The 113,126-nt window shown below is 38.5% G+C and overlaps 4 protein-coding genes, 2 long non-coding RNA genes and 2 other non-coding genes across 17 annotated transcripts; 7 read left to right on the forward strand and 1 right to left on the reverse strand.

The window, feature by feature from the left end:
* Nucleotides 1–3,135: 3,135 nt before the first annotated feature.
* On the forward strand, nucleotides 3,136–37,493 carry LOC125237966 (zinc finger protein OZF-like). The gene is made up of 3 exons (XM_048145220.1): nucleotides 3,136–3,155; nucleotides 4,247–4,484; nucleotides 35,964–37,493. The coding sequence occupies exons 2-3, from the start codon at nucleotides 4,271–4,273 to the stop codon at nucleotides 37,022–37,024; spliced, it is 1,275 nt and encodes a 424-aa protein (XP_048001177.1). The 5' UTR covers nucleotides 3,136–3,155; nucleotides 4,247–4,270; the 3' UTR covers nucleotides 37,025–37,493.
* Nucleotides 5,230–5,301, forward strand: Trnat-cgu. The gene has a single exon. It is a non-coding gene; the product is annotated as a tRNA-Thr (tRNA).
* Nucleotides 20,257–20,328, forward strand: Trnat-cgu. Its single transcript has one exon. It is a non-coding gene; the product is annotated as a tRNA-Thr (tRNA).
* Nucleotides 20,471–21,677, forward strand: LOC125237970. Its single transcript, XR_007178398.1, has 2 exons — nucleotides 20,471–20,934; nucleotides 21,402–21,677. It is a non-coding gene; the product is annotated as an uncharacterized LOC125237970 (long non-coding RNA).
* Nucleotides 27,481–28,688, forward strand: LOC125237969. The gene is made up of 2 exons (XR_007178397.1): nucleotides 27,481–27,945; nucleotides 28,413–28,688. It is a non-coding gene; the product is annotated as an uncharacterized LOC125237969 (long non-coding RNA).
* Nucleotides 37,494–37,578: 85 nt separating the features above from the next.
* Nucleotides 37,579–65,614, reverse strand: LOC125237968 (zinc finger protein 37-like). 4 transcript variants are annotated; one of them, XM_048145228.1, is made up of 6 exons: nucleotides 65,290–65,614; nucleotides 64,817–64,946; nucleotides 64,221–64,283; nucleotides 40,825–40,881; nucleotides 39,767–39,826; nucleotides 37,579–38,919 (listed from the first exon to the last, which is right to left on the reverse strand). In XM_048145228.1, exons 1-6 carry the CDS (start codon nucleotides 65,407–65,409, stop codon nucleotides 38,177–38,179), a joined length of 1,173 nt encoding a protein of 390 aa, XP_048001185.1. In that variant the 5' UTR covers nucleotides 65,410–65,614; the 3' UTR covers nucleotides 37,579–38,176. The 4 variants fall into 4 exon arrangements, with proteins under 4 accessions (XP_048001185.1, XP_048001183.1, XP_048001184.1 ...); XM_048145226.1 differs by having other exon boundaries at nucleotides 40,825–40,896; XM_048145227.1 differs by having other exon boundaries at nucleotides 64,221–64,286.
* Nucleotides 65,615–66,086: 472 nt separating this feature from the next.
* On the forward strand, nucleotides 66,087–71,059 carry LOC125238111 (zinc finger protein 232-like). The gene is made up of 6 exons (XM_048145399.1): nucleotides 66,087–66,413; nucleotides 66,774–66,903; nucleotides 67,288–67,344; nucleotides 67,541–67,609; nucleotides 67,759–67,818; nucleotides 69,893–71,059. Exons 1-6 carry the CDS (start codon nucleotides 66,270–66,272, stop codon nucleotides 70,264–70,266), a joined length of 834 nt encoding a protein of 277 aa, XP_048001356.1. The 5' UTR covers nucleotides 66,087–66,269; the 3' UTR covers nucleotides 70,267–71,059.
* Nucleotides 71,060–99,537: 28,478 nt separating this feature from the next.
* Nucleotides 99,538–112,780, forward strand: LOC125238029 (oocyte zinc finger protein XlCOF28-like). Of its 7 annotated transcripts, XR_007178410.1 has the most exons (8): nucleotides 99,538–99,895; nucleotides 100,668–100,794; nucleotides 100,931–100,999; nucleotides 102,043–102,102; nucleotides 104,370–104,435; nucleotides 105,226–105,827; nucleotides 106,004–106,488; nucleotides 108,592–108,717. XR_007178410.1 is itself a non-coding variant. In XM_048145312.1 (7 exons), exons 1-7 carry the CDS (start codon nucleotides 99,767–99,769, stop codon nucleotides 112,455–112,457), a joined length of 1,266 nt encoding a protein of 421 aa, XP_048001269.1. In that variant the 5' UTR covers nucleotides 99,538–99,766; the 3' UTR covers nucleotides 112,458–112,780. The 7 variants fall into 7 exon arrangements, 6 of the variants coding, with proteins under 6 accessions (XP_048001269.1, XP_048001267.1, XP_048001268.1 ...); XM_048145312.1 differs by lacking the exons at nucleotides 105,226–105,827; nucleotides 106,004–106,488; nucleotides 108,592–108,717 and adding exons at nucleotides 110,694–111,262; nucleotides 112,212–112,780; XM_048145310.1 differs by lacking the exons at nucleotides 105,226–105,827; nucleotides 106,004–106,488 and adding an exon at nucleotides 109,347–110,088 and having other exon boundaries at nucleotides 108,592–109,169.
* The last annotated feature ends 346 nt before the right edge of the window (nucleotides 112,781–113,126 follow it).

Below are 113,126 nucleotides of genomic sequence, written 5' to 3' on the forward strand. Positions count from 1 at the left end.
TTGACAGGCGGTAACCATGAGGTAACCGAGAGCGGCACTTTCAGCGGGGAGCGGGAGTGGCCATACTGTACGATAGTACTCTTTATTATACCTTGATTATACTGTGGCTGAACAATGTTATTTATCGACCCAGTATTATATATTATATTATTATAGTGTTGTCAGTGTCAAGTAGGGATGTCACGAATGTCGCATGTGTCACATTCGCGAATGCGAATGCGAATATTCAGAATGCGAATGTGCGAATGCGAATATCGCTGAATTTCATAAAAAAACCAAAATAAAAACCAAGCAATCACCAACAACCCGATAGGTAAAAATGCTTACTATTGGTCAAAATGCCGAGTACGAACTTCACGCCGTACGAATTTGAGCTATCTGCGCATGCGCGAGTTGACAGTCGACAAGTAGCAATTGGAGCGGCCGGCGCGGGCGAGGAACAAGCTGCGACTTGCACACATTCGCATTCGCAAAACATTCGCATCGTTTGAAGCGAATGCGAATGTCAATGCAAATGTTTAAAAGAATACGAATCTTTTGCATATGCGAATGCAAATATTCGTAACATCCCTAGTGTCAAGGTACAATTTTACTGTTGTGAAATATGCCACCGGTGTTTCTCGAAGGTAGAAGAAATGTATAAATAGTGGTATTTTATTTTGGTATGTTATGCTGCCCTGTGTTAAGTAATTTATTGGTCCTCGAAGCTATTGTAGAAAAGGTATGAATAAAGTTTGAAATAATTATGGTTTCCATGTTTGTTATTTTCCCATGTATTCAAATGTGGCTTTTCCTCATTATTCTTCCATCCTTTCCATCTACAATTCGAATAATTAGTACTTAGTTTAAAAAAAATTGGTTGTCTGTAAGTAAAGTCGGTTTACGGACGGTAGTTTAACGTGATAACGTCAAACATTACAGTAGTATAGACAGGGGCGGTCAGAGTATAGCAAAAGGGGCCCGATTCTGGGACTTTTTTCACGTTTTTTTATTTATTTATTAAAAATACACAAATGTTAACAGTATTTCACCAAAGCACTTATGTGGTAAAATAATTATGTACATGTTAAATTGACATAAATAAAAGCAAACACACTTAAAAGTTAAACTATGGTTATTACATTAATCACCTAAGGAGTGTAGAGTCTATGAACCTTAAGAGTTTTCTGTAAAACACACCAACACTATCAGCAAATATGTCAATATCGTCTGTCTCCAACATGATGCGGTTAAGAGCAGCTCGGGCTCGAGCGGTGCGCCGGCCGCCGCGAACAGGCGCCGCCGCCGCCGCGCCGGCACCGCGCCCGGCATGCCAACCACCACATTCGCTCTTGGCACTTGCAGCCCCATTCTCTCAAGCACGGATGCGTCATCTACTCTATGGTGAAACAGTTGGCGGTAATGCATAATATGCAGCAGTTTCCGTCTGGTTTCTAGAGTTTGAAGACCAACCATTCCTGTTACGAATAGAGATGGATACATATACGGGTAATATCCATACAGTCGTTTGTAAATGTGCCTACAGAACTTCCTCTGCACTCTTTCTAGCATAGTGTTTTGTTCTTATTAGAAAGAATGCATTAAAATAAGCCTCTTTTATAAATTAAAGTTTTTTTTAAAACCTACTAATTTAGGAGTTAGAGTGGTGCAAAGTTGCAAAATTTTCCCGTAGCATTACTAAGGCGCCAGAGACAAAGCGATATCGATGGAGCCCCGCTTATTACAGAAACTGCACAGAATAGGAGCCTTCGGCCGTTTGAAGATACCTAACGAACCTAACCTATACCTATATAAAAGCGTTAATTTTATTAAAGTGCTAGTGCCATTTACTAATCTTAGAACCCTAATATCTCAGTAAATATTAATGGAGAAGAAAAAGTTTATATAACAAAACATCCTTATTTAAACGTGTTCTATATGATTTATCAATATTAACATAGGTTATATTGGTAAAAAAAATCATCGTAAATTTATTAAGTCTCTGGCGCCTTAGTAAATACTATGGGAAAATTCGCAACTTCGTACTGCTCTAACTCCTAAATAAGTAGGTTTTTCAAACAACTTCATTCTATAAAAGATGCTTATTTTAATGCAATCTTTCATGTTTTTAAATTACAAACACTCAAAAATAATAAACACGGGCGCGCCATCTGTCGCAGCTGTGGTGCTTTACTCAGGCCACACGCTACAACCATACCGAGCGCATCGATCAGCCGCTTAGTTCCAACGCGCGCCAATAGATGCCGCTTAAGCTATATTGGGAAACGGGACAATGACGTCATCTTTTTCGTGCATGCTGCCCGTAGTAACGAGTTATTAGACGTTATCACGTCAAAAACTAGAAAAACTCGCTTTTATAAATGTTGCAACATAATCATGGTCAAAGTTCATTACAAGACTTTTCTAAGAAATCCAAAAACAGCAAAGATATGATGTTCCAGTTCATATCTTCCGGCTCCATCATCAGATCAGTTCCACAGTACCATATTAACGTAAAAACACTCAAGCGACGCGGCGCGGGCATGGCCCAATAGCGATATAATAACGTGAATACAACCGAAAATTTCAATTGGGTATTAGTAGATTTGGTAGTAACTTTGAAAATTGACTGGTATCCCCAATTTATGACAGTGATGACGTCACTAGACAATGTTGAACATTGTCAGTGAGTGCGAGAGGGACACCAGCCCAAACAATGCCCTCTCATGTGGACACACTTTTGACCTAACTACTCATTCTAGCTTAACTATAATTCTGTGGTTTACAAGATGAGTATTTGACGTGTATTTGACAGTGACAGACAGTCAAATTTTGGGACTGACAGATTTTGGGACAGGCTAAACAACAATAAAATTTAAATGCTAACACACAACCGCCCCTTACCAAGGGCATCCACTACTCACTAGATTCAGGAACATCGAGATCGTTCCAACGTATGAATCTAAATAGCCCAGGTACAAGGGCTTCACAAATCTTCAGCATACGTGAGTGTGGATTCGATCAAAATTCGATAAAACGTAGTGATTCAATGCTCTTTGCGCAGAAATAATCCAAAAACGCGCGCGGGTGTGGAGCCCCTTTAAAGAAAAAAATGAAAAAGTGTAGTTCATCTGTGGCTGCCTCGGTTGTCAGTCAAAACCACGTCAAAACAAAGGGTTAGTTTTATTTATTTATTCCATATTTATTACCTATTTTTATATAATTTCTGTGATTTATTAGGAAGTGTTTAAGGTGCCGCTTTGCGTGTTATTTTGAATTTGATACAATAAATGCAATTATCATATTATATTAAAATTAATTAAATAAATAAGCATCCTTAAAGATTATCTGTTGGTAATCCTAAATACAGCTTATGCCTTCAGTGAAATTGCCTTTATTCTTCCATAATAGTGTATTATTTGTCAATATAGTTAATATTGTAACAATGGTAATAATATGTATGTGATATTATTAAGTACGTTTTTGCTATATACTATATAATCCCTTAATTAGTAAGACTGAAACTTGGCAGTTTCACGTACTCTACCTACCCTGCTCGGGAATATGTGTGAGAACGTATGTGAACAAAATTACAAAAAAGAGACATGTCTGAAACACCTGAGGTTCTAAACATGAAGATATCTTTCAGGTGCTACTGCTAGACTGCTACCAATACCAGTTATTTGACGACCGTTCTGGCGTAGTCTGTTGTGACCCTGCCTGCTAAGCCACGGTCCTGGGTTCGAATCCCAGTAAGGGAATTTATTTGTGTGATGAACACAGATATTTGTTGCTGAGTCATGGATGTTTTCTATGTATATAAGTATGTGTATTTCTATGTGTTGAGGTGTGCAATAAAGAGTATTTGTATTGTATTTTATGTATATCGTCACCTAGCACCCATGGTACAAGCTTTGCTTAGTTTGGGTCAAAGACATATATACAGATAAAGTCTAAGAAAAAACGTACCTCAGTACCATACAGAAAAAGGTATGGTGGCCTAGATGGCATTACTTACACCTTTGGGGTATGCTCAGCTAGATGGCGCTAATATTAATATTTGACATTTTAAAACATATCAAGCTAAGAATATGGGCCAAATTGTCAAAACTGAGGTTCAAAAGTTTCAAGCCTGTGTCGAGAGATGCCAGTCTATGCACTGTGATTACACATTTTACTTCGACAGTAACTCTATAATACTTGATCCTATTTGGTTTGGGGCTAGGTTTATGTAAGGTGTCCCCCAATATTTATTTATTTATTATAGGTCTGTTATAGCTGTATCAACAACATGCCACTGGAGACACCATATGATATGGAGGTTGAGGTGGCGTGTGTGAAGACGGAGCCCGGAGAGGCGTGTGCGGAGGAGCGGGAGCGCGAGGACAGCGCGCGGGGAGTGAGCGCGGCGGCCGCGCGGGCCGGACTGTACACCGGGCACGAGGTCAAGGACAAGCTCGTGCTGGGCCCCGAGGAGTGGCACCAGGAAAAAGTGCCCGTTAAAGGTCAGTTACACTTAAATGACATATCATAATATAGTAATTAGTAACACAAACCTGTCTGGCTTAGTAGATAATGACTGCCTGCAGAGCTGTCAATCCTAGCTTCAAATCCCAGCAAGGGCATTGATTTGTCTAATAGGGAAGGTATTTGTTCCTGAGGATATAGTATTAATTTCCCACACCGGGACGACGCAATGGAGCCGCTGTGACGTCATCGCCCAGATATAAATAATAAATAAATATTATAGGACATTCTTACACAAATTGACTGAATTGTTTAATTTTATTTTGATTGTTTTTATTATTAGGCCTCCCCCCACATCTAGCGTCTCGCGAGCGTAGCGTCGGGCCAACTGTATGGCAAAGCCTGACGCTGCGTCGGCGCGACGTCGACGCGGACGCCGCGTCTTTTTTCATACAGTTGGCCCGACGCTACGCTGCTCGCGAGACGAAAGATGTGGGGTGGTCCCTATTGTTCTCTTTATTTTCTCTCTTTTTTGTTATCTAAGTTTCATGACCCATTGGTTTTACTGTAATGTCATGTAAACATGTTTTTACTAATAAATAAATAAATAAATTTATTTAATTGGAGAAACATACAGCACATAATATAAACATATTTTTTATACATGAAGGTAAACAAACATAGTTAGCTCATAAGCCAAAACAGTTTCAACTTACAGCTTACAGAATTCTTTGCTCCGACTAAAATTTAAACCACCACGTCGGGTGTGTCGGGTACTACGGCGGGCGGGTGGTCTAGTGGTGAAGACGTTAGCCGCGTAAGCTGAAGACCCGGGTTCGATTCCCGGCTCGTTCACCAGTGGGCCTTGTCGTTTTTTAGGGTTCCGTACCTCAAAAAGGAAAAACGGAACCCTTATAGGATCACTCGCGTGTCTGTCTGTCCCTCTGTCACAGCCGATTTCTCCGAAACTACTGGACCGATTTACTTGAAATTTGGCACACGTATGTAAACCTGTGGCCCAAAGACGGACATGCAATATAATCAAATGAAATTAAACGAAATTTAATCATAAGGGACACTTTTGGGGGGTAAAATTGAAAATTAAAAATCAATGTTATTAGAACTATATTGTGATACATATCAAATGAAAGAGCATTTTATAAGCATTTCAAATATATTTATAGTTTTTATTTTGGTAATTTAGAAGTTATTTAAGAAAAATTACCATTCCCCCCCCCCCTTATCTCCGAAACTACTTAGCGTAAAATTTTCAAAAAAATACACGAGATAGCCCTCTACCTGTAGATTACAGGAAAACCTATTAGAAATCTACAGTCAAGCGTAAGTCGGACTTAAGAGAAAAAAACTCAAATTGAGATTTTCACTCACTGCCGCTGCAAGTACTTACTAAATGTTTTGAAATTTTGTGAGCGCCATGGACAGGTAGAAAGAAATTCATTTCTGTTTAGAAATTGTTAAAAATTTTAATCATTAGCCAAAATGACTTAAGTTCCTACTAAAAAAGAGGCGCTTAAGACTGTTTAGAACTGCACTGACCATAATATTGCCCTAATAGGTCCAAAAAATGGTGTATATATACGAAAACAAAAAAATTGTGCCACCGACAACCAAAATCTGAAGTCTATTTGCTCTATCTCTTATAGTTTCCAAAATATACGCAAAATCTTTAAAGTACAAATCTAGTGTACGTTGCTATCACATGTCGTCAGGCGCTCATGACCTTTTTGTATGGAAATGTCGAAATCCGACTCGCACTTTACCGATTTTCATAGAAAGTTGTGTTTTATTATAGTTTTGAAGGAGGTTTCTTGTTTTTAACCACCAACGCAAAAACGACGGTGTTATAATAATAATAGGTTTGACGCTTGACATGTCTGTCTGGCATCATAGCTCCCGAACGAATCAATCGATTTTGATTTAGTTTTTAATGTTTAAGGTGAATTCGTCGAGATTTTTTTTGTACCACGTAGGTGGCAAACATGCATACGGTCCGCCTGATGGAAAGCGGTCACTGTTACATATGGACGCCTGCCACTCAAGGAGTGGCACATGTGCGTTGCCGAGTCGACTCATTAGAAACTTGTACAAACCTGTACTTAGAAGGGGCCTGGGTGCCGACGACTCAAAGGACCGAAGGAAGGAGGAGGAAGGAAGGAAGGAGGAAGGATCTATTGTCCTAATTACTTCCGTAGGTCCTCCAGTTGCGATACAGGCTGCCAACATTTTAATTACACTTTGTGCATTTTAATCTTTCGGGTCGCATGACCACGCCGTTGATAGTTCATAATTAATGGGAAAATACTTGAACAGGCATCCACGACTACTTTCCTAGGTTTAAAGATTGATCAGGGCTTAAAATGGGACCAGCAAGTAGATAAACCGTGTGGTAGTCGGGGCAGTGCGTGCTTTGCCTTAGGTCGAGTTGCAAAGTCTGTGGCTCCAGAAGTAGCCCGGACATGCTATTTCGCCACTGTCCATTCATTAATATAGTACGTTGCGGAGGTCTGGTCTGGGGATGTTGTCCTGAATGGGAGAGGGTCTTTCGCTTTCAGAAACGAGCTGTCAAGATCGTTGCTCAGGTACCTGTAGACAGTAGACACTCCGGCCAAAGAACTCTTTAAAAAATAAGAATCCTTAAGCTAGGAACACACTACGCGGACGTCCGTCGTAAATCGACCGCGGACGGGGATCTGGACAATGAATATACACTTAACCGTGCAAACTATCGGTCGACGGACGTGGACGTGGCCTTGAGCGCATGGACGTCCGTTCGAAATCTGGCTCGCTGGATGTTTTGTTCCGTGCACACTGTTCGGTCGCGGTCGCGGTCGATTTACGACGGACGTCCGCGTAGTATGTTCCTAGCTTTACACTCAATATCTGGGCGACCGAGCTTCGCTCGGTTCTGTTTCGTATCCTTGACATGTGTCGCCATCTAGTTCAAAAATGAATAGTACCTACATCGAGCGAAAGAATTCTCAGCCTTAAGAGCGTTATAACATTTCGGCGTCGGGCGAAATTAGGTATTTTACCCGCCGCGCGAGCCCAATATGCCGACCCTTTCTAGCACGTCTTATCACTCGCTCGCACTACAATAATGGACAAAACAATCTTGATCCTTTCTATGGAATTTTGATAACAACCACAATCTACTATCTCGATATAAACTTTTGGTTTCTAATAAACATTATTTTGTACGAAAATACGAGAATATAGCGCGAAATAATATCAATTATGTTAAAATTTATTTAAAAAATTAAAGTAATAATTATAAAAGTAGATCCCATCCCAAATATTTGCTTTTGTTATATGATAAGTATTAGAGTAAAGTATATATTAATATGATGATAAAATAAGACAAATACAATTCTAATTACTTCAAGGTGGTGCTCAGGGTCTGATGATGGAGCCAGATGGTGGTCACCAATACCAATGAACAATATGACTATACAACTTCGTGGTTTACATGTCATTCTAGCATTTTCACTTTCACATTTCAAGTGCATATACCACGAGTATAGGTTTTCGGGTGTGCTGATTTAAAAATTAATGACCGATTTGGAATCTGACATTGCTGACTGTCACTTTGACACAAAAGTCGTCATGGGTGTCGTAAAATAGGTTTTAGGGGTGCTGATTCCAAAATTAATGACCAATGTGGAATCTGACATTGCTGACTGTCACTTTGACACAAAAGTCGTCATGGCTGTCGTCAAATAGGTTTGCGGGGGTGCTGATTCCAAAATTACTGAACAATGTGGAATCTGACATTGCTGACTGTCACTTTGACACAAAAGTCGTCATGGGTGTCGTAAAATTGGTTTTAGGGGGTGCTGATTCCAAAATTAATGACCAATGTGGAATCTAACATTGCTGACTGCCACTTTGACACAAAAGTCATCATGGGTGTCGTAAAATAGGTTTTAGGGGGTGCTGATTCCAAAAATAATGACCAATGTGGAATCTAACATTGCTGACTGTCACTTTGACACAAAAGTCATCATGGGTGTCGTCAAATAGGTTTCCGGAGGTGCTGATTTGAAAATTAATGAACAATGTGGAATCTGACATTGCTGACTGTCACTTAGACACAAAAGTCGTCATGGGTGTCGTCAAAAAGCTTTCCGGGGGTGCTGATTCCAAAATTAACGACTATTTTGGAATCTCACAGTGTTAATTGTCATTTTGACACAAAAGGAATCATGGGTGTAGTCAAATAGTTTTTAGGGGGTACTGATTCCAAAATTAATGACATGATTTAAAAAGTAATGACCGATTTGGAACCTGACATTGCACAGTACCCCTGGAAACCTATTTGACGACACCCATAACGACTTTTATGTCAAAGTGACAGTCAGCAATGTCAGATTCCAAATTGATCATTAATATTGAGATCAGTACCCATGAAAACCTATTTGAAGACACCCATGATCACTTTTGTGTCAAAGTGACAGTCGACAGTGTCAGATTCCAAATTGGTCATTAGTTTTCAAACACCTCCGGATACCTATTTGACGACACCCATGACGACTTTTGTGTCAAAGTGACAGTCAGCAATGTCAGATTCCAAATTGGTCACTAATTTTGGAATCAGCACCCCCTAAAACCTATTTTACGACACCCATGACGACTTTTGTGTCAAAGTGACAGTCAGCAATGTCAGATTGAACATTGGTCATTAATTTTGGAATCAGCACCCCTAAAACCTATTTTACGACACCCATGACGACTTTTGTGTCAGAGTGACAGTCAGCAATGTCAGATTGAACATTGGTCATTAATTTTGGAATCAGCACCCCCTAAAACCTATTTTACGACACCCATGACGACTTTTGTGTCAAAGTGACAGTCAGCAATGTCAGATTCCACATTGGTCATTAATTTTGGAATCAGCACCCCTAAAACCTATTTTACGACACCCATGACGACTTTTGTGTCAAAGTGACAGTCAGCAATGTCAGATTGAACATTGGTCATTAATTTTGGAATCAGCACCCCCTAAAACCTATTTTACGACACCCATGACGACTTTTGTGTCAAAGTGACAGTCAGCAATGTCAGATTCCACATTGGTCATTAATTTTGGAATCAGCACCTCCTAAAACCTATTTTACGACACCCATGACGACTTTTGTGTCAAAGTGACAGTCAGCAATGTCAGATTCCACATTGGTCATTAATTTTGGAATCAGCACCCCTAAAACCTATTTTACGACACCCATGACGACTTTTGTGTCAAAGTGACAGTCAGCAATGTCAGATTCCAAATTGGTCATTCATTTTGTAATCAGCACCCCTAAAACCTATTTTACGACACCCATGACGACTTTTGTGTCAGGGTGACAGTCAGCAATGTCAGATTGAACATTGGTCATTAATTTTGGAATCAGCACCCCTAAAACCTATTTTACGACACCCATGACGACTTTTGTGTCAAAGTGACAGTCAGCAATGTCAGATTCCACATTGGTCATTAATTTTGGAATCAGCACCCCCTAAAACCTATTTTACGACACCCATGATGACTTTTGTGTCAAAGTGACAGTCAGCAATCTGAGGTACTACATATTCGTAATCTGAAAGTAATCAAGTCAATAATTTCAGTTATTTTGAATCGACTATGATTCCGAATTATTGGTAATAGTAATGATTGTATAGATGATTAGTGATTCCTTTACATGTAATGGTAATTTACCGTTTCACTTGATTACATTACAAGTAATCTGACACCCAGTAGTGTCAGATTACAAAGTAAAATCAAGTAATCGTGTAATCCGGAATCGATTACGATTTCCCCATCTCTGGGTTTAGTTATATGGTTCATTGGTACTGGTGACCACCATCTGGCTCCATCATCAGACCCTGAGTACCACCTCTTGTCAAAGGTCTTGTTGAGACGAACCCAACGAGCCTAAACACGAAGTCGTTTACTTACATGGTTCACTGGTACTGGTGACCACCTTCTGGCTCCATCATCAGATCCCGAGTACCATCTTGATGTGTCTTATCATCTTGACCGTATTGTAATTTTCACATTTTTATCATCACAACGTTGTAATACTTTAACATTCAAACATAACAAAGTATTACAAAAGCAAATATTTACGGATCTAGGATCAAATTCGTTGGTCGCTGTTTACACACACACAATGCGAGGATAGCCCGTGTAGAAACAAGGCGTCCGACCCACACAACAATAAATATTCTCGACGTTTGCGATGAAAACTCGGAGACCAAAGCGACATACGTCTTACCTGCTCGAGCTCCGGCGCGGCACTGAAATCGCAGGCGTCCGTCGCCGGTAAAATAGCGACAGGAAGGCTAGTTTTCAAAAAATTGTCAAAAAATCATGTTAAAATATTATAACGACAAATGGATAACAGCAGTTTAAGCACATTGTGCAGATTATTTATATACTAAAATAACTTCGATAACATGTAGGTTTTCGGAGAAATGATCACTTGTTTCGATGTATTTTCAAGACAAAATTGAGTTCGTTTTACTTTCAATTTCTCAATTTCAAAGGATTAAATGATAAATATTGTTTAATGGGCCTTAAGTACAAGATATTTGGAACTTAAATTTACCTCATTTATGAGAGTGATCTTATCAAATTGTACATAATAAGAGCTCCGAATTCTGTGCTTCACGCGGTTTTTCCTAAACGAGCATCAGAAAAACAATAATTACTAATTGAAAAAGCTTTTTTTTTTTCATATGTTTTTATTTAACCGACAGTTAATAAGATGTTCTAACTGAAACAAGTACTTTCACTGTCTTTTAGTATGAGTAAAGTGTACAATTTTGTCGATAAATATTGTGCATTTTACAATATATCGCCTTTTTTTGTCATAGCGCTCTTAACAACACAACTACTCCACACGAGATGGCGCGCATTTCGCCACAAAAACTCAAATAGTGTATTTTCTATTCGTTTTAGCCTTGACCTGTGTCGCCATCTAGTGTTTGCAATAAATTGTACTTACATCGACCGAAAGAATTCTGTCTTAACAGTACAACTACTGCACACGAGATGGCGCGCGAAGAAAAACGTATGAAAACTCGAAAATTCGCGTTTTCCGGGACCTAAGGATAAGTTAGACCGATTTTTCACCCCCAAAAACCCCCACATAACAAATTTCTGCGAAATCGTTAGAGCGGTTTCCGAGATCGTCAGTGTAAATAAATAAATATATAAATAGAGATGGGCGCCGGGAAAATACCCGGGGTAGATATCGGGTATTTACCGGGTATTTACCCAATCTACCCGATATTTACCTTTTCTACCCTAATGGGTGGGTATAAATAAATATTGTAATAAAATGGGTCATAAATTGAATTTAATCGTGAAAAAATGTTTTCTTGGTATTGTATAATATATTTATATTTTATTAATATAGTTCTATAAACATAAATCGAAGTATTTGTATTGAATAAGGAATTTGTTAAATATCATTGTCATGCTTGTGTGTTAGTTACCTCCTCCTCTTAGGAGTTACAAAATTTACAACAATTTCATCCCCATCGGTTCAGCCGTTTAGACGGCTGAACCGATGGGGATGAAATTTTGTGTGCTTATTATAGTTCCTGTGTGTGTGCTTATTAGTTAATACGAGGTAGGGCATAGCGAATGATATTCCGCTCTGTGTGGTAGGGCACAGCACAGCGGATATTGTCTCGCTCGAATCTAGAGCAGAGCCCAACTGGGGTAGTACCTCCGCCTTACAGAAGACCGCAGCCAAATAGCACTAGACCCTACTCATAGTGTTGTGTTCCTGTCGGTGAGTAAGGCTGCCAGAGCTCAACGAGGGTGCGGTGTGCTGATGACGGGAGGACTTACCGAACTAACTTGTTCCGTTTATTGTCCTTTGAGTCGTCGGCAACCCGAACCCTCCTTAGAACTTGTACACTCCTTTTTACTGTGTACTTAACACAGCAAAAGGGAATGTACAAGTTTCTAATGGGGTGGCAACGCGCATGTGACACTGTTTGAGTTGCAGGCGTCCATAGGTTACGGTGACCGCTTTACATCAGGCGGGCCGTATACTTGTTTGCCACCGACGTAGTATAAAAAAAAAAAAAAGTTCCTCTCAAGTAACTATTTCTGGTCCTATAGTGGTCGAGGACACCAAATTAAATCACACTAAATGGTCCTATAAATAGTCTATATTAGTACTGTAGAGCCGATTTGGCGCAATTATGCAGCCATTTAGTGATATAATAGGCCTATAGCAGTATCATCCGTGACGTTTAAGGTCTATAATGGTGATGTAATGATGACTATTGTGCTAATTTGTTGACATAGAGGACACAGTAACGCTATTATAGTATCAATTTATGCTATAGTAGCATTTGAGATTCCGTTATACAGGTTATTTTGTTCTATAATAGCAGTTGCCGTCCCTTTTAATGCGAAATTTCTGAAATAATTTAATGTGTGTAATATTTAACAAAAACTGTTCTAAACGAGGAACTTAACGAAAAGTGGAGTGTGAACTTGTGAAGTTTAGTGTCAATTAACATAATTTGGATTTCGTATACTTCCATCATTAGAATCATCATCATCATCATCATCATCATCATTACTGCAAAAAGGTACCGTTAAAAGAATATTAGTTTAATGGAGTATTTTAAATGCGCCCTCGATTTATACATGTTTTGAATAAAATAAATAAATATAATTTAATACAATAAAATTATTGGCACCATAGTTTCTATTATGGATCCAAGAAGTAAAACAAACGCTTTTATAGTTCGACTATTATCACTTATCATACGCATTCACTGCCATAAGCCCGCCATCGTGGATTCAATTAGGGTTGCATGAGAATTTAACTATGATCCAGTTTACCAGTATATCTTTATATAGAAAACAATACTTGTTTTCAATGTTTTACTATAGAAAGATCTTTTAAAAAGTATTAATAAATGTTGTTTTCTTTTTAGTATGACAAATCTAAACTACAATTGGTCGCTATGTGTATTTTTAAAGTTAATTTCTAGAAAAACACTGTACGGAACCGGATACCGCATCTTTGGCCTGATTTCATAATTACGATGTATAAACACCATAAAGCAGCCTTTTAAGGTCAAAATTGTCATTTAAAAGTAATCGTTTTCTACTCTTATATATCTGATTTGGTTTATAAAACATATAGTAAACTCAGCTATAACGCTATTGTATTTTAAAAGAGATACCGAAACCATTATTCAACAGGTCTGTGATATTTAAAGAGTCATTGTGGCGTATACGGCGATGAGATATAAAAGGCATTAGAAAACGACTATAACCTTTTCAAAACTATATAAACGTATCCTGAAAACTTCATTATACAGCAAAATAGCTCTATAATGGTATTCATATCACTACTATACAGTGTTAAATACTATAGCAGTGTTTTCCAAAGCCACTATATCCAAAAATAGTGGTATAGTTAGGTTTTAAATCTGTTAAAACACAACTACTAAAAATACTATAAGCGGCTTGTTGGTAACCTTAATAGCGCAAATTGATAGCATAACAGTGATTCCTAACACTATTATACAATAATATTGTTCTTATTTCATCCTGTTATAGACCAGGCCTATAGCGGCTCTATAAAATGGTGATATAAACGTTTACATCACTTCCTAATAACACCTTTTAGCTGTATAACACAACAACTATAGCGGCTTGTCGGGAACCTTAATAGCGCAAATTGATTGCATAACAGTGATTTCTAACACCATTATACAGTAATATTGTTCTATAATAGTCATATTTGATCCTGTTATAGACCAGGCCTATAGCGGCTCTATAAAATGGTGATATAAACGTTTACATCACTTCCTAATAACACCTTTTAGCTGTATAACGCAACAACTATAGCGGCTTGTCAGGAACCTTAATAGCGCAAATTGATTGCATAGCAGTGATTCCTAACACTATTATACAATAATATAGACCTATAGTAGTCATATTTGATCCTGTTATAGATCAGGCCTATAGCGGCTCTATAAAATGGTGATATAAACGTTTACATCACTTCCTAATAACACCTTTTAGCGGTACAAGCTTATAGAGCTAAAAGGTGTTACTGGAGGCTTTTATACGACAGGCGGTCACGCCGAAAACCTTTATACGACATCTATAGTAGCTTTTAGCGTCGAAAACCAAAATTATAGCGCTAAAATGTTACTTGCTGTTTGTTTGGTAAAGCCGAAGTCCAGTATCTAGCCGAAGTCACATAGAAGGCATTATTACAGTCCGAATTCAAAGCAAGTGTTAATTAAAATCACACATGGACGTGGCGCTTGTTTAGCTAAGTACAAACTAAAGTATAAGTATCCCATAAATAAAAATAAAAAAAAGTAACTGACCGGTCAAGTGACTTATTGCACCCTTTCAATACGGATGCACCTACCTGGCGTTTTGCAAAGCTGTGACCTCATTGGCTAATGAATTTGAATTTGTCTGTCCACCGTGTTTTAAGTTAAGTAAGTTATTTGAATACTTAGTAGGCCTAAAACATCTGGGGAATACAACTTTTTAATTGAATGTGGTAAATTACACATGATATATGGAATATTTGGAATCTCTGTTAACATTTTAATATTAGTTAGTCAAATATATATATTTATTTTAGTAGATAAATATATTTCAGTCATGTAAATTAAGAATAATCTTTAATTTCATAGATTATTTTTTATACCCGCTCATTTGGGTAGATACGGGTAAATACCGGGTAGATTGGGTAGATATGGGTATTTTCCCGGTATTTACCCGTCAGCGCCCATCTCTATATATAAATAAATAAATATACAAGAATTGCTCGTTTAAAAGTATAAGATTACACTGCCTGCAATAGTTATCATGCAGGTAGCCATTTATGTAAGAGAGAACTTGGCAGCATACAAAACCAGGGGCGGCTCACTCCGCGATTCTATCGCCGCGCTACAAGTACATGTCAGCGGCCGCGAGTTCGCGGCCCATTCATTGGCGACGACCTTCGCGCGGCGCAATAATAGTTATTTGTATAATAGTTATTTGAAGAATCATGAACTTGCGAGTTATTTATAGAATCCTGAACTTGCGAGTTTTTTAACACACGAGAAGTAAAATACATTTGCACCCGAGTGTAACACAAAACTTTTCCCCTCAATGTAGCGAGGAAACTACAACGCAAGAAATGCGTTTATCACTGCTTCCAGTAGTTCCACAGGTGGTAAATGATCTTTATTACTAGATTAGTGCATTTTTTATGTGAATATTGCCTAACTTTTTGTAATTTCAATCTTCTGTCTATTTATTCTCTAAGTATTATTGCTGTATAAATATTATTTAGTGGTGCACAATAAAGTATATATTATTATTTCTCTTTATTTCTTTCAAATCTTAGGCTAGGCTGTTTATAATATGAATATAAAAGTAAAATACAAAACCACTTACAAAACAATATAAAACACATATAAACACATTATAAAAAACCTAACCTAGGGTGCCGCCAGCAGCGGGGCAGGGCCCAAGCTGCCGGTGGTTAGGGCTGCAGAGAGAGGAACCGTCGAACTATCCGCGCTGTATCCAAGATCACCGCCTTCTGCATCTGGCCCTTGATCCAGCCACCTAGCGAGAGTCTCTTAAGATGTTGGTCGAGACTCTTCGCTATGAGACCGTTCGCTGAAACGACTATCGGAACAATGATCGTTGATTCAACATCCCACATGGCGGTTATCTCGTGAGCCAAGTCTAGGTACTTACTGGACTTGTCCTTCTCGGCTTTCACGAGATTCTCATCATGGGGGATGGTGATGTCAACGAGCACTGCCCGGCGTTGCAGTCGATCTATTATCACAATGTCAGGCTTATTGGCTACAATAGTCCTGTCAGTGATAATAGATCGATCCCAATAGAGCGTGGCACGACCATTTTCGAGAACTGGCGCAGGTAAGTACTTGTAGTACGGTACTTCGCGGTCCACAAGGCCGTATTGAAGAGCAAGTTGCTGGTGAATAATCCTGGCTACGAGATTATGTCTGTGCAAGTACTCGCCGTTAGCAAGATGAGAACAACCGGAAATAATATGCCTGAGTGACTCTCCGGGACGGCGGCATGCCCGACAAATGTCGACCGTACCGTCCTTCAGGATATATTTCCGGTAGTTGTTCGTCATCATAACTTCGTCCGCAATTGCACAGGCAAAACCCTCGGTTTCTCCGAAGAGGTCCCCGAATCGTAACCAGTTCACCGATGCGAGCAGATCTACATCGGGTCCCGTGAGGGCCTTGTAGAACCGCCCGTGTAGCTGCTTGCTCTCCCATACCGCCTTGCGGTCCGCAGTATTTAGTACCACAGGTTTGCGCCAGTTCTCTTTCGCCAAGGAGAGCGGCGTGAGGTTTCCGTCCACTGCCACCACATCACGATGCATCCCGCACTCGTTGTTAAGGAAGTAATTCCTGAGATTGTACACCTCACGGTTGTGGAGATCTTTGGCGTTTAGGAAGCCTCGACCTCCGCACTTCCGTGGGATGTACAATCTCATAACAGACGAGCGCGGGTGTAACATACGGTGTGTGGTAAGCAGTGAGCGGACCCTCCGATCCAGGGCGTCCAGCTCAGTCTGGGTCCACCGTAGTATGCCAAAGGAGTATGTGAGTAGAGGCATTACCCAGGCGTTAAAGGCGCGCACTTTGTTGCCTCCTGACAAAAGACTGTTAAGGACTTTTGTCAGCCGACTGAAAAAGCGCTCCTTCACCGACCGTCTAATGCCAACATCCTCAATACCCAACGACTGTGACATACCAAGGTACTTATAGGTTTCTGATTCAGAGATAGATCTGAACGACATCGTCTCAGAAAGTTGTAAATTTTCTGAATTTACAACCTCCCCCCGCTGTACATGCATGACCGCACACTTATCGACACCAAACTCCATTCTGATGGCGGTACTGAAAACTTCTGTGGTTTTCAATAGCACCATCAGGTCTTGGGTGTTCGGTGCAAATAGTTTGAGATCGTCCATGTACAGAAGGTGAGAGATGACTTCACCCTCTCTCCGAAGCCGGCAACCTAGCCCAGAATCCTTCAGCAGCGTGCTGAGGGGATTCAGAGCTAGGCAGAACCATAATGGACTCAAACTGTCACCCTGGAATATTCCTCGCTCAATCCTTATGAAGTCCTGCGGGCCAGGGGGCCATCCCTGCCTCCTGGTTGACGAAGGACTGTGGTCCACTGCCTCATACATGCAGCCAGGAAGGATATTAAAGCTGCATCAAGTTTATACAGCTCCAATACCCTCCTCAGCCATGAATGAGGCACCGAATCATAGGCCTTCTTATAGTCAATCCAAGCGGCCGAAATGGCCCCCTTGTTCCGCCGAACTTGTTGGCAGATGGTCATGTCTATGAGGAGGAGCTCTTTAGTACCACGGGACCCAACCCTACATCCATTTTGAGCGGGAGCCAGAATGTTGTTAGCGACAATATGCGCGTTAATTTTTGCTCTCAAAATGGATGTAAGGAGCTTGTAAAGTGTAGGCAAGCACGTGATGGGTCTGTAGTTTTTTGCTTCCGTGGTACTACCGGACTTATAGAGCAGGAAAGTAACACCAGTTGTTAGGGAAGGTGGGAGAGAACCAAGATCGAGGGCTTGTTGAAATTGCGTTGCCAAACGCGAGTGCGAGCATCGAAACCATTTTAGCCAGAAGTTGTGCAATCCGTCCGGTCCAGGACTTTTCCAGTTCTGGGCCGTACGGGTAGCACAACTTACGTCGTCGGGGCTGATGGTGATAGGCCCCATAGGCTCGATGTTCTCGCACTCACGTTCGACAACGGCCATCCACTCGCCCTCCGTGTGTTCGACGGGCACCGACCAGATGCTACGCCAGAAATCAGACATGGCAGTAGCATCCGGCAGCCGCACGTCAGACACACGAGGGTCGGTTTCCTCCCACCTTCGGTATACTTTCCTTTGGTCGCTTTGAAAAAGACGATTCTGCTGGAATCGGTCCACACGCTTTCTGTAGCGGCGAATACGGCTTGCCCATGCATAGACTTTCTGCTTCAGGAAGTCGATGCGCTCTGTGACATTGGCCAAATAGTCGCGGGGCCTGATGTCCGTCCCCGCGAACGCCTGGTTCACAAAGCGCATTACTCGGGGGCGATTATTACCCCCTCTGAAGCAGATCAGCTTTGCAATGAGAGTCCTAAACGAGTTGATACGACGTTCGATCCGTACTTGCCATGCAGGGACACCTTCGGCGGTCCTAGTTGCACGGTCAGCGTCCGGAAACTTGACTCGAGCAACACGGCACGCCGCGATGGCCCCGCAGTACATGATCGAGTGTGTATCATCTAGATCTTTACTAGTCCGCATATATGGATCTAGTAAAGCATTTAAGGCTCCTATTAGCGCTATATTGCGTCTATTCATGGGCAGACGTGGTAATCGTGGCCTAGGATTGCTTGTGGAGCGATACTGCGTAATCGCCTCTTCCAAAGACCTCCTCAGTTGCTCATTGGCAGGCTCACTCTCGCTCTGACTCGCGAAGTCCCCGCCGTCGTTACCGGAATCAACCCGCGGCGCCTCCGGTGCCAGGTCGGGTTCGGGCACCGGGTCCGGCGACATGGCGGGCAAATCCCGCCCCGAGGCAGGGTCCGCGCGAGTAGCGAGAGCCTCCTGGCGGAGCCGATCAAGTGTGGCGTCATCCAACCGCTTTGACCGCTGAATGACGCGCACCTGATCCGATAGCCGCTGCTCCGATACGGTGGTGGATGGCTCGAGTGCCTGAAACAGAGGCAGCATTCTCGAACGGTACGCGGATAGCCGGGTTCCCCCCTCTGTGGCCCCGTAATAGGCGCGCATGACATTCTCGTTTATTTCTCGAGTCCATGTCATGCGACGCACTACACCACCGGCAGCGGGAGCCGTGGGCGGGGCAGGATGTCCCGCAGGCCCCAAGCGTGCCGGCAGCGGTGGCCGCCCTCGTCGCGCAGGTGGTCGTGGCGGCGGCGGCGGCGGCCCGCTCTCGTCGCTCGACTCGCTGGTGTCGGCCGCGGTGGCGAACTCGTCACTCGACGGCGGTTGCGAGGAGACGGACGAGGCGGGCGAGGGTGGTGGGCGTGCGTTTACTCGTGGTGACGCTTGTAGAGCTCGTGTTTTACTTCTCGTAATCATTTCTGTTCTATGTACATGTTGAACTTATTTCTTTTGCAGCTTCAAGCCCAATTTCGTGATGGCATCATGTCATGTCCGGGGCAATTTTTTCCACATAAATAAGATTAAAAAGCAACATGTAAACATAAAATGTAAAAAATTATAGAAGAGAATTTCGAAAACACGTCTGACGTTTTTTTTTTTTTTTTTTTTTTTTTTTTTTTATATTATTATTATTATTATTTTTTTAAATCAAATCTTGACGTGTAAAATGGCGTTACCAATATGAATAAATGAATATGAGTATAAGTAGTATGATTATTTTAACCATTGAAAGTTTGTACGGAACCCTCGGTGGGCGAGTCCAACTCGCACTTGGCCGGTTTTTCTTTCGTGTATGATATCTATTTAAATTTATAATTTATATATAGTAGTGTGACTACTTGAAAAAAGAACAAATCGAAAAATATTCAATAAAATAATTTGATTTGTTCCCTAGTTGAATAGATGGCAGCACCATCTCTCTCGCTATATCGTAATCCTGCAAAGGATTCGTATAGGAGGTGCAAGCACTAATTGCTCGCCCTTAGAGTTGGTCAAATGCGCCTAGCCTTATCAGAGATAACATACACTAGAGAAATTTCGTCGGGTACCATGGCGGGCGGGTGGTCTAGTGGTGAAGACGTTAGCCGCGTAAGCTGAAGACCCGGGTTCGATTCCCGGCTCGTTCACCAGTGGGCCTTGTCGTTTTTTCTTTCGTGTATGATATCTATTTAAATTTATAATTTATACACCGTGTTTCACTTAACACTAAAAACCTGAAAACAGTTTGTTCAGAATCGAGAGTAGAATCGATTGAACTATATCTTGTAACGTAAATACGTTACGTAACCTAGGTTACATATATATTAAGAAGTTTTATTGATTCATAGCTAACTTACATTCCAATATAAACGTAATTAATTCATAAGAAACACTTACCTGCTTATACTAGATACGAATAATTAAAAGCGATACATTCAAATCGTAATATTTAAGTTATAATTGCATCCTGATCCTGACCTATGCATTGCGCACTTTACCTTGCGCGACATTCCTTCGTTGTAAAACCGGCCGGTGGCGCTCCCCGCCCCGCGCCTTACTCCACCGCTCCCGCGCGGCTTCACAGCTCGGGGCAGACAGATTGAGACATCGGCGCCGGCGCACGTTCGCTTTGCTCAAAGCTCGCGACTATACATGTAGCCGGCGTGATTTTAAATTTATTTAATTCCTAATACGTCTTAGTGCTCGTTTAGTACCAAGTAACGTTTGTATTTAGTGTTTAAATCCCCAATTGGGTAAGTGTTGAACAATTAATACGCTTTCTTTAGCAAGTAAATTCAAATGTCATTCCTAACGGTTCTTTCCGTTATGATTTTTCTTTGTTCGATTTTGCGTGCCACTCAATTTAATTGGCTTGTATTTAATTTAACTTTTAGAATGTGCATTGCATTCTTGTTGCATTTTGTTTTAACGTAAATTGTAAATCTTTTAAATTTATAATGGCAGTTAATTTCCGTTAACTTTTTAAATTCAAAATTTGACCGTTAGATTCAACTTTCACTTTTGCATTGTAGCTTGTTTTTTTTAAAACAATGGTTTTTACAAATGTAAACTCCGTCTGATTGTACCAACCCGCACTTCACCAGACTTTTACCTTCTTTATCACGCAGTACTTTCTTCCTGCTTTGCTTTTGTCTTGCCGGGTACAGTCAGCGGAGAGATGTGAGGAACATTATTCTCATTTTCTGGAAATAAATTCCAGGGAGCCATATTACGGCTGGAACTACAGCCCAGGCCGGGTTACGACGGTTCCGGAACCTCTACACAAGTTCCGGCAGATCCGGAGCGGAGCGGCTGACGTCCCTCGGCGCGTTCCGTCTTCAGCCCGCAACGACACCAGCAGCTTCAGGGGAGTACTTGCGTGGTGGACCTGACCTCGGAGCAAAATCAGTATCGGCCTTACGAACCCACACCTAACGACCTTTGTTCGTGTGCTCACGCGGAGTTACGGCGAGAATAAACCAGTTCTTTATTTTAACTCGTTTGTTTTATTCTATCTCGCCGTCAACCGTAGCACTGGCGCCCATAACGTGGTTTTTTCGTAGGATCTGATTTTGCTCTGAGTGGGTAACTGCGGTTTGTGTGTTGTGTGGTGTTTTTTTTTTTTGTTTTTATTGTGAAACGTTTCTTTCCTTTTTGTTTTATTTTTTTGGTTGCCGCAACTACTGTGTACGGAGTGAATTTTATTAACGTTTATTTTTTTTTCAATACTTCTGTGGTATAGTCAGCCGCATTTCTGGTAATTTTTTTTATTGTTACTTTTTTGGTTGCATTTTAGTAAATTGTTTAAACTTGTTCTTAAATTTGTTACTACAGTCGGCCATATTAAGTGTACTGCATAACTTGTTATTGTTTTTTTAATTTGTTTTTCGCTCTGTATGCATTAGTTGCATTTAAACGCTTTTTCTGTTTTTATTTTTGTGTTGTTCTATTTTCTTTCTTTCTATCTGCTTTCCTTTAATTCTTTTCAACTAAGGGAAATAACAACCAAGAACGTTCGTAGTTTTTTATTTCATTTTGTAACAGACGGAGTAATTTTTGTGTTTGTGTTCAACATTTATCCAATTTCATTATTTTATTTCAAACGGTTTATTAAAAAATAGGATACCATGGCTTATCCAATAAAATTCATGTCCCTTCAGAAATCTGAGCTTGAGTACGAGGTAGCGATACGGGGTGAGACCCCTGGTTCCACGGTTCAGGAATTACGTAAACAAATTGCAAAGTGTGGTCCGTTTTTTCCCTCCGAGGATATTCTTGTCAGTCCTTTTGATTTGCAAGACGACATAGATGGCGTTGCGGACGTATTAGTAAAAATAAATTCTTTTTTGGACTCCAAACCACTAATTAAAAGTACGTTGCTTCGTGCACAAAATTTAGTGCACCATTTATATCATCGGTTGAACCGTATCGCTTGCGACAACAAAGATCAGAAGGATGCTTATGATCAGTGCGTAGTTTTGTACAAAAATTGCTCGGACCGGCTTAACTCTCTTAAAGAGGCCAACATTTTGGATCCGTTATTTTCGAGTGGTACCGATGCGCCTACTGTTTTGTCTACTTCTTCATCTCCGGTTAGCGTCACGGTCACGTGCGAGGGTAGCGAAGCCAACAAATTATCTAAATTGAAGTATGACGGCACGTCCTGTGTGCGGGCGTTCATTGAACGCGTGTCTGAGTTCTGCCTCGCGAAGAATATCTCGAGTAGTAAGGTTCTTCATAATGGTACTGAGATATTTACAGGCGGCGCGCTTTATTGGTTCCGTAGCGTCAGGGGTCAGGTTGCGAATTGGGATGATCTCGTAGTTCTCTTAAAGCAGGATTTTGGTCAGGCCGATTACGATTATAGGCTGACTAATGAAATAAAATCACGTACGCAGGGGGAGACTGAAAACATAATAATTTACTTGTCGGTTATGTCAGGTCTGTTTTCTCGTTTGACAAGACCCCTGCCTGAGGAGGAGAGGCTTGAGATTTTACTCCATAATATCCGTCCTTGTTATACGAGCACCTTATCTTCGGTTGCAGAGATCAAGTCTATTGAGCAGTTAAAGGCGCTTTGCCGTAATTATGAGAGTATACAGTCGCGTCTCTCTCACTTCAAGGAACCTCCAAGGGCAAATGCGGATACACTGGCTCCGGAGTTTGCATATTCTGGTGGTTCGACTAAACCTAAAACGAATTTTAGCAACAACTCGGGCTATGCTAATAGTAAGTTTGGCTACAACAGGTTTTCCCAAAACCAACAGGACAGTAGGACTTTTACTCATAATGGTAATCCTAGTAGTGCTAATTCTAAAGGCAAACCTAACTATGTGGACGCTATTGCTCCTTCTACATCTAAGACACATTTTTGTGTTAGATGTCGGGTAGACACACACTCCCTGAGACAGTGCACGGCAAGCAAGGACAAGATTGTATGTTTTGGTTGTGGTCGTGACAATGTCAAGGCTCCCGACTGTCCGAATTGTAACAAGAATAGGAAGCCTTCTCAAAAAAACTAGTAGCTCAGAATTGTGTCAAGAATACTAACATAGCCAATTTTGATAAGGATGACTGGCAGGATTGGCTACGTACAGTCAAATTATTTTTAAAGCGTACAGGGTTGACGCAATTCTGAGAGATAAATTTGAGGGGGATGATAGTAGACCGTACGTTCAGGTTCGGATTAACGACGTAACTATTTCTGGATTATTGGATTCCGGCGCTGCGATGACGATTTTAGGCAACGGGGCTCATAAGCTGTTGGTTGACAGCGGGTTGAGGATTTTGCAGGAACCAATCAGTCCTGTCACTACAGCGGGTGGTCACCTTTTGCGCAGCGAGGGGTATATAATGATTCCGGTGCATTTTGAAAATAAGTTTCACATTCTAAAGGCTTATGTCGTACCGAGTGTTCAGAACAATCTCATCTTAGGGGGCGATTTCTGGCGTGCTTTTGAGATTTTGCCTAAATACCTTAGCAGCATTGTTTTGGACGAGTCCAAGACTGATTTTTCTATTACTCCATCGGAGCAGAGTTCTTTTATTCAGGGCTATGATAGGTTGGACGATTCCCAAAAGCAGGTGGCCGATGACGTAGTTAGGCAGTTTGAGGATATTTCATTCCAACGTAAGGGTCTCGGCGTCACGGACGTAATTACACATCGAATAGATACCGGGGACTCGGGTCCCGTTAGGCAACGATATTACCGTCTTTCTCCTGAGAAGCAGCGTATATTGGTGGAACAGGTAGACGAGATGCTTTCTCTTGACGTAATCGAGCCCTGCGAGAGCGCATGGTCGTCACCGGTCTTAATTGTTAATAAAAAGGATGGTAAGCCTCGTTTTTGTTTAGACAGCCGTAAGCTGAATTCGGTAACAAAGCGTGATGCGTACAATATACCCTATATCGCCGAGATTTTGGACAACCTTAGAGATGCTCACTACCTTTCCAGCATCGACTTGTCCAAGGCCTTCTGGCAGATTAAAATAGCTGAGGAAGATAGGAACAAGACGGCATTTTACGTTCCTGGCAGGGGCACTTTCCACTTTAAACGGACTCCTTTTGGTTTAACCAACGCTCCGGCGACTCAGCAGAGGTTGGTAGACATGTTGTTTTCCGAGTTTGGGCCCAAGGTTTTCGCGTATCTCGACGACATTATAATCGTCTCGCAAGATTTTAACAGCCATGTTTCCTTACTCTTGAAAGTCTTGGATAAATTAAAGCAGGCCAACCTGACTGTTAATCTCGATAAGTGCTGTTTCTTTAGAAGCCAGCTCAAATACCTTGGTTACGTAGTCGATGGTTCGGGTTTGCATACAGATCCCGCCAAGGTCGAGGCCATTTTAAATTTCCCGACGCCTACTTGCAGTAAGGATCTCAAGAGGTTCCTTGGAACAGCTACTTGGTACCGACGTTTTGTTCCTGGGTTTAGTACCATAGCTGGGCCCTTGAATAAGTTGACTTCCACTAGGAAGGGCTCTCCTCCATTTAAGTGGACTGCGGAGGCTGAGTCTGCGTTCAGGGAACTCAAAGAATGTCTCGTTTCTTCTCCGGTTCTTTGTTGTCCCGATTATTCGAAACCATTCGAGGTTCATACCGATGCTAGCAATTACGGGATAGGGGTATGCTTACACAGACCATCGATGGAAAGGAACACCCGATCGCGTATATGTCAAAGAGCTTGTCACCAGCGGAGAAGAACTATAGCATCACAGAACGTGAGGCGCTTGCCGTCGTGACAGCATTAGAGTATTGGCGTTGCTATATAGAAAATGGTAAGACTTTCACCGTATACACGGATCACAGCGCCCTCAAGTGGTTTTTGTCCATAAGTAACCCAACCGGTCGTTTGGCTCGCTGGGGTGTACGTTTATCTGGGTTTGATTTTGTTATTAAACACCGCCGTGGGGTTGATAATGTCATCCCTGATGCCTTATCTCGTATTCCGGTTAGTGCTATTAACACCACAAACGTTCATTTAGGATCCACAGATAATTGGTACACAAATATATATAATGGGTGTTTGCACAACCCTATAGATTTTCCCAATTATCTCATTAAAAATGACTCTTTGTACCGTTTAACAAAGAACAAGCATGAACTTACTTCGGAGTTTTCTTGGAAATTGGTCGTTCCTGCGGAGTTACGTGAAAAGGCAATTCTTGAGAACCACGCGGAGCCTACTGCAGGGCATATGGGTATATTTAAGACTTACCGTAGACTTGCTTTGCGTTTTTACTGGCCAGGAATGTACCAGGATGTCGTTAAGTTTGTCGGATCGTGTGACAAGTGTCTGGCGTATAAGGCTCAGAACCATCAAACCTTGGGGAGATGGGGCGACCGAAACAGTGCTCACGCCCGTTTCAAATGATTTCGATCGATTTGATGGGTCCATTGCCAACTACTAGGAGAAGGAACAACCATATATTGGTCGTTACATGTTGCTTCTCCAAGTATTGTTTGATTTTTCCGATTAAACAGGCAACTGCGGATATAATCGTAAGGATTTTAGAGGAGTCAGTGTTCCTTGTGCATGGTGTACCGCAGACGGTGTTGATGGACAATGGCACTCAATTCACTGGGAGAGTAATGGAAAATTTCTTCAAGTTGTATAGTGTTCCTAACGTTTTTTATAGCCCTAGATACACGCCTCAAGTGAATCTCGTGGAGCGTTACAACCGCACGATTATTACGTGTATTTCTACGTTTGTAGAGGATGACCATAGGTCTTGGGACGTATTTATTCCGCGGGTTCAGTTTGCCATTAATAGCTCGGTTAATGAAGTGACCAATAAAACACCTGCATTTCTAGTATTCGGTCGCGAGTTGGTGCCGTGCGGTACACACTATACGGATAACGATCTCGGCGAAGAAGTGTTGTTCCTACCACGTGACATATACGCAGAAAATCTGGGTGTCATGTCAGCCTTATTTGACGATGTGCAGCGAAGGTTGTGGCATGCGCATGTCAAGAACACGTCTCATTACAATATTAGACGTAAGCCTGCTGAATTTCAAGTCGGTGACATTGTCATGAAGCGTACCTATTTCTTGAGCGATAAAGGTAAACAATTTACCAAAAAACTAGCCCCGAAATTTATTAAGGCTCGGGTAGTTGCTAAGAAATCACCTCTAGTGTATATGTTGCAAGATTTGTCAGGTAAGGATTTAGGCACCTGGCATATAAAAGATCTCAAATTAGTTGGTGTTCATAAATAGTTTTTTTTTTTGTTTTCTCGTGAGGTTATTATTAGTGTCACGTGTCCCCGTGTGGTGACGGGTTTAAGAATTTCCCCACTCCTTTTCCTCCCGTGGATGTCGTAGAAGTCGACTAAGGGATATTGACTCAATTGTGATTATAGCTACTGGTTGGAGGCATTTTGCCTGCTTGCGGTATCACATTTTTTTTCCCCCTTCCCAATTTTTGATTGCCAAGGGCGGCATTAGGTCCTTAGTATTTTCAAGTTGCTCTCCCTACCCATTTTGGGAAGTACCTGCGTTAGTCATGATGTATGTTTGCTTGTTGTGTATTAATTTAATTTCAAAATATGCGTGTTACCATCTTTAGGCAAAAGCACGTGTAGGGTCTCAAGTTCTTGTAACAGGTTACCTCAGTATTTTTTTTGCTATTGAGCGTTAGTAATTTTATTTCATTTTCCCAAATAGTTACTAATGTATTCATGGAAGCGTGATGTATGAAAGATTATTTACGAAAGCGTATCGACAAGTGCTTAGCTCTGCGGATTTTATTTCATTAAGATGACCTAAAATCCTTGACCACGCGCCGGGGATTGTAACGTAAATACGTTACGTAACCTAGGTTACATATATATTAAGAAGTTTTATTGATTCATAGCTAACTTACATTCCAATATAAACGTAATTAATTCATAAGAAACACTTACCTGCTTATACTAGATACGAATAATTAAAAGCGATACATTCAAATCGTAATATTTAAGTTATAATTGCATCCTGATCCTGACCTATGCATTGCGCACTTTACCTTGCGCGACATTCCTTCGTTGTAAAACCGGCCGGTGGCGCTCCCCGCCCCGCGCCTTACTCCACCGCTCCCGCGCGGCTTCACAGCTCGGGGCAGACAGATTGAGACATCGGCGCCGGCGCACGTTCGCTTTGCTCAAAGCTCGCGACTATACATGTAGCCGGCGTGATTTTAAATTTATTTAATTCCTAATACGTCTTAGTGCTCGTTTAGTACCAAGTAACGTTTGTATTTAGTGTTTAAATCCCCAATTGGGTAAGTGTTGAACAATTAATACGCTTTCTTTAGCAAGTAAATTCAAATGTCATTCCTAACGGTTCTTTCCGTTATGATTTTTCTTTGTTCGATTTTGCGTGCCACTCAATTTAATTGGCTTGTATTTAATTTAACTTTTAGAATGTGCATTGCATTCTTGTTGCATTTTGTTTTAACGTAAATTGTAAATCTTTTAAATTTATAATGGCAGTTAATTTCCGTTAACTTTTTAAATTCAAAATTTGACCGTTAGATTCAACTTTCACTTTTGCATTGTAGCTTGTTTTTTTTAAAACAATGGTTTTTACAAATGTAAACTCCGTCTGATTGTACCAACCCGCACTTCACCAGACTTTTACCTTCTTTATCACGCAGTACTTTCTTCCTGCTTTGCTTTTGTCTTGCCGGGTACAGTCAGCGGAGAGATGTGAGGAACATTATTCTCATTTTCTGGAAATAAATTCCAGGGAGCCATATTACGGCTGGAACTACAGCCCAGGCCGGGTTACGACGGTTCCGGAACCTCTACACAAGTTCCGGCAGATCCGGAGCGGAGCGGCTGACGTCCCTCGGCGCGTTCCGTCTTCAGCCCGCAACGACACCAGCAGCTTCAGGGGAGTACTTGCGTGGTGGACCTGACCTCGGAGCAAAATCAGTATCGGCCTTACGAACCCACACCTAACGACCTTTGTTCGTGTGCTCACGCGGAGTTACGGCGAGAATAAACCAGTTCTTTATTTTAACTCGTTTGTTTTATTCTATCTCGCCGTCAACCGTAGCAATCTTGATGGGGGTAATATTTTTATTTAAATTAGTATTATTAGTTATTTTTTACGTGCCCATTCTATTGTACTCGTAATACAACATTGTGTATATCGCATTGCTAGAGGTTGTTTACCTTTTTTCAGTATTTAGGGGTATTAATACTGGCCGGTTACTTGGACGATTATTTTTTCCGTTACTAGTTTGACGTTGTTTGTCAGTTTAATCTTAATGTTTATCATCAGTCATAACAAATTGAACTCGTACCTAATTACAACCTTGTCATTTTGAATATTGAGTTTATTTGCTTACTGCGATTACCTGTCCAATTTGAAGTTTACTGTGACAAAGCTTTAAAGTGTTTTACAGTGATATCTTAGCTGTCTATTAGTAAACCTTATGTCGTTGCAGTAACGTACACAAATAAATAGTCTTATGGTTTATGATGGTAGTTAGCAATTATTTCATTGAGTGTAGAGCTAAAAGTCAAGTAGAGCTGTACAGAAAATTAAAAATTCGATTAAAAAAAAAGTAACGATCAGATTAAAAGATGAATACTCTAGATGAGTTTAAAAAAATAAAAATCAGTTGGGGTGTCTGAGGTTTTGAGTGATACCGGAAACACCGTGTATATAGTAGTGTGACTACTTGAAAAAAGAACAAATCGAAAAATATTCAATAAAATAATTTGATTTGTTCCCTAGTTGAATAGATGGCAGCACCATCTCTCTCGCTATATCGTAATCCTGCAAAGGATTCGTATAGGATGATATCTATTTAAATTTATAATTTATATATAGTAGTGTGATTACTTGAAAAAAGAACAAATGAAAAATGAAAAAAATGAAAATGAAATATTTATTTTTTTTTCAAGTAGGCATATTACAATGCGCATATGAACGTCAAATAAAGCTACGCCGGCTCTAACCCTACGCCTCAGCCTCGAGAAGATTTCAGTCCCCCCTCAGTTGGGAGGGGGTATCCACTATGGGACCGGCAAGAAACTCGGCGGGCAACTTCTTTTCAAAACATTACATCTTATAATTAACATGCATTAAATAACAACATACAATTTAACATGCAAAAGTATTCATCAAAGAATATGAACAGACTAGGTACTCTATGGAAATCAATTTCAATAAATTATATTATTGCTTAATAATACGTCGTTCTTCTTCAGAGAAAACATATCAAATTGTCATAGAAGAAAAAGATAATATGAATCTCAATATCATTAAATATGTAATTTACCTACACAACATAAAATATAAAATATTTGATGTGCTTTCTTATCTGAACTGTGTCCTCTATACATAATACAATTATTTTAATTGCTATTCGTTTTTTGTAGTTTCTGGTTCGGGCCATGCATGTTTGTCTGTCAAATAGTCCTCGACTCTGTAATAAGCCTTTAACATCAATGATTTTTTTAAGTAGTTCTTAAGAGCTGGGAGGGTAATCTCAAAGCAGTGTCAGGTAACTTATTATAAAAATGAATGCATTGCCCAACAAATGACTTCTGTACTTTACGGACACGAAACTTCTTTATGGCAAGCTTATTTTTGTTTCTAGTGTTATAATTATGGATATCAGAATTCTTAGTGAAACAGTCTAAATTCTTAACAACATAAATTATACTATCATAAATGTATTGGGAAGCTACAGTTAAGATATTAATTTCTTTGAAGAGTTCTCTTACTGATTCACGTGTTCCTAAGTTGTAAATAGAACGAATGGCTCTCTTTTGTAATACAAAGATAGTCTGTATGTCAGCTGCTTTGCCCCAAACCAGAATACCGTATGACATTACACTGTGAAAATAACTATGATACACTAGGCGAGCTGTCTCAACATTAGTCAGTTGCCTGATTCTCCTAACGGCGTATGCGGCTGAACTTAATTTGCTTGCTAGTTTCTTTATATGAGGACTCCATTGTAGATTTTTGTCCAATGTTAAACCAAGAAACAGTGTTGTATCTACCATCTCTAAGCATTCATCATTCAAAAGTATTTTTGTATCGATTGGTTTAACATTCGGCAGAGAAAATCGAATACATTTGGTTTTCTTAGAATTAAGAAGTAAATTGTTGACAGTAAACCACTGCAGTACATCAGCTAACGTGCTATTAATTACATTGTAATCCGTAGATTTTCGGTCAACATTAAAAAGCAGTGATGTATCATCAGCAAAAAGTACTATTTCACAAAAGTTTTTCACTATACATGGCAAATCATTTATATAAACCAAAAACAGGAATGGACCTAAAATTGAGCCTTGTGGCACTCCTAATTGGACTACAGTCCCGCTAGAGCGAGTTTTGTTAACAACTACTGTTTGTGTTCTATTGCTAAGGTAAGAAGACATAAAGTTTAGGGCATTTATAGACAAACCATAGTGTTCTAATTTCAAAATGAGCGTTCCATGATCCACACAATCAAAGGCTTTTGAAAGATCACAAAATATGCCAATTGCATCACAAGAATTTTCCCAAAAATTATATATATGTTTAATGAGTACCGAAGCAGCATCGGTCGTGGAACGGCCCCTTGTGAAACCGAACTGTTTGCTTGTAAGTAATCTATGTCTGTTGAAGTGTCCCAGTAGATCATTTAACATTAGCTTCTCAAAGACTTTACTTAGTACAGGAAGTATTGATATGGGACGGAAATTGGTTATATCACTCGAATCACCCGATTTAAAAAGCGGTATGACTTTGCTACATTTCATAAGATCTGGAAAGGTGCCTTGTGAAATTGAAATATTATATATTACGGCCAAGTAAGGTGCTATTATATCTATGACATGACTAATTACTTTAACTGATGTTCCCCATAAGTCTTCCGTTTTCTTTAAATTGAGTGACTTGAATGTTTTAACAATATTTACAGAGTCTACTTGACTAAATTCAAATGAATTATTACATTTCTTAACATTAGCACAAAGTAATGAATGGGCTTGAGCCGCAGAAGAATGTAAACATTTTGTGGTGTTAACGGCTATATTTGAGAAATAATCTTCGAATGCCGAGGCAACATCGCTGTTCGACACTATTTGTTGATTATCTGATACAATGTTGACTTGACAATCGCGTGATTTACATTTACCAGCTTCTTTATTTATAATACTCCAAGTTGTTTTCACTTTGTTGTCCGACACTTTCAATTTAGAACTAATAAAGTTTTTCTTGGCAGTTAAACACACTTTCTTGAAGATTCTTGAGTAGTTTCTTACATAGTCCAGGAATTCTGAATTCTTGTTCAGCTCTCTCTCACCATAAAGTTCATAAAGTCTTTTTCTACTTTTGTGAATACCTACAGTAGCCCATTCACTAAACTTTGTTTTAACTTTTGACCCACTAATAGATTTCACTTTGAAATTGTTATTAAATTGATTAAGAATTACATTGAAAACATCTTGATACAAATGATTACAGTCATAATACGAAAATGGTATTATAGACAAACTATGTAGAATTTCATTTTTGAATGATTCCAAGCGAGATCCAGTAATGGGTCTATATGTTATTGTTTGTGGAGTATCATGAATAACGTTTAAGAAAGCTGCCCTTTGGCCGCTGTGATCGGAATGAAAACAGTTAAATAATTTCTTATCTATACATTCACAGTTACAAAAAATATTATCTAGGCATGTTGCACTAGTCACACCTACCCGGGTAGGTTCAAGAAATAAATTAAATAAATTAAATGATTTAAACAAACAGAACATTTTAACAGTATTACTAGATGACTCGAGCAAGTTAACATTAAAATCTCCACATACAATAACATGTTTTTGGCCCTTGCATACTAAATTCAGAACATTTTCCATTGTAGATTCAAATATGCTGAAGTCAGCTGATGGTGGTCTATAAACACATACAATAATATATCTGTCTAATTCAACACATGAAATTTCTATAGTTCTTTCTATGGAATATTTTACAACATCTTTGCGCTCTTTACACTTCATACAATTTTTAACAATAATAAGGGAGCCACCATGAGCAGCAGATTTTCTGGCAAAAAAACTAGCTAATTTAAAATTAACATAATCAAATATCAACTGTTCTTGTTTCAACCAATGTTCAGTAATACACATAACTTCAACATTATTACTATCTAAAAATAATCCTACTTCTAATTCTTTGCTGGAAAAACCCTGAATATTCTGGTGAACAACGTTCATATTCAGGTGTTTTTCCGCTGTCTTACAATCTAGTTTAAATGAGGCATGGGGTCCTTGGCTTTGTCAGCTGACTGAGACTTATATATAACACTATTACATCTATTTGGCTCAATATTGAAGGCCAATAACTCCACTAAATATACAAATAATTTCTTTGGCAAAAATACCTTCCGTGGAGCTAGCATGAAGCGCTCAATGAATTTATTTAAGTCAAAGAAATGGTACTTTTTATTAACAGCTATGGCATGGTACATTAAAGAATTATAGTAAGCTATCTTACAATTATAGTCATATGATACATTTTCTGCATAAGGTAGTGCACATAATATAATTTTCCCCACACCAGATTTTTCAATAACATTTAGTGTGGACATCAATTTATCTATGCTAAGCTTATCTACATTAAGACTATTTCCTAATAAAATTACTAATGTAGTACTGCTATCATAACATCCCTTTGAAATAAGGTCACATAAATGAGACAAAGTAATGTTTTGATAACAGTAATTTGTCACTTGTTGCTCTAACTGGTAGCTTAATAATGGGCCCATTCCTAACCCAATCTGATCTGAAAAAACAACAGTCTTACTGACTGCTCTAGGGGGCTGTTTAACTACTGCCGCATGCCTAGTTGTGTCGTGGGCCACATCGGCTTGAATAATCTTTGCTGGTGGCATTTGGCCACAATTACAATGTTTTCCATTTAATAATGCCTTACACCGCTCCTCCAAATCTCTATTTTCTAGCAGCAATGTATTAAAAGCCTGTATGTGCTCCTCAACTTGTTTTTTAGTAGTCTCATACATGGTGGATACTGCCAAAAGCTCATCTTTCAGCCTGTTAATGTCGGCATTTAATTTCAGAAAATTTGATTCCTTGACTTCCAGCTCTGAATGACAGTCTTGAACCCTATTTTTCATAACTGTTAATGTATGTTTTAATTTACTATATTTTTTAATACATGCCTGGCCTTTGATCAGCTTTTGGGTTCTCCTAATATACCTATTAATCTTAATGTACTTTTTTAACTTATTACTACTATTAAAGAATACTATGTGTTTGGAGTCCCTACTCAATTGTGTTTCACCGCTTACCAACTCTTGGTACACATTCTGTAACTGCGAAGCATCATAGTGCTCCCGCTCTTTCCTAAACAAATTAAGTTCCTCATTAGCCGCACCCAGTTCTTCTTCTAACTGTGTGATGCGGGCCAAGGCCACTTCATGTGTCGAAGCGCACTGGTTGAAGGTGTCTATTGTGCCTTGCAAACGGTCCACTTCTCCGCGGGCATCAGTCAGCTGCACATCATTGTCCGCCAGCTCCCTTTTCAATTCTGAGTTTTTGTTGATTACTTTCTGGAGCTCCACTTTGCTTTCCTCCCTTTCCTCCAACAACTGCTTCGACAAGGCCCTCGACTCGTGTAGGTCCTGTGCTGTTGTTTTTAGCTGCATCTCTAGTTGTCGTGCCGTTGCCTTGCGAGTTTCGGTCGCAATTTCGGTGTTCATTGTCACTCGTCTGGCTTTCTGAAAGATGTAATAAAAAAGGATGAGTACTTATCTCAACAGAGATTGAAAGATTTGCCAAGATGACGACAGAGATGTGAGCTGTAGGAATGAATAGTGTGCAGTGTGTCAGTAGTCGGCAGTGTCTGTGGCGAATGTGTCTTGTCTCGTCTTGTGCTTCCACTAGTTCGTCAAGCAAAGGGAAACTGCACGGTGCCAATGTTGTTTGTTTGACGTTGCTCACGGCCGCAGCAATGAGCTTTGTTTGAGTGTAGAAATAAATGATAAATAAAACGGAATACTCTCCCCGTTTCAAACGCAGATTCCAACGGCTGCGATCACTCGTTGACAGTTGGGTAGTCCTGCCTCAAAGTCCAATAAATACTCGGTGTAACGTTGTCAATTTCACCAAAACTGTATCACTGATAATACTTTACTACTTAAATTAACTAACAATGAGTAGAAGTCCTCTTTAAAGCTAAAAATATAATTAAATTTCAATATTTGAAATCAGCTGGTCACAGAGTCAACTTGACAGCTCGGCGACCGTTCGGAAACCTCTAATAAAATAATTTGATTTGTTCCCTAGTTGTAAAATTTAAAAGTTGAATTTAACAGGCATTAATAAATAGTTTTACATGCTTAAAGTAAACTTATATTGACCGGGATATAAACCGTGGTTACCTTTTTGATTTTTATTGAGGTCCTGATCACGGGAAACTGAAGACGGCAGGTGGATGTCCATAATTTATCGAATTTGGAACCCCCGACCGCGAACACTCCTGACTAATTCAGCTTTCAAACAAAAAAAGAACTAAATCTAATTCGGTTCATCCGTTCGGGAGCTACGATGCCACAGACAGACACACACACAAACAGACAGACAGACAGCCATGTCAAACTTATAAAACCCCATCGTTTTTGCGTCGCGGGTTAAAAATTACAGCTAATTGACTATTGAAATCTGTGCCTAAAGGGACTTATTCGTTTTTACATTTCAATGCGATACTTTTTGTAGAAAATTTCACTAGCTCATAGATATATATTTTTTTTAATAGCTTTGATCTTACACCTCCAATCTAAGAGTTTATTATTTCATTATTTGTGTTTATAATATTGTCTTCGGTTACCGCAATTGTTACTCATGAAATAAAACTATGGAAACGGATTATATCGCGAAACTATGGAAACGTCGGGATGAATTGTAAATTCACTATACGCGATATAATCTACGCCATAAAGTGTTTGCAACCCACAACTTGCATGCCTGGTTTATCTGTAAATGAGGAGTGTCTTTTCAAAAGGACTTATTTCTACAAGTCACAGAGGTTATTTTTTATATGTCTTCCTAGAGAAATAAACCTTGTTGACTTATAAGAATAAGTCCTTTTGAAAAGACACTCCTCAAATGTAAGTTGGTTAAATAAATAAAAAATAAATCCGTTGCCATACTTTTATTTTATTTGTGTTATGTTTTATTGATGTGTGATACCTTGAGGGTAAAAGCCATCTATAATTTGACCTTGTTTTCCGAAGTATTAATCAATTCTATCTGAATAATGTTCCAGCCCCTTCGACGGTCGAAAGAGAGGTCCTCGGGCGGGCGTGCTCCGTTCTACTGGAGCGCCTGCCGCCTCACGCCTTCCCCACACAACGCTACCAGTGCCACGACTGCGGAGGACGATTCCAGAATAAGACTGACTTAACTATACATATACGAGAACACTCTACCTCAAAATCAATAAGGAAATTTGTGTGTCGTTATTGCAATTCTATGTTTAAAACTAAATTACTTTTATTAGAGCATAAGAAAAGTGAATGCAAGTTTCTGACAGATAAGACATCTTTAAAGACTCAAAAGCGCACTGTAAAACTTTTGAATTGTAAACTGTGCAGTTTTACAACTCGATATAAACATATTTTCACGAAACATCGAACGATTCACGCTGGAGAGAAACCGTACAAATGTAGTCAGTGCGACTACAGATGCAAACGGAAATCCTATTTACATGTACATGAAGAGTCGCATTCCGACGAAAAGCCGTATTCGTGCAGCGAATGTGATTTCAAATGCCGCTTAGAAAAGTACTTGCGCAAACACCAGATGACACATACTGGGGTGAAACCGTTTAAATGCAGCAGATGCGAGCACAGGACTTATCAGAAAGCAAACTTGCGAAGGCACGAAATGACACATACTGGTGATTATTCAAAACCTTTCAAATGTAGCGATTGCGAGTACACGTGCAGAGACAAACAATCTTTAGAAAAACACCAGCGGACACACACAGGGGAGAGGCCATATAAATGTAGTCATTGCGACTACGCCTCTCGTGATAGGTCAACGTTGCGTAAACACAACTTGATACATACTAACCAGAAGCCTTTTCAATGTATCTGTGGGTACAAGTGTGCGGATCGCACCAGCTTGAGATACCACTATATGACACACACAGGGGAGAAACCTTACCATTGTAAGTATTGTGACTACAAGTTCTCAAGGAGAATACGCTTACTCGAACATCAGATGGTACATACAGGGGAGAGACCTTTAAAGTGTAGCGATTGCGATTACAAGTGTCGGAAGAAACCAGAATTGTTAAGACACCAGTTGAAAACACACAGGTGACAACCCCTAGAAATGCAACTACTGTAACTTCGCGACTTAGTGTAAATCAAATCTGTAAAGACTCCAAAAACGGAAACATTTCAATGAAATGCCTTAATCTTCTTCTTGAGTTTTAATGTACAAATTCGTTTGCTGTTTAATTAAACCTTTTCTTGAAACAAATAAAGTAGTATTTCTTTTGTGTCATTGTTATTTCAAAATTAATCGTACCATTTTTTGTATAACATGACTACCCACTTAAAATATCCGCTATATATCACAAGGGCGATGTCACCGTTATACGTACGGTCACGGACTTTAATAGAGTAGCTTAAGGGTCGGCTCACACCGGAATGGCAGCGACGCGGCGAGCACTTTTAGTGTAAAATAATTTTAAATTAATCTACATTATTAATTAAAATTTTGAAAAATCCCCCGACCGCGACGTAGTGGACCGATTTTCATGAAACATGGCTAAGAACACTCCCGACTAACTCAGCTTTCAGACAAAAAAAACTAAATCAAAATCGGTTCATCCGTTCGAGAGCTACGATGCCACAGACAGACACACACACAGACAGACAGACAGACAGACATACGCACAAACAGACACGTCAAACTTATAACACCCCTTCGTTTTTGCGTCGGGGGTTAAAAAGACCACGCAGATGAAGTTTGAAAATTACCTCGGCCGCTGCCATCCCGGTGTGAACCGACCCTCCAAACTTGGGTGAATCCATTCTGCCTTAAGGTTGATTATACAAAAAAATATAATTATGATCTGAAAGATGAGTTGATCCACTTCTAGCTTATTTTATACTGGATGCGTCATAGCCTAACTATGAATTAACAAAATTATTGTGGTCTCTAAATGGCTCAACAATTAAAGTCCTTGAGTGTAGCAACTTAAAATCGCTTATTAGTTATAACTGTAGATAAGAATACTAACCTACATAGATGATAAGACAATTTGTTGTATTATGTTATGTTACTAACCATTTATATGAATATATGTTATTTGAAATAAATACATAATAATAATAATTAACCTTTCGTATGCGTCTGTCGAAAAAATTGACATTCATATATTAGTCATAATACAAATACAATTTTTGCGGCAGTAATTCGGCTGTCAACGTCATGTCATCCCTGGGTTTTTTCAAGCGGAGCTCATCAGTACATTTTTCCTAGATGAGCGAGTAAACGATATTTAGAACAAGTAGCATAGCCGCAGTGGTCACACTTATAAGGTTTATCGCTGTTGTGAGCTCTGTGTGTCAACATGTGATCCTGAAACTCGCGTTTCTGTGTGCACTGGTAGCCACACTCGCCGCATTCGTGGAGTTCCTTAGCCTTGTGTTCCGCCTGGTGAAGGCCTCTTGATTTATCCGTGGCGCTGTGATCTCTGTGTGTCAACATGTGATCCTGAAACTCGCGTTCCTGTGTGCACTCATAGCCACACTCGCCGCATTCCTGGATGCCCTGGAGCTTCTTAGCCTCATGTTTCGCCTGGTGAAGGACTAATCTTGATTTATCCGTGCACATGTAACCACAGTTACTGCACTTAAAAAACGTTTTAACGGAACTATTATCTAGTGGTGACTGTTCAGATGATAACATTTTAACACAACTATTATCTAGTTGTGAATGTGCTGATGATAAGTGTGTTTGTATGTTTGTAGATAGAACATCTTTATTAGTAAACATTTTAACGTAACTATTATCTAGTAGTAACTGTTCAGAGGATGCGTGTGTTTGTTGTATGTGTGCAGTTAGAACATCTTTATTTGTGAAGGTGGTGGTGCAGTGTTCGCAGGCGTATGGGTTTGTTTGTCTGCGCAAGAGTTGTTCGGGACGAAGGCGCTGCAGCTGTACGCGGCAAGTCATCGCGAGCTGCGCGGCGGCGGGCGCGAATTCTGTACACACAATTTACTGTTAAAGCGAATGTATGAATAATAAATGCGCCATTACACTGCCAACAGAATAAAAAAAAAGTTTGATTAAAAAAAACATCAATAGGCTAGTTTCCTATACTAAAAATAAAATACTTCATGCACTGCACGAAATAAAGCACATAATTAGAAGAAATATATGGGCAGTAGTTATGTTTAAACACAATTTCTATTTAATAAGTCAAAGAGAAAGATATAAAGTAAATGAATTGACCGTGACGTCACTCCTCAGTATTTCATAGTAATTCCATATTAGCCAATCGTTTTGACAGTTCTTAAAAAGAAGCTGATTTGACTAGTAGGAAACTAGCCTTATCCCTCCCTCTATCCGTATCCCTCTAACGATACCCATATTATCCGTATCCGTATCGCTATCGCTATCCCTATCGCTATCCCTATCCCTATCCGTTATCAAGATGTTCAATGATTTCTTATCAAGTGCTAAAATATAAAGTTTCATGGTTTTATCTTTTAAAATTAAGAAATCCCATACAAACTTTCAACATCTTTTTCAACCCCTTCATCCCTTTTTTTCGAAATAAAAAGTAGCCTATGTTCTGTCTCAGGGTCTAAAGATTGTCTGTTCCAAATTTCATCAAAATCGGTTGCGTGGTTTAAGCGGGAAAGCGTAACAGACAGACAGACAGACAGACAGAGTTACTTTCGCATTTATAATATTAGTATGGATAGTATGGATAACGGAAATTTTCGTGAAACGCTTCTATTACAATACAATACAACACAAATATTCTTTATTGCACACGATTAAATACAACAATACAAAACAATTATTACAGGTAATAATACTAACCCGCTGTATAGTCATCCTCACTCATCACGTCATCCGTCTCAGTATTGCAAGTATCTTCAACTGAAATAAAAAAAACTATTTTTAACCCCCGGCGCAAAAACGAAGGGGTGTTATAAGTTTGACGTGTCTGTCTGTGTGTTTGTCTGTCTGTCTGTGTGTGTGTCTGTCTGTGGCATCGTAGCTCCTAAACGGATGAACCGATTTAGATTTAGTTTTTTTTGTCTGAAAGCTGAGTTAGTCGGGAGTGTTCTTAGCCATGTTTCATGAAAATCGGTCTACTATGTCGCGGTCGGGGGTTTTTCAAAATTTTAATTTTGTGGTTAGGTTATTATGGATTATTTCTTATACAATTGTTACATCTACGATTCCACCTACGTCCAAAGCACTAGACAATGGGTCAGTTTTTTAAAGTAAGTTGAGTTTTACCCCCCACGAAAAAACGACGGGGTGTTATAAGTTTGACGTGCCCACAGATGTCATATATACCATAGATCAAGCAAACGTATCTACTTAGCGTGTCAAATGAACTCAGTGAAATCCACTGAGTTGTCCGTCTTTAATCGCAGCTTGCAGCTTTCGGGCGTCAATTTTTGTAAGTTGAAGTCAATCAAAACATAAAAAATGCCTCGTTACGTGATATTCAATTGCAACAACACAAAAATTATGAACAATCAAGAGCCTGAGACATATTTAAAATTACAGGCAAGAAACAACTTCAGTACAAAATTTGACACGCTCGGCCCCTATACAAATAGATGAACTTGTTTCTTCTATCTAAATTTAGTTCTGTGGACGTGCCTGTCTGTCTGTCAATGTAGCATGAGTAGCATCGTAGCTCCCGAGCGGATGAACCGATTTAGATTTAGTTTTTATTTGTTTGAAAGCTGTTAGTCGGGAGTGTTCTTAGCAATGTTTCATGAAAGTCGGTCCACTATGTCGTGTTAAGTAAGTATGTATGTATGGAATGCATAAAGACTTGCTGAGTTTTTAATTTGAGGAGCAGTGCGAGATACCAAATTTTTTCAACATAGTGACAATATGTATTTGTATACACTTACCCTTAAGTTCATTGGTTTCTTCTTTGGTCACCTCTGATTTCTCAGCGAGTTTTTCATCTGAAGAAGAAATACCTACTTAAATAAAAAAATGCAACATAAAATTGTAGAAAATAATTATTATTATTTAATAAGCAGGCAGGCAGTTAAAAAACTGATATAGCCTGTATCCAGTGATCATTATGACCATAGCCGAGTTGTAGATGTGATGTGCTTGTCTAGTCTATTTTTAAACTTCTGGGAGTTTGTTCCAAGATCTCACTACTCGATTGCTCAAAAACTGTTTATAAAGGGTTACAGTGAGATGTATCACACTCTAGCTTTAAGAGGTGACCTCTCAAACGAGTGTTGTTATTACGCTTGAACATCTCTTGAAATTCCTTGAGGTCGTAATGTCCAGTTAGTATTTTAAATGTCTCTATTAAATCCCCACGTTCTCTGCGGACTTTTAGAGTAGTGAGCTTTAGGTATTTTAGCCTTTCCTCATATGGCTTGTTTTTAACCCCCGACGCAAGAACAACGAGGTGTTATAAGTTTGACGTGTTTGTCTCGCTTTGTGTGTCTCTGTCTGTGTGTGTGTCTATCTGTGGCATCGTAGTTCCCCAACGGATGAACCGATTTAGATTCCGTTTTTTTTGTCTAAAAATTTTTTTTTCTCTAAAGGCTGAGTTATTCAATAAATGTGGGTTCTAAACAGTAACCTCCTTATTCATAATCATTCTCTACTGTTATCAAGCTGATAAAGTTTGTTTGTCCTTTCATAGCACACCAAATCGTCAGAAAGGTACAAACAAACTTTATTGGCCTGATAACGTTAGTGAACGTTTATGACTATGGGGGTAAGTGAGTAAAGCAGTCTAAGCTCAGTAATTATTGTTTATATAATTATTACCCGACATTATGGTTTGTTGAATAAATGATTTGTAATTTTTATGTACAGTTGACCGATTGGAACCCTAGGTCACTGTAGAACTGTCATAGTGACGTTATAAATCAGTTTTTATATTAAAGGAAAAAATGGAAAAATTTACGCTTCCGGCGGGACTTGAACCCGCACCATTTTTGCAATCCGTGCAATGCTCTTACCAATTGAGCTACGGAAGCCACGCCGGACTTCGCAAATCTTTCCATGCCTATCCTTTTGTACACACGTCTTGGGGTGACGTCTAGCGCCATCTACCGACAGACTATTACATCTTGTAACGGCACTGGAGTCTCAAGTTATATTGAGAATTCACCAGCAACAATGTGCTAACCCATACTAAATTAATTTTTATTAAGCAGAAACGTCTGCTAACGATTCTAAACATTTTTATATTAAAGGAAAAAATGGAAAAATTTACGCTTCCGGCGGGACTTGAACCCGCACCATTTTTGCAATCCGTGCAATGCTCTTACCAATTGAGCTACGGAAGCCACGCCGGACTTCGCAAATCTTTCCATGCCTATCCTTTGTACACGTCTTGGGGTGACGTCTAGCGCCATCTACCGACAGACTATTACATCTTGTAATGGCACTGGAGTCTCAAGTTATATTCATTCATTCATATTCACCAGTAACAATGTGCTAACCCATACTAAATTAATTTTTATTAAGCAGAAACGTCTGCTAACGATTCTAAACATTTTTATATTAAAGGAAAAAACCGGCCAAGAGCGTGTCGGGCCACGCTCAGTGTAGGGTTCCGTAGTTTTCCGTATTTTTCTCAAAAACTACTGAACCTATCAAGTTCAAAATAGTTTTCCTAGAAAGTCTTTATAAAGTTCTACTTTTGTGATTTTTTTCATATTTTTTAAACATATGGTTCAAAAGTTAGAGGGGGGGGGGGACGCACTTTTTTTTCCTTTAGGAGCGATTATTTCCGAAAATATTAATACTCTCAAAAAACGATCTTAGTAAACCCTTATTCATTTTCAAATACCTATCCAACAATATATCACACGTTGGGGTTAGAATGAAAAAAAATATCAGCCCCCACTTTACATGTAGGGGGGGTACCCTAATAAAACATTTTTTCCATTTTTTATTTTTGCACTTTGTTGGCGCGATTGATATACATATTGGTACCAAATTTCAGCTTACTAGTGCTTACGGTTACTGAGATTATCCGCGGACGGACGGACGGACGGACGGACGGACAGACAGACATGGCGAAACTGTGTGTGTGTGTGGATTGAGTGAGCACCTTCCGAAAATAAAAAAAAATATGCTGATCATTTAGTAAAAGTTCTAAAACAATTGTAAAACGAATCTCTGAATTTGTAAAAAGATAAATCAAAAGATACAGCCATTAACATGTGCTCACTCAGTTCTCACAAACTACCAACGAAAACAGTGAATATATTCATTTAACATATAATATTTATATACTAACATTTAGTAAAAAATAGGCCAACCTACCTCTATAAATATTAGATCACCTAGTGACGTATTTAATTTTTTACAAATAGTTTCTTATGCTCACTCAATCCACACACTTTTGAAAAGCCGAATTTTGATGAAAAACATAAGATTTAGACCGCTATTATATGTGTATAGTTTAGTAAAAGTGAAATGGGAATTTGTAAAATACAAAACGAACCACTAACGTGTCAGGTTTTTTTATAATAAATTTTTGTAAGTGCTCACTCAGTCCACACGTTTTGAAAAAGTTAAAAATGTAAATATCTTACGATTTGTAGCACCTAAGACACTCGAAAGTACTTCAACATTTAGTAAAAATTTTTACTAAATATCCACCATCTAATATTTTATATTCGTTGTCTGGTTTTAAAGATATTCAGACATAACTTTTCTCATACAAATGTATCAAGTAGGGTGACCACACTATGTCGGCTCCTAATTTTCCCCACCTTCCCATTGTCATATTGAGATTGGGAGTTTCGTTCAATTTTGATAATAGTTTATATTAAACTAATACCATATTAATTCTCCATCTGCAAACTGTTTTTAGGTTATGTTCTTGGCCTAGTGATGATGTGTATTGTGTAATTTTTATCGACGTCAGGATAATAACCATATCGACATTCATGCATTAAAAAGGACATGAATGATAATTGGTAAGAAACAAAGAATATAATACTTCACTAGTAAGAAACCAGAACCTGGTAATCTAATCGTGCTAACAGATGAGCGTACCGGATTTGTAAGTGGGAGCGAGAAAATAATAACTATTTCTCGCTCCCATTTACAAGCTAGCAAGCATCCATATGGATGACCTTGGTGCGGTACGGTGCTCGTACGGTCATGTGTTAGCAGCTTTACAGCGTGCGTAGCCGAATGGCATTACTCCGACGCCAAAAGAAAACGAAACGCCGTGCCAGTTAGTCTGGCGCGACAGAGCCACTTACAAATCCGGTACGCTCATCTGTTAGCACGATTAGATTACCAGGTTCTGGTTTCTTACTAGTGAAGTATTATATTCTTTGTTTCTTACCAATTATCATTCATGTCCTTTTTAATGCATGAATGTCGATATGGTTATTATCCTGACGTCGATAAAAATTACACAATACACATCATCACTAGGCCAAGAACATAACCTAAAAACAGTTTGCAGATGGAGAATTAATATGGTATTAGTTTAATATAAACTATTATCAAAATTGAACGAAACTCCCCAATCTCAATATGACAATGGGAAGGTGGGGAAAATTAGGAGCCGACATAGTGTGGTCACCCTACTTGATACATTTGTATGAGAAAAGTTATGTCTGAATATCTTTAAAACCAGACAACGAATATAAAATATTAGATGGTGGATATTTAGTAAAAATTTTTACTAAATGTTGAAGTACTTTCGAGTATCTTAGGTGCTACAAATCGTAAGATATTTACATTTTTAACTTTCTCAAAACGTGTGGACTGAGTGAGCACTTACAAAAATTTATTATAAAAAAACCTGACACGTTAGTGGTTCGTTTTGTATTTTACAAATTCCCATTTCACTTTTACTAAACTATACACATATAATAGCGGTCTAAATCTTATGTTTTTCATCAAAATTCGGCTTTTCAAAAGTGTGTGGATTGAGTGAGCATAAGAAACTATTTGTAAAAAATTAAATACGTCACTAGGTGATCTAATATTTATAGAGGTAGGTTGGCCTATTTTTTACTAAATGTTAGTATATAAATATTATATGTTAAATGAATATATTCACTGTTTTCGTTGGTAGTTTGTGAGAACTGAGTGAGCACATGTTAATGGCTGTATCTTTTGATTTATCTTTTTACAAATTCAGAGATTCGTTTTACAATTGTTTTAGAACTTTTACTAAATGATCAGCATTTTTTTTTATTTTCGGAAGGTGCTCACTCAATCCACACACACACGGCGAAACTATAAGGGTTCCTAGTTGACTACGGAACCCTAAAAATGGAAAAATTTACGCTTCCGGCGGGACTTGAACCCGCACCATTTTTGCAATCCGTGCAATGCTCTTACCAATTGAGCTACGGAAGCCACGCCGGACTTCGCAAATCTTTCCATGCCTATCCTTTTGTACACACGTCTTGGGGTGACGTCTAGCGCCATCTACCGACAGACTATTACATCTTGTAATGGCACTGGAGTCTCAAGTTATATTGAGAATTCACCAGTAACAATGTGCTAACCCATACTAAATTAATTTTTATTAAGCAGAAACGTCTGCTAACGATTCTAAACATTTTGACGTGATAACGTCTAATAACTCGTTACTACGGGCAGCATGCACGATTTAGCATTTTGGTTATATAATGAAACGTTTTTATTTTGTGCTTGTATGAGAGATCATATCAATTCAATTATGCGACCGAGTATGTTAAAGGGGTATAATATGCAGCCTTTTGTCTAAAATAATAATCAACGTTTTTACTTCAAGAAAGGTAACTAACTTCCAAGGAACAAATTAGCTTTACTCAAATGTCATATGACCTGTAGTGACTACTAATATGATGAAATAACTAACTTCCAAAGAACAAATTAGCTTTACCCAAATGTCATATGACCTGAAGTGACTAATATTATGATAAAATAATTGTAAACATTTATTTGTATTCTCCATTTAAGCGATCCTAATTAAATTTGTTTTTGGGATAAATTTAAATATGTAATTCAATTGGCAAATATGGGACATAATAAAACTGCGTTGGTTATAAATCAATGACACCAATTATATATTTACTCGTTAGAAACACATCAAATATTCAACAAGGGAGTAAAAAATCATAAACATGGTTACTATTAAGTTACGTATAATGAAATTAGTCAGTTTCATCAATTTATTCAGGTAGTTTTCATTAATTAATTTTCATAGTTAAATACGGGTAATTATTATTAAATAATCAGACATAAACAGGGTTGTAGAGTTGTTTATAACGAAACACTAAAACATTAACTTTTTAATTACATTTTCATTAATCCATTTCATAAATTAATTCAGACAATTTTCATTGAATAAATTTATAAATTAATTCAGGTATTTATTAAATAATCAGATTAAGGTACTTCAAATAATTTCATAAACTAATTCAGACAATTATTATATAATCAGATTAAGGTACTTATCTCTGTTCGTGGCGCTGGTAGAACTAAAAGTGACTGCTCGCCGACGAGCAGTCCCTTTTATAACCAGTCCAGGTAAACTTGCCAGACCGACCCGGTTTCTTTGTCTACCGACATTATTGCCATAAATTTAAATGTTTGAGAGAAACGTACCTTAAAATGTTACAATTATTAAACATTATAATGGCAAATCCAACACGGCCATACTGACAAGTACTTCGATCTCGAAGTACAAAAGTATTTACATAGTTATACATCTTAATCTTACTCTTATATTAAGTAGCCACAAGCCTTGTCATGTAAGCCCCATCACCTGCTGCCCGTGAAGCCAGGCAAACATCAGACTTGTGACCGACCAGCATTTTTTTTGTAGCTGTGGGCCCTGGCATGAAAGCTCCGTCACCTGTTGCGACATGACGTCGAGCAATCATCAGACACACAACCGACCAACAGTATTTTTGTAGCTGTGGGCCCTGGCATGAAAGCTCCGCCACCTGTTGCGACATGACGTCGAGCAATCATCAGACACACAACCAACCAACAGTATTTTTGTAGCTGTGGGCCCTGGCATGAAAGCTCCGTCACCTGTTGCGACATGACGTCGAGCAATCATCAGACACACAACCGACCAACAGTATTTTTGTAGCTGTGGGCCCTGGCATGAAAGCTCCGTCACCTGTTGCGACATGACGTCGAGCAATCATCAGACACACAACCGACCAACAGTATTTTTGTAGCTGTGGGCCCTGGCATGAAAGCTCCGTCACCTGTTGCGACATGACGTCGAGCAATCATCAGACACACAACCGACCAACAGTATTTTTGTAGCTATGTGCCCTGGCATGAAAGCTCCGTCACCTGCTGCACCATGACGTCAAGCAATCATCAGACACATAACCGACCAGCAGTATATATACAATTGACAACATTTCATATTTTTGAGTACTACTTTTTATTGTTTGGTTTGAAAGAACTCAATACTAAAAGATACACGTATTTTTTTTATTTTTCCAAAAACTGCTATTTTAATGAGAAAGTCCCTTATTACTACTTCGAGTAGAAAGAGCTTAAGAAGACACAGCTTTATGACTTCACATGTGTTGATTCATACACTTAAGAAAACGACAAAATAATTTCAAAAAAAAAAAAAAAAGTTTTAACATTCAGCTTAAACAGTCCGGTATGTCTGACTGTCAAGTGTCACTGTCAAACTCAAGTGACTTCCTAACTGGAAGTTTCTTTTGTTACAGTGACAGCTCTAAATCAGCTATTGAGGTCACTTCCCCATTAAACTATTTTTTAAGATTTTTTTGTTATCATAAAAATACGGGAAAAAAAAATATATTAATATTATATCTCGAAATGGTTTTCGACTTAGGGACACTGACAATTTTGAAACGTTGTCAATTATACATAGTATATAATATATATTACACATTTTATTACATGTATACATCCAACACGGCTAATCCGGACTTAAAGCAATCGGCAAAAAAGCTACCTTTTTTTTCAGTTATTTATTGTAACCTTAAATTAATGTAACAGTATAGCAAGTACACAATAAATATAGCCAGTTTTTTTTTTGCGGAATGCTTTAAGATAATTAGCACTTAATATGGCCATTTACCATTTTGTATACTATTTTACATTTTCTTTACAGATATAGCATCATCGATAGGTATATCTTTCATCAAGTTTTATCACAAAATGTTTTTATCTTTGTACTGTACTGTAAAAAGATACAATATCCTAGGACTTCAATTAATCGAGCTATATATTTATTTCTGATTACTTCACGATCAATCAACAAGTGTGAATATTATTATATCTTCCAAACAGCTCGGCCAGTCTGACCTAATATTTTATGAAGGGCATGTCATGTAAGATGCAAATGCCGTACAAACTGAAAACTCATCTTCCCTTATTCGTAGCTTATTACATGGTAAATATCGCTTTATCAGCAACAGTTTTCAGTAAATAGTATACCTAATATATTTATTAAACATTACAGTATCACATATTAACTATGTAATGAGCTATCTTGAGAAGTAAAGCATAAACGTGACGAATAATCAGGAAAAGAAGCATATAGAATCGCCCACTTATTTATACAGTTATATTTTGAAAATGGTCCCTTTTCCCAAAGAATCTTATTTATTTGAATCTATTCACACTATTTTCCGTAAGTACTCTACTCAGCATGAAAGATGAATAAGTACCTACCTAGTGACCCTTTTTTTTGCAGAATCTTGTTCTGTGAGATTTGTATTATTGATCATAATTTAATTTATTAATCTTATTTTTTTTTGCTTTCCTTTTTTTAATAATGACTTTTTCGTATAAACGAAACCGCTGATATGAAAACACTTTTTTTTTGTTAAATTTGACAGTCGCCAGGATCCCTATTTTTTTTTTTTGTTTTCATACATTATAAATTTGTCAATCATGTGAGAGACCCGTAGAAACAATAAAGTCAGTCTCAAGTAAATGACGACACATGTAACAATAAATAATGATAAGGAATTACAAAGGCAGCCTTTATTACTACGCTTACTGAGCCACTAAATTCATTCCCTGAATAACTCGATAACAGTAAGAGAAAAGACAATATTTTCTTACAGAAATTAATTGTAATTTACCTAAAGAACCGTCCCCTAATATTAACGGAAATCAATAAAAATTCTTTGTAGATAATAATCTACCCAAACTCGAAAACCAGGCAAGCACAGAGTAAACTCTCTTTATAAAGCAAGTTGCGTAAGCCTTTATTTGCACTAGGTCCATTTATTTATCTACGTATATATTAATATGTATGTAAGTTCATTTATTGTATCTATATATGTTTATTTTATAATAGAATCAACTTGTATTTAATCATTAAAAGACTATCTCTGTTTTGCCCAATGGTTGACTGATAGAAAATGACTTAAGGCGTTAAGTTCGCCATTTGTACTTGTTATTGTTAATTTGTGCAATAAAGTTCAAATAAATAAATAAAACTTTATTCGTTTTTGAGCCTAAGATATGCGATAACAGACACACAAACGTGAAAGTAGAATTAAAATCTCAGACACTTTCTTAATCGTTACTTCTCAACGAAAAGAGAAGACAAAATTGTAAACATACTCGCAATGATGATAAATAGATTTATCATTTATCAGGTCAGTAATTTGTCCGAAGTAACAGCAACTTGGAAAAAGTTTCAATGTAAATTGAATTCAAACCAATAGGGATGTGTGTGTAACATTACTGTTGGGTACTAAAAGTAAATTTTATTGGTCCGCAATTGGTGAAATAATTTTGAAATACGTTAGTGCGGGATACAAACGTTTAAGCGTTTCTTAGAATAAGCACAGCATTTATAGTAGCAAGTTTTGAATCTATTTTTTTTATTAATTAGGTAGGTTACCTACCTAATTATTTAATAAATATGGTAGACTTTCCTTACCTACCGTAGGTAAGGAAAGTCTACCATATTTATTAAATAATTTGGTTTAAATTTCAATACCTCAAACTGTACCTACATGGTGGGCAGGAACAGGTTAAAATAAGCACAGCATTTTTAGCAGCAAGTTTTGTGTCTATTTTTTTTTATGATGTAGGTAAGTATGTAACTAAACTACTGTATTTAAATAAACCAATAACTTTCACTTTGAAGCCATGCCACTATCTGAAGAAAACACTAATATACTACTTTTAAATTTGACATTTTTGTAGGTAGGCAGGTTTAATTACTTACTCATTTGTTTGTTTTTGGTATAATATAGTTAAATAAACAACGAAACCACCTAAAGTAAATCACATATCGATTGCCAATTTTTTTGTATCTCATTATAATAGCAATCCACTTAGGTCTCATTCTGGTCAAAGTGGAGAAAAATCATTATAAAATGTAAGCGAAAACAAATATTGGACAATTGAAAAGCGAGTATTAAAAAAAAATAAAAACGATTTTTGAAACGTACATATTTGCTTGAAAACATCGATCTTGAGTCACTTATTAGTATCAAATTTTTATTTATTAAGTGAAAACTGCCACTTTGCTAAATACATAAACAAAAAAAATATATTAGTGATTTTCAAATTAGTGTTTCACAAGAGAAATAGCTAAAAATATTTTTTGGAAAATAAAATAAACGTTGGTCAATACAGAGATTTAGACCCTATATCAATACGAAAATTGAAATATTGTTTTGCAGTTATAGGATCACTCCGGATCAGTAGTGTCGTAATACAATCTTTACAACAAGAACTTGTTTACCGAATTATGTCATTAACAAATATAATTTATTCCCAAAGGAAGAAACTAAACCAGTATTGTTCTAAACCTGTATTGTTCAGTTCTGACTTTTATACCCTTTCTTCAGGATTTAACTGTTTTTCTTTTAAACAACATGATCTAATAAGAGGTAATTTATTTATTCAAGATGTCATAATCATAACACTAGCTCTTTCAATAACTAGCTCGATTAACTGCAGTTCCGTAATAAGTAAACAAAATCAGTTTAAAACACAGTGGGTACAACAATATTTCTTCAAAGCAAGATTTTTTACATGATAATAATGCAGAGCCCTCAGGGCCTTACCGACTTTAATGATCATAACAACGCCAGTCCATTCAGGTTTTCAGAAGGTCCCGAAATCGGTGCACCATGCGTCGGCCGTGCAGCCCCATCATCGCTGTTAGTAGGACCAAATGTAGGAAGCACAATGTTGTGGTATCGGCAGCCCGAAGAAACTTCACTCCGAATGGTGGTATGAAAGTTGGTCAGCAGATTTCAATCCGTTATCTCTGAAATAATTCACAGTGTTAAAAGATGGCTAGGTAAAACGTATCTCCACTTCTGAATTTAGCATTTGGGTTAGGTATATAATGAAACGTTTTTATTTTGTGCTTGTATGAGAGATCATATCAATTCAATTATGCGACCGAGTATGTTAAAGGGGTAATATGCAGCCTTTTGTCTAAAATAATAATCAACGTTTTTACTTCAAGAAAGGTAACTAACTTCCAAGGAACAAATTAGCTTTACTCAAATGTCATATGACCTGTAGTGACTACTAATATGATGAAATAACTAACTTCCAAAGAACAAATTAGCTTTACCCAAATGTCATATGACCTGAAGTGACTAATATTATGATAAAATAATTGTAAACATTTATTTGTATTCTCCATTTAAGCGATCCTAATTAAATTTGTTTTTGGGATAAATTTAAATATGTAATTCAATTGGCAAATATGGGACATAATAAAACTGCGTTGGTTATAAATCAATGACACCAATTATATATTTACTCGTTAGAAACACATCAAATATTCAACAAGGGAGTAAAATCATAAACATGGTTACTATTAAGTTACGTATAATGAAATTAGTCAGTTTCATCAATTTATTCAGGTAGTTTTCATTAATTAATTTTCATAGTTAAATACGGGTAATTATTATTAAATAATCAGACATAAACAGGGTTGTAGAGTTGTTTATAACGAAACACTAAAACATTAACTTTTTAATTACATTTTCATTAATCCATTTCATAAATTAATTCAGACAATTTTCATTGAATAAATTTATAAATTAATTCAGGTATTTATTAAATAATCAGATTAAGGTACTTCAAATAATTTCATAAACTAATTCAGACAATTATTATTATTATATAATCAGATTAAGGTACTTATCTCTGTTCGTGGCGCTGGTAGAACTAAAAGTGACTGCTCGCCGACGAGCAGTCCCTTTTATAACCAGTCCAGGTAAACTTGCCAGACCGACCCGGTTTCTTTGTCTACCGACATTATTGCCATAAATTTAAATGTTTGAGAGAAACGTACCTTAAAATGTTACGTACCTTAAAACGTGTCACAATTAAAAAGTTTTTTGGGATTATTAAACTATTATGGACGATTTATTCCAAATCTTAGTAGTTTATTAGCTCCGTTGCATAACCTTCTAAAAAAAGAAAGCGACTGGAAATGGGACCCAGAGTGTGAACGTGTGTTCACTGAGGCAAAGAGAGCTCTCCTAAGCGATCGGGTGCTGGCACACTATGAGGAGGGGCGCGACCTAGTGGTGTCGGTAGACAGCAGCGCGTACGGACTTGGCGCAGTTTTGGCGCATCGGTACCCGGGCGGCGCTGAGCGTCCCGTCAGCTGTGTGTCGCGCACGCTCAGCGCGGCCGAGCGCAATTATAGTCAGCTCGACAAAGAGGCCCTCGCTATTTTATTCGGTGTTACTAAGCATCATCAATATCTGTTTGGTCGACGGTTTACGCTGCGTACCGACCATCAACCACTGACGTACATTTTTGGCGAAAAGGGGGGTATTCCGCAGACCGCCGCGAGCCGTTTACAACGATGGGCGGCACGTTTGGCGGCCTACGACTTTACAATCGAATTCGTACGATCAGCCGATAACGGCCCGGCCGACGCGCTTTCCAGGCTTCCCTTGCCTCAGGAGGGCTCCCTTGCAGACGCGTTAGATTATTTAAATTTAGTGGAAGACTCTTTGCCCATTTCTTTTAAAGAGGTAGCTAAAGAGACTGAGATATTATTATTATTTTATTATTATTTGATACACTAGCAGCTGATAGCTGATGCGTGTATATCACTGCACTTGTTGTTCTATAGTTAATGTTTATATTTTAGTTTTAAATGTTTATCAAGTCTGTTTTTGAAACTGTTCACTGAGGGAGCACTTATCACTGTTTCTGGTAGTTTATTCCACTCGCGTACGACACGGTTTGATAGGAAGTGCTTCCTAGGATTGCTTGTGCTGGGAACGCGAGTAATTTTCAAGCTGTGGCCTCTAAGACGGTGATTCTTACTCATAACAAACAGGTCCTTAAGTTCAGGTAAGTCATAATAGTCATGTATGATCTTGAATGTTTCGATGAGGTCACCACGCTGTCTCCTTTGCTCCAGGCTTGTCAAACCAAGGCTGGCAAGCCTTTGGTTGTAGGGCTTATTACGTAATCCATAAACCATCTTGGTTGACCTGCGTTGCACCTTTTCAAGTAAAGTAATATCCTTCTGAAAGTATGGGCTCCAAATTTGGTAAGCATATTCAAGAAGAGGCCTTATGTATGTCTTATAAAGTTTTATAAACAATGAGTTATCAATCGTCTTAAATGATTTCCGTATTAGGTATACTAGTGAGTTGGCTCTTTTTGTTATTTCGAGAATGTGCTTATCCCATTTCAGGTTGCTTGTTATAGTGACTCCGAGGTCTTTTTGCGAGTTTACAGCGTCTAGTACCTGTGTACCCATGGTGTACGGTAGTTTAGGATTTGTGGGCCCAATATGAAGAACAGTACATTTATTTGAATTAAGTGACATGAGCCAGTCATGTGTCCACCCTGTGATACGATCTAAGTCTGCCTGTATAATATTGTGCGAGATCAGGGGTTTCCCATTATTTTCGTGTCATCCGCAAAAAGTGACAGTTTAGATTTGACAACAGACTTCAGATCAGTGACAAAAATACCAAAAAGGATTGGACCTAGGACCGATCCTTGTGGGACACCACTAAGCACCTCAATAGGTTCAGACAGCTCCTCCCCTACTCTGATTCTCATTTTTCTAGCACTTAGAAAGTTTTGGATCCAGTTTAGTAGACGTCCACGAATCCCATAATGCTCTAGCTTACTAATAAGCCTCTTAATAGGTACCCGGTCGAAGGCCTTTTCATAGTCTAAGTAAACCACATCCGTTGGAAGGTGTTCATTCCAGTTTTCCGTCCAGTAATCAAGGCAAGTCAAAAGATTAGTAACCGTTGACCGTTTGGGAATAAAACCATGTTGTTCTTGAATTATGATTTGCTCTTCAGATAAAAATTGTCTAATATGTTTAGCAATAATCTTCTCCATTGCCTTACATGCAATACTTGTTAGACTTATTGGTCTGTAATTGGCTGCAGTGAGTTTGTCGCCTTTTTTATATATGGGGGTAACGGTGGCTTCCTTCCAATCAGTAGGTAATGTGCCCGTCATAAAGGACAATGACATTACATATGACAGCTGATCTCTTAGCGCGCGACTACACTTCTTCAAGAATATTGCCGGTATGCCGTCTGGACCCATAGCGGTTTCATCTTTAAAGGTGTTTATTGTTTTCTCCACCACTTGAGGAGTGAATTCGATCTCTTCTAAAGATCTCAGCACTTTTGAAGTACTGACTGCCGGTATTGGTACGGCATCTGGTTCCATAACAAAGGATTTTTTAAATTGGTTAGCAAAAATGTTTGCTATTTGTTTACTATCATTCACGATCACGTTTGTGGTCTCGTCGCGCAATGACGGAGGGACTGAAACCTTTGATGTCAGGCTTTGTCTTATATAGCTGTAGAAGCGTTTTGGGCTGCTTAACACAATAGTCCTTTCAAATTCGACCCTTGCTTTTCTCACCTTGTCAATAATTTGATTATTAAGTTTTCTGTAAATCCTGTAATTGTCTTCTGATTTATCAAGTTGGTATAATTTCCATTTCATCACTTTCTGGTTAGTTAATTTTAAAATATCCGGCCCAATCCATGGTTTGTTAATATTAGATTTACACTTTCGTTTTGGCGGTACTACCTCCGTTATAATATCAATCATTCTGTTTTTAAGTTGTGCCCAGGCAGATTGACAATCAGTTAAATCCTGGATATTCAAATTTGATTCTGTTATTAACGAATTTATCTTATCAAAGTCTGCTCTGAAAAAGTCTTTGCGTTGTTGTTTTAGTGCCGTGCTCTGTGTGTGGTTGATCTGAAACTGTAATGTGGTTAGCAAAACCATATGATCACTCTTACCGATTGGCGGATGGTGAACTATGTTGTTGCAGAGTCCTTCTTCATTGCAAAGAATTAAATCCAAAAGAGACTCTTCATTATTTCTTTTCCGTGTCGATTCTGTCACAAGCTGTTGAAGATTAGTATCGACTAGGATTTCTACAAACTGTTCATGTAAAACATTGTAACCATCAAATTTCTCTAAAGGCCAAGTAATGTCAGGCAAATTAAAGTCTCCAACTATGAGGAGTGCTCCTTTACAAGTTGTCGAAGCTTTTTTAATTGTCTCGAATAAAGTTCTGTCACTTTCCTCAAATGTGTAGTGCGTATTAGGGCGGTAAACACCTGCAAGTAAAAGACTGAAACTGCCGTACGAAACATTTATCCAGAGCGCTTCAACATTCCTTTGATTGTTGTATTCCGGGTGCAAAACTGAAAGGATCGGGATATCATTATGTTTATCTGCTACGTATATCACAACTCCTCCCCACCCTCTGCCAGTACTCCTGTCATATCTAAATAAGTTATATCCTTTTATGTTTATTAGACTGTTATCGATTGACGGTTTCAAATGTGTTTCCGTAATAATAATAAAAACAGGTTGCAGTTTGTCTATTTCCAATAAGAATAAGTCTCGTTTAGCCATTATGGATGCCAGGTTCGTGTAGAAAAGAGGTAACTGTTTGTTTCTGTTCTTAAGAACCTTAACCGCCACGGCCCTATTCGCAAAAATCACCTTGAGTGGGCGTGGCCTGTCGCTCGGCTGTTTACCTAGCCTGACGGTGGCCAGCGGCTCGGCTGTTTCGGTTAATTCCGACAAAATATCTTGCACAAGCCCATGGTCATGCCTTTTGCGCGCTTCAATGGAAACGTCTCCAGCCGACGACACCTCCGGGACGCCAAACATGATGACGTTAGCACTACGCCTATTGCGGTCCTCCAACTCACTAATAATGTTTTCCAAGCCAAACTGTTGACCTTGGTTCTTTTTCAGGGCCTCAATTTCTTGTTTCAGCTCATCTACTTGCTTCCGTAGAGCTGGTAGCTGCCGTATTCCAAGGACACAGTCGGGGCATAAATATTTCAATGTCGGCGATTGAAGGGCGATTACTCTCAATTCCGTCACAAGCAATCCACTACACTTAACACATATCAACCTATCGCATCCACCACATACTATTTTTGGGTTTTGACTGTCCGGTTTAGGCAATTGATTTGAACACTTCATGCAAGACGCCATTTTTAGTAACTTATTTCGAGGTTATAGATGATTTAGTTTTCTTGATCAAATAAGTCCACAGAAACACAATATCTACTTCAGATAACACTCCTACGTTAAATTTGATGCCCAATTTAACGAAAATCACACTTTTTGAGTCAAAACAAACTAATTTCCGATTATTATATCACTTTCAAACACTAGGCAACGAAAAACACAAGTGCAGTCAAAAGTGAGGGTAGACGAAAAAAAAGAGATATTGTACAAACAATTTCATTAGGCATGTAACCTCGGCCCCTTATAGGCCCCAAGGAAACGGATTAGCTGAGAACGCAATTAAATCAATTAAAAAATGTACTAAACGAGCGTTGCATGAAAGCGAGGACGTGAATACTGCATTAAATAAATATCTCCTGCAGTATCGCAATTGCGACCATTCGACTACGGGGGTGTCACCAGCGGTGGCGTTGCAGAAGCGCCGCCTGCGCACGCGGCTTGACGCTCTGCGACCCGACACCGCGTCCGCCGTACGCGACGCACAAGAACGCAAAGCGGCGTATTGCCCTGGCACTTACCGTCGATTCCAAATTGGGGATGTAGTACTAGCTCGCGACTATACTGCCAAGGGGGAAAAGTGGGCTGAAGGCAAAGTAGTAAAGGAAACGGGACCAGTTTCCTACAGAGTAGATATAGGGAACGGAGTAGAATGGCGCAGACACGCTGACCAGTTGCTACCGGCGAATGGTGTAAACAAAGGTCGGTATTCACTGTCCCGCATGAGTGTGGGCGCTTTACCTGAAGAACCGGAGGGGCCTAATAAGGGTGTCGAGGGGGACATGTTCGAGGACGCGTCCGATGGCGCGGAGGAGGCGCCCGGGTCCCCGGCGGCCCGGCCGGAGCGCCCGAGCGGCGCGGCGAAGGCCTCCCCGGCCGCGACCGCAGGCGAGCCGGCCTCTCCGGCCTCACCGACCGCGCCATCGGACGCGTCCGCTCGGGCACTGCGTGCGTATAACCGAGCCAAGCGTACCTTGATGAGTTTTATAGAGTAGTACGTATACGTATGTACAGTATGTAGGCAATTAGTCATGGGGTTGATAGATTAAGAGGGGAGAAAGTGTGACGTTCTTGTCATAATATGTAAGGTGGCGGGTAGAATACCTTTTTGTTAATAAATCAGTCTGTTGCTAGCCCACGCCTTTCATTGACGTCTCAGTTACAATTATTAAACATTATAATGGCAAATCCAACACACGAAAAAGATGACGTCATTGTCCCGTTTCGCAATATAGCTTTTGCGCCATCTATTGGCGCGCGTTGGAAGCGGCTGATCGATGCGCTCGGTATGGTTATAGCGTGTGGCCTGAGTAAAGCACCACAGCTGGGACAGATGGCGCGCCCGTGTGTTGTTCTCGACAAAATTAATTATTTTAATTTATACGACTTTTTACAGAACATATCCCGTCTGAACTCATCATAGATTTAGAATTATTAAACTAGATTGTGTAGTTAGGTCAAAAAGTGTGTCCACATGAGAGGTCATTGTTTGGGCTGGTGTCCCTCTCGCACTTACTGACAATGTCAACATTATTCAGTGAACGTCGTTTTTAATTATACAAATCTTTGATTTATTGGCATCAAAATAATTACATTAATTATTTTCCAATTCTTTGAAATATATCGAAACCCTAGTTTGAATATAACACTAAAATAATATAAGAAGTTATAAAGTCAGGTAATATATATATATATATATATATATATATATATATATATATATATATATATATATATATATATATATATATATATATATATCTATATAATATAAAGCTACAACCCGACTGACATTTTTCAAAAAATGGGCAGAAGGAGTTTTCGCAGGTGGCAGTGTTTGGTGTGGTCGTATAGAGTTTGGTCCTGCGACCCCGGATAGAAAAGACCGTCGGTCTACCGGTTCCGGGTAAAAAAATGTTGGACGGCCTGGCCAAACGGCTGGACTTAGCCGGGGAGTGTTCGACCAAATGTCATAGAGGACCCTGGGCAGTTTTTGACGCCGCCATTTTTTTTTCAAAATGGCCGACTTTTTTTTTTGACGATTTTTCAAGTTTGTCGTAGAGAGCTCAAATTTTGGTCATAGAATCTCCAAGCAGCCTTGATTCGAAAGAAATAAAAAAAAATTGAAAAATGCTATAAATGTGGGAAAACTGGCCACTTTTATTTTGTATGGCAACTTTTAAACCGTAAGAGATAGCCGAGGAGTGCTCGACCAAATGTCATACAGGTCTCGGAGTAGAAAAAAGTTGCATTAAAAAAAATTCAAAATGGCCGACTTTTTTTTTTTGAAAAATTTCAAAATGGGCCTAGCGCGCTGAGATTTGGCACACGGGTGGAAGGTCGCCCCAAGATTTATATTCAAAAAGAAAATTTTGAAAAATTCAAAATGGCGGCCTTTGAGGGCCAATTGAAATTTGAATGGAGGTTTTTCTTTTAATTACCATAGCTCCGTAACGGTACAAAGAAGTGAAAAGTGCTCAAACAAATGTTATACAGTCACCCGAGGCCCATCGAATGGCATTCAAAAAAAATCAAAATGGCCGACTTTTTTTTTTGAAAAATTTCAAAATGGTCCGAGCGCGCTGAAATTTTGCACACGGGTTGACAGCCACCCTTATATTAGTATACAAAAAGAAAATTTTGAAAAATTCAAAATGGCGCCCTTTGAAGGCCAATTGAAATTTGTATGGAGGTCTTTTTTTTAAATCCCCATAGCTCCGTAACGGTAGGGAAAAGGTTAAAAGTGCTTGAACTAATGTTGTACAGTTATCTGAGGTCCACCGAATGGCATTTACGAAATTTCAAAATGGCCGACTTTGAAATTTTTTTTTTTTATTTTCGGTCCGAGCGCGTTCAAATTTGGCACGTGGTAAGAACGGGGGCCAAAAATAGAAATGAGAAAAAAAAAATTTGGAAAAGTCAAAAACGGTGGCGAGAGGGGACAAAGTCAAATTTCCCTACCAGTTTGTATGGAGGTTTTTTTTTTAAATCCCCATAGCTCCGTAACGGTAGAAAAAAGGTTAAATGTGCTTGAACTAATGTTGTACAGTTATCTGAGGTCCATCGAATGGCATTTACAAAATTTCAAAATGGCCGACTTTAAAATTTTTTTTTTTATATTTTCGGTCCGAACGCGTTCAAATTTGGGATTTGGTAAGAACGGGGGCCAAAAATAGAAATAAGAAAAAAAAATTTTTGGAAAAGTCAAAAACGGCGGCGAGAGGGGACAAAGTCAAATTTCCCTACCAGCCTGAGGGAGCGTTCTACAGCCCGACGGTCATTGCTCCGGTCCAAGTTCCGAGCTGCGTACAGACAGTGCTCCCAAGCAAGAAAATATAAGTAAAGGTGTCTAAAAAGCGACGCGGCGGGCCGGAGGCCGCAGGCCGGAGGCCCAACTTCCCTACAAATCTTACAATCCCCACAGTAACTACGCGGAGGGCCGAAGGCCCGGAGCGTGTCTGACAGGCTCCCAAGTACGCGAAGGCCGCAGGCCGAGCTGCGGGCAGAGTGCTCCCAAGCACGCGAAGGCCGCAGGCCGAGCTGCGTGCAGACTGTGCTCCCAAGAAAACAATAACAAAAAGTATCTAAATAAGCGAAGCGGCGGGCCAAAGGCCCGACGCGGAGCTTCGAAACCCAGCGAAGGCCGAAGGCCGAGCTCCGCGTAGGGCCGAAGGCCCGGAGCGTCCCTGACCGGCTCGCCGGCGGACCGGGAAGTTGGAGTTTAAACACGACCCAATAGTAAAAATGGCCCGTCGTGAGCTTCTCAAGACACTTTTACTATTGGGTCGTGTTTAAGCTCCAACTTACCTACAATTCTCACAGTAACTACGCGGAGGGCCGAAGGCCGGAGCGTGCCTGAGAGGCTTCCAAGCACGCGAAGGCCGCAGGCCGAGCTGCGGGCAGAGTGCTCCCAAGCACGCGAAGGCCGCAGGCCGAGCTGCGTACAGACTGTGCTCCCAAGCAGAACGATAATCAAAGTGTCTAAAAAGCGACGCGGCGGGCCGAAGGCCCGACGCGGAGCTTCGAAACGAAACCCAGCGAAGGCCGAAGGCCGAGCTCCGCGTAGGGCCGAAGGCCCGGAGCGTCCCTGATCGGCTCTCTGGCGGACCGGGAAGTTGGAGCTTAAACACGACCCATTAGTAAAAGTGTCTTAGAGAAGCGAAACGACGGGCTGGAGGCCGCAGGCCGCAGGCCCGTCGTGAGCTTCTCAAGACACTTTAACTATTGGATCGTGTTTAAGCTCCAACTTCCCTACAACCCCTACAGTAACTACGCGGAGGGCCGAAGGCCCGGAGCGTGTCTGACAGGCTCCCAAGCACGCGAAGGCCGCAGGCCGAGCTGCGGGCAGAGAGTGCTTCCAAGCACACAAAGGCTAAAGCAAAAAAGCAAACAAGTAAAGCAAAAAAACAAACAAGCTAAGCAAAGAAACAAAAAAGCAAAGCAAAAAAAAAACAAAAAAGCAACAAGAAAGACCGCGGGGCCCTCGGGCCCCGCGCACCTTTAAAAAACTAGTATATATATATATATATATATATATATATATATATATATATATATATATATATATATATATATATATATACTAGCTTTTACCCGCGGCTTCGCCCGCGTAATAAAAGTATTCATTAAGATTTTCATTTGGATCCGTAGGGACCGTAGGTTTCTCTGTAGGTTTATTTATCTGCGATTATTTCGATTGCACATAATACTTTTGCTTGCAATGATTGTAGAAATATTACACATCGACCATTCTATATACGCTGGGGAAACCTTTATAAACATCCCACATAGCCCGTATTTCGACACTATAATCGGTGGGTAAAAAGTACTTTTTTCTATTATCCCTTACAATTTTTTACATTTTGCTTATACTTATCGCAAACGTAATCTTCAAGCAAGCAAACAACGATCGTCTTAGAGCACATTGATTGTAAGAGACCGCCGACCGATTATCCGTATCCCTCTAACGATACCCATATTATCCGTATCCGTATCGCTATCGCTAACGCTATTGCTATCGCTATCGCTATCGCTATCGCTATCGCAATCGCTATCGCTATCGCTATCGCAATCGCTATCGCTATCCCTATCGCTATCCCTATCGCTATCCCTATCGCTATCCCTATCGCTATCCCTATCCCTATCCCTATCCCTTATCAAGATGTTTAATGATATAACACTTTAAGTTCTCGCGCTTTGTACACATATTTAAAGTCACATACAGGTCGAACGCGATTAATTAACATTATTTTTACCTTTTTTCCCAACGTTTCGGCCAGGTTGCACTGGCCGTGGTCGCGGAAGACTGACGTCCCAGCAAAATGTCACCGGAGATGTAAACAACACAAAACTACCCGATATTAATTTATATAAATGTTCGGGGTAGACAAATAAATATAATCTACCCGCTTTTAGTTAATGTTTATTTCCCACCATGTTTATTTTAAAGGTAAAAATAATGTTAATTAATCGCGTTCGACCTGTATGTGACTTTAAATATATGTTTAATGATTTCTTATCAAGTGCTAAAATATAAAGTTTCATGGTTTTATCATTTAAAATTAAGAAATCCCATACAAACTTTCAACCTCTTTTTCAACCCCTTCATCCCTTTTTTTCGAAATAAAAAGTAGCCTATGTTCTGTCTCAGGGTCTAAAGATTGTCTGTTCCAAATTTCATCAAAATCGGTTGCGTGGTTTAAGCGGGAAAGCGTAACAGACAGACAGACAGACAGAGTTACTTTCGCATTTATAATATTAGTATATGGAGTATGGATGGATATAAATACTACTATTATGGCTCATTAACACTGGCCACACGTGCGAGAGGGACACCAGCCCAAACAATGCCCTCTCATGTGGACCGTTTTCGATAGTTCAGAATAGCGAAAACGGTCACCTTTTTGTCTCAGTAATAAGGTTCAATTTAGTATGGCAAAAAATGTGATTCCGCTGTCCCCTGTCTTTGGAACTCACTGACAATGACATTTGGGCCGCTAAACATGGTACAATAGGGACTGAGCTCACACTTTTTTGCCATACTAAATTGAACTTTATCACCGGCGCAGAAAGGCGTTCTTGTCAGACTAGTAAAAGTTTTTGGCTTAACAACTCAATCTAGCTTAATATATATAAATCTATGGCATAGAACAACATGTCGGGTCCCTATATATAGGTCTAAGGTTTTATTTGAAAATTGAAATGGTCATACAATGCCAAAAATTGTAAGTATTTGCAATATTACTTTCTATTATAGTAAAACATATATTTTTTAAGGATTATAATATATATACGTATGTTTTTTCATAGCCAAATCTCTGCTTTGGCAAACATTGCCATCATTGCGGTAAATGGATGGAGCGAAGAGCTTTGAGGAAAGATTGTAAGTATTCACTTCTGATAATTGTGTTAAAGGCTTTTTATCTATCTACTCACACCAGTATTCCCAAAAGTTATTGGCAAATCACTAGAAAGAGTGCAGAGGAAGTTATGTAGGCACATTTACAAACGACTGTACGGGTATTACCCATATATGTATCCATCTCTATTCGTAACAGGCCCCGTAGCCGAATGACATTTCTCCGACGCCAAACGAAAGCGATACGCCGCTGGCTCTGTCGCGCCAATACGCAAGCGCGATAGAGATAGATATCTACTAGCGCTTCGTTTCGTGAGCGTTTCGTGAGCGATTGTGCCATTCGGCTAGCCACCCAGGAATGGTTGGTCTTCAAACTCTAGAAACCAGACGGAAACTGCTGCATATTATGCATTACCGCCAACTGTTTCACCATAGAGTATATAGATGACGCATCCGTGCTTGAGAGAATGGGGCTGCAAGTACCAAGAGCGAATGTGGTGGTTGGCATGCCGGGCGCGGTGCCGGCGCGGCGGCGGCGGCGCCTGTTCGCGGCGGCCGGCGCACCGCTCGAGCCCGAGCTGCTCTTAACCGCATCATGTTGGAGACAGACGATATTGACATATTTGCTGATAGTGTTGGTGTGTTTTACAGAAAACTCTTAAGGTTCATAGACTCTACACTCCTTAGGTGATTAATGTAATAACCATAGTTTAACTTTTAAGTGTGTTTGCTTTTATTTATGTCAATTTAACATGTACATAATTATATTACCACATAAGTGCTTTGGTGAAATGTTAACTTTTGTGTATTTTTAATAAATAAATAAAAAATCGTGAAAAAAGTCCCAGAACGGGCCCCTTTTGCTATACTCTGACCGCCCCTGTCTATACTACTGTAATGTTTGACGTTATCACGTTAAACTGCCGTCCGTAAACCGACTTTACAGACAACCAATTTTTTATATTAAAGGAAAAAATGGAAAAATTTACGCTTCCGGCGGGACTTGAACCCGCACCATTTTTGCAATCCGTGCAATGCTCTTACCAATTGAGCTACGGAAGCCACGCCGGACTTCGCAAATCTTTCCATGCCTATCCTTTTGTACACACGTCTTGGGGTGACGTCTAGCGCCATCTACCGACAGACTATTACATCTTGTAACGGCACTGGATCGTTAGCAGACGTTTCTGCTTAATAAAAATTAATTTAGTTATAAATCAGATTGAGAAATCTCACTGCTTGTCGTTTTGACATGGTTGTAGAGTGGCCTAGGGTTCCAATCGCTTGACTGTACAGTTATGACAATTACATTATTAACTTTGGATGTTACATAAGGCACGGAGGCAGTGAGATGGCTTATTTGTGATTTAAATGCAAATTGCAGTCACAAAGAATCAGTTTTGTGCCTAGTTTCATTCTTAAAATATGTCAATGGATAATACTTACTTGGCACTTCGAACACAGAGTTGTCATAAGCACTGTCAGCCTGTTCAGACTTGACTGCAGTGTCTGCTGAAAATTTTATGTAATATTATTAGTATCAAAGTATCAAAAATATGTTCACTTACAATTGTTTCTTTTGTAACTGGGGGTTGAAATTGTCGTGAATGGCTTTGACTTTTGGCGTTGCCTCAGCTTCAAGGAATCAGGGGTTTAATTACATATGTATACAGATGTAGTGCGTATTTTTCCGGAAACATTCGTATTCACACATTCGTACATTTCCGTAACAACATGAAGGAAATCCTTTCCACATTACATCTAGTTTGTGCACATACCTAGTAATTAAACGCATTTCCACAATTCAAATGTTTGTTTAAGTGACTGAATTTCTTCTTTTACGAATATTTGTGAGTGTGCACGGGAAAATGTCCCACTCTGTCGATGCCTGTTAGTTTATTCATATAAAGATACAAGTAAATCTCGCCTTAATGGTAACCGACAAAGTGAGACGTTTTACAAAACACAGTGACATTTATTTCAATAATCAAGGTCTGTGTTCCAATCCGGTAAAGACTATTAAAACAAGTGTCTAAGGTAACCTATATTAAGCAATGCGGCCCGCAGCTCTGCCTGGCTGCGCTGCACTTGCAGCTTGAAGTCGCTCGCATCTCGCAGGCGGCCCACGCACGCCCAGCAAATGCCGCAGGAGCCCGAACCTCCCAACACAAGCTGCAAGTCAAATAGTTAACAATTATGTCATGGTGGCAGTGACGGGTTAAGAATTTCACCACCCCCTCTCTTCCCTTGGGTGTCGTAGAAGTCGACTGTGGGATATGGGTTAAACTGTGACGTAGGCGAGAGGCTGGCAACCTGTCACTGCAATGTCACAATGTGGATTACTTTCAACCCCTTTTGCCAAGGGTGGCACTGAAACTTAGTAGTTCACGTGCTCTGCCTACCCCTCTAGGGGACACAGGCGTGATTATATCTATGTATGTATGCAAATTGTGGTTGTTGAAAATTGTTTCCAAACTTATTGTTGTTATTTCTCCACTAGCAAAGTTCTACTTACATCTATTTTGAAGCATTCTTTGAACATGTCATAAAATATCTCTGTTTTTCCGCGATGTGTGTACGGCGTCGTCAGGTCCTTGTCCGGGGGACGCCGCAGGCAGCAGCAACACGGATCCATCGCAACCACTTCTGTACCGATTTCGTTTGTTTTTTTTTTTTTTTTGTTTTGTTTAACAAGCTAACTTCTTTGCAATTCTACTTGATATGGACAACTTTGATACACGTATCAGACGAAATGTTAAGTGAAAGATTTGCGACTTTTAGCGTCCCAAATATCCACAAACTAGATTACTTTAATTTACAATCGAATGAAGAAAATAATAACCTTAAATATATTTATATCGACATTGACAGATGTAAACAAAATACTGATAAAGGTTCGTCTGGACGAGTTTAGTAGCTAACAAACGACCGCTCCGTACCTTGAGTTTTTTACGTAAGTTAGAGCAAGAAAAATTATTTTTTCTCGATCCCACTTACAGCATACTATACTATGTGGATGAGCAAGCCATCATGTTGTTGTAGCGAAGTCGTATGTTTAAGCTACCTTAGTCAAAATTACCAGAAAACAAATTCGTCAGTGATCGAACACTCCTAATAGGTCGATTTCGGCTCCTTTCAGCTCGCATTGATGCGTAGCAATTTTTAGGGTTGGTACTGTAGCAAAGAATATAATATGTACTGTAGTCGCCCAATCGGGACAAAACTCGTCTAAACGGGCCTTTAGATTTGTGTGTTGTTATTTCTGTCAAGTGTCAATGTCAACATGTATCAGCTCAGCTGGTATGGCTGGTGATAGCTATTGATATTCTCTGCTACTTAATGTTCTCTTCTTTTTGCTGTGATTGTAAATAATCTAGAAGTAATTTAGGACGTGGATTTTAACCATCTTGTCATTTAACATTTCGTGTCTCAAACCATTTCTATGGCAAACAAATTTGAGTTGAAGTTTATCTTTGTTCACCTTTTACACAAATAATGCCTATAGTAGCAGTGACTGCGATGGATTCGTGCCGCTCCTGCCTACAGTATCCCCCGGACAAGGACCTGACTACGCCGTACACACATCTGGACAAAACAGAGATATTTTATGACATGTTCAAAGAATGCTTCAATATAGAAGTAAGTACAACTTTGCTAGTGGAGAAGTAACTATAAGTTTAGAAACATTTATTACCAACCACAATCTGTAGCAGTTCTGAGTGAAACGTCATTTGATATTTTGCCAGTCACTTTTCGGTGAAGGAAAATGTCGTGAGGAAACCGGACTAATTACAATAAGGCCTCGTTACCCTTCGGGTTGGAAGATCAGATGGCAGTCGCTCTCGTAAAAACTCGTGCCTACTCCAAATCCTGGGAAGTTGTTAAAGCGGGCCCCAGACTCCCATGAGCCGCGGCGAATGCCGGGATAACGCAAGGAGGATGATGATGAGTCTGTAGCAGGCTATACTTATGATATATTGTTAACTATTTGACCCGCAGCTGGTATTGGATGGTTCAAGCTCGTGCGGTATCTGTTGGGCGTGCGTGGGCCGCCTGCGCGACGCGAGCGATTTCAAGCTGCAAGTACAGCGCAGCCAGGCGGAGCTACGGGCCGCATTGCTTAATAAAGGTTAGGTTAGACCCTGCTGAACTTATTTTTAAAGTCTCTACTTGACCAGAGTCGTAAGGCCATTTTTAAACTGCCATTTTGACAGTTTCCTGTTATTACTTTTTTGTAAAATATGAGTGAAATCCAAATCAAACATGATAAACATACAAGTAGATGATTCCTTCAACCCCCAGTTATAACAGAAACCATATAACTAAACACATTTTCTATAGACTTATATAGACCGTGATTACCTTTTTGATTTTTGTCGAGCTCCCGATATTTCGACGCAGTTGCATGCATCATGATCACGGTCAATATAAGTCTAATGAAAATAGCCGTGAATCATTCAAAACTCACATTTTCTATACTTATAAATGAAATAACATTATGTATGATGTTCAGCAGAGACTGCAGTCAAGACCAAACAAGCTGATGAAGGTTCACATGACGACTCTGTGTGTGTGTGTGTGTATTTTGTCTGTTTAAAAAAATATGTTTAAGAATTTTTATGCTAAACAATACTGTTTCTTTGTATAAGCAATTTTTAAGTGGGAGGGTGGGAACATTTATTTCGTGTATCTGCCTACTCCTTTGGGAATACATGCGGAATTTATTATTCATGTTGTATTTTTTATACAATTGCTTTTTGTTTCAGGTGTGGAAACTGTCGAGGATTCAGATTCTTCAGAGGCGAGTGAAGAAGAGGAAACCACTGAAATCATGGGTAAGTACATGTTTTGACACACAATGACAGGTATATGTATTATATGTATATTTGTATAAGATTAAACGAAAATCCACTATTTGCCACTTAAATTTAGCCTATGGGAAAAAAAAGTACAGTCAACAAACTTTTTATTTTATTTGTTTCAGATGGTGATCCTTTGGCCACTTCTGAGTCGGATGACGAGATTAGTAACGGCTCAGCGGCAGGTTAGTACCTCGACACATTCGTATTCTTCACATCCTGTATCCTATAATATTTATTTATGTCCTTATACATTCAGTGATCTCTGGCTCTCGACGCAGCGTCGATTGGGACCGTGCGCGACGACAACGTCACGTGACAGTGACAATATTGTAACCGCTGTGAAGCGAGAAGTAAGTAAACATTGTGAAAAAATTAATGAAATCTTGTGTTATTTTACTACATTAGACAATTTTGGACGATGGTGGTTACAACATTATCGCCAATAACATTAAATCGTTGTTTTCAGTGAGAAATTAATAAACTGGTGACTAAAACGGGGTTTCGTGCCATCGCTCAAGAAAACATTTTCCAACCTGAGACGATGAATAAAGGCAATAAATTGGTGCTAGCTGGGCATTTTCTACAGATTGAAGACATTATTCCACTATTTATACCTATGTGCAATAAAGTATAAATAAATCATTGGCTTTTGAAATAGTTGATCAGTTCACTGATATCCTGTCATTTTCATAGGCTAACTACTTATAGGAATTATAAATATCATTGCAGGGTACAGGGTTTATTGTAAAATAAAAACAAACTTGCTATAATAACGTTTTATTATAATATACATTACAAAAACTTGTTTCATTTACTTGAAAATATTGGAGGTTTACCAGATATCACATCAAATACAATCATGAATGCGATGAAATAAGTTCTCAGGAATTTTATTTAAAATGTGATAAGCCTTCAGTGGATGGACTGCTTCTGCTTCTATTGTTATCGTGCTCTTTCTTCCCATTGAAACCTCGATATCTACGCATTTTCGTCAATCCGTTTCGATTTGTAAACAGGAGCACAGATGAGGAAACAAATAAAATGATTTTGTATTGTATTGTATTGTATTTATTTATTGCAATTCACATGTACATTACAGGTTTTACAAGTACTTAAAAGTATAGGTAGGTACACAAATGACACATGAAGCCCTGCGGGGCGCAGCAATAATTAATGTAGGTAGGTAGGAAGTATTTCGCTTATACAATTTGTTAGGTACAATCTTTTTCACGTCATGACGGTGCGCCAACAAATAAGGGTAAACAAATGAAACTGGGTCGGCTATGACTAGGTACTTCATAGTAATTATAGTAAGTAGGGGTATAGGCTTTCAATAATGTTTTTTTTTTTTACTTTGTTTATTCATTATCGTTAAAAAAGTCTTGTAAGCTGTAATAACATTTTTCGATTAAATATTGTTTCAGGGTTTTGTTAAATATTTTATTCGATTGGATATCTTTCATGTCATTCGGTAACTGGTTATACACTTTAATTGCCATATTTTGTGGGCTTGTGCTATGCAGTTTTAGTTTTGAGTTTGTTGTTTGTACGAGGTTATTTTTATATCTCGATTCGTATCGTCTAGGCTGGTCACCGATTTTTTTGAATAATTCGGGGTATTTTCGTACAAACTTACAGAGCTCAAAGATATAGATTGAAGTTAGGGTTAAGATTTTCATATTTATGAAATGAGGGTGGCAGCTATCGGGAAATTTAATGTTCGCTAATATTCTTATACAAGTTTTTTGGAGAATGAATAAATCGTTTATATCCGTACTATTTCCCCATAGGATAATAGAATTTTCGAACATAACTGGGATTGGCTTCCACGTCGGCTTTTCTACCTCCAATAAAATTTGCACTATAAATTCACCGTAAATTCAATTCAATACTTGTATCAAATGATTACGCACTATAAGTAAAACTTCAGAGATTGGACGACACTTTTCTTCTTACGGCAACTATTCACTTAAACGGTGGTTTCATTTCCACCACGGTCTTGGAAATAGCTAGAATTTAGTCGCTACTTTTCTTGGAGTTATTACAATTCGCCATAACAAATTTTACTGGGCCCGTATTAAATTTATCTCAAAAACGACATGAAAATGTTTACTGCAATATGGATTTGACAGCGCAAGTCAGCGACTAAGATGTCAATTTTGGCCGTAGTGAGCGCTGTGATCGTTTTAGCTACCCCCTCCACCCGCTTTGCACCCTGCCAATAGCATCGCTTTAACAATAATCCTCTTTGTACAGAGTCCGCCGCCGCCGCCGCCTCTGCGCTCGCGGCCGCCATCGCGTCCGCCCCCGCTCAACGCGCAAGCGCGCGCCTCCAAGTCGACCCATACGCCTGTGAACACTGCAGCACCACCTTCACCAATAAGGACCTTCTAACTGCACACATACAACAAACACACGAACAGCTTTTAGATAGTGGTTCTGTTAAAACGTTTTTTAAGTGCAGTGACTGCAGTTACATGTGCATGGATAAATCGAAATTGGGCCTTCACCAGGCGAAACACACGGTTGAGAATAATCTGACGAGGATACACGCAGATGAAAAACCGTTGGCATGTACCCAATGTGACTACAAGTGCAAATGGAAAAAGAATTGCGCAGTCACCAAATGACACATACCCGTGAAAAGTCTTATAAGTGTAGCAGGTGTAACTTAAAGTTCCGCTCGGAAGAACGATTACGCTTTCACGAGGCGAAACACACTGGTGAAAAACCTTACGCTTGTAACCACTGCGATTTCAAGTGCAGGCGGATGTCATACTTGCGCGCTCACCAGGATAAACACATGAATGAGAAACCGTTCGCATGTAACCACTGCGGCTATAAGTTCAAATGGAAACAGTCCTTGCTCGTGCACGAGATGAGACACAACAGTGACAAATGCAGCAGCGGTGACAGCGGGGGGCTCTCGGAAGAACGATTACGCGTTCACGAGGCAAATCACAGCGGGGGAAAACGTTATGTATGTCACAATTGTGGGTACACGACGATGATAAAATCACGTTTAATAGCGCATATGGCGATGCACACGAATGAAAAGCCTTACGCATGTAACAACTGTGACTTCAAGAGTAACTGGAAATGGGCCTTGAGGCTTCATTTAAAAACTCACACGCTACTATACCCCTTCAAATGCAGTTTGTGCAACTCCCAGTTCAGAAAGGAAAGCCTGTTAGATAAGCACATATTGAATCACCGTTTGCCTTTCAAGTGTGCCCACTGCCATTTTGCTACTCTACATAGAACTTCCTTATTAAGACATCTAAGACTGAAACATGGCTTCCATTAGTCATCATCATCCTCCTTGCGTTATCCCGGCATTTGCCACGGCTCATGGGAGCCTGGGGTCCGCTTTGACAAGTAATCCCAAGAGTTGGCGTGTAAGCACTAGTTTTACGAAAGCGACTGCCATCTGACCTACCAACCCGGAGGGTAACTAGACCTTATTGAAATTAGTCCGGTTTCCTTCACCGAAAAGCGACTGTCAAATATCGCACATAAGTTCCGAAAAACCCGCATGCAATTCACTTACCGCACGGCTACCAGCGCTTCGGTTTCCATTAGTGTGGGTCCAAAATTACTTGTTAACACATTCAGTGCTAACCAGACTATCGGGTACAATAAACGGCCATAAAGATTGCACATCGGTGTTTCGTAGAACATTGTCTCTATCCAAAGACGTGGACGACCGGTCTGGCGCAGTCGGTAGTGACTCTGCCTGCTGCGCCGCGGTCCCGGGTTCGAATCCCGGTAAGGGCATTTATTTGTGTGATCAGCACAGATATTTTTTCCTGAGTCATGGATGTATTCTATGTATATACGTATTTATATATTATATATATCGTTGGCTGAGTACCCACAACACAAGCCTTCTTGAGCTTACCGTGGGCCTCAGTCAATCTGTGTAAAAATGTCCTATAATATTCATTTACTTATTTATTCTTCTTCTTCTTTCATTGCCCTAACGGACGTCGGCGACCACCTTTGCCATTTCTCTCCTGTTCTTTGCCATTCTTGCCAGTATGGCTGCGTTACTTTCATTAGCCCATTTATTTATTGATTGTTTATTTACTATACTTTATGATTTCCAACTGGGTAACAAATCAAACTACGATATGTCATGAAATATTTTGCTTGCCTATATTTTAAGTAAGGTTTATTTAACACGAAATAAAAATATAGTTTTTCATGACGCAACTTCTTTTTTTTTTTAATAGCCTATATTGTTTCCCACTGCTAGGCAAAGGCCTCCCCTGTTTTCCGCTACTCGTCACGGCTCTTTGCATGCTCCCGCCAATCGCCACAAAATGAGTCCAGGTCTTTCCGCCATCTCACTCACGCAACTTCTTTATGTCGTTTTATTTCTAGCTACTTTACACGTTATTCCCGATCATCCCCTTGATCGAGTTTAACTGTTAAGCATCGTACTGATTTCGATTTAACTTTGTGAATTGACCGCAGTTTGTCTAGCGAGTAGAGGGTAGCTTGGACGGCAGGATTATCCTATATGGGATAAATACAGTCTAATCATATACTTTTAAACATTCAATTTATATTAAAACTAGCTTTTGCCCGCGGCTTCGCTCGCTTTAGAAAGAGACAAAATGTAGCCTATGTCACTCTCCAACCCTTCAACTATCTCCACTTAAAAAATCACGTCAATCCGTCCATCCGTTCTGCCGTGATAGACGGACAAACAAAGAGACACACAAACTTTCCCATTTATAATATTATAGTATGGATTGATGGATGCTACTCGAACTCTTGTTTCAGCAGATTATTGAATTATCTGTGTCTTCTGGTGCCTCATCATTCTCATCAATTCCTCGTTTCGCCTGCACTTATACTCGCACTCACTACATTTGAACGGCTTTGGCAGTGGCTACACTGAAAAGGCTTATCCCCAGTATGTGTCCTCTCGTGTCTTCGTAACTTAAAGAGTTCCATGCAGTTGTAATTGCAATGGCTACAGGCGTATGGCTTCTCTCCCGTGTGTATTCTTTGGTGAACTACTAAACTTATTTTCCGATTGCCCGTGTAGCCGCAGTCGGTACATTTAAATGGCTTCCCGGTATGTATTAGTTCGTGACTTTGTAAGGTTGCTAGCTGTCTGCCTTTGTAATCACAGTGGTTACACGCGTACGGTTTTTCTCCTGTGTGTATCCTCTGGTGTGCTGTCAAGGAATATTTCAGCGTGGTACTGTATAGTCGCATTCGCTACATTTGAGAATGAGAATGAGAATGAGAAATCGTTTATTGCCTGTTAATGTTTACATCTTTTTGTTCCCGCAGGATTGTGTCAGCTGACTTATGTCTAGGGAAGATCTGTGTAAGCTGAAGGTGTCATGTCACGTATGAGTTAAAGATGTTAGAAAGTATCTTACAGTTTTTATGTTTACCTACTTAATTCTAAGAGGACGAGGAGCCGCTGCCCCGCGAGGCCAACGTCTCATGTCTTTATTAATAAAATATTCAATTTCGCCAATTCTATTGTACACTCTAAGAACAAATTAAATTACTTTCATAGAAAATATTTTAACTTGTTATTTTCAAGTAGTAACACTACTATTACGTTCTAAACATTAAATAAATGTCATATACAAAGAAAAAGTGACCAAAGCCTCCAGTGCTCCGAGCTGGAATCGAACCAGCGTACTCCGCTTACCGGGCGAATGCCAGAACCACTCGGCTATCGGTCCACGAAAGCAAGGGTCGAAATTTCTAAGTATATGACATTTCCGAAGGCCCGTGGCGCCCTCTGGCCACCCCTGAGGTAGAACAGTATGGTTCGACCTCCTAGCCGAATCAACTCAGGTGATTACAAGCTAGCGAAGAGAGATGGCGCTGCCATCAACACTCTAAGAACAAATTAAATTACTTTCATAGAAAATATTTTAACTTGTTATTTTCAAGTAGTAACACTACTATTACGTTCTAAACATTAAATAAATGTCATATACAAAGAAAAAGTGACCAAAGCCTCCAGTGCTCCGAGCTGGAATCGAACCAGCGTACTCCGCTTACCGGGCGAATGCCAGAACCACTCGGCTATCGGTCCACGAAAGCAAGGGTCGAAATTTCTAAGTATATGACATTTCCGAAGGCCCGTGGCGCCCTCTGGCCACCCCTGAGGTAGAACAGTATGGTTCGACCTCCTAGCCGAATCAACTCAGGTGATTACAAGCTAGCGAAGAGAGATGGCGCTGCCATCAACACTCTAAGAACAAATTAAATTACTTTCATAGAAAATATTTTAACTTGTTATTTTCAAGTAGTAACACTACTATTACGTTCTAAACATTAAATAAATGTCATATACAAAGAAAAAGTGACCAAAGCCTCCAGTGCTCCGAGCTGGAATCGAACCAGCGTACTCCGCTTACCGGGCGAATGCCAGAACCACTCGGCTATCGGTCCACGAAAGTTAAAATATTTTCTATGAAAGTAATTTAATTTGTTCTTAGAGTGTTGATGGCAGCGCCATCTCTCTTCGCTAGCTTGTAATCACCTGAGTTGATTCGGCTAGGAGGTCGAACCATACTGTTCTACCTCAGGGGTGGCCAGAGGGCGCCACGGGCCTTCGGAAATGTCATATACTTAGAAATTTCGACCCTTGCTTTCGTGGACCGATAGCCGAGTGGTTCTGGCATTCGCCCGGTAAGCGGAGTACGCTGGTTCGATTCCAGCTCGGAGCACTGGAGGCTTTGGTCACTTTTTCTTTGTATATGACATTTATTTAATGTTTAGAACGTAATAGTAGTGTTACTACTTGAAAATAACAAGTTAAAATATTTTCTATGAAAGTAATTTAATTTGTTCTTAGAGTGTTGATGGCAGCGCCATCTCTCTTCGCTAGCTTGTAATCACCTGAGTTGATTCGGCTAGGAGGTCGAACCATACTGTTCTACCTCAGGGGTGGCCAGAGGGCGCCACGGGCCTTCGGAAATGTCATATACTTAGAAATTTCGACCCTTGCTTTCGTGGACCGATAGCCGAGTGGTTCTGGCATTCGCCCGGTAAGCGGAGTACGCTGGTTCGATTCCAGCTCGGAGCACTGGAGGCTTTGGTCACTTTTTCTTTGTATATGACATTTATTTAATGTTTAGAACGTAATAGTAGTGTTACTACTTGAAAATAACAAGTTAAAATATTTTCTATGAAAGTAATTTAATTTGTTCTTAGAGTGTTGATGGCAGCGCCATCTCTCTTCGCTAGCTTGTAATCACCTGAGTTGATTCGGCTAGGAGGTCGAACCATACTGTTCTACCTCAGGGGTGGCCAGAGGGCGCCACGGGCCTTCGGAAATGTCATATACTTAGAAATTTCGACCCTTGCTTTCGTGGACCGATAGCCGAGTGGTTCTGGCATTCGCCCGGTAAGCGGAGTACGCTGGTTCGATTCCAGCTCGGAGCACTGGAGGCTTTGGTCACTTTTTCTTTGTATATGACATTTATTTAATGTTTAATTCTATTGTATGTTAGTAATGGGTTAAATTCTCCGTGTGCCAGGTAAGCGTCCCCAGGTGTGTCTAGGTCTTCTATTCCCAGCGATGCGATCTTGTCCAGCATTTTGTAATTTAGATCTGCTGCCCGGAGGTGCCATGCTTCTAGATCTGCCATTTCCCAGAGGGTTTCTGTAGGGAGACGTCTAGGAAATTGACCTGCACCCTTCAGCGCCATTCTATATTGCCTTTCGATTTTTTGAAGGTTGGAGTTACTGTATCTGGATAATAGCTGCACCACGCCATAGTCCATGATGGGGAGAATACAGGCTTGAATTATGGCTAGTTTGACCTCTAGATTAGTCTTGGCGTGGAAGCCGATGATGGGTCCCAGAGCACCTCGTACCTGTTTCAGCTTCTTGACTACTTTGTCTGTATGTGGAGTCATTTTAAGAGTCTTATCGAAAATAACTCCCAGATATTTTATTTCTTTTTTGTATGGGAATGTCTGATTTTTTATTTTAACCGTCGGCTTGAATTTTTTCTTTTTTGTGAACAAGATGCATTCTGTCTTATCTACGTTGCATTTAAGTCCCCATCTGTTATAATAATCCACAATGGTTTCAGCTGCCCATTCCGCTCTCATGGTGGCGTGATCGGGGTTAATTGCTCTGTTTAAAATACATAGATCGTCAGCGTATTGGGATAGCTTGAGACCTCGTATTCTGTCGTGTGAGTCCCATATGTCGTAAACGAACAGGTTGAAAATGACAGGGCCAAGGATCGATCCTTGAGGCACCCCATGCGGTGCGTTCTTGGCCTGCCCACGGATGGTTCGAAATTTCCCTATAAGCAATCGGTCTTCCAGGTAATTTTCTATTATTTTAATAATGTTTATAGGGACATCAGCATTCTGTAATTTTTTTATTAGGCCTTTGTGGTTAATAGAATCGAACGCTTTGCTTAGATCTGTGCTTATCATGGATACGCTTTCCCCTTGTGCCAAGGCATCCGTTATTATTTTACCCGTGCGGAGAATCTGAGTGGCGGTTCCTCTGAATCTGGTAAACCCATGTTGAAATGGTGGTTGTAGCTTATCAACCGTGCCTTGTAGCCTTGACAGTATTAGTCTTTCGCATAACTTTCCCATTATGTTAAGTAACGTGATAGGTCTGTATGAACTGGCTTCTTTGTGATTTTTGCCTGGTTTATGCAAAAAGATGCATTCACCGACCTTCCATCGTTTTGGGAAGTAACCCGTGGTCAGGACGTAGTCTGCTATTGGCCTGAATACTTCAAGAAAAACCTCTCCTCCAAGTTTTAGGGCATCTGCGCGGATCTGGTCTGGCCCAGGTGCTTTTTTGTTTTTAAATTTTCTTAATTCTAAACGTATTTCTCTTGTCGATGTCTTGTCTAGGGGCTCAAATGGGGTGGATTTCTCTGTGCCCTCGTCAATTGAAGTAATATAGGCATCTTTCACTATTGTAGCATCCACAAGCGCATTTATTGTTTCCTCTTCGGATGTGCATCCTTCAATGTTCGGAAGTTTCATATTTGGCGCTTTCAAACTTTTTTGGATGCTACATTTGAATGGCTTTGCCCCAGTGTGTATCATCTGGTGTCTATTTAGGCTTAATCTCTGACTGAATTTGTCGCCATAGTATTTAAGTATTTGTATATTATATAGGTATATCGTTGTCCTAGTACCGGCAACACAAGCCTTCTTGAGCTTGCCGTGGGACTCAGTCGATCTGTTTACATGAGTGTCCTATAATATCTATTTATTTGGTATTACATCTTTAATGTAATACCATGGTTTGCAATAAATGATATTGACGGATTGATTGATATTTATTTACATATAATACACATGACCCCATTAAGGTTTGTCTAAGTACATTGTCAAAAAAATTAAATGAAATTGGCAAAATTAAACAATTTTCTTATTTAATACATACATACATACATACATACAATCACGCCTGTATCCCATTAAGGGGTAAGCAGAGCACATGAAACTACTAAAGCTTCAGTGCCACTCTTGGCAAATAAGGCTCCGCGCACACGGAGGCAACAGTTGCTCGGCGACTTTCGTATTTGTATGAAAAGTTGCGTCGCCTCGTGTGCGCACCTTCATACTAGCCCATACACCGAGCGACGGAGACAAAACAGTTTTGTCTCCCGTCTGTGGGGGCCTAAGGGGTTGAAAGAAAACGAAACTGTGTCATTGCAGTGACAGGTTGCCAGCCTCTCGCCTACGCCACAATTTAACCCACATCCCACAGAACAAGGCCGGCAACAGACAGTCTTAATTTTCATAATATATCATAGCGATCACTGTCACCTATGGACGTCTGCAACTCAAGGAAGGAGTAAGTCATAGTAGTAGCATAAGCATAGCACCACCATAGCACAATAGTACATACCAAGGACCATTTAATACTAGACTGATATAGCCCATACAAAAAAGCGTGCCCCTGAAAAAAGCTTAGTTTTTGCTTTAAAACTAGATGGCGTTGTTTCGTAACCCGGGAGTGGAAAAAAACATATTTTCACCCATATTTTTACTTGTTTTTATATTATACTATGAATAACTATCAAAAAACTTTATTTTGATATCAAAATATTGGCTCAAAACACAATTTTTACAAATTATATTTTTTGGTCGGCCTCGACGTAGTTGTGATCGCTTCGCTGGCTAAGTTTGTTCGCATGTTGTCTAATTATTGCCAATTATTGCTAAATAAAATGACTAGATGACGTTGGTGGACTAGGAAAATGTCACATCCGTTTCGTTGTTCATTAATACAAATTAATATAATATACTTAGTGATAATAAACCTATATGTTGAGCTCAAATACGTTCAACAAAACGCAATCATTGTGCCAACAGATGTGACATCCATGTCACATCACAAATGTCATTGTATGATTTATTGAATATTCATAATATGGATCACAGATGTCATATAGACCATAGATCAAGCAAACGTATCTACTTAGCGTGTCAAATGAACTCAGTGAAATCCACTGAGTTGTCCGTCTTTACTCGCAGCTTGCAGCTTTTGGGCGTCAATTTTTGTAAGTTGAAGTCAACCAAAACATAAAAAATGCCTCGTTACGTGATATTCAATTGCAACAACACAAAAATTATGAACAATCAAGAGCCTGAGACATATTTAAAATTACAGACAAGAATCAACTTCAGTACAAAATTTGACACGCTCGGCCCCTATACAAATATATGAATTTGTTTCTTCTATCTAAATTAAGTTCTGTGATATGGATATTAAATATTTTAGAATCGCAGCAGCAATGCGAGTAGAGATACAGAATTAATAACTGTATAAATTAATAATTGTATGACCAATGACCTCATACATAAATTTACCAGTTTAGGTGACAGAAAGCGAATCCAATTTGTAAACATTAAATGTGCTAAGGACAAGAATCTTTCCGATTTTCAACGGGACACGGCTGAAGGGGCGAGCTGGTTTCGACTGCGCCCATGCATCTCAATTGTCCAGAAAGTTCATTCGAAGATCATTTTGCTTATAATAATCTGAGTAATCACAGTGAACGGTTTGACAGTATTTCAGCTAACATGTAGAGAGACTTGCTAGCTTCGTCGGTCAGGCTTCGTCTTGGACAGAACGCGGATAGTTCAGCGTTTCTTGTATGTCACTCCGAGCACCCTAACCATCGGCAGCGTAGGCCATGCACTGGCCGACTAGGTGTGGCACTTTGGATTACGTTTTTATAATAAATTAATGATAGATTGTATTGTTTTGGTAATATATTTTCTACTCTTATACTACTCGTTTGGTACTGGTATAAACCTAAACTGAGATAATAAGTGAATAAATGAATAAAAAGAAATAATTAGTGAAACTCTGACATAAGTAATAATTAATGAGACTATGCGTTTTCACATTATCCGATCCGATATCGGATGTAGGACTGATACCCCATACATTATGGTTTAAGAACTTTATTCTCAATAAGAATTTACATAAATTACAGGCGCTATCTTGTATTTTTTCCATTTAAATCCTTCCGACATCCGATATCGGATCGGATAATGTGAAAACGGACTAAGACAATAGATACTTGGTTAGTGTTATATATGCCTATGTATATCCCACCACAAACATTCTGTAAAAAATAGCCGTCTCGATGGAACTGCTTGTTTATCTCTAAAAAGTAATGAAATCTACATAAAGTTCCTTACTGCGATTTCTTTATTATTATAGTTAACTAGCCTTTGCTGCGGCTTCGCTCGCGTTAAATTCGAAAATCTCTCCACAAACTTCCATCCTCCATTCTAAGGAAGTGGAGGGATATAAAAAGAGACAAAAAGTAGCCTATGTCACTTTCCATCCTTTCAACTATCTCCACTTAAAAAATCACGTCAATACGTCGCTCCGTTTTGCCGTGAAAGATGGACAATAAGATTTTAGACATTCAAAAATCTTCAATAATACTCAACTGTTTCGGTCGCACTCGTTCAAATATAGGGGAATATATTGGTGTGAGCGAGACGGTCAGGAGATTGATTGTCAACATGATATCTATCATAAACACCGTTCGAAATGGCCTCATTAAAATCTAAATTTTAAATATATTGAAAGTAATATTACTAATCATTGACGTCACGCTCAAAATGAAAGAGATAGAAAATTTGACAGTATGGTACTCTTTTGCATGATTGTCATAATTCAAAATAAGAACGATGGCTTGCGTTGTAAACAGGGACTGAAACATGACACGGGCCCCTAGCGTCATCTATATACTTTTCACTGTATCACTTGTAATGCCGTTGAACTACCGCGTGCGTATTTAAAAAAAAAACAACATTTTTATTCAAATGACACTCTTAGTGACATCTAGCGACATAGATTTACGGCTGCCAACGGGGTACGGTATTTAGTATGGACTCTGCTGGTCCTTTATAATCGTCCTTGGTACATACCAAGGATTTTGTGATTTTGGTGTTTGTTTGGTAACTTGTGGTAATTTGGTAAGTTCATGTCAAATCGATGCAACCACAGAGACGAGAATAATCGCTACGTTTAGAGACTACACTCCCTCGTCCCAGCCTACTAGAATGTTTGCATAGCAAATCACCGCCAATATGCACAAAAGAATTGCAGTACTAGAATAAAATACCAGACGAGTGTCAAATCGTCACTACTTTCAAAAAATCTCGTATCTCACGCTGTTCCTCAAAGTTAAAACGCAGTAAGTCTATATGCATTCCATACATACTTACTACAATTTTATTTTCATTGACAGACGAAGATACAACTTTTTTTTAAAGTAGTGACGAAATTTTAATTAGATTCTATAAAATCTATATAATCTATTCTATATAATCTCAAATTTTTTATATTGTAATAGGATTCTCATCTATATATATAAAAATGAAATGCGTTTGTTAGTTACCTATAAACTCGAGAACGGCTGGACCGATTTACGTAATTTTGGTATTGAAATGTTTGTATTAGACCGCAGAAGGTTTAGGCAGTGTAAAAACACGTAAATATTGTGATGATAATTAAAAAAAAAGTGATTCTTTTTTCCCATACAAATTGTTCCTACCTGACAACTTGACAATGACGTGACGTTAATGACAGATGCGTTCCAAACTTACATTAATGACGGATGCGTTCCAAACGCATTGTGATTTTATTAATTTATCTTGGCAAAATAATGTGAAAATTAGTAATTATTCCGTTAAAGAAATAAGGAATGGCAAAATAATGTGAAAATTAGTAATTATTCCGTTAAAGAAATAATAATAAATCGGAACGCACACGTCTGTTATAGCCAAGAATCTTATATACCATATAAGATTCTTGGTTATAGCTATTTTAAGTAGTCTATGAAGTTGTCATTGTCAAATTGCTTGCCAGTTTTATAAATTTTCTCTAATAGCTGTAACAGACGGTTAGATTTGGTTCGGGCCGGACCGGTCGGATTTGGTCCGCGTGCTCTACAGACGGCCGGATATGGTTCGGAGCGAATTAAATCCGCTGTCCGACTCGAACCAAATCTGACAGTTTGTTACAGCTATTAATTTTATACTTCACAAAAGTAGTGATGAACCAGTACCATCGCAAATAAATAGTTACATTCGCTCCGTGCAAAACTTAGGCGAAGGAAACCGAAACGCTCACAATCCTCAAGATCTCTACACACATGGCGATCGGTTGCTCGATTAGAGTGAGATAGAGCGATAGAGTGAGGCAATACATGTTTGTCCTTCTCTACCTATTGCTCCATCTCACTCTAATCGTGCAACAAGTAGTTGATTAGGTGGATGTCACACTGGCTCCGATTCGCATCGCACAACCGGAGCCATTGTATCATCCACCTTAATATGTAGCGGCCAGGTAATGCGGCTAAAAAATATTGCTTGAAATGAAATGAATGAGAATGAGCTGTCATAACAGAAAAAAAATCTGTTAGACGTTGTCAATTGCTGTGATTTGTGTTTTGAGATAAAATAAAAATAGTATATCATGGAGAATAGAGGTAAGGAGGACAATCTGTCGAAGTAGAACAGTCGCGAAAATGAGGCCTATTAATTGCAGTTACAAATCTCTCCGGTAGGAGCGCATGTCTCGCTCAATACTCAAAGGCCGGCAACAGACGAGTCTTAATTTTCATAATCTTAAAAAAAAATTGTATGCAAACTGACACTGACAGATCTGTCAGTGTCAGTTTGAACTGTCAATTTGCATACAATTTTTTTTAAGATTATGAATTTTTAAGACTGTCTGTTGCCGGGCAAAGACGTGACATGACATTAGACGTTCTTTACTCTAGACTGATTTCGTCAGACTGAGCAAATCAAGACGTAGTCCCGTGGTAGTGCGCTGGCTTCGTATGCGGATGTTCTCAGGTTCGATCCTGACAGCGATTTTTTTGTTTTTTGATTTTTTTTAGTATTTTAATTTTGTCAATACTAAACAAAATATTTTTGGATATTAAAAAAAAAATTGAGGAAAAAATATCTGTAGAAAAAAAATAAAGATCTCATCAGGATTTGAACCCGGGACCTCTTGCTCTGTAGGCGGGGTCACTACCGAGAAGGCTAAGAGATTGTCAAACCGTTATGCACCTGCGATTGCAGCGCCACCTATCTTTTCTTTAATATGTGCACTTCTGATACATAAAGAGGTTGCTCCTTTATCTCTATTCTTCATGTAGTATATTTTTGTAGTTGGAATTATATAGTTGGAATAAACTAGCTTAAATGGTGTATTTTAAATGAATGGTAAAAAAACTCCAAATTGATTTCAAAAGCAATTTAAAGTATTACAGTTAGTAACTAAAACAACGCAATAACCGGATGATTGCCACAAGAGGAAAAAGGTAAGTCATCTTATCTCTTCAATAGGTATGTGCATAGCCGGGCACCGTTAATCAAATATTTAACTTCGACAATCGTTAATCCGTTACTAAAAAAGTTAACTTCGTTAATCGTTAATGCGATACATTTCAACAAATTTAACGTAAGTTAAAGTTAATCGATAATCCGTTAACGCGTGTCGCGACGTTTCGCGAGTTACCTGGCAACACTACCAACTGAACGAAACAACCTCCATTCAAACCGGTAAAAACCTGTTTGTCACTTTATGGCGTGTTGAATTTAATTATGTAAATTAATATTCGAATCAGTGCTCATCAAGGGGAGCCGAGTCACCAAAGAAAGCTAAGTGGTGTTTTATATCTCTATGATAAAAGAGGAGTTATTTTCCCAAAACGTTCTCGTACATTTAACCTAAAACTAACTTTTCATAATTGAATATTATTGCTATGCATTATTACAAAGTTTACGATGATGATGTTTCCGTTATGGATGATATATTGAAATGAGTGTGGCAGGGAGTTGTTACACGTTTATGCATATAAAGATCATGTAGTTAACATGATTGCATCACAAAATGGCGCATGTTGAATGCGGGAAAGAGCCAACGTGGCTGTAAGTCAGCGCGGCCCCAACGAGTTGGGACCAGGCATCGGGTAGCCCTGATGCTGGTATGACCGCCACCGGGGGCTGGGGGTGCGGTCCAGCCTTAGTAATTGTGCTATCTATTTAATATGAGGAAAGTTATGAGTTTGGCTGGGGTTGGAGTCGCGCCCCAGGCCTTGGTAAACGCCAGTGAGTTTGTGAGACCTGGCCGCTGACACCTGAAGGCCATGGGTTCACGCATCCTCTGGGAGGACCCCCCAAGATGGTGATCACTGTAAGGGCCCTCGGGCATGTGTACAGACTAGCGCTACTCTGAGAGGGTTGACGAACCTTCGTACACAGTTTGGGTCCAAAAGGATATTTGTCAAGCGTTGGCCACTAGTGTGGAGCGTTGTGACACCATGTAAATGTATAGCTTTAAGTTTGTATATTGTGTCTAAGAAAATGTATGACTTGATAAAGATGGATTTGGTAATGTGCCAGATGAAAGAACTACCTGATTTCCCTATGGGTTTTTCATGTGTTGGTTAAATTTATGTTTATGAAAGTAATTACTGATATGATAATGTGGTTTATGAAACACCTATGATTTACCTAAAAGTGGCTTTGATAATGTGGTTACCACAGAGAGGTTCTGTGGCTTATGAAACATCTATGATGTACCTATAAGTGGCTTTGATAATGTGTGTACGACAGAGGTGTTCTGTTGTTTATGAAATATCTCTAATAATCTGTAATGTGTTGATCTATGTGTGATGTTAATGTACTTGCCATAGTTGTGTTTATGAGTGGTGTTAAGATACTTGCAATGATGATGTTATACTCATTTGATCTGATGTTGTATCCGTGATATACCATCTGCATTTATTCTCTATGTTTGAGAAGTGTACTTTGTAAGAGAATGGTTACAAAGTTTTTATATTGAGTTTGACTATCATATGTGGAATTTTGTATCCTGAATATGCTGAATTGAGTTGATATATCTCAATACATTCGTTGAGATAATAGCAACTATAATGAAAGACAAATGTTGTTAGAAATTGACTTTGTTTACTAATTTACTGCATTATTTGTGTAGTACTTTGGTATGAATATTGATGCACCATAATGGTGACTGGAAGGGGATACCCCCATTTGCCAGAATTTCATTTGCCATAATTTTATTTGCCATCCTATTCAACAATCATAATATTGTTTCTCATAACAACTTATGCCATAATCATTGTTTACTATATTAATCTAGTGCCAGAAACTTTGTTTCCCATAAAGTCAGTTTCCATAATGTCATTTGTCAGAATCATCGAAATCCGTAATTACCACATTCCATACCATCATTTGTCATACAAATTAGCGTCCAGAAAAGTCAATTTCCATAATGTGCTTTGGCAGAATCGAAAACTACTATAATAGGTACTAGAAGGACTAGAGAATGAAACTGCTATCAGAAAGTAGGTTAGGTTAGGTTAGAACTGTGACCCCTGGAAAATGAAACTGCTATCAGAAAGTAGGTTAGGTTAGGTTAGAACTGTGAACCTCTGGAAAAGGAAACTGCTTGAAAAGTAGGTTAGGTTAGGTTAGAACTGTGACCCCCCGGAAAATGAAAATACTATCAGACAGTAGGTTAGGTTAGGTTAGAACTGCGACCCCTGGAAAATGAAACTGCTATCAGAAAGTAGGTTAGGTTAGAACTGTGACCCCCTGGAGAATGAAACTGCTGGAAAAGTAGGTTAGGTTAGGTTAGAACTGTGACCCCTGGAAAATGAAACTGCTATCAGAAAGTAGGTTAGGTTAGGTAATAATATGGGCAACAATTAATATGGCAATAATTGCTTATGGCGTTTGAATATTCTATGAAACCATATTATTGCACTTAATAATATGGCTAACAAATAGTATGGCATTGTATGATTATGGAAGGTAATATTCGGATAAACAACGAGCATGTCATATGATTTTTATGGTAAACAAATCATTCGGGCAAATGAAATTCAGGCAAGTTAGATTCGGGCAAATGAATATTATGTTAAATGACTGACGGGCAAACAATAGACAACCGACTGGAAGGTATCTTTGAGATACTTTACATATGTATTTAAGTACTACATTTATGTAGTTCAAAGGGAACTAACATGATAATGGTCATGATAATGATAATGGTCATGATAATGATAATGGTCATGATAATGATAATGGTCATGATAATGATAATGGTCATGATAATGATAATGGTCATGATAATGATAATGGTCATGATAATGATAATGATGATGATGATGAAATAGTTGGAACTGTGATAACTTTAATAAGCAACTTGGAATTAATGATTGTAGTGAGATTTGAGAACCTATAATGGAAAGAATATAATATGAAATTAACCTTGTAATAATACTTGCATAGAACTAAATGTGTGATATTATATAGAGATAATTTAGTGACTTTGTAAGTCATAGTTACCCCTTTTTAATACAGATCTTGAGATGCCAGTCATGCTGACCAGTGTGGAGACTACGAGGACAGCGGTTAGAGAAAGGCTCTAACAGTCATTCCATACATGCAGTGTAGCCACTGCTAACCAAAGGTATGAATCATTCCTTTGCTTGACTGACGTTTATATAGATTGAGTTATAATGATAGCAGTTATAGTGATAAACCTTTGGAGATGAATTCAGGCAATGTTTTAATTCTTTTTGTTCCAAACTTATTCCCCAGAGTTTGGAACAAAATTGGTTGAGTTAGTCTGGGATATTTGGTAGTGGCTGGGGAGACGCTGCCAAAATCACAGAAAGAATAAAGTTAAAAGTACATTTCATTTGTTAAAATTCTATTATGGTATCTGAGAAATTGCATAAAGACGTCAGTTCATGGGATGTGTGATTCATATCATTTAAAATTATTTATTTGTGTTCTACATTCATCAATTTAATGAAAAATAGGTTTAACAGGTACTAGAAGAAGCTGATTTGAAACTATTAATGTCAGACAGCGTCGAGTAGAAGTGATAGCCACGAGATGGACACAGAAACTGGCAGCATAGCATTTACGTTATGTGTGTTATAATAAAGATATATTGCTCTTTTATTTAAGCATGAATGTACGAATTGTATACTTATTTTATTGTGATTTCCCTTCATACCAATTATGTGTAGAAATATTGATAAAGAATGTTTGTTTGTTGTTCGACAAAGTGAGGTTGACAATTGGTGCAAGTTTACGAAGTTTGATAAGTACAAGTTTACGAAGTTTGTCGAGCTCAAGTTTACGAGGTTTGTTAGTACTTACAACATTTTATTTTCAAATGCTTATTATAAATTAATAAATATGTTAAACATTAACAAAATTAATACACAAATAAAAGGACAAATAATTGCTTTCTGTAATTATTGGTTCTTAAAACATAAATGAAAAATCGATGTGATCGATAAACACGCATAAAAAACAGTCGATTTCCGAACGTCTGTCTTTGACATATGACATTAAAGGATTGTAAATGTAAATATTGTTACCGGCGAAATATGTATATAAATAAAAGTGAAATTACTTGTTGATTACCTGAAAATATGACGGGGAGTCCGTTTCTACACAGGGAGGTAGTACCAGGATAAATCTACGCTAATTCTAGCCACTGTGGTCCCAATGCAGACATTCGGTTTTATGGCTCATTGGGAAGCAGGCACAGCAAAGAGGTTTGGGGTTTAATCCCTAACAAGGACGCCCTTCTGGCGATATGAACGCCCTTGGGACAAAAGGTTGAAAGACTCGGTGAGTGTTGTAAAAGCTTTTAACTACTTTAAAGTCAGGGGATATGAATGATAAAGGTGTTTTGTACATGTTCAGTTTTGCATCTTTTGGCAAATGATAAATGAAATTCCACGCAAATTTGTATTGTACGAATGTGTTCATCTCAGAATATCTTTACGCATTGAGTATAGGTACTCATCATTATAGTGTTATTGTGAATTGTGCTGTTTGACATCACATAAAATTAAAATATTGATGATTCATCATTTGCAATTTAATCACATGAAAATTTTCTGAAAATGAACTACGAAATAACCGCATAATTGACGTTGTTAAAATACTTCTTATTGGAATCAACCATTTTATGCCAATATTAACAAAGCCTGCTTGCCCAAGTATCCACATTTGTTAGTAATATAGAGAAGTTGACCACTGACACCAAGTTATTATGTGCACAAATACCATGAGTTAAAAACAAATCAGAACAAAGCGTCATCATTTCATCAAAAATTATACACCATACACCAGTTAAATACTGAACTTTATCCGTATTTTAAAATTGTAAACAAACAAGTACCAATGAAATTTCTAAAGTGACTACCTACCTCACAGCTCGGAGGTGAAGAAGTACTAGCTGAATCTGAAAATGCCTTAATTCTACAATTTAATATAAAGGTGTCTAACATACAATTAAGTAAACTACGGGTTAATAAGCGAAGCAAATTATCTGAGTTTATACTCCACAAGTTTAAGTGAAATATATTGGACTGGTACCCCTTACTGGGACCAGTTTCATTCTTGTATAAGTCAGTGGGACTGATGTGATGTTGATAAATTAATATACCTAAAGGAGGTATGGAGGACCTCAGTACTAAATTGAACTTCTTCAATTTTGTTAATTTTCTTGTGACCTCGAAACGAGAGAGAGAGGATTCTCTTGCCATTATAACAATATCAAGTTGTTTTCTAAGTTCTTGTGTAGATTTAAACTTACTTAGTTTCACTTCATATATTATATATTCTGGAAACTTCTATGACTATGAACCTCAAGTGATGATGATCAATATTTTCCCCTAATGACTGTTAAGAATATGAGATTTTATTGGATCTCATTTATGGTCTTGCGCCAATCTTCAAACCTTTCACTCTGTATAGAGTGGCATAATGGATATTAACCACTTGCTTGGGTTTTCAGACCTATTTTTGAGTATATCGACAGCACTCTGATAACTAAGGTTGGTAATCTATACCTCATCACCTATTAAAATTTAGGCTCTCCTCTTTTAAAGAGGCCTTATGACACCAAAAGTGAAAATATAAAATATCAACTTAAATGGAAAGCTAGAAAATTGTGAAACAATTATTACAGCCTGCCTGTGTGGTGACGGGTTAAGAATTTCACCACCCCCTTTCTTCCCGTGGGTGTCGTAGAAGGCGACTATGGGATATGGGTTAAATTGTGGTGTAGGCGAGAGGTTGGCAACCTGTCACTGCAATGCCACAGTTTTATTTTCTTTTAACCCCTTATTTGCCAAGAGTGGCCCTGAAGCTTTAGTAGTTTCATGTGCTCTGCCTACCCCTTTATGGGATACAGGCGTGATTGTATGTATGTATGTATTATTACAGCGATTTTGCCTTATCTATGAGGTCATGAAAAACCGTATAAGAAATTAACAAACAGCTGCTATATTTGTGTTAAAGGAAGACATAGAGAAAAGAATATAATCAAAATGTCAAATGCGTTCATTACAATACTACAGGGAAAATTAACAAGGCCTTGTATCCGAAGCTATGACTTTCAAATAGTAAATAAACCTGTCAACACCTTACACATACACAGAGAAGGAACCACTGTTTTACAAACAGCTGCATTGTCTGCTATAAAAAGGAATGGAATTGTCAAGAAATAAATATCACTTATTGAGGGACAGTAGTTCTCAAAGAAGTTATATGACACAAAGAATTGAAAATAAATTATATTTAAGCACAGAACAGAAAATTAGCCTATTTTTTCATATTTGAAACTGAGCAACTAAAGGAAATTAAAAGTAAACTGATTAGAATTTGCTTGAAAATATAGGTATTAAGATTATTGTTTACCAATATGGTACCAGCAATTACACCAAGTGTATCATGTCCCAGAGAAGATCTGCTTACATATGTGAGCAATTACAATAAAAGGATAAATTTAGTAGATGATAACCCTTTGTCAGATCGTATTGACATACTTATAGGAAGAGATTATTATTATTATTTGCATCTCCGTTTAAAATTCTCGGGTCTTTCGAGCCCGCTCATTTATTATTATTATTATTCTTTATGAATACTGAGAAACAGAATTTTCAGAAAATCTATATTAGGCTAGATCTTATCAGGAAAACCTGATCATAAAGACAAAATGACCTGATGGTTTTAACTTACTTTCAGACTCTGTATGAGAATAAATTAACAAAACCTGACCCTACTTTAGATGTTAGGAAATGTAAAAGTACTAGAACTAGAAAAGAACTAGAATCCATTATTATCACAGATACTTCTAGCACGGATAGAGACGAAGAAACTATTAATAATTAATAAGACCACTACTATTATTAACAACTGTCATGTAGTTAGTTGGCGGTAGAATGAGTATCCTACGGATCTACCTGCAAGCTTCGAATTGGCCTAAGGTAGCCTAGTCAGTCAAGTGAAAGGGGCTATAGAGAGTCGCACTGCTCATTTATGAACAAATCCCACAAGACCGATTAAATAAAGAGATCATAGAGTTTGTCTCTAATCACAGCCAGGTAGACCATTCGATATATTTTGGCCCACCATGGAATTTCCTTGAGTGGAAAGGCCATGAGAACTGTACGACGTTTCAGCAGAGGGTAGAGAAGGTAAAAGCTTGATTGAGTCTATAATTATCATGGCCCTCTGATGCTAAAAGATCTCATCCAACTCTTGGTCAAGTTTAGATGTCATAGAATAACAAATAGCTGATATAGAGAAAGCTTTCTTATAAATCGGACGAAATGAAAAGGATAAGAGATGTGACTAGATTTTATGGCTAGAGAACATTAACAAAACGTATTCTATGGATACAAATCCTACGGATCTGGAAAATCATTCCAGAAATAAACAATAAAGGCACAGTAAAAACTTTAGGATTGGTTTGTGATATGTGCAAAGATACTTAAATTAAGAACAAATCCAATAAAATACTTTCACCAAAAGAGAAATACTAAATACCATAAATGTTATATAGCTTGCATCTAGGGATCCGTGTGAAATTGCAGCGCCTGTCGTTTTACCAGCTAAACTGCTCTTACAATCCTTATGGATAAAAAATGTTAAATGGGACTCTCCCTTATCAAAAGAAATTATTACCGACTGGACAAATATATTAAAGGATTTAGAAGCAATAAAAGAAATATGTGTACCTAGAAACATATCTAATGAAGAAACGTGTCAAATACATTGTTTCACGGATGCATCAGTCAAAGCCTATTCTGCGGTGGTGTATATACTGCAAAAGAATAACCTGAAATTTATCATAGGAAAAACAAGATTGACTCCCATAAAAGATCAAGACAACTTAAAAATAGTCCGTTTAGAACTATGAGGCACCTCAATAGAAAATAGATTAATATAATATGTAAAAGAATATCTCCCAATAAAAGGTGACTAAGTAAACATTTATTAGAGTGTAACAGTCAGATTGTTATAGGTGGCAGTCAAACAAGTTACTTGTACTATTTGTAACAAAAGGGATAGAAGAAATGTAAAAGAACAAAAACTTGGATCTACGTTATGTACCCTCCAAATTGAATCCGGCTGATGTGGCAAAAGGACCGTTAAATGACATAGAAAAGTTACATTTTGGCTACTTAAATTGTCCCGAAGTTCTTGTTATATAGCCCATCTAAATGTTTTAACAATCAGATGATTGACAATTCTTTTTCTGGCGCGGGAGGGTCTCTCGAATTGTGAGAGGTTAAGAATAAACAAGTGAGAGTTCAAGTTAAGGTGGCACCACGTGTTGTGTTGGTGACATAGTATGTACAAATTAAGAAAAAATCAAGAGAACAGAGAGACTCAGAAAGTTAATCGTATATCAAAATTAATTACAGAAATAAATGGGCAATGCAGAGTGGCCAAAGCAAATTAGGTAATACTATATTTATAGGATATATAGCACATTTGTGTCCTTGAGATAGGAGAATCAATGGTGTCTGTGGATCCTGCAAAGGATATATTAAATGATAAACATTCTATGAGGAAGAAATGATGGATCTTGATATAGAAGTAGATATACCGATTCAAAGAGAAGATGTGAAACATAATGGAAAATAGATCAAAGGAAGAGATAGTGGATAATAACATACTAAGTACTCAGAGATAAAATAAGGTGGATATGGGCTTAAGTAGAAGGCATCAATGAAACAGAAATCATGTATACCTCTGAAAATATGTCAGAGTGATTTGCACAAGATGGCATAGAGTCAGTGACGCCTAGAGATGAGAGACAAAAGAGAGCAACAGCGGTCCAAGCAATTGGAGAAGATCAAAGAGTGGTCCCGCCACTTGTTGCTTACACTAACTCCTTTTCATTAAACTTTCGTCGTCGGGTGTGTCGCGACGTTTCGCGAGTTACCTGGCAACACTACCAACTGAACGAAACAACCTCCATTCAAACCGGTAAAAACCTGTTTGTCACTTTATGGCGTGTTGAATTTAATTATGTAAATTAATATTCGAATCAGTGCTCATCAAGGGGAGCCGAGTCACCAAAGAAAGCTAAGTGGTGTTTTATATCTCTATGATAAAAGAGGAGTTATTTTCCCAAAACGTTCTCGTACATTTAACCTAAAACTAACTTTTCATAATTGAATATTATTGCTATGCATTATTACAAAGTTTACGATGATGATGTTTCCGTTATGGATGATATATTGAAATGAGTGTGGCAGGGAGTTGTTACACGTTTATGCATATAAAGATCATGTAGTTAACATGATTGCATCACAAAATGGCGCATGTTGAATGCGGGAAAGAGCCAACGTGGCTGTAAGTCAGCGCGGCCCCAACGAGTTGGGACCAGGCATCGGGTAGCCCTGATGCTGGTATGACCGCCACCGGGGGCTGGGGGTGCGGTCCAGCCTTAGTAATTGTGCTATCTATTTAATATGAGGAAAGTTATGAGTTTGGCTGGGGTTGGAGTCGCGCCCCAGGCCTTGGTAAACGCCAGTGAGTTTGTGAGACCTGGCCGCTGACACCTGAAGGCCATGGGTTCACGCATCCTCTGGGAGGACCCCCCAAGATGGTGATCACTGTAAGGGCCCTCGGGCATGTGTACAGACTAGCGCTACTCTGAGAGGGTTGACGAACCTTCGTACACAGTTTGGGTCCAAAAGGATATTTGTCAAGCGTTGGCCACTAGTGTGGAGCGTTGTGACACCATGTAAATGTATAGCTTTAAGTTTGTATATTGTGTCTAAGAAAATGTATGACTTGATAAAGATGGATTTGGTAATGTGCCAGATGAAAGAACTACCTGATTTCCCTATGGGTTTTTCATGTGTTGGTTAAATTTATGTTTATGAAAGTAATTACTGATATGATAATGTGGTTTATGAAACACCTATGATTTACCTAAAAGTGGCTTTGATAATGTGGTTACCACAGAGAGGTTCTGTGGCTTATGAAACATCTATGATGTACCTATAAGTGGCTTTGATAATGTGTGTACGACAGAGGTGTTCTGTTGTTTATGAAATATCTCTAATAATCTGTAATGTGTTGATCTATGTGTGATGTTAATGTACTTGCCATAGTTGTGTTTATGAGTGGTGTTAAGATACTTGCAATGATGATGTTATACTCATTTGATCTGATGTTGTATCCGTGATATACCATCTGCATTTATTCTCTATGTTTGAGAAGTGTACTTTGTAAGAGAATGGTTACAAAGTTTTTATATTGAGTTTGACTATCATATGTGGAATTTTGTATCCTGAATATGCTGAATTGAGTTGATATATCTCAATACATTCGTTGAGATAATAGCAACTATAATGAAAGACAAATGTTGTTAGAAATTGACTTTGTTTACTAATTTACTGCATTATTTGTGTAGTACTTTGGTATGAATATTGATGCACCATAATGGTGACTGGAAGGTATCTTTGAGATACTTTACATATGTATTTAAGTACTACATTTATGTAGTTCAAAGGGAACTAACATGATAATGGTCATGATAATGATAATGGTCATGATAATGATAATGGTCATGATAATGATAATGGTCATGATAATGATAATGGTCATGATAATGATAATGGTCATGATAATGATAATGGTCATGATAATGATAATGATGATGATGATGAAATAGTTGGAACTGTGATAACTTTAATAAGCAACTTGGAATTAATGATTGTAGTGAGATTTGAGAACCTATAATGGAAAGAATATAATATGAAATTAACCTTGTAATAATACTTGCATAGAACTAAATGTGTGATATTATATAGAGATAATTTAGTGACTTTGTAAGTCATAGTTACCCCTTTTTAATACAGATCTTGAGATGCCAGTCATGCTGACCAGTGTGGAGACTACGAGGACAGCGGTTAGAGAAAGGCTCTAACAGTCATTCCATACATGCAGTGTAGCCACTGCTAACCAAAGGTATGAATCATTCCTTTGCTTGACTGACGTTTATATAGATTGAGTTATAATGATAGCAGTTATAGTGATAAACCTTTGGAGATGAATTCAGGCAATGTTTTAATTCTTTTTGTTCCAAACTTATTCCCCAGAGTTTGGAACAACGCGTGACAAAAAATATTTTTACTGTAGGTATATATTTAGTTGTATCAGTAATCACTATAATGTATTATATTACTGTAAAAGCCCGAATTACAGCAAGCCTATTGAACTCTAGGCTACATGTGGAAGGCAGTGATTGCCTGAGCTACTGCCAAGAACTGTGTCAGGAGAGCTGCAAGATCACAGCAGGCGGAAGCCGGGTAGAAGCTAGGGAAGAGAATGTGGTCGTAAATTGGGCTCGAATTTGCTGCCCTGTCACTAGAACCACAGTATAATCTAGAACAGTTGCCATGGTAAAACTTAGGATTCATCGAATCAACGTTGGTAAAAGCGAACCCATGTGAACAACAATTCTTTAGGTAATATTTGGGCTTTTGGCGATCAAAATCGGTAAAAGCTGGGATTTACCGGTTAAATCCTAGGATTTTCCGTACTTCGGACTTTTACAGTAGCGTGTCTTTCGCGGCGCTGCCCTGCTAAATTAACGATTAACGGACTCGGAGAAATTTAACGGAATTTAACGAGTCCGTTAACATTTTTTAGAGTTAACTTAAAAGTTAATCCGTTAATCGAAATGTTAACTTCGTTAATTAACGGATTAACGAGTTAATGCCCAGCTATGGGTATTTGTATATTAAATAGGTACGCTATAATGTAATTAATGATGTAGCTACTTAATTGTGTCAAGTAAAAATGGTCACTTCTTTGCCTTGCCCCATGTTTTGCGCCTCCAAGTATAAGGCGATACGAAGTACGCCGGGCAGCTAGTATTATATAATATATGATCAAACGAGCTTCGCAAGCGAAGTTCGATCGATATTATATGACTCGCTTCATTGGAAGATATAATTATTAAGTTTACATTATTGTAGTTTATTTAATCTACTGGCAACATATTGCACGCTTATTTTAGAGATTTATAAAAAATAAGTATTTCAATTGCCTCTAAACCCCACCCTCAGGTCGGTGTCAACCGGCGGTGGCAACCTCATTATTTTCAGAGATTATTCCAAGCAAAACTTTGGAATCTGGGTGTATCGGGAGGGAGGGTAATTATATCTTCCAATGAAGCGAGTCATATAATATCGATCGAACTTCGCTTGCGAAGCTCGTTTGATCATATATTATATTTCCTCGCTTCATTGTTCGATATAATTATTAAGTTTACATTATTGTAGTTGTTTAGAGACAAAGTTTTGCGTATGGCAATTGTGAAAACAAAATTAAATATTTATCATTCAATTTTGTTGCATAATTATTACTAAACAACTAGCAATTACATAGTTATGTAATTTATACACAAGATCAGTCTTATTCAGTAACACAGTTCATAATTAATTATAGCAAACTGATCTTGCAAATAGGTCAACTATTTGACGATGGCAGAATTTAGGAAATATTTGCGAGGTTGAGGTCCAACCCGCAGTTTTTTTGATAATGTCAAACATTGACCCCTGCCGAAACGGCAGTAGACGTGGTAGCATGGCGAGTGCCTGTGTGCACTAAATGTTGCCACGTCCATCCCGATCTCCGCTAGTACTTGTTTTATCCACCTGCTTATTGACTGTGCCATCGCGTCCCTGTGAGGGCGCTTCGCAGTTAATAAGAGGTGTTCTGAGTTCGGAGGCCCTTTTATCGCTTGTTAGAGTAAGATACTCGCGAAGGACCGAAGTCGCGTGACACGTTTCTTTAAGGTACGAAAGGAACAGTATAAGTATGTCGGGGCAGATGGTTATATCTGACACGATAATTTTTACCCCATTTGGGTAGTGTATATTCACTCATTTAATCAGTAAGAATGTTGGCACGCGATGGGCAGTGCATAATGCCAATAATACGACAAGCTTTTTAGTACCTAGGTAATCTGCTCTATAGTCGTATTTGGATACCATTCATCAATGTAATCCAATACTATTTTTGGATCCCAAGAGTAATTATATTTTGGAAAAATAGGTCTCATTTTAAATGTGCGTTTTAACAAACGTTTAACATGTTCTTTTTTTTTTTTTTTTGTCCTGAGAAACAGGGATAATGCTGACCTTATGATTGTTTATGGATCCATAATATGACGATCCTGCGTTAAACTGGTCCGTTAAAAATCTTAGAATCAACTTAATCGAACTACTAAAAAGGTTTTGATCGAGTTGTGATCAAAATGTTCACCATAGTTTAAACCACGTTTAAACGAAACGTTATATTGCTGAATGGTATTTTTAGAAATAGATGCGATCACATGAAGTTTCCTCAGATAAGCTTTACCGGAGAGCACCGCTGCACCCAGGAGAAGGCGCTTGTGGAACGGATTCCTGGTGCTGTGATCAGAACAGACCTTATGTTCTTCGGGGCTCATGTAAATAATATCGGATTTTACTAGTGACATTAACAAAGGAAACTACGCTTGGGATTGCCAGACGGGGAAGCTAAACTTCCTGTTACTTTGTCATAAATTATCTTTTTTTAAAGATTTTAAAATGATCGGCAATGGAGGAAAACTGTAAAAGTCTAGTGTAAAAGCATCTACAGCTGATGCATCTGGGTCTTTTCACCATGATAAGTAAGTGTACATTTGGCATTGGAGCGAGAAGAGAAAAGATCAATATCAGGCTCACCAGCAGTATACATTATGCGTAGCAGTATAAACGCTTCATGAGATAGTTCCCATTCAGTATCGAGATTCACATTTCGTGATACCCGGTCTACTTCTATATTGTTTTTCGTATATTTAATATTTATATACGATGCAAAAAAACCAAAGGTTTAGCTTCTTCGCACCACTGCCAAATCCGTCTGAAAGGGTCGGTCAAATTTCGAAATTGAACGTTGCCCATGCGATTTTCATCGCTTATATCAGTTATAGCTTTCGTATTGTCTATACGAATTAATATAAAACAGTCACAACGACGGTCATTAAAGAAATATTAAGAGGTAAACATACTGCTAATATTTCCAATTGGTTTATGTGGAAAGCTTTTTCCTCGGATCTCGACGCTCCGTGTGCAAGAGAATATAATATTCATCCCCCAGTTCGGATCATTTAATATTAGTTTCGGTAATTTAATTTTCTTACTATAGTTTGGGTCGCGTTGCAAGGCTAGAAATTTTTGGCGTTCTAGAATTTTAGTATATAGCCACCCAAATTTAGCTGCAGGGCATGCGTCAATAAGTACTCCGATCAGTTGAGATAATTCTCTAACGGAACAAGAGTGTAGTGACAGAGATTTTCTAACCATCACGTCGATTTTTCTCTCATTTTTCCCGTAGGTAAAAAAATCGACTGAGTTGAACATAAAACCTAAGTCTCGACAAACCTGTCGCGGTTTTAATGTCCTATTAGTATAGTTTATGACAAAGCACAAGCATTCTAGTAGGTTAACGTTTACGTTTCGTAAACACTCTACATAAGAGTACCCGACACATAAAATACCGCGCTAAAAAAGACCATAAGACAAAGCCGTAAATTCATTTAAGTTAATAAACTAGGGTTTTCATCTTCAAAATGGACGCTCAGATATTTGCGGCACTGTCTCGCAATAAGAATCAGTGGGTAAGCTTCCTTCAAATCAACTGTAGCCATGAAGCTACCTGTTAGTAAGTATAAGCTTAACAGTTGGTCTGTGGTTTTCCATTTTGAAATGTTCTCTAGGAATAAATTTGTTCAGCTTTTCGAGATTTGGAATAAAACGTTTGGTGTCATTACATTTTTGTGACAAAAACGTTCTCGAAATAAACTGGTCATGCTGTGGGATGCAAGGGACAACTGCATCCAGCTGAATTAAATTTTGGACGTACCTCCATAACGGCTTTTTCACTACTTGCCCAATTTATTTGGGGTACAACGTCTTGAAAAACCGGACGTTCAAAAGTTACCGAGCAACCGTTTTTAAGCGAATCTAAAATAACTTCATTTGATGTTATTTTTGACCAGCAATCATAAAAAATATTTTATTTTACCAGCGTGAGGTAACTGACTCATTGTTGAGGAGTGGCACGGGGCTTGCCCTGGCCTGCTGGTCTGGCTGGAGGGTTCGGGGTTGGTTGACTGCTGTCCTTCTCTGGGCTCCCCCCGCCGTTTTCGACTGGTAACGAGGAAGGCCTGACCCGTTTCCCTGAAACTGGTATTGGTTGCGCGCCGACGTTGTTGTCGAAGTTGATGGAGCCGTGTTGCTCTTTCCCGAATATACAGACTTTTTTATCTGTAGCCATTGTTTCTCAATTACTTTTGAGGCTTTTATTTTTTCCGGGAGTTTACTTCCATAGAGTAAATCGCCCGCATCTTGAATTATGGTCAAGAAGGGTTTTTATAACCTGGGTGTGACAAGCCTTGTACGTGCTTGGGTTTTGCAATAATGCAAGTCTGATAAGATGCGACAACTGTCGCTTAACAGCTTGGTAGCAGTGATCTTATATATCATCAGACGTCAATAGAACAGTAATAGCTCGGTTTATGGCTGTAATGCCTACACCCAACTGGCAGCTGCCACAAACAGCATGGCTGTAATGGCCGCAGAAATTTCTGCATGAAGCATCTAAATGCTTAAAAAAACGTACAATTTTCGGAGATAAGGTATTCTTTTAATATCTTATCCTTCAAATCTTTGGTAAACCCTTGCGGACTAATGATAACCAAGGGGAGGCTAAGTTACCGTGAATTTTTCCCCAAATATGGGTGTATGGTCGGTATATAGCCTCACCTAAACGCGGTAACCAGGTCTGGGTCCAAATCAGGTACTTTTGGAGCTGAATTTTCAGGAGTTGAGCCTGGCGCCGTACCCGCAGGGTGATGCGTCTTCAGGTAAGATCTCCGGAACATTCTCGATGTATGGAGAATTCGAGTCCTGGTAATCGAGTTGGTTGTCCGGAATGTACCATTTCGGTCTCCGTGACTTCTTGTTCGAGAAAGCAACGGTGCTTTCTGAACAGAACAAAAACCAAGCCATAATTTAGTTTTATAAAAACTAAAATAAAAATAGTACCAAAATTGTGGGTACACTGAGAGAAAATACAACCAGTTTCATGTTCGTTCAACAAATTTTTTGGTTAAAATAGCACTTACGTGCTCTTTGGTTCAGACAACAAGCTACTTGTCATTTGAATCGGCAATATATTTGAATCAACAAGTCGATTTTATAAAAACAACTTGACACATATTGTTCTAAACATACGTTTGGCTGATTCAAACGGATAAACCGCAACAAGTCGAACTTGTTGAATTCACAATGCAAATTTCTCTCGGTGTAGATTTCACCCATATGCGCGAATGCGCGTCTTACTTAGTGTTATCTCGCGGATAACATTCAGTAACTAATGTTCATATCAACATGTGTTCGTAATAGAATCACCATGTCTTACATGAGTTATGCCTTCGTGTTGACTCACGGTCAACCCCCAGGCTCGCGTCTTGTTAAAAGTACGCGTTGTGTGATCATCCGTAGATGATGATAAAAATACTAGTCCACTGTTTTTCTTGGTCAGTGCGTTTTACGCTTTGGCATTGCCAACGACCAAGATAAACTTAGTATCAAAAGATAGTGCAGTGGACGCGTGCGTCTGTTGCCGTGCACGAAAAAATAATGAGGTTGCCACCGCCGGTTGACACCGACCTGAGGGTGGGGTTTAGAGGCAATTGAAATACTTATTTTTTATAAATCTCTAAAATAAGCGTGCAATATGTTGCCAGTAGATTAAATAAACTACAATAATGTAAACTTAATAATTATATCGAACAATGAAGCGAGGAAATATAATTATACTACTCTTTGAATAGGATCCCCTATAAAAATAGTTGTAAGGTGGATAAAGTTAAACAGCTTTTTTTAGTCTGTCGGCCAGACAAAAATTTTAAAAGCAAAGTCTGTGGTATCTGTCAATGTCAACGTCAAGTGTGTGTTTTATGTGTACACTGTTATTTTATTTTTAGTATTTTAACTATTTTATTTTTTTGGAATTGAGGGTTAACATATAAATAATGATACTTATTTGCGGTACCATTGTGACTTCTGTGAATTAAAATTTCTCGCATTCTCGCTGTGGAAGTTTGGGCTGTAGTTTGGATTGCATCCTCGCAAATCTCGCAGGCGATTTGCAAGTTACATACAAAGAATTCTACGTGAACATAGCTGTTGCCCTAATAGAGCAAATGGACATTATGCACGCGTGTCGCTGCTGCCTGCGGCGTCCTCCGGACAAGGACCTGACGACGCCGTACGCACTTTTCGGGAAAACGGAGATATATGCCGACATGATTAAAGACTGCTTCGATATACATGTAAGTATGACTTGTAGTGCCGGCATCAGAATAAATAAATATTAAATAAATATTATAGGACATTCTTACACAGATTGACTGAGGCCCACGGTAAGCTCAAGAAGGCTTGTGTTGTGGGTACTCAGACAACGATATATTTAATATATAAATACTTATATACATAGAAAACATCCATGACTCAGGAACAAATGAATGCCCTTACCGGGATTCGAACCCGGAAAATAATAGCACCACTCCAGTCAATCAATTGTTTATTGCAAACCATTTTTTACTCGACACTAGCCATGGGCAACACCACTCAAATCCATCCAAAAAAAAAAAATTGCAAACCATGGTACATTTATCTAGTCCCGTGGATTGTATAAGGCGACTAAGGGAAAGCTGATGATGGCAGATATGCACATGAGCTAGACTCACCTTTATCGTTAGCGGGGTCTTTGCTCACGAGACCTATGCCACCACAAAAAAAGTATGACTTGTAGCAAATTTTTGATACTACACATAAAATGTGTTAAGTAAACATATATGCAAATAAGTGTACTTTAAAAGAACACATTCACTGCGCGATACCTGTTCACGGGCACACTTCACCTGCCCGAGTTGTGGTTGTTTTTGTCGCCCCCGTATTGGCTTACATAACCATAAGAAATGTTGTCGCCCCACTTGACACTGCTTGTATAGTCTGTTATAGACTTTAAGGCCAATGATGCACTACAAGGCTTTAAATATAATAATTACCACTTTGATTACCAATTGACTGTTTAACTTGCAGCTGGCACTGGATGCCCCGGGCTCGTGCGGCATCTGCTCTGCGTGCGTGGGCCGCCTGCGAGACGCGAGCGACTTCAAGCTGCAAGTGCAGCGCAGCCAGGCAGAGCTGCAGGCGCTGCTATATAAAGGCTAGCTTCATTTATTAGAATGTTTTTGAACTTGTGCTATCTGTTTCTCTGTAGTGTATATTTTGAAAAATTTGAAACATTACTTATTATGTTTTTTCCCTATTTTCATGATTTAATAATGTTTTTTGTGTTTCAGCTGATCCAGTGGTCAAATCTGAGCAAACTGAAGACAATGTTGAGGATAAATTTGTTTATGATGTGTTATGTAAGTATTGCCAACATAGTCTTAATTTATAATGATAAAAACTAATGGAATAAAACTATGGAAAACGGATTATATCGCGTATATTGACTGATTCTGCTGCGGAAATGGCGCTGGATAGGTCATGTTTTACGAAGGCCAAACAACCACCTATCCAAGCAAGGGTTGACCTGGAAAATTCCCGGAAAAAGAGGGCAAGGTCGCCCACGTACCACCTGGAGAAGCACAGTGGAAAAAGAGGCGGCATCAGCTGGCCTCGGCTGGGCGGAGCTGGAGGAGGCCGCGCTGGACCGCGAAGAATGGAAATCCCTTCTGAGAGCCCTAGGTCCCTGATGAGGGATAACAGGATATCATCATCATCATATTTACTTCTTGTGTCACCCGTTGACCACGAATGAATGCTGTAAAGTGTTCGAAACGTCGGGATGAGTTTTACATTCATTATACGCGATATAATCCGTATTCCATAGTTTTATTTCATGAGTAAGTATCGCGGTAACCGAAGACAATATTAAAAACTAATGGATTTGTTTTTAACTGTGCTTATGTATGGTATGTATGTCTAAACATAAAAAAGCTAACTACGCTATTCTGTTTCCTATAATGGACCTAACTATATGCCAAAGTTAACGTAATTCAATAAAAAAACATGGTGTAGACGTCGCCACATAAGGACTACCTACACTTTAATTGACATTGCTTGCTTGAAAGTGTTAAATTGCTTGTTACAAAACTACACCATAACTTGAGTTGTAGAATAGCACTGGAGTCCGAGTCTGGAGCGAGTCCATATTTGAAGTCGCGCATGACACTTGCACGCGACAACGCAAGTTGTGCTGAACCGCCTGGGGCCCATTACACGAAGCTACAATTTACAATTCACAAATGGTTCAATGTCTGATATGACAAGTTGGAAAGAGACTTCCGTTTGTAACTTGTAACTTTCAGTTTTGAGAAGTAGGCCCCTGATGTGTGTGGACCTGATTGTTAGTGAAAGCTTTTGAGCAGTGTTTATTCTGTAGTTAATGTGATAAGTTTTCCTTCAGATGAAGAGCCCATACTGTTTGAGCAGTCAGAGATTGGCGAGATGGCCAATGAAGTCATGGGTGAGTTCATGTTTTGATACATATAGTATTGGTTACATTCTGGGGAGTGCACTCAAGAACTCCACGACCTAATCCCTCCTTCTGCGGAACGAATGGACCCGTATGAGGTTAACACTCCATTAGTCCGCACAAAACGATTTCCAATTTCTTTTGTGATTCGTACTGCAAAGGAATGGAATGCGCTCCCACCATCTGTGTTCCCAGAAAAATACGACCTCAGTCTCTTTAAAGCAAGGCTATTACTGAATCGGCGAGCTTTGTCTTCACTTTCCATCAGGTGTGACCAGGGTCCATCGCTGATCAGTCTACAAGAAAAAAAAAAGAATATGTACCTATGTCACTTGATGACTTGAACTTTTCTTGATCAAATCGGGGAAATATTACAAAGAGGCCAGGTCAGAAGTACTCGAAACCGACGAGCGTGTATGACAAATGTTATGAAAGTGTGTGAAGCGAAAGTGGTTTGTCAGGATCGTAGTAAATGGAAATCCGTGATCTCTGCCTACCCCTCTGGGAAACAGGCGTGATTGTATGTATGTATGTATGTATGTCACTTGATGATGATGATGATGGTAATGACTACCATGACACGTACAAGTTTTTTTCCGGTGTTAGCAATTAATGTTTGACTAAAATAAAAGAATAAAGTGCCTATTGCTGATCATTCGAGCTGATCTTCCAATATGATGGTTAATATGTTTCTCAGACCGTTTCTACTGATAAAATTAAATTAAATTGATATATGTTGTGCTATGTTTTTCTTGTTATAGATATTTATTTATTTAAACCTTTGGGAAACAAACAGGCAAAACAATACATATAGTAAAATCAGATTACACATTCACAAGCAACACAGTTTCCACTAATGAATAATAACAGTTATGTTGCTCAGAAGTTGACATTGTAACAATTTAAATTTAGCACATGCAAAACTCAAGTATCTACAACAAATTATAGAAAATTATATTATTGTTAACTTTAGGAAATAAGTACTTACTAAAGACATAATTTTAATTTTTAACTTTACGTTTTATTGCAGAAACAATCTGTGGTAATGATAAATGAAAAATATCAATATCAGAAAATTTCTCATTATAAGTACTACAAGCTCTAGCTAAGAATCTATTTCTTGCATATGTAGCACAGAATATATAATAGTACAAGTACAGAAGGCCCACTGCTTTGAAGTTCACGAAATGCCGCCTTTTTAAATACCTACAAAATGATTACAAAGAAACGAGCCGCACGTGCGCAGCGTCGGACGCTAGGGTTGCCTATGTATTAAAAAAAAATACTCAGATAAAATGTTATGCTATTATATTCAAGTCTTGGGTACTTTCTAGGTATATACAGTATTTTAGTTTAAATCCCAACGTCAGAAGCCTGATTGAACGTTTCCGTGGGCCATAAATGACATAATCAATAGTAGATCTGTGTAAGATTGTCCTATTTTATTCATAATGTTTGTTTAACTAAGCGTTATTAGCCATTCCACACGCGGATATCGCATATGAACCTTTAAAAAAACTCTCGACGTATAGTAACAATAGAAAGTGCGAACAAGCGTTCCGTGAAAATGCGAGCCACCCCTGATTAGGCCGCGAACTCGCGGCCGCCCGCATGTACTTGTAGCGCGGCGATGGAATCGCGGTGTGAGCCGCCCCTGTATGTAGTTTCTTGTATATGATATTGATATAACTAATGTATTTGTCATGTAAAGTCGCCGTCAATAGAAATTATGAACAATGTAAACAAACTATGTTTACATTAATAAAACTGTGAAAACGGATTAAAGCGTATAATGAATTTAAAATTCATCCCGACGTTTCGAACTCTTTAGAGCGGTCGTGGTCAACGGGTGGCTGAGGAAAAATTACAATGTGCAAAAGCTACCCACATACAAGAAATATTAACGAACCATGACCACAAATAATATAGATTTTTAAGGCAGGTTCACACACTATGAATAAAGCTAAATTACCATTACTGTGTTAAAAATAATTAACCAATTAATCTACACAAAATTGACAAAAACAAACTGACAAAAGCAAATGTCCAACACCATACAACACACATGCCTCACAGCCTCCGTCGTGCATAAGCACAAAAAATAAAAAATACGCGAATAATAATATACGCGATTTAATCCGTTTCCATAGTTTTATTTCATGAGTAACTATCGCGGTAACCGAAGACAATATTATGTTTACATTGTTAATAATTTCTATTGACAGCTATTTTAACACAGCTCTTTGGTACTGTTTTAGAACAAGACCCTCTTTTCAAGTCGGAGGCTGATGATGCGATGAGTGACGATGATACAACAGCAGGGGGTTAGTACTATGATAAGTAAGAACCTGAATTAAATTCCAAAAAAGGCTACTAAAGATGGTCGTCTCTGTGTCACTACAAAATAAGGTGCCCTCTTGGTGGATAAAAGGTTGTCCATTAATTACCGGGCACCCCGTATAAGATTTCTTTATTTGAATCGTTTAATTATATGATACCTTTATTTAAAAAAAATAGTTACACATTCAATTTGGAAAGGAGAAAATTTCCTTTTAATGATAACTTTTTTGGAATTTGATACTAGTTTATTTTATTGTATGTTATCCTGCAACTGCAATGAGACAACTGTGGCGTCCCGCGGGATTACGTACATTTATGTACTTACGGCATTCGATATTACTCGATCCTGTTGGAGCTATTTTTTTAACTAGAATCCCATTTATGATGAATACAACTCAATCGAAACCTCTAAAAATCGTTTTTTTCTCGTACAGCAGGAACTGTGAAAATATTTATCTTTCGGCGGGCCTTATTAATCTGCTAGTTTTTAATAAGGCCCAACAATCCCAACATATAGTATTTATGAAAAAGTTGTATATGATATGAGTTTACGCTACCTATTTTTAAAATTACCGTATGTGAAGAAATTTAATGACTGAGTTACCAAGATAACAAATCAAATAAAGGCGGGCCTTTTAAACCTCATCCACCTTACCTTAACCTTATGTTTGTTCAATACAACGGAGATCAGGAGTGTTTGGCTCACAGAACTTCACCATTATTTGAATTCACAACATAATTCGTTCCAAGACTTCGTTTATATTTGTGTTTCAGTGTGTTCGGAAGGCAGCGCTGCTTACGGTGACACAACTGACACAACTGTTCATACATACAGTCGAGCCCAAGTAGCCAAACCATTCGGCTGCAAACACTGTAAAGAACGATTCAAAAATAAGTGTACTTTAAAAGAGCACATTCTACGCAAACATTTGTCAATCTCAACCGGGCCAAAACTATTTGCTTGTGGTTTTTGTAGTTCTACATTCCGAACTAAATTGCTTGTATTAGAGCACGAGAGAATCGAACACGGTGTTACAAGTTTCATGTGTGGTGAATGTGGGCATATAACGATTGAAAAAAGCAGTTTGGAAGCTCATTTAAAAACTCACTCTACGGACATTGTTAGCTGTACTCAAAGCAGTTATGTAAGTCAGTCTAAGAGTGATATTCCCGAACACCTAGTGAAAAACATTGCTGATCTTCTATCGACACACAAACAAAAGCATCAGAAGTTACATACTCTAAGAGAACACCTGCGAATAGCACCCAAACGAAGTTCTCATTCCAATATTGACTCCACAATGAAGACGCTAATTATTTCTATGCATATTGACGGGCTAAATAAATCTGAAATTGCTAGAGAAACTGGTTTAAATGTAAGTAGTTTTTTTTCTTCTTGTAAGTAAAAATTTCACTTTAACTTGTGTAACATAAAAAATGGAATACTTTTATTTTATGCTGTCTTCAAAAAGTCAGGAATCAAACTAGTATAATTTTAAATATATGTTATAATATTTTTAATCGTATTAATTTATGGCCATTTTTGTTTCAGAGGAAAACTGTTAGTATGTGGGTCGATCGATATCAAAAAGAAGGTTCTCTGTTACCCCGGCCTAAGACTGGTAGACCATGCCTCATAGACACAAAGCAACGCGAGTTTCTGGTGCGGGAATACATGGAAGATGGCGGCAGGCAGACGAAACTGTATGCAGATCTGTTCGGCGCATCTCCACTCACGGTGCGACGTGTGCTTCGTAAAGAGGGACTTCGTTTCCACAAACCTGCTGTGAACCCTAAACGTTCTAAGAAAAATGGAATAGACGACAAGTAGAAATACGGAGTAAATTGACAGAGAAATAGTTTTATTAGATGCCCCAACGCCCAAAAATTACATAAAATGATTTGTTGCTTACTATATCAGTGAAAAGTAGAAACTTTCTTACGCCTTACTATAACAAGGCCTGGAGCCGAATATTTTCTCTAGTTAAGAGTAACCTCCTGTTAGACCTGTTATGAAGATACTAAATATTTATTTATGTAAGGAAAACCTTTGGAAACATAACTTTACTGTCAAAGTGTTAATCTCTTATGCGGGACTTATTATTGTTAATGTTTAATAAGGCCCAGCTTTCGTAAATTAAAGTACAGTTACAGTGAAAAACTTTAATTTTGTAATTTGTAATACCTAAGCGAAAGTTTTGCTTACCGCCAGTAAAATATAAAAACAAAACATCCGTAATGTAAGTAAATTTGATAGTTTGTTACTTAAAAAGTCATGGGTACAACATAGGGTTGCCAACCGTACTATATAATATAGTACTGTACTATATTTTGGCCCAGCGTACTATATTCTATATGAAGCATATATAGTACGCAAAAGTACTATATTTTTGGGGTCCATGCCAGTGGCGAATTTACACTAGGGTCAAACCGCCAGGAGCGGCGTTTTGATAATGAAAAAAATTTTAGCAATTCATATTTAGCCTTCACTGTACATTTCATTACTTCGTTCTGTCCTGCAAATATTGCAGTTACGTATAAACATAAAGCCACCGTTGTTTGCAAACATTTGTATTTTTCCATGATATATTAAATAACGACATTTCTTAAGGGGATTCTCTACTCCGATGAGCTTCGATTTGAATCCATTGCTATTATGAATATTACGATATTTTCTGAAGCATATCATATTAACAGAATCGTCTTTAAACAAACTAGCATCCCATAATTAGGTACCTACTTCACAGCTCATTGATTCTGTGATATAGCATCAAAGTTGAACTATTTTAGGACCGAAACCGGTTCTTTGGACAAAATTTTTGCCTTAATTAGTTTAAAATTAAAATCGCTTTTGCATTTTTATAAAAGTCTAGATTTCATTGAAGTAAAAATGTTTTTAAAACAATGTCAAATTTCATAAAAAATATAAGTACTTATAATATGGGTATTTTTTTTTAAATATGGGTCTTGTAAAAAAAGTAAGTAGGTAATTGAAATTTGAAATTAATAGTTATTTGTTATACAAGGGGGCAAAGTTGTATTTTAACACACGAGAAGTAAAATACATTTGCACCCGAGTGTAACACAAAACTTTTCCTCTCACTATAGCGAGGAAACTACAACGCAAAAAATGCGTTTATCACTGTTTCCAGTAGTTCCACAGGTGGTAAATCATCTTTATTACTAGATTCACCTACTTTTATCAATTTTAAAGCAGTTAATTTGACTTTATTCAAGGTGAAATTACTTTACCCACTAGTGGATAAAATGCGTTTTTACCCGCTGTTATTAAAGGACAAAACACGTGTTTCCGAGCTAGTGAGGGGAAAAAGAATATTAATAGGTACGTAAGTAAAAATTGCACACATTTAGAAAGTGATAGAAGACTCAATATTGCATATTTTTCGAAATACGCCATATATATTGTTGGTGTTCAATAAAACATTTGGTACATTACATACAAATAAATAGTTATATATTACGCTAAGTAAAACATTCGACAACATGAAAGTTTGCTTTTTAAAAAAGGTCAAATGTTAAGTTGGTAAATGTGAGCTTGGCAAATAAAACAATAAGTTGGGAAATGAACATTCGGCGGAATAAAATTGCGCGAAACGTGAGTTGGGAAGTGATATTCGGCCATACAACTTTCGACGATACTTAAATAAGAGAACCAATGCAACACAAAACTTGTCAAAAATCGATAAAAACCGAATGGAGCCCCTTAGAGTGGACAGAAAGAACGATCTCTACGACTTGGTTATCGATTATGTGTACCGTACTATATTTTATTTCGGTGTACTATATTTTTTTGATGGAATTTTCCAAAATACTATATTTCCCTAAAAAAAAGTTGGCAACCCTAGTACAACACTACACGATATTTTTTTTTTAATAAAAATGTCGTCTTTAACAGTACAGAATTAGATTTATATGAATTGAAAAGTACTTGTTATTATATTTTTACTTGTATTAAACTTTGTTTTATTTGATGACCTGCATTGTTAATATGTGTAGGTACATAAAAACAAATTTTTAAACATGTTTTTCGGCCTAAACAAAAACTATGGCCGAACCTGCGCAATACTAAATTAACGATATTTATAATCCGTTTCAGTGCTTTTTTAATTTGTGTTTCAGTGTGTTCCGACGGCGCTGTTTACAGTGACACAACTGTTCATACATACAGTCGAGACAAACCATACGGCTGCAAATATTGTAAAGAACGTTTCAAAAATAAGTGTACTTTAAAAGAACACCTTCATCGCAAGCACTTGTCAATCGAACTAGAACAATTCGATTGTGAATTTTGTAGTTCTACATTCCAAACTAAATTCCTTTTATTAGACCACGAAAGAATCGTACACGGTGTTACAAATTTCATGTGTAATGAATGTGAATATACAACAGCTGACAAGAGAACTTTTCAATCTCATTTAAAAACTCACACCGTAGATAACATTGTTAGCTCTGCTCAAAGCAGTGATGAAAGTCAGTTTAAGGGCGACATACACGAACATCAAGTGAAAGACATTGCCGATCTTCTCTCGACGCACAAACAAAAGCATCAGAAGATACATACTCTAAGAGAACACCTGCGAATAGAACCCAAACGAAGTTCTCATTCCCATATTGACTCTAAAATGAAGACGCTAATTATTTCCATGCACATTGATGGGCTAAATAAATCTGAAATTTCTAGAGAAACTGGTTTAAATGTAAGTAGTTTTTCTTCTTCTTGTAATTAAATATTTCACTTTAACTTGTGTAACATAAAAAAATGGAATACTTTCATTTTATGCTGTCTTCAAAAAGTCAGGAATCAGACTAGTATAATTTTAAATATATGTTATAATATTTTTAATTGTATTAATTTATGACCATTTTTGTTTCAGTGGAAAACTGTTAGTATGTGGGTCAACCGATATCTAAAAGAAGGTTATCTTTTACCCCGGCCCAAGACTGGTAGACCATGCCTCATAGACACAAAGCAACGCGAGTTTCTGGTGCGGGAATACATGGAAGATGGTGGCAGGCAGACGAGGCTGTATGCGGATATGTTTGGTGCATCTCCGCTCACCGTGCGACGTGCTCTTCGTAAAGAGGGACTTCGTTACCACAAACCTGCTGTGAACCCTGAACGCTACGAGAGAAATGGAATGAAGGCCAAATCACAATGGTATATGGAGAAAACTGAACTGACGGAATACGTTCTAATAAATGTTAACAACGCGCCGTTATAACTCGTGAAAAGTAATTCGTACAAAAGAAAACTTCGTGTATAAAGATAAGTTGTTAAAATGGCCAAGTTGCGTTTCAAACGTGGATCTTTTATGGACTTTTTAATGCAAGTTTATCATTGTATAAATGTCGAAAAAAATAATAATGATTAAATATCACGAAAATACTATGAATTTGCTTAATTTATATTACCTAGGTTTGAGAAAATTGTCGCATTTTTTCGTAAACTTTTGTGGCAACGATCTGGGAACACAAATCATTACTTGTGTCCAAGTATTCATAAGTCGTGAGAGTTAGATATTGTGATAATTTAATAAATTGAATTTGTTGTTTACTATAATATTGTCTTCGGTTACCGCGATAGTTACTCATGAAATAAAACTATGGAAACGATTTAATCCGTTTCCATAGTTTTATTTCTTGTTGTTTACTATGTTAGTGAAATGTAGAAAATTTCCGGTATTAGTATAATAAGGCCCAGACCGGAATACTTTCTCTAATTAAGAGGTACCTCCTGTTAAGAAGATACCGAATATTGATTTATGACAAGTATACCGTCAAAGTGGGCCTTATTAATTATTACCTTGTTTATATTGAATAAGGCCCCAGCTTTCAAAAATTAAACATTTGTAAGTTGTAATAAGCGAAAGTTGTCTTGACGTGAGTAAAATACAAAAGGATATTGTAACGTAAATTTTATAGTTTGTAATGTAACTTATAAAGTCACGAGTACGAGTACGACATACTTACTTAATTTCAATTTTTTTATAAGGCCTTAAAAATACGGAATGTGATTTGTAAAATACTTGTTACTTATTATATTTTTACTTTTATTAAACTTTGTTTTATTTATTGCCTGCTGCCTGCATTGTTAAAATGTGTAGGTATAGTTGCATAAAAGCGATTTAAAAACATTTTTTGTGCCTAAACTACAACCAAAGCCTACGAAATGCTAAATTACCGATATAATCCGTTTCAAAGCTTTTTAATTTGTGTTTCAGTGTGTTCTGACGGCGCTGCTTACGGAGACACGACTGTCCATACATACAGTCGAACCAAACCATACGGCTGCAAACACTGTAAAGAACGATTCAAACATAAGTGTACTTTAAAAGAACACGTTCTACGCACACACTCAATAATCTCACCTGAACGATTCGCTTGTGGTTTTTGTAGTTCTACATTCCAAACTAAATTCCTTGTATTAGAGCACGAGAGAATGGAACACGGTGTTACTAATTTCATGTGTAATGAATGTGAATATACAACGATTGAAAAGAGCAGTTTGGAAGCTCATTTAAAAACTCACTCTACGGACATTGTTAACTGTACTCAAAGCAGTGATGAAAGTCAGTTTAAGAGCGACTTAAACGAAATCCAAGTGAAACACATTGCTGATCTTCTCTCGACACACAAACAGAAGCATAAGAAGATACACACTATAAAAGAACACGAGAGAATAGAACACAAACGAGGCACAAATATTGACGCTACAATGAAGACTCTAATTATTTCCTTACACATAGACGGGAAAAATATATCTGAGATTGCAAGAGAGACTGGTTTAAATGTAAGTTAACTTTAACTTGTCCATGATGCTCCTCGACACTGAGATATAATATAAAGGCTGGCTCATTCTCCAATGCATTGACATTGCCATCTAGCGGCAAAATGTGGCCAGTATCACACCTCGGACACTGGCGATCAAATATATGAAAGAGGCGCGTTTCTAGCACACATTCTAAGCTCGTGTAGGTGAACGCGTACCATACTTGTATGAGTGAGATATGACAGGTCGACTGTTCGCGTTTTTGACAGGCGGTAACCGAGAGGGAAGAGCGGCACTTTCAGCGGAGTGCGGGAGTGGCCATACTGTACGATAGTACTATTTATAATTATTTTTAAAATCGGGACTTAATCGCGTATAACTACATATAAAAAATAATTATGTGTAATAATCGTGAAAGTTTAAATCAGTGTAGTACTATTTATTATACTGTGCCAGTATTATGGACAAAACACCGCCGGCAGAGGTGTTGCAGATACCTCATTGAGATTACAGTTAGGCTTACATTGACCGTGATTACCTTTTTGATTTGTGTCGAGCTCCCGATATTCTGACGCAGTGCATTTTTACATTATCCGATCCGATATCGGATGTAGGAAGGATTTCAACATGACGCCTGTATCCCAAAAAGGGGTAGGCAGAGCACATGAAACTACTAAAGCTTCAGTGCCACTCTTGGCAAATAAGGGGTTGAAAGAAAAACGGTGGCATTGCAGTGACAGGTTGCCAGCCTCTCGCCTACACCACAATTCAACCCACCCAAAAAATCAAGAATGCCGGCGTAAATAATTAAACATACCTATGGGATATCGGATCGGAGAATGTGAAATCGCACTTACGCAGGGATCTGATTTTTTTGCTGGTTTTAAGTTAGATTTTATTCGTTTTATCAATTTTAATTATTTTGTGAATTTCGTGTGTTATTTAACAAATTTCTTGACCATTGTTTCAGTGGAAGACTGTTTATCTATGGGTCAGGAGATACCAACGAGAAGGGTCTCTATTACACCGACCTAGGTCCGGCAGACCACGCGTGATGGACTCGCAGCGACGCGAGTTCCTAGTGAAGGAATATATGGAAGACGGTTGCAGGCAGACTAGGCTATACGCCGATTTGTTCGGCACAAGTCTTTCCACCATACGTGTAGCGTTACGTAAAGAAGGACTACGTTTTCACAAAAATGTCGTTAACAAATAATAACGGTTGATTATTTGTGAAAGATAATTGCACGATACCAATTACAAATACAGATTATTTATTCAGCAAATTCCAGAGAGGAACTTTTTTTCGTCAACATTATACAGAAATCTACAACTACATCTACAACCCGGCTATGATTGTGTCATAATGATCACTGGATACAGGCTATATCAGTTCTTTAACTGCCTGCCTGCTTATTAAATAATAAATAAGTGAATATTAACAAATATACATATTAATTTTAGTAAAAAGGTAATACTATAATAATTAAACTTCACTATAGAAAATAAACCTTATACAAAACGGAAATTTGACAGTAGTTTCATTGTAGTCACTGTGTTCACAAACAGACACATCTTTACAGTTTCATTCATAATACATAAATATAATAAATAAATATTATAGGACATTAATTCACAGATTGACTGAGTCCCACAGTAAGCTCAAGAAGGCTTGTGTTGTGGGTACTCAGACATTGATTGAGACATGACTCAGGAATAAATATCTGTGCTCATCACACAAATAAATGCACTTACCGGGATTCGAACCCGGGAGCGCGGCGTAGCAGGCAGGGATACTACCCACTAGGCCAGACCGGTCGTCAACGTAATAAATACTACCTAAACAAAATAAACCATATACAAAACGGAAGTTTGACAGTAGTTT

Source organism: Leguminivora glycinivorella, chromosome 22 (assembly GCF_023078275.1).
Source record: "Leguminivora glycinivorella isolate SPB_JAAS2020 chromosome 22, LegGlyc_1.1, whole genome shotgun sequence".
In the NCBI taxonomy this organism is placed as follows: domain Eukaryota; kingdom Metazoa; phylum Arthropoda; class Insecta; order Lepidoptera; family Tortricidae; genus Leguminivora; species Leguminivora glycinivorella.

Bases quoted from the DNA above. Each gene is read 5' to 3' on its own strand.
- LOC125237966 (XM_048145220.1), top strand. From the start codon at position 4,271: ATGCCACTGGAGACACCATATGATATGGAGGTTGAGGTGGCGTGTGTG. The intron at 4,485-35,963 runs GTCAGTTACACT...ATAATGTTCCAG, and splicing joins GGAAAAAGTGCCCGTTAAAG to CCCCTTCGACGGTCGAAAGA.
- LOC125237968 (XM_048145225.1), bottom strand. From the start codon at position 65,409: ATGGATCCGTGTTGCTGCTGCCTGCGGCGTCCCCCGGACAAGGACCTG. The intron at 64,287-64,816 runs GTTACCTTAGAC...TAAAATTTTCAG, and splicing joins GGCCGCATTGCTTAATATAG to CAGACACTGCAGTCAAGTCT. The intron at 38,920-39,766 runs GTTAGTATTATT...TTGTGTGTACAG, and splicing joins TGAGGATGACTATACAGCGG to AATTCGCGCCCGCCGCCGCG.
- LOC125238111 (XM_048145399.1), top strand. From the start codon at position 66,270: ATGCCTATAGTAGCAGTGACTGCGATGGATTCGTGCCGCTCCTGCCTA. The intron at 67,610-67,758 runs GTAAGTACATGT...TATTTGTTTCAG, and splicing joins GGAAACCACTGAAATCATGG to ATGGTGATCCTTTGGCCACT. The intron at 67,819-69,892 runs GTTAGTACCTCG...CTCTTTGTACAG, and splicing joins TAGTAACGGCTCAGCGGCAG to AGTCCGCCGCCGCCGCCGCC.
- LOC125238029 (XM_048145310.1), top strand. From the start codon at position 99,767: ATGGACATTATGCACGCGTGTCGCTGCTGCCTGCGGCGTCCTCCGGAC. The intron at 100,795-100,930 runs GCTAGCTTCATT...TTTGTGTTTCAG, and splicing joins GCAGGCGCTGCTATATAAAG to CTGATCCAGTGGTCAAATCT. The intron at 102,103-104,369 runs GTGAGTTCATGT...GTACTGTTTTAG, and splicing joins GATGGCCAATGAAGTCATGG to AACAAGACCCTCTTTTCAAG.